Below are 144,179 nucleotides of genomic sequence, written 5' to 3'. Positions count from 1 at the left end.
ACTGTTCATTTTGGTATAATAATTGTTGGCCTTGGTAGTTTGGCATGTCCATCTTTTATTCTAACTTGTGGTGCGACTAGCAAGACTACTGTATATGTAAACGAATTTGCTATGCGGTGAACAAAAACAATGCGATGTCAACTGGAACTTACTGTAAATCAAATGAGTCTACTACGTGCATATAACTTGCGGCTTAGCAATAATAGAACTTGAAAAAAGGTTTTTGCGAGTGAGAATAATGAACAGATGACAGCTTCCGTTCTTTCAGGAGGCGTGTTACAGATTCCTATAGCATTCGAAGATTGTGAAATAGTAGTCTGGCTTGAGACTAGAAATTTTCCCCTTAATCTCAGTTTTATATTATTTATATATTATATGTTATTACGATGGATTAACGAAATAAAGGCTACATGAGAGACGGAGCAGAGAATGGACGTGAATGAAGTCATAGTTGATGAGCACTTGAACACCATAATCAATGTATCCAGTTTAATGTCCAGTTTAAGAGTATACACGTGTTGAATTACAGAAGCTGGGTCAAGCGTAGAGTAAACCAACACCCTTTACCTACTTTAATATATGATTCCCTCTCTAGGAGAGATTTGTCAAGACAGCATTGATTAGAGCTCTGGTAGGAAGGAACGGGTGACATGCAGAACATGCTGAAACAAGCATCCCCACAGCCCACTGCCGCAAAGCCAATATTTCATCCTGATCTTTTTCCAATACTCAGTCACAAACATATACACACCTGATTTAGTACAGCTTCAAAAAAGAAATATATATAATTATTGATTCAAACAAAAAAATGAATAATTCTTTTTTTGGTCCACCAGACTGCTACAGTATGAATCAGAAATATATTATATACTTTGATATTAAGCCCTCACTAATAATTTTGTTTGCAAACAGAACATAAATGCTTGGCTGACTGTATATTCACATTATTCACACTGGTGAATGACAAAAAAGAATTAAAGCAAAAATCATGATGGATCAGAAAACCAAAAACAGAGCTGTTTGATCATTTGATGAATACATTTCCTGATGGCATTTACAATTCAAAGTTGTGCTTTGATTGTTGTGTTTGCATATTTCATAAGCACTGGTGGGTCCTAGCAATGAAAAAAAGAAAATGACCCGGAATCAGTGCTGACAATCTGTTGGCTTTCTCTTGTGTGGTTAGTTATGGAACAGAGAGGCATCTTGTCACCAAAGTCACGGATGGCAGTAGGGAATCAAAGTGCTATTTAAATGATGTGGGGTGAATAGAGGACAAGGTAGAGCATTAAACTATTCTCAGTGTTCATCTTCCTCCTGTGATGAAGGATTTCTACTCGGTGGCAATGGTCTTTTCCAAGATAATACTGCCCCAGACCTACGTATCCACAGGATGAAATGGATGAAAGCAATCTTGGTCCTTGCTGCCCAGTGTAACTGCACGTGTGGGTCATTCTGAGGCCGTTTTGGAGACCTCCATCAAGCACTAAAGATTAAATATCTCCCGGAAAGGAAGGTGTCACATCCTAACAATGGAATTGATCGGTAACCAAATGTGATCTATATAGCAGTTTGATGGGGTCGTGTATTTTAGCGATGTGCAGCAATCCATTTATTTGTGGTGCAGTTAATAATTTATGCTCTTCATTTCCTATTCTGAAGATTATTTCAGTAAAGTTTGTCCTGCAAGACCAATTTTTATTTCAATATCAAAAGGTGTTTCAGTTGTGTTAGTGAACTATAACAACTATTATGCACGCACACAATGGAAACAATTCCCCCAGGACTGTTTTATGTTATCCTTTTATAGCCTTAATGTCTGACTGTACCTCTTCCTGTTTCAATTTCTGACTAATATAGTGTCTATCAATGATGTTGCAGAAGAACTCAGCTTGACATTCGGTAGTATGAAACATCCATAGCTATGATTGACAAGCCAATCAATTTATTACAAACTTAAGTGACTCACAATTAGTACATAATTCTATTTCATAATCATAAACCCTGAGATCAAGGTGACTATGCAAGGATAATGAAATGTGTCGACAATTACATTCAATTGGGCTAATTACTTCAATCAACTCGCACATAATTTACAATAGTCAATTAATCAATTCAGCTGGAGCCATTCATAGGGGTGAAAGTGAAGATTTAGCTCCTAACTAAAAATGGTGTTTTTAGTAATGTTTTTTGTTTTGTTATTTTGCATAAGGTCAAAATAAAACCGATCAAATGTGCTTTTCTCCAAGCATACTGTACACGCAACCGATACGGAGTTTCAAAACCATGGACAGCAACACAGATATACAGGCAAAGCCGCAATGACAGTTTCAGAACCATGGACAGCAACACAGATGATATGAAGGCAGAGCAGCAATGGTAGTTTCAAAATCATGGACCGCAGCACAGATGCCCACCCCCAAATGAGTCAGATTGCCATATTTTATACTTTGTCACAGATTTGCACAAAAGTATAGCTTCAGATCCAATGTAGAAATGGTTTTAGACAAGGTTTTTCACCCCACCCCCCAATACATTGCAGGAATGTGACTGTCACATTTCAGCAGAGCGGTGGCTTTGAGATGGTCTAATGAAGTTATCACAGCAGACATTAATCCGCTGAAGGTGTCAAACCTGGCCTCGAATGAACAAATGAGAGAATGGATGATAAGGATGTCTTAAGCCTAATTTATACTGTCATATGATGGTGTCACATCAGCCTGTACAGAGCAGCTATTTTCTGCATCATCATCGAACGACAGAGTATAAATTAAGCAATAGGGGCTGTGTGCCACTTGAACCCGCTATAGCTTGTGTAAATAAAATGTTGGCCTCGGCTGGAAGAAATATGTCTGCCTGTGTCATCAAATTGTCGATGGCACTTGCTGAGTACTAGCAGTTCACTCTGGGGTTGAATCTACAGATCATACGTCTTCATTCCGCTACAGCCAAAGAGCTATGGGCTTACAGACTTTAAACCACTACATCTTGTCCCAGTTTTATTTCCTTTGATGCTCAGTATAGCTGTAGCTGGATGTGGAATGGATGTGTGCATGTTAGGCTACTGTATCTGCTGTCGTCATGGGTTGGATGTGGAATGGATGTGTGCATGTAGGCTACTGTATCTGCTGTCGTCATGGGTTGGATGTGGAAGGGATGTGTGCATGTAGGCTACTGTATCTGCTGTTGTCATGGGTTGGATGTGGAATGGATGTGTGCATGTAGGCTACTGTATCTGCTGTCGTCATGGGTTGGATGTGGAATGGATGTGTGCATGTAGGCTACTGTATCTGCTGTTGTCATGGGTTGGGGCTTTTGTGGCTGTCCCTGATGGCCATTCTGGACATTTTTTAACGTGTGTGTATTGCTGTTGCCTGCCTACGTATTACCCACCACACATCCTTGTTTCCCACCTCACCTGTGTCTTATACTTGATTGCCATTGGCCTGATTGAGTTTGCCTGTGCATTTAGGAAACAGATTGGCATTCCGACAAACCCCCCCTACCCTCTCCACACACCATTTCAAAAACCATGCCAGTCGTATTTAAACTCTGCCTTTTCCTCAGTTCAGTGCTTAGTCTTTTATGGGCCTTCAAGCCCCAGATCTCATTTGGTTGGTTTTGTTTTAGCCCTGGATTGATTCACCTGGCATTCTGATCATCAAAGCACTTAAGAAATAATATATCAATATCAAATATCAAAAATGCATGTTTTGGGTAATCTGTGTCATTCAAGCATCAGATCTACAGTAAATCACACTACTTGGCACCACACACACATGCATGTTGTGTGAGCGTGCGAGAGAGGAAAGTACACAAAATGTGATTTAGTGTTTCCTAAGGTGGCAGGGGGACAGGAGAGTAAATATGTAATTAATGTTACACATAATCAGCATGGAAACAACTGTTGTATAAGTAATGAGTGTATAATTATAACATGCTGTGTCAAAGTATTTCATATCTTGTATCAATATTTGTACAATACTGGGCTGTGTGAGTTCAACCTCAGAGTCACGGTCTGTATATCAGAGGTTTGATTTATCTGGGGTAGTCATTTTCTGATTCAAATTGTTGTGGTCAAATAGCTTAGAGTAGCATAATGCTTATCTGTAAGCGCTGTGTGGCAAGCTCCCATTGTATTTATCCTTGTTTTTAAAGCTCCAGAACTCTCTGAAACTGGAAAAACTGGTCTATAGACATTTGGGGTACTGAGTGAGGATGCATTATACAAGGACTGTGCCTGCTTTGGGTAGCCCCTGTGTATTTGTATTATGAGATATATATATATATATTTTAATATTGTTCTCTATATTGCACTTTATTTAAAATTATTTTTGTTGTTTTGTGATATGTTGTGATCATGTTCTACTCAGGGCATAATGCAAAAGAGAGCTCTCATTAAGCCCTGATTAAATAAAGGTCAATCAATGTTCCTGACTCACTCTGACAGAGAATCCTTGCTCCTGTGGGGCTAAACAGAAAATAGCAAAACCAGCGTAACCAGTTGAAACCTATATGCATAGGCTATTTGAAAATAGCAGATCTACAAGCTCACAACGTGTCACAATGCAACAGGCTTGTTTTGATGCTAAACAAAGTTTGCTGTGGACTCTCTGGAACTCCGTCAAGGACCCCAGACCCCAGTTTGACAACCCTGTTGAGGATTGAGGATGAGGAGGGGACTAGGACATGGGGTTGGTCTTGTAGGAGGCGGCAGAGCCACTGGTTCAGGTGGGTGGTGCTAAGGTGAAAACCAGGTAGGATGTGTTCGCATATGTGCACTAGGAGCTCACTCACGTATTATTTTGTATTGAACAGTGCGCTCAGTGCGCTATATCTGAACGCACCCTTAACGAACTGGTGGGTGTGGCCACATAAATACACAATTTTAACATTTCTGTACACAGATAAGATGGGGCCAACAATAAGAAGAATCACAGCCGCTGGCTGGCTGCAGTTATAGTTATAGTTATAGTGCTCAGGGTGAATGGCCCTTTTAGGCTGCTTAAGAGTGCCACTTTTGCCGTTTGTAGAACGGACGGACGGACAGACACAGACAGACAGACAGACAGACGCTCCGTCTACAATAGTCTATACACAATAAGCCACAGAAACATAGAAAACTGAAGTTGAGAGAAAGGAGACCATACAATTAACAAATGAGCATTTTAAATAGCTGACCCTATTCTAACCTCAGTACTAAAACTATACCGAAACCTAAACTTAACACTAACCCTGACCACAGTACAACTATGTTAGACCTAACCCTAACGCAAAAAGCCCCCAAAAAGCTAGGAGGGTGTCCCTCGTCCCTTCTTGTACTCAAGAAGGGTGGCCCTTCGGACGCACAGAGCAGCCGAGCGACAGCCGCCTCTCAGCCCTGAAAGTGTGCCCGCTGATTGTGCGTATTGCATATAGTATTTTTCTTATTGCTGCATTCCTTGGCCCCTCTTATCGCTGCTTGCAAAGTTGCAGCTATATATATACAGTATATATATATATATATATATATATATATATATATATATATATATATATATATATACACACACACACACACACACACACACACACAACAAATCTCTTCAAGTACAAACTTTACAAAGTAACAGATGTGTTCCACATGGCAAGGCAGATGTGTAAACAAGTTCCGCAAATTGCTCAAAACTCCCGGCAGAAAGTCATGTGCGTCTTTGAAAATGGCAGAAAATCTGAGGGCGGAGCTTACTGGTCATAGTGACAGATGTGTTCTGCATGAGTCAAGACACAGATCCATGGATTTTGGCCAAACAAGGCACGATTTTTGCCTGTTCAATGTTTCATTTTCAAACGATTGCTATAGCGCCCCCCTTTGGCCAATTGGAGTAAGACTAGTTTCAGTGTTATTTGGCATGATCCTCTACCATACTGTAAAGTTTCATTAACATGTGACTCTGCATGTATGCATTGTGGGCAGAAGAAGAATTTTCATAAAACTGCATATTTTCATTGGCTCATAAAACCTTCATTTTAAGGGGCGCTAGCTCCTCCTATGCGCAGCTTTGTGCGTTTGTGCACCAAATTTGGCAGATAATTTGAGGATCCAATGATATTTGGAGGTTTTCACCGAAGCACTTTTTAATACTTTCCGTTGGTTCAATATAATGATTAGCCAACACACAAGATACAGTAGGTGGTTTTCTTCCAGACATCAACGAATTATGTAAGGTTTTACAGCAAATGGAACAGGTTATCACGCTCCCTAGCTAACTCATTCACTAAGGCAAGCCATCAAGGCCATGGACATAAAAAGAAAAATCTTTTTTTCAAAAAGAAAAAGGATGAAGTCACTGGCGAGACTGGAGGGGGTGGAGGAAGAGTCATCTCCTGTTGCTGTAGCAGCAGATGACTAAGAGTGTGAGAGCGTCACTGCTAGAGGTCCGGCCGGGTGTCACAATTATTACATAATCGCAATTAATTGAGATCATTGCAGTTATTTTGCCATAATCATCATAATCGTTTCCATGTTGAAAGACAGTTAAAAAAACAATATAAGCAGAAGTTATGAATGTAACCAGCGTTGGTCAATTTTTTATTGCAAATCATTGGCAACATACCCGTAATAGCAGGGGGGTTTATTTGGTGGAGATAGAGCCTTGGCAATGGCTTTCAAAAGAAACACTCTATTATTTGTAGCAGTAGCACATGTGCACCAAAACCATCTGGAATTCAAAAGGGGAAATGGAAGAATGAGTGCTCACTGAAATTATCCATGACTAGACATTGTGTAAGATAAAACGCACATAAAAGAAATGTCTGCTCCCAGAAAGAGCTTCGGAGAGCTTTGGCTCGAAGTCTAAACGTTACCACTTGAAGTAAAAAATATATCTGGGAGCAGAAATTGGTGTGCAGACTCTTTCTACTTACACTTACTTATCACCCAGCCGATTAGGTTGTAAATTTAGATATCCACGCTTTTTTTGCCGTTTTTCAGCCTCCTTTGCAACCTTTCTGTATTTCATGTGTCTCACATCTTCAAAAAAATTGTGTGAAACATTACAAATCTTCTTTTACGGGGGCCCTTGAGAATAATTTCATTTTCAATTTGGGAGTCCTTGACTGCAGATCTACCTATGGGACAGGACCCTATATAAATATAGTTTCAAGGAAAGTGGTCCAAAGCCTCCACTCCATTTCTCAGGAGGGAATTATCATCAAAAGACAATGATAATCCCCATCCCTCATCCACTCTAAGCTGTTTCAGGGGGTTTGGTGTGTCATGTCCAGCATAAATATAAAAATACTGCATTATCCCAGTATATGTCTGGTAAACAAGCTGGCTGAGCTGTCACCTCCGTTGTTCACCTGTATAGAGCGTCGCAGTCCCGCCCCCTTTCATGACGACAACAGGCATTTTTCCCATAGAAAAAAGTATTTATTTAAAGATATGTAAGCCTCGAACAAAGCCAACTCGGATCGTAACAAATCCTGACAACAAACTATTTTTTGGGGGCCAAACAAATAATTAGAAAGAAGAAAAAAAGGGCAGGGTACAACACTTTTTTGTTGATTTTCTTCTTTGTGGTTGGCGTAGTGTCTTTTAGACAGCTACCTTAAGAACAATATAATTAAGGTGAGTAATATACTGTATGCATATACTGATTAGACTTGACGTAAATTCATGTCAATGGTGGTGAATGTGTTTTAAGCTTGGAAGGTGAGAGGGGTGATCTTGTTTTGTGGCGAGAGAGAGAGAGAGAGAGAGAGAGAGAGAGAGGATGTAATGTACTTGACTAGGGAATGTAGAAATGTTTCATCTTTGAGAGAGATCAAATCGCAAAAGACGATAAATCTGTTGTGGCTTTCAATAGTACGATTTTTTAAATTTGTCCTATCTTTATTCTAAAAGATCTCTGAAGCATGTCTTTTTATGCTCTGTGCAATGATCTGAAAATAAAGCTAGGCTATAGTTGTAACAACATAAATGGAAAACATTGCTGCATGGTATCTTACCGTATATCTGAAGCCTATAAAATGTATACTTTAAAAGTGAAGACAGAAGATTTATTCCATGCAGTCTTGGGGGAGAGATGAAGATCTTTAAACATGATATGCCTCACATTTTTATGAAACTTCCGTTTTCAATTTGCATTTATGCGTCTTTCATTCTTTTGCGATCCAAGATATTTGGCATTATATAAGCTTGCATACTTAACCCCATGTGATGGCATACAGATACAGTGCAAGGTTGGGGCTACAATTTGCCAAACAATAACCGATTGGGCCAGAAAATCCTTATGGAAATTTATATGATACACAAATGAGATGTGATGCTATGAAAATGTACATTTGCTTAAAATGTATTGTGTCTTCTGTTGTTCTATCTCTCTGTGACACAGCGTGCACACACCACACACACCTGCCCCTTGCCAGAATAATTTCAGCACTTTATAAACACGGTCTGAATGAGCTATACCAGCAGAGCAGATATATCTGTCAGAACAGACATAAATAAATTACTGCATTGCAGATATGACAACCTTCTCTTCAGAACTTATTAGTCCAGGTAATCACCTGGCCCTGCTGCAGGTAATCAATGAAGACAGGATCATATGGCCAGCCGTTTTGTTTACTGGCAGGATATGACCTGCATAACAACACCGCCACCAGTCAAAGCTTAACCCATTCTGACCTGAGATCAGATTCTCGTTCTTCGATTAAAAGAAAATAGCAGACCTACAAGCTCGTAGCTCGCCACAGAGTGGCGCGCTACGAGCTTGTAGGTCTGCTATTTTTCAATAGCTAAAGCATTAATGCATTAACAAAATGGGTTAACCCATTTAGACCCGATGAGATGTAGACGTTGATGTATAACAATGTGTAGGTTGCCAGTTACAGGTCTAAGTGGGTGCAGGACACAAGTGAGTAATGTAAAGCTTTACAGAGCACCATTCAAAATAAAGGTTACACACAAGAAGGAATACAAACAATTAGACAAACAAACAGCCATTTGTGTGACAATGCATGTTACCTTGTGTCTCGTGTTGTTCTTACTGTAAATCTGTCTGGATTAAGAGCATCTGCTAAATGCCTAAATTGTAATTGTACAATGAATGCACTCCATTGTTGCCGCCTTAGTACATACATTTGAACTAATATGTATAGCCTATATCTGCTGTTTCTTATCTTTCACCTGCAGAAATTGTGATTCTATATCTGCGGTTATATATCTACTGCAAATGTTATCTCTACTTACACTAAGAGGCAAATTATGTCACATGCTATTTCTGTTGACATTTGAATATTTGACATTTTATTATGTCTTCTTGTTATTTGCTATTCCCCTTTTTGAAACTGCATAAAACATATTTCAACCACTCTTTTACGCCCGTCAACTTGTGATTTGACAATACAGTTGAAGAAATGCATAGTTATGAAAAGCAAGAGAATAAATAGAGTTAATAATACAGATGATCTAATGTCAAAGGAAGGACAGTTCCATAGTTTGAAGGCAGTGACAGTCACTGCAGTCCTCTTTTAGTTTTTAGAAGTAGACAACAGCCTTTGGTTAGGGAAATCATAATGAAATATTCAGAAGGACATACGACAAGGATTTCATAATATAAATCACAGTCACACACACATTAAAACCTGGGAACTGCTCAGTACGATAACGCTGACGAAGGCCACACAGGCCGTAACGTGTTCGTTATCAACGTCAGAGGTGAATAAATTCATATGATAAGGACATACAATGAGTGCTGGCATTTCTTCATTTCAACTTGTATATTGGAGCCTTGCACCGTAAGGACTTCATTCTAACCTGGAGTGCTGCGGGTTGACTGCTTCGGCACTACTTTCTTACTCAAAGTGCTCAGTACAACCGCAGTCTACTGTCTACAGTCTACTGAGAGCAGCTCCACTGGAACCGCTGGGGTCACTCCGACTGTGTCCCCTGAGGGAGGGGCGAGTGTCGGTCGTTCACTTCCCCCACCCCGATTAATTTCTCTGCCAGTTCGGGAAATCAAACCGGGAACCTTTCGCCCACAAAGCACACTCCTCAGTCCCTAGACTCCTTCAAAACCGCTCTCAAAGGGCACCTATATGGACGGCTGCAATTCAAAGCTGCCCCCCGTAAAATCTGAGCCCCCCTGCCCCCACCCCCTTACTGTATGTTTTTTTCCCCTTTTTGCTTCCTTTATATGATGATATCGATGATATATATATGAGTGTATATTTGTACATCTCTAAATGTTCTGATGAATCCCAGTGTGAGGAGTGTGAGGATGATATTGCATGGACTGGGCTGATTACGGTGGTTAAACACATTTAGGCCTGAAAGAATTCTTCTAAATCCTCCAGTTTTCTGAAATAAATATTTTCACGATTCTTCAAAAAAAAAGCAGACCTACAAGCTCGTAGCGCGCCACTCGGTGGCGCGCTACGAGCTTGTAGATCTGCTATTTTTCAATAGCTAAATTATAACATAATGTTTAAAACACCAAAAGGGGTTCCCGCCCAAAATGGATTAAAGTTGAAAGCTGTATGAAATGAGCAATGAGCAAAGACATGAATATGGTTTTTCTATTGAACAGCGCAAGGGATGAAGAGATCAAACATTTCTGACCCAAAACCTGCCCAATTATCCTGTAGTGTGAGCTCAGCTTAAATGAGTACCATTTTTAACCTTATAGCTTCATATAATTGGTCCTCACTAATACTCAGTGAGTCAGATGGCACCGTTTCCCTCAGGCATTAGAGAGAGAGAGAGAGAGAGAGAGAGAGGGAGAGAATAGAATAGAATATTGGTATATTTAAATATTGCTATTCCTGTTTTATGTTTGAAATAACGACTATTCAATTAAATATATAAAGTACCGACCTTAGCAAAATGTGGTTAAAAATGTGATTTAGTAAGTTTGAGTGAATATATTTATTAATTTTATTCAGATTACTTTAAATCCCATATCCATCTGCCATTTCACACTTAATGCAATCATTTTTATTAACTTAAAGTTATTACACAAACGGACTTTCCCCCGCTGGAATAAATTCCTGGGGGAATTAATTCAGGAAGGAATTAAATGAGTTATGAGGAATATTGGCAGTCACTCGTTTTTATGTTCTATGCAGACTGATTGACTATGTTCATATGTTTTCACTTCCCTACTCAGTCTGGCCAGGGTCCAATTTGACACAGCATTCAGTCTGGATCCCAGGCTAATTATGTTCAGTCTATACAGAAATAGACCACAATTGAATGAACATGGACGGATGAAAAACAGTGTTAATTTAACTGAGAGTGTAGAAACTGGCCACTTATGGAATATATTTCTTACAGTCTAGGAGTTACAAATGAATATACATTAATATTGACTGAGTAATTTACTGTGTGCAGAAAGAGCCTTTGAATACTAATTATTGTAAGTTACCTGCTGTAAGAAAACTGTTTTTGTTTTTCAGGTGATTCACTGATCAAAATGTACAATGTCTGATTGTGTGTGTGTGTGTGTGTGTGTGTTTGGACGCGCTTGCACGCACGTACACACACACACACACACACACACACACACACACACACACACACACACACACCAAAGGGATGGCATCCTCCTTCATATTACATACCGTTTGTAGTTTTTCAACCAGTTAAATCAGAGATATATATAAATATATATATATTTTTTTGTATTTTCATCATGACATCCTTTTAAATCTAGGCCTAAAATAAATGTAGAGAGATTAGGAGTGAGCTTGTTATCTTTCCATTCCATATTTGTGTATTTTACAGCGCTGGAATGCAGAACTAGACAGTTTAAACCCTCGGACTGCCACCCCAATAGCAGCTTTTCAGTGCCTTCTGCCAGCTCTATTCATCATCACCATCATACTATAATTCTGACAATGTCGGTCTGTTTGAATGTCTGAATGTCTGTCTGTCAGAAACACTGCCGTATCTCCTCACCGCCTGCACCAATCGCTCCCACTTTTCACACAGGCATTGACCATAATAATATGGAGGTCTTAACGAAGCCCTTTTTACAATTTAACAAATTATAAATTAATAATTAATTTATTAGTGAATTATAAATGCGAAAACGCACCCAGGGCACAGTACCCCCTGCGGGGGGCAATATCTCACAACGTGTAAGGGCTAGTATGTTTTATTCATCATTTTAATGCCAATAGAAAAATCTGTGATATACACACTACATCTCATTCTGACACAGCAATCCTATAGTATTATACCCAGTCCTGATGGTGGCGGTAACTTCACCATTATTATATAACATCCGCTAGTTGTCTGCACTGTGTTACACAGTTCAGCACGTTCATATGTTTGGGTCCAAACTGCAATACCAAATTCGGCCACTATGTCCATTTCGCCTCAGGGTTACCTCCGGATGCCGTCTCTATTCATATATACTCTAAGGGGCAGGCCCATGTTTAGCTTATATTGACTGGCCTAAACAGAACTCACACACTGTTCAGTGTTCATTTGTTGCTGCAATGCTTGGTTACATTAATGATTTGCTTATGTTTGTACAGGAGTGAATTGATTTAGTCGTGCTGCTATATTTATGAGGCACCGTCTTAGGGAATTGGTTCTTGCATTTCCAGCACTGAGCAGTGTAAGAATTAACAATGCAAATGTTTCAATCAAGTAATGCTAATAATGTGGCAATATGACTATAGATTACAATTACAATGGAATACAATAATTGAATAAAACAATTACAAGTGACACGTGTATTTTTACATCTTTGCTCTGGGGAGGCAAGCAGTCTAAAACAGGGACAGTTTGTGTGTTTGCATACAGTCTCTGTGAGTGTTTGTCTGCTCAGAGGAGCACCGGCAGTGCAAAGTGGATCAGAAAAACACTATTATTTTTATGTAGACAAATCACACAGATAATCAAGGTGTAATCCTGAATGGCCAAATATTAGGGGTGCAAAAATGAAGCATAATGTGATGCAATCATGCATCTGAAATATTGTGGTTACTGAGATGACTCATCAGGACAAAATGCAGAGACTAAAACAGGGCTTAGGCAAACAGAAACACCAGTAAAACAGAAGGTAGAAAGTTCACACATGCTACAGGAAGAGTCATGGGCTCTATCGTATCGCATGCCTTACCCCCAAGCATTAAGCACTTTCCGTGAATTACGCATTTAGGAGCTTCCACTATCTGTATACCCACTATACACTATACGCCGACTCTTATATTTGCGCGTGGAGTTGTGTCTGTAGGTGTGTTGATGCGCTTTCCCTATTATTTGCTATCTTATGCACACAGGTTTAGGAAAGCTCTTCAAACCACATGTAATGCGAATCCGTTTGATAAAAAGATAGCACTCCTGATTTGGAGCTGCCTCAACGCACAATATTGCAGAACATTCACAGCTCAGAGGTCTTAATTCTACACAAATCTCTGTGATTGTAATTGTCCTATAATCAGCAGCACAAGTGAGACTTGACTGTGTTGGTTATGGAGTGGATGACAGATAGAGGAGGTACTGGACACAAAACATCCACTATGTATTCCAAGCCCAGCAACACATCACTCTTCCATGGGCCAATTTGGGCCATAGTGTAAGGCAAGATATCACTGGGCATAATGGGATCTCTTAACCCATTTAGGCCCCACGTTGAGAAAAAGAAAGAAATCTTCTAAAGCATGACAATTTTCTGAAAGATTTGAGGCACATTTTAACGATTTTTCAAAAATATTAGATCTGCTATTTTTCAATAGCTAAATTATAACAATGTTTAAAACAAGAAAAGGGGTTCCCGCCCCAAAATGAGTTAAAGGCATGTGGCACGGTGATTGGTTACATGGTACAAACGGTTGATGACTCAGACTGTATATCGCAAGCTCTTTGAGATATACAAGTTTTGTAGAACAATTGAAAATATCTTAAAGGACCCAACATAAAATTAAACTATTTCAATTTCTTTTGTGCTTCCTGGGGTTCAGTACAGGCCAGTTTGCTGGTCAGTTAAGCACAGTAATACCATGATCAATACACTAATTACTAGTATTTTTCGCTCTGTGGGCAGGTGCCAAGTGCTGCCTGAAAAGTAAGATCAACATCAAGCTCAAGCTTGTCAATGTACGAAGGCACACAGTGCTGTAAAATATCACAATACAGTAGATGGTTGTGTTGACTCTGAATTTGACAAAACACAGTGGTGATTTTGGCCATGTTATCTGCTGGTGTTGATCCATTGACAGTGAAAACCTAACAATGGTTTCAACACAGCCATCTTTTTAGAGTACATTGTGCTTCAGTATGTCGACAAGCTTCATGGAGATGTTAATTGTCCTTTCCAGCTCGATTTGGCACCTGCCCACAGTGCAGGTAACTGGTGTACTGACCATGGTATTACTGTGCTTAACTGACCAGCCAACTGGCCTGGCCTGAACCCAACAAATCTAATCCATTGAGACGGAGCTGTATATATACAGCATACACTATGTATGAAAGACAAATGAATTATGACAGACAAATATGATTTGTACTGTATTGTGATACACTATGTGCGAAATGAAATGAAATACCATTGTTGCTGACTTGCTGTGTTCTTGTACCAGAACCCCCCTTGAAAATGTGGACAGTTCCTTTTTCTTCCATTCTGATTGCTTTGAGGCAACAGCGAACAAAGTAGATGTCAGGTGGACCATGGAAGTCTTTGAGACAAAATGTGTTCAAATCTCTGTCCAAAATGAGGTCTTTATAAAGTACTGTTGTCCCACCCAGGGCTGCATCTGAGCGGCTTTTCAACATGCCTAACGGAACCGCTTATCTGATAAGAACTTTGAGAGACTGCTCATTTGCTGTGTAAACAAGCGATTCTGCCCTGGCATCTAACCCAGTGCTACTCCCTGTGGCACGTCATGGCCATACCAATAAAAATATAATTAGTGATTTGCATTGTTTTAAACAAGATTGTAGGTAGTAATGTTTGTTCCAAGAGAATCTGATGTGGCCTGATGTCAGCTGATTAATTATACGAGTTTACTGTGAACCATGCAACGCTATAAAGTGGAGACAGCCCCAGGGGAAAGAATATATTAAACACCAACTGTACACGACTCTATAGCCTACATTTGTATTCACTGTGAATAGAATTTGTCATCACTCAGATCTGTCACATGTGTCAGGGGAACAGATCGGCAGAGCAGGTTCAATACAGTGAAAACAAGAGGGACAAGGCTCACACCATGGCCAAGAATGCAAGGGCTGAAATAGGCAATCAAATGTAAAAAAAAAAAAAAAAAAAGAAAAAAGAAAAAAAAAATGGAGCAGACATTAATCCACAGTCACTGGACAAATACACAGGTAAGGCATGAAGCAAAACAGAACCTGTGTGTGGTGGGGTGTGTGTGTGTGTGTGTGTGTGTGTGTGTGTGTGTGTGTGTATGTGTGTGTGTGCGCCAGTGCCATATTATGTTTTTGTCAGGGATTGTAATGTAATTAGACTTGGTGGCCTATAATGATACAGGGCTCTTTTGTTTGTTGGGTAATTACATGCAATTAGAAAACCAAACTCACACACACACACACACACACACACACACACACAGTGTCAGCTGTGCAATCAGCCATTACATTTTGTTGAAAAAAAGACTAAAGGAAGAAATACATGCGGGAAACAATCAGCTACAACGTCTCTGCAGCGTATCAGTCTGCGCGTCTTATCTGCCCCTTACTGCTACACTGATGTTAATGATACCACTGTGGCCTCTGCCAACAGCTACAGAGTACACCAGCCAATCCAGGGCATGCCCGTGCTTTGTAGATCTCATTTGATTTTCACTGCCGATAGTGGATGCAGTGATTTATGCCAGCGCTCATTCAAGGAGGGCGAGATCAAAGAATCTTCTGGTGTACCTCCCCCCAAACTCCCCCATCTTTGGTTTCATCAGATCTTTCAGCAGGGCCTCTTTAACAGGCGTTCTGAATCACTCAATCTGCGGGGTCAAACCGCATGTGCAAGAAATGCTAAATCGCAACAGAAGTACTTGAGAAAATGGCAATCGTGTTATGTTTACCAGTGTCAGAAGTAGTAGTCATTTCCTGATGCTATTTTTTATATATTTGTGGCTTGTTTGTAATAATGTCCTTGCAATGGAAAAATATCGATTCTATGTAACCAATTATTATGAACAAAACAAATCTAAACTAAGCCTCTCTGCAGATGATCAGAATTTATATATATATATATATATATAACAGAGGTGGGAGTGTTTTATACAACAGTAATGCTGGGCCCATTTTTATACAGAGTTCTATTAATACTAAGAATTACATCCATGGTTATTGGTGTGTTAAGTTATAAATAGCATTGCAAAATTCAACTGAACATTCATTAATGTGCTTGTCGTAATGTAGTACCAACAACATCTTTGGAGGAATTCTTCAGAGCTGATGCACTGACAATTTAGCAAACAAAGCATTCAAACAACTCAGAAGAGAAAAACACCTCAGGAAGGCCTTATCTGATCTTTTCTGGGAGTTCTTGAAAATGCACTGATGGCAACCAGCGATGTGCAGCCAAAGGCTCTTATCAGACAATGGAAAACCTTGTCTCCAACTACCATTCTGTGAGGTAAATCACAGCGCAGTAGAAAAGACAAGGTGCCATGAGTTATTAGCATACACACACACACAGTCTGTGCGTGCGTGCCTGCCTGCCTGCCTTTATTAGGAACATGCAAAATGTGCTCTTTTTGAGAGCTATTAGTGGTTTTATTCTGCTTTTCTTTGCTGAACCTAAATCGACTACTACATATATGAGCAATTCTTTGTTTCATAAATACACAATGTACTCATAAAAGAGGAAAGGTAATGGTAGTAGTAAAATCAATAAACCGATAAATCTCACTTGCAGAATGTGAATAATGTAAGAAGATGTTTTCTCCATTCCAAATTCACAAACGCCAATACTTCATTTTTAATAAGGCCTTGCATTTTTAAACTGTTAGGCTACAACAAATAAAACCACTGGAGGGAAGATATGATTTATTTATGTTTTAACTTCAAGTATAGTCTTACAAACAGTATATGTGCTGGTATGGTATGAGCGATGAAGATTGAATCATTGATCTGTGATCTGCAATAGGCAGTGGGAGCTCAACAAGTTGTTAGTGAATTGCTATAGTGAAAAGCAATTCACTAACAAGTTGTTAGTGAATTGCTTTTAGCTCTGTGTTGATTAAACCACCCGCGACATGTGATTCAAAGCTGGGATGGATTGGACATTCTGTTCATGATTTGTGGCATTTTTTGGTAAAATAGGCCCCTCCCACTAACTTTGGACGGCGATTACGGCCGAACGATACGGACTATCAAAATTCTGTCAGGAATCCAGGGGAAAATAAATGATGATTTTACGAGTTACGGTTCAAGAGTTATAGGCCAAAACGTAAAGTGGGCTGTTATAGCACCACCATGAGGCCGAAAAATACATGTAACAGGGTAACTGCACTGCAGGCTTAGGCAAGTCAGATTTAACTGCAATACCTTTATATTTAATATTGCAAGCTTGTAGATCTGTTCAAGCTGTTACTTTGGGCTTGTTTATCTGTAAAGACAGACCGATTAATCGGACCGATTAATTAATCGGTCTGATTGATTAATCAACCCGATAAACAACTAAATTTGGCCGATACCGATGGGTTTGCCGATTAATCTCCCATCACTAATCTGCATTACTTAATTTACAAGAAGTCTACACAATTAGAGAATGTAGAATAATTCTTATTTTTGTATATCACAAATAGGAGTGAGGGACCTACAAACATAATAACCATAGCATTCTAACCATACCGTATGCTGGAGAATGTAACTGAACAAGGTTTACGGTTCCCCAATTTGGTACAGGTTCAGAATGAACAGAACCAGCTAGGCTGATGTAACAAAAGTGGCAAGTTTATTCAACATGTAGAAAAACATATTCAAGTTAACTTAAAATATAGATGGATAGACAACATGATCCTAAAAGACAGTGCCGACTGAAGGACAGGTGATATATGGTGAAGGCTTCAGGGCCTACTACTGGGTCCTCCAAACTAAACCTAAAGAGATAAATCAACCAAATCAAAACAATCCACGGCCACAGGAGTGGCTGTGTGGATGTGGTTAAACCAGGAAAGGACCTCTGGAGTACATACAGAGGATACATTTAGTCCTAACATTGTCCCCATGTCGCCAAAACCCTCTCTCCCTGACAAAACATCACACCTGCCGAATTCTGAAAATCTAAAATGTCAAGAAAGATGAATTATCAAAGCATCAACATTTGAGGTTCTCTCACGTACTAGGCTGCACACCCTTTTAGAAACCCGGATTTTGTTGGCAGGAGGCAGCTATAAGAAGCCTATATTTCTACTTTTCAAACCGATCATGATGAATAAATCACATGGGGCTGCTGCAGGCTGCAGTAGATCTGTCATTTATAGAACGTTCGTTGCATGAAGGGCAGATCTGCGGGCACACATCGTCCGCAATTCAAATTTGACTTGAGTAAAAGTATTGGTATCAAAATGTACTTCAAAGTACCAAAAGTAGAAAAAACTCATTATGTAGAATGTCTCATTCCACAAGTAAGCGGCCTGGGCCATGGCTCAATGGTCCAGGCACCTTGGCCATGGCTCAATGGTCCAGGCACCTTGGCTGGTAATCCAGTCTGGCAGTGTGCAGCGGGTTTACGGCATGTCATTCCCCCATCTCTCTCCCCATTTCCTGTCAGCCTACTCTCTGTCCCTCCATAAAAAATATAAAATAAAGGCGAAAGCCACAAAAAAACATTACAAAAACAAAACAAAAATTGCAGCATGTAGATCGGCTATTTTTAAATGGCCGTAATATATACTGTAGGGCTGAAGTGCATGGTATGTTTTGTAATAATAAATAAAATCTACAAAGTAACTAGCAACTAAAGTACAGTACTGGAGTACATGTACTTACTTTACACCACTGGTTATACAAATGTACTGTTACCATGTGTAACACTCAGGTTTCCCACCTCCAGAGAATGCAAAATGGCTGCCGTGTCAACTGTTTTTGCATAAATTCGATAAACAATGTTTTTGTCACATGATGCAATGATAGTCACAAACAGAACTTGAAAGCCCCCCCTAACAACATCCCTAATAAAGCAGTCTGTCTTTGAGGTCTTTGAGGCTCCTGTCATATCGTCACACAGTCACACCCCTGAGGGCATGCTGCTGCTGCTGCTGCTCTAGAGCTGATGATTACTTGCCACGTTAGGAAGCAGGAAACAAAGCAGCTGGATGGTTTGTGGTTCCACCGGCTTTCATTCTTTATTTCTATAGTTGTCCTCCCATGCACGGCAGTTGAAGTTAAACATGTTATTGTCCAGATAAATGTTCCGCACAACAGACAGGTACAGTAGGACTCTATACAGTACACGGTTTCTAAGTATTGTATTGCACTCACAGACAGGCACGTTCTAAATTAAGGTGCAGATGTATCGATTTCTCTGTCATAATTTCAGTTATTGAAGCTTATTATTGTTAATAATGTATTATATATATATATATATATATATATATATATATACACAGTATATATATAGATATTATAATTAAATGGATTTCAGTGTATACACGGTCACGTCAGTCAACATGCACGGTAATTAGCTTTTTTCATTTAGGCCGATGAAATGATAACGTCAGCTTTTTCAGAATCAACCTTAAAGACAAAGTGATTACGGTACACTATGGCATAATTCAAAAAAACAAATCCGTAGCAGTCCTAGACCCTAATGATCTTTACTGTAGCCTCCAGTCAGACACTATACTTCCTTGCACTATAGGTGTGCAAGCAGACAGCACAAGATTGTATACACAATCTAGTAATGCTTATTGTTAGTGCCTTCAAGTGTATACATACATACATACCGGTAGTTGTACTTATACGCCTGCTTTGAAGTTATTGGAACCAAACTGGAGGCACCTGCTACAGTATGCTAGCAAGCTGCTGACTGATGCTTGTCATTTTTTATTCATGTGGTGAATTATGGTTTTGAATTTCACAATTAAAGGCAATTACACAAGCTTGTCCTGTTGGTATTTCAAATCTGTAAAATGTGCTGTTGATTGGTGCACAGGAATGGGATGTCACGTGTCAGATGTGTTAAAGTCTTACAAAATAACATTGTCTTCTGTATATCTAAAAGTTTAATTAGTTCCCATGGTAATTAAAATCAAGCTGCAAAAATAGACCCAAACTCTAAATGCTATGAATTATGAATAATGTTGGCTTAAATTTCATTGAGGCATCAATGGTGAAACACAGAAGAAATAGCCCAGTAGAACAATATTCCCAAAAGACAAGTAATGTATTCCTCTGCCAAGTTAAATCGCACCCTTGCAACAACACATGAGGCATGAGAAAAGATTGAGGGCAAAACTACTTCCTTTTCTAAAACTCACTGCAGTAGTGATTTATAATATTATCACATTCCATTCCTCAGTGCCTCTCCACTGCTGGTCCTAAATCAGCAAAGGATTTTCATACTAGTCATGCCTTCAGCAGGCCTGTGGAAAGCCCCCATGCATTATCGTTTTACTTTTGAAGTCCCACAAGGTTCTCTTATAGCAATAGCATGCAAGTTCACATTACCCAATGAAGCATGAAGTTGTATTTGCCTCAAAAAACAATAACAGCTTTAACACAGGGTGTAATGTGTGTGTAATCCTCAAAGCACAGAGTCAAGGGGTTTACGGTTGGACGCTCTGACCCTTGTGACTCATTGATGCAGACCAGTAAGGGCTCTGATGCCTGCAACTGTTTTGATTCAATAAGTAGCAAGTTTAAGGATTAAACATCAACTGACTGCCTCTAAAATCTCAAAGTTTTCCTGAAAACCATGTTTTTATAGTAAAGTAGAAAATAGTTTGGATATGGATCCTTTTTGTGTTATCCGGCACCACCATTTACATTTCTCACAAATAATGTATTCAATCAATCAATCAATCAACCAATGTAAATAAAATCAAAATTTTCGTTTTTTGCCCAAGCTGACCAAAGTGCTGTACATGGTTGAAAACTAAAACAATTCAAAGCTTTAAAGCAAATGAAAAACATCAGAAAAATTAATCAAAAACTATTCAAAGCATAAAAAAACTAAAAACTAAAATCAACATTTAATAGTGTCTTATACAACACTTCGTTTTGAGGAAGTAATCTGATTGGTTGAAACCGTTTTCTAGCCGTTGAAATAAAACAAACAATTCAGCCGTTTTCTCTCTGAGCGCAGCAGACTTGATGGCTAGCTAGCTAGTTTCTTGGGACATTTGTGGTCGTAGTGGCTACATCTGTCATTGAAAAATTATAATTTTTCAGCTATTCTTAGTTTTAAGGGTAACTGTTGTATAATTGCAATATTACACTAGAGGGTGTTCTTTACCGTCATTAATGCACTTCTGGCGTGCATTAATGACGTTAAAGAACACCCTCTCGTAGACTGCCTAAGTATAGAGTTACCTTTGAACTTTAAAACGGTGTAATCGCTTGTTGTAGTATAGAAAAGTATCCCATAGCGGCGATCACAACAACAGCCCGCTCAGCGCACAGCTTGTTCCTCCGGCCATTGCAAACAATGGGACTCAATTTTCCAGAACCCTTTGCACACTAGCGCGACGGACCATTTTGCGATGTGATCAAAACTCGTCTCATATCCCAGTCTGTCCGGTGGATTGCCCGTATGACTTAAAACTGATGGATTAAAACGTGGATTAAACAATGAAAACATAACTCGGGCAACTCGCGAATCGCAGGGAAAGTGTTCCACAATGAATTAACTCGGGCTACTCGTTAATAGAGGTCAAAGTGTTAATTATACAACAGGTAGTTCCGACGAAGCACACCGTGCTACAAACGAGCATTACAGCACACCTACAGTATTAAATCAAAAATCAGCTGTGCTGATCAGTGATCAGACAGTCTCACAGGGCAGACTCGCAGGAGGGTTGTTAATGTGTTTATTTTAGGCCTATTATGTATTATGTAAGTAATAAGTATTATGTATTACTTTATATAGATGGTAACTGTTGTATAATGGCGATATTACACAAGAGGGTGTGCATTATCGTGATTATTGGCACCTCAGGGATGCTTTCGGAACTCGGCTTCATTAACACCTATCAAGTAATGTACAATGTTAAAAACAAATTAGGTATGCTCAACTGCAATTAAAGGCCAGGGAAAAGAGATGGGTTTTAAGTATGGATTTAAAGTCTTCTGAGAAGATTGATATTCTTACATTATTCACAATTCTGTACGTGTGTGTAAGTGGCCATAGACACTTTTCCATGTCATCACATCTCATTTAGTTCCAACTGGACATTTATAATCTCCAAACAATTCAATTAAATCATTACCCTGCCCAAAAATCAAGGTTAGTTGACTTTACTTCAATAACCTTCCAAGTCCAATTTAATTTCATATTGAACATCATTTATGAAGAAATGAGCAACCAGCTGAGGGATTCCATTGTGCGCTTTGAAGTGGTTCAACAAGAATGATTTGAAGATAGTGTTTGAAGGTCATTTACTCAAGTACTTTCCAATTTCAGTACTTTTACTTCTACTCCACTACTGTACATCTCAGAGGCAAATGTTGTTTTTACTCCACTGAAATTATTTGAAAACTTTGTAGATTTTGATTATTATTACAAAACATACAATAACCACTTCAGCCCATTCTACTTTTAGTTCATTTTCATACCAATACTTTCGTACTTTGTAAGTCAATTCTGAATCCCAGACTTTTACTACTTAGTACTTCTACACTTGCACAGTGCAGTATTGGTACAGCGCAATTACCAGCGGGATATTTAGTCAAAGATAATTAATTCAGTGGGGGGGCTACATTTGCAAATGGCCTCTCTATCTCTATCTCTCTCTCTCTCTCTCTCTCTCTCTCTCTCTCTCTCTCCAGTACATACAGTATACATGACAAACGCTATGGGAATATAATGAAATTCACACAGAAGGGTTCTATCATCTTATGCAGTCAGCACCATGGTTTAGACTTCAGATAGAATCCAGGGATCACCTGCATTCCTTTACATTTCTTTTCAACTGGTAATGATGTGCACTTGGTGATAACGATGACAGTCCATTGCATCTGTCTTCTCTATAACACCCACGATACATAATGGAGCACAAAATAGCTCAGGCGTTTTACGTCCACAAAGATGCACAATGAGATTCAATTCCACTTCTAAGCATTGACCCCAGGAGATGAGAGCTGGGACAAATGTATAAAGCATTCCACTGTGTGGGAACTGGGAAGCCTATATGTACAGGATATGGTTCTGTTGCCATTATTTTTGTAACCATACCTGATACAGTGAGAGGCACAATGTTAGATGGTCTACTATGCTATGCTGTGCATGAAGCCCCACAGATTGTGGAAATTCCACCACTCTTCTCTAGAGAACACGTGGAGATTCTGAGACAAAGATGAATGACCCAATCTTAAAAGGTTATACTTTCTCCACACTCTGAGTGCTGGTCTGCTCTGGACCTTCTCCCTTCCAATGCTGGCAGGGGTGTACCCTTACTTCAAGTTATTTAGAAATGTCATACTCATTAAGCAACTGACCTTATATCCCTTTTAAAAGTCCAGAGAACATATAGCATTTTATACTAGTGATTATCCGCTTAACCCTGAAGCTTTTAATTCACTATAACAGCCATAATTGGCCATCTTTATACAACATAAGCCTTATCAAATGGATGCAGTTGTAATTTGACCCAAGCAAAATGTACACAATAGCTTTGGCAGAGAGCCAGACAGCCAGTTTAAAACCCTTTTTAAGATGAGGAATTCAATTTGGCATTTTGTCATGCAGTAATTTGTGAAGAGCACAATTTATTCGCAGTGTCCTCCTTATTCTTGAAATGTATCCTTTATACCTGTAAATAGCCTGACGGTGACATTTTCAACATTGTGCCCTGATGCTGATTGTTAAATTCAGTGCTCATTGTCAAGCAAGCCAATAAGAGCCATAATCAGCATTCCTTTTCTCCCGCTGGTGCAATCAACCGTAATGGATGGTTCTCCTGATGTCTATAGCACAGTAAAAAGAGACATTATTTCACACATCAAGGTGGAAATACCATGTCATACAACAGTATGCCAGATATGCAGGGTACAAGACAAACGTTTGGCAAAACTGCCATTCGTACAAGAAGGAATTGACCTTTTAAAACTCATAAAACACATGGATTCCATGTCGTATCCATGTCAAATGCCCTCGCAACGTCTCACGCGCCTCGAGTAATGAGACCAATGCTATAATGTGGATTAATGATAGAATGAGAAGCATTAAGAAGACGGGTTTCAGTGTGGGATTGTGCTGATTGCATGATGCTCAAAAAACTGATTAGAAAATTACGGTAATAATTTTATAATCCAGCAGGACATTCCGTTTATGTCTAAATATTCTCCTGCTGAGGCTACTGAGCTATGAGGATACAGTTGGTGTGCAACAGTTAATCGAACCAATCCATTTAATTAATTATTAAAATGATAAAATAATTGAGTTAAGTAAAAGTAAAAAAAATATCCAAAGCGATCCAAAGCGATTTACAATGTGCATTACAGTCACCCATTCATACACAGACGGCATGCAAGGAACCTGCTCATCAGTAGCAATTAGGGATCTGCGTCTTGCTCAAGGACTCTTGACGACAACTAATTTAATAGTCAAAAGACATTTATAATCTTCAAACAATTTAATTAAATCATTACCCTGCCCAAACATCAAGGTTATGTTGACTTTACTTCAATAACCTTCCAAGTTCAATTTAATTTCATATTGAACGTAATTTATGAAGAAATGAGAAACCAGCTGACGGATTTCATTGTGTGCTTTGAAGTGGTTCAACAAGAATGATTTGAAGATAGTGTTTGAAGGTTTGTGTTTTCTCAGCCAATTACAGAGAATGGGCAGAGATGACTTGAAGGCCTGGTAGTTTTGAGTCTGAAGTGCTTGACAGAGTCGAACGTAATCGACGCAAGAATACATAAGCAACGCTGGGTAAGAGAAATTCCTCCCTTGCGTTGCGTCGGTTACGTCTTGCGTCTCTCTCCGTCGGGTTGAGATCTGAGCCCAAGCCAACGCAACCAAATTGCTTGCGTCAAGGACACCGTGCCCACCTGGAGGCAGCAGAGAGCAAGAAGGCTTTTCCTCCTCTGCTCGACCACTCTTGAAAGAGGACAACACTTCCACCGGCACATTGAGTTGTAAACGTAAATACGATCGGCATGGATATATCACATTGGAAGTTAAACAGGACAACATGACGTCAGCGTTCTAAGCACTGCTTTGCAAACTCGTCGGTGATTATCAGGCCTGGACTGACGTTATGTCCAGTGGGCAATGGGCCACCCAAAGAATGGGCCGCCCCCATTGCTTTAATTATGTTTTTGGGCCAAATGTTAGCCCTTTGACCCAGTCCAGCCCTGCAACACCAGAGGGAGTGCAACAAACCATGTACAACCCAGATTCGGCACAAACAAGGGACTAAATTATTTTCGCTCCTATGCCACCAAAATGTGGAACGCCCTACCAACAGTCATTAAGACATGTGAATCCCTTGACTCCTTCAAAACCGCTCTAAAAGGGCACCTACGGACGGCTGCAATTCCAAACTGGCCCCCGTAAAATCTAAAAATAGTGTAAAACTCATACAGTTATAACTACATCTCAACTCAACAAAAAATAAAGTGGCACGTGATGTCAGTACAGTTTATACAATCTAAAAAAAAATTACGCATTGCATCCATGTAATCAAATACACCAACTGCCATCTAGTGGGTGAGTAGATACTTGCACATAAAATATTATAATAGACCGATGTAAACGCCACAAGAAACGCAAGGAGTCTGCATGTCTAAAATAACCTTGCGTTTTTTTGTGTCCGTTCGACTCCCCCAGGCAAGGAACAAAACGGACTATGTAGAGGCCTTGAGTTGCAAGGCCAACAGGTAATTTGCCTAGGCCTACACACTTGTGGCATGCTAATGATTGTCCCTGCTTCGTTACTCTTGTCTGGTAGCCTGGCCCAGCCTGTATGGTTTCTGGTCTAGAGGGGCGGGTGCCGGTCGAAAACATGCGATGGATCCTATTGGTTCTGAGCACCCACCCCCGCCCCGGTAGAAAACAGCGGAGAACACTGATGTCACCAAATTTGGAGTGACGTGCCTCTGCACTGTCATTGGATAGCAAAATAATAGGAGAGGGCTTAATAATTAATGCCAGATCTTCCAATGGGTTTCCCCAGGCTTTCAATTTTGAGCCGATCGCGAACGAAAATAAAAGCCTGGGTACAGAGGTTACTTGTCTGGTATTACAGTGTGGAAAGAGCATTAATGAATTACTCCCTCTCCACCATTCCATCTTCTCCGACATCAGCTAGTCCCACCTACATCATGTGTACAATAGTGTTTGTGTAATCAATACAGTGATACGAATTTGATTCCTCAATTCAACTGTGAGAATGTCATGTGAAAATTGTTGCATTATCGCTTAATTCACTCTCGACTTGACAGTGATATGTTGAAATGAGAGTCTCTCCTCCTGAGGAGTGGGAGATAACAGGATGATTCATAGCCTTTCAAAAGAGGTCACAGCTTCCTGTGCTTTTACGACAGGAATCTGGTATTCCCTCTCTGTGCAGCAGTGAAGCTAGGGCAGTAAGCCCAGTGTTCCAGTTGGCATGCAGAATTAGCTGTGGCTGAAGAACAGCCCTTGTCCTCACAACTCATAATCCTGAGCTGCTGTTGCAATTTACCAAATTGGTCACAAGTTAATTCTTCCTCACTTAGAGTAGGAGACAAGGGAACAATATTCATTTTATAGGTATCATCAACCTTGTCTTAAGCTGGAGATGTTGCGACTTTCAATTGCTAGTTCTGAGAAGAAATGTTATAAGACTCGGGTACCCTTCTTTGCATATTTCCACAAGACACAACCTACTGTAGCGGCTAGATGCCTGATGCCTGAATTTAAATGATTCACTCTGCCTGTCTTCTGCTCTATATTCCTGTTTTTTATTTTCATTTGTTATATTTAGACAAATGTGCCACTTAATTGTTTTTTTCTATAGCCTTAGGGAATGGGGTGGGAGGATAAAATAGCAAAAAAGCGGTTGTATCCAAAAAATGCAATTGCATTTCAGACAGTCTTAACTGCTTTTATTTATTATTGCTTATTTGCTTTCGTTTTCTTTATCACTTCATTCAAAAACATTGAATAAAAAGATTTGACACTTTTAAACACACACACACACACACACACACACACACACACAAAAGGGGGTGGGGGACTCAGACTTTACGAGGGTCAGTTTCAAATTGCAGCCGTCCATAGGTGCCCTTTGAGAGCAGTTTTGGCTGCATGCCAGTTAAAGGAATACAGCATTTCACATGGAATTTCACATAAAAGACAGATTTGTTTTAACACACAAGTCACGAGACACATTTTGATAATTAAAATGGTCCAATGATGGATGGTGACAGGACTAACAGGCAGATACACTAAATAAGATGCAAGCATTACATCAGCATTGCTTGAACAGGATGTGGGAATGCACTGATAATAAAACAAGGGCATGTGAAGGTTAAATTGAATCTCTTCCCTCCACCTTTTCTAATAATTGAGCAGGAGTGTCAGTGAGCACTGCTTTTGAATGCAGTTGCCTGGTGACTGCAGCACAAACCAAATCTTTTCTGTCGTCTATTATAATGAAAGCGACCATGCCTACATTTCCAAAATTTCCACGGGGCAGATTCTCCATGCAGGCTCCAAATTGATCATGCATATACTGTATGACAGAGCAGCTAGGCTCCAGCTAGAAGAATTTAGATTAATGCAATGTTATAATAATAATAATAAAGCTATATTTATATAGCACCTCTCAAGAACAAGGTCACAAAGTGCTGAACAACAAGAGCATAGAACATATCCTACATCCAAAGGCAACAGCAAAAACACAGATTAATGGCACATCGGTGAAAAACATAAAAAGGTGAAAAAAATACATGAGGGTGCGCGGATCATTGCAAAGGCCCGATCGCGATAGTCTTTTTGCGGCCTGTTTTTATGGTGAGATGGGCTTTTCCCGAGGATCTCAACTCGCGGGCTGGCTCATAGGGGTTAAGTAAGTCTGAGAGGTAGGACGGAGCGTAAAAAATAGAATTTTAAAATTAATTTTAAAAGAGATAGGCAACCAGTGGAGGGTGGCGAAGATGGGAGTAATGTGGTCGAACTTTCATGCACCTGGTATAGGAGGCGGGCTGCTGCATTTTCTACCAATTGTAGTCTGTGAATAGATTTTTTGGAAAGACAGGTGTAAAGGGAATTGCAATAGTCTAGGTATGTGTATAGTCTATGTGCATTCCTACTTCAGGTTGGAGAGTGTTGGACTTGATTCAAAAGATAAAGTAATTTGTCTTTGTGATAGACCCCTAAATGGCCCATTTGTACTGTCAGTCAATCCTCTACCTTGAGGGCATTAAACAGAAAACTAACCAGCGCTGTGCTTTCTCAAAGTGCATCACAGTACACTGTTCCTGTCAAGGACCCCCAAATTCATATGCATTTGGCCACGGACACCCAACCAACTAGACTATAGGCCTCTGAGATTCATCACTCAGAACTCAGCACATTAGTTGCTTTTAAAACGGTGATATATGATAGTATTGACACTGATGGATAGACTACAAGCAGCGCATCAAGTCTGTCTACCATATTATATTATTCTATCCTGAATAGAATTAAAAGCACATAGCAAGTTAAGACAACCCTGAGGCATGTGCAATCATGTTGACAGGTACAACATCTCCTTCAATGTTCGTACAGAGTGCACCACAGTGGACTCCACGGTGGAGGGCAGGTACTTTAACACTGCACCCCCCGACCACCTCATTTTATAATGTTTTATATTCAACTATAACCATGTGTTTTTGAGTGATTAATTTCTTTGCTTGCAGTATGGCATTTGGCATGCACAAGAAATGGTGCTGATCGATGTAGTGCATGGTTGGTCTGTGAGATTAGCCCTGGAATCACGCACGCACACACGCACTCACACACACACACACACACACAAAGGACGCACGCACGCACGCACGCACGCACGCACGCACGCACGCACGCACTTCTAGATGGCTCACCACATAGGAGCCTTGTTAAAAAAAACTACTGTTCTGATCTGATGTTCAAAACAAAACCATTTCCCACAATAGTACTGATTTTACTACCTATTATATTGGTAATGTTAAAAGTCCAAACTGCAATCCAAGATTTTGATTGCAATATGCAATATGCATATTATACATAATCAGTTCACTGCTTCTTCCAAACTTTATAGTATTTCTCTTCAAATCACACATGTCACGCTTTGAAGAGATTAGTTCTCCTTTGAACAGATTAAGAATAGTATACATAGACTGTAATTAAACGAATAAATGCTTTAGGCCAGTAGTTCAAAATCTCTTTTCCTTGGAGGCCCCCGCCCCTTACATCAGACTACAACCACCATGTTGTGAGCTTGGGTTATCCGATGGGGCATTCAGTGAGCATTCCCTGACCCAACCCCACCAGCTCAATTTGCGCAGTTGTGTAGCTGAGCCAGGCTAGCCTAATTGATTTGACCTGATCGATTTTGCACAACTGCACTGATGCTGATGCAATTAATTGAGCCGATCTGCAGCCAGTGCATGAGCTTGTACATGAGCTATTTTCGGAGAACAGATATAGGCTATAAAGATAGACAGCATGCAGCCACCAGCCCGTCCCTCTCAGGCAGGTATTCCTCTATGCCTGTTTTCACTGTTTCTAATTCCTCTTTTTTTATACTTTTGCATAGCCTATGTGCAATTTCCCTTGTTAACTAGCTGCAGATTAGGCAAAATGTTTAGCGCTGTGCAGGCAGTAGGTGGAATCAATCTATTACCAAGCAATTGACATTCAGCGGTGTTGCGCACCGGCAAATATATTCAATCTGCAAAGTCAATTATGACTGAATTATGTTTATGCCCAGTAGCCTATACTGAATGATTATGCCACAATGCCACATATGCATTTCACATACCGTGCATAATATAGCCTATACACTACACGCAGCTTTCTCTGGGTGTCCGGAGCGCCCCACCGCTCTCGCGTGGACTACATGCATAATTAACATAACCACAATGTGGATGATAAAAACTTTAATGGCGTTTTCACACTTGAACGGGTAACAGCCCGAGTAACGGGTAACAGCCCGAGGCCATCCATACGAGAACGGCAAATAGAACGGCAAATAGTTGGCATTCGCTGTACACACGGAGACGACCAAGTCGCGTCTCCAAAGAAGTTTGATTTAAATTCCAAAAACATGTATATTTGGGGTCTAGCACTAGCATAAATAAATGGGATTAGTATTCATAGTCAAAGTGGCAGTGCACTCAATACTCTCTCATACGGGACAAAGTTTGCCACTCTGGGAGGTGGTTTCAAAAAGAGCCGGTTAAGTCCCCAAAAACGCTGTTTCTGTGTGGCCAAAAGGGCACACGGGGGTAGGTGAGCCTATGAGGTGAGAGATCACAATTAGCATTTTCGTCACAACAGTCAGAATACTGCGGCAGGGAACATGGAATCGTATTACCAGGTACCGCACGCCAGCCTGTCTCTCGGGAGAGTCTTTGAGTGAGTGAGCAGGACAGAAGCTTTTAATCTGTATGGGTGTGGACGCGCTGCTGGTGGCTTGTTAAGGCAGACGAGGAGACGGGGTGGGATGTATCTTACTTCCAGGACCCGCTCATATATATATATATATATATATATATATATATATATATATATATATATATATATACAAACACACACACACACACACACGAGTAAGACGCCTGAGGGCGAGAAGCGACCTCGCCCTAACTGTACAGCTGGCACTTTAGCATGTCAACATGTACTGGCCATATATGATATCTTGAGTGTACAGGGTTTGATGAGATCAGATCAACATATGGAATGTCAGAACTGGAGATATAAGGGTGGCAGCAGAGGCAGTGTCTTGAGTGTACAGGGTTTGATGAGGTCAGATCAACATATGGAATGTTAGAACTGGAGATATAAGGGTGGCAGCAGAGGCAGTGTCTTGAGTGTACAGGGTTTGATGAGGGCAATTTTTGGGCCTATTGAGAACTCTAGTTTTCACCGGCTGCCGGCGCAGCTGCACTAATAACTTTGGGGCAGTCCCGTGACCCGTTTAAATGGACAGGTATCAGTCACAAGGGAGACATTGAAGAGGAAGGATGGATGGGGAAGGATCAACATATGGAATGTCAGAACAGGTCAGCTCCATGTATGGAGATCTAAGGGTTTGAGGTTTGAGGTCAGATGTAGAGTTGCTGGCCAATATTGATGACATCAGGGATCTCCATATATGGACTTAATATTGATCTCCATCCCTGATGATGTCACGTGATGTCTGGGGTGAATAACTGACTGACTGACGAGAAATAGACGTTTTCATAGTAAATCATTTACTATGATTATTACCATATTAGCGACACAGTAAATGTGATTTGTGGTCGCTATAATATCGTAGCAGCTCATGCGTTATGTGTCAGATCTGCCATAATATACCATCATGTTCATGAAAACATGTGCAATGTTATGCACACAGACTGTGTAATTATGGATGGTAATGTCAAGGTGGGAATGGTGCATGTCGGTGGGGTGACTGCCCTTATTGTTGAACCTGAACCTCTGACCCCAACATGTCTGTGCAGTGTGCACAAACCTCATCATTAATAACGTTACATTACTGGCTTCTCTCCATGGTTTCCGGCTGCGCCGAATAAAATAACATAAAAAGTAAACCGATGCTTTTGAATAAAAGGATAGGCTTTGTTAACAGAGTGAGAATATCTTAACAAGACGTTTCTTTTGATACAGTCGTTAACCAGTTTGATAGATCATAGAACGTGCCGTGCGGGGGTGGGTGAATCAGTAATGAAATTTACTACAGATGGATCTTAAGAAAAGGGTCTTCTATTGTGAGGGAGGCAATGTGTTACAAGTATTTCTTCAATTGTTTTATTATGGGGTGCTGACGGGCTTGCTAATGTTGTAATGGAAGGAGATAGCTTCCTAAATTTGAGGAAACTTCTTGTCCACACTACCATGAAAAGTCAATGTACAACAATCTGTGGGGTCAATTTGTGGAATGGTCTGGCTTTGGAACTCAAACAAAGCAGTGAGCACCAATATTGTACAGTTTAAGAGGATGTATAAAAATGACATAACTATTACAGAGTGGAGAATGAGGCACATTGATTGTCTCTGGCTATGTATGACTTGCTTACATAATTATTGTTCTTATATATGCATATATGCATATATGCATGTATGCATGTATGCATGTATGTGTGTATGTATTAAGTATGGAATATGCAGTAACACTTGGATTATATGATTATTGTAATTACTTATAGAGGTGAATATTTAAGAAGGGGGTAGGAGTAAATACGTTTTTACTTCTTCCTACTCCTTTTTGAACTTCAGGTGGAAGATCAATGATCACATTGTTGTCATTATAATTTTCATTCAGAAAAGAAATATACTGTACGTGCATTGTGGTTCTTTTTTATTTTACTGTTTTACCTGAAGGTTTTAAAATAAAGATAATCAAATCAAATATAACATGTATGTATAAGCAAATAAAAATGGTTCATTTATTGGTGTGTGCCAATAAAATAAATCACAACCGTCAAACCGTGTGAAGTGAGGGGGCGCCAATATATTCTCTCATAACTCATAACTCATTAGGTGATGTAATGGTGATGTCAAACAAACTGTGATCTCTTTATTGTTAATGGCATTCAATGTTTGTGTTAGGGACATCGTCAATGACGAACATTGAACTAAAAACATACATAAACCTCCCTTCATTGTCAATGGCTTTTTTAAAACAAACATTGAACTAAAAACAAACATTAAACCTGGAAAAAAAAGTGTGAGTACTTTGTCCTCCATTTATTAGAAGTTTTGGATGTGCTACCTTCTGGGGATTTAAATTCCAAAAACATGTATATTTGGGGTCTAGCACTAGCATAAATAAATGGGATTAGTATTCATAGTCAAAGTGGCAGTGCACTCAATACTCTCATACGGGACAAACATGGTGAGTGACGCCCACAGCCATAACACTAGACAGAGCCACAACACTATGGTACTTCCCAGATATAGAACAAACATGGGGAAATGCTCATTCAACTACTCTGCCACCAACATGTGTAATGGCATGCCCTGCTGACACCATCCATTAAAAGATGTGAATCTTTCAAAACTGGTCTGAAACATCATCAGGAGACCACAAGTAGTGGTAGACCACAAGAAGTAGTAGGTGTGGTGGTGGAAGTAGTACAACTGTAGTCCTCAGGACCTTTTTGTGTTATCCAGTTAGTCTCAATGTCTGTCTGTTTACATTTCAGACTAATAAAGTATTTAATCAATCGATCAATAATGTAGGGCCTTTCCCCCCTCTGCCTGCCTGCCTGCCTGCACATGTGTAGGCTCTTTTAGTGTGTTACAGGGTTATGTTGACATGAACGCAAAACATCTGTGAAGTATGCAGAATAAGGGGATTTTAGGAAACAGCTGTTCGTCTCTTGTAAATTAGGTTTGTCCTGGCCTGTGAATTATCCTAAACTTAGTCAGTTCTTTATGATGACTGCTGACCTCCAACAGAGACAGTGCTCTTGAAAGCCTATTGTCTACCATAAAGGTAGACTACCAGAGTCACGCAGACATAGTGTCTGAAATCTTTTATGTTAATGAACAGTTCATCCGCACTGACCTCCCGCTCCCTCCGTGCACCACAAAGCGACTTGGACAGTCCTCGTGCCAGCAGCCATCAGGCTCCCAGCCTGACCCCATATGTTCTGTTTAGTTCCTTGGGATTACTGACACGCTTCCACCTGGGACTACTGATGTACACCAATAAACCATGATGAACCATGATGACACACACTTATATTCATTCATACATTCATTATTGATTTATTTGATTATTTTTAATCCAATTTCCCACTCTCGAAGGGCAGACCGTGCTGTTCAATCATATACAGTATCAGTCTCATTTCACCGTTGAGTATACATATATACAGTATATTCATACCACTGGGGATAGATTTTACATCTACGCTTGGTGAAGATTATGGAGATTGATATGTCTGCGTAGAGCCAGGCTTAAAGGGCCACTTCACCCCTTTTGCTACCAGAGCGTATTTTAATGATGTTTAGGACACAATAAACACTTTCCTGGCGGGTTTTTATGCGTGTAATATGGTTTTTAAGATATTTTAGTCATGACGCCATGTTCATGACCAAAAATCTGTCACTACAAAGTCACACCTCCACAAGGAGAGGGGGGAGGAATGCCCATAAAGCATTATGGGCATTCAGCAACCCAGTCAAACCCTAGTCAAACACACAAACTTCATTTTTTTCCTGGCCAATAGGTTGCAAATTTGAAATTGTGCTACCGCTATCTACTATACAAATACTATTAAATTAACATTGAGTTGAGTGACTACAGTTTCTTCCAGCTGTCCCCAACAGGAGTCAGTGGAGCGTCAGAGACAGAGCGCAGCCCCAACAGGAGTCAGTGGAGCGTCAGAGACAGAGCGCCGCCCCAACAGGAGTCAGTGGAGCGTCAGAGACAGAGCGCAGCCCCGAAGACCACGCCCCGCCCTCGGCGTCATCGTTGAACACAGACACCTGCCAATCTCCCTGATCAATCAGACTGATTACGCAACGGCTGTGCTCCAATCCTGCGGCCACTAAAATGTTTGACACCGACACTCGCCGCTTCGTTCTCCACTGACTCCCGGAGTGAGCACTGGCGTGGCGTACTGGCGGTAGGTTACACTCCCTCTTAAATTGCTATATGTTAAAATGAAGAAACTAATAGCTGTTCTCACTCACAGGCAACCCTGAGCTGGAAATACCCTGCAGAAGAAATATGTTATATATATAATATATAATATATTGTGATTTACCACTCTACTACTGGAACCCTGTGTAGAGCTATATATAGACTGTCCCTGATAGGGAGAGAAACCGCACCAGCCTAAGTGACAGTTTTCCTCTGTGAAAGGATTTAAGTTGAACATTGATACCCACCTAAGATGACTGACTGTGTGTGTGTGTGTGTGTGTGTGTGTGTGTGTGTGTGTGTGTGTGTGTGTGTGTGTGTGTGTGTGTGTGTGTGTGTGTGTGTGTGTGTGTGTGACCTTTTAAGTTAATAAACACCCGCGTAGGCAACCCTTTCCACGACTCCTGCTTGATGTTGTTCAGTGGTGTCCACACATTACAGAGGGGTGTGTAATGTGTAGTGTGTGTGTCTGGAGGCACTGCTACTTATACCCATACGGAGTGAAATGTTTATGTATCATGAAGACATATGCCATAGTTTTTGTGAATGTAACCTTACTGCACCTATAATATTCATTTCCTTACATGCTCTACTTTATGTAGTCATAAATAAATTGTTAATGTGCGTATATGCCTTTTTCCTTTTACTATGTTTACTAATGTTTTATTAACTGAAATACTCTGGGAGTGACAACCAGGAACAGAGTAACAGACTGGGTCAGGAGACGACCACGAAGAGTGTGTGGTGACACCTGGACAGACAGAGGATGACCGGAGAGGCGGCGACCCGCGATTATCTGTCCAAACCACTTCTTCTGTGAGGAAGAACACAAAAGCTACAGAGTACAGACTGCGGTAAAAGTTTAACTTAAACTTTTTGATGGATCACGACAGAACGCACAGAAGTCACTTCTGCTCAGACGAAGGAGGAGCCAGGCAACCCGGAGGCAACCCACAGTTCCCAGAGCCTTCTAGTGTTGCCAACACCCGCTGCTAACAGCTCACCTGCCACCCTAAGCCCCCAATACACAGTGGGGGCAGTGGGGGTAGTAGCATGCCACTTGGAGTTGGACACAGGCCTGGGTCTGATCAACCTCGGCCGGGTCGCCTGGAGGACGGTGTCTGTTGCAAGACCCAAAACACCCAGTGACTCCAGGAAACAACACTGATGATGTGTCCACGTTTGTGCATCAGTAGATGTTTTATTAACTGAACTCAGGGCCAGACCAGCTGGGCCCCCCAACACATTAATACAGGTCATTGCCACAGCCTGCCTTGAACCATTGAATGTACAGTACACTTCACACAGATGTGCCACTATTTCCATTACTATGAAACTAAATATAGATAATATTCTTCCTAGGAACTCTGTAACAGTTAGATAATGAAATGAGCTACAGCCTCAGACATACACCAGGCCTTACTGTATTGACCTGCTAAATTTTACTGCTAAAATTACTGCATCACACATACTGTAATCAACAAATGGCCAAATGATCAAATACAGTATAACGCTATTTGCACAAATGTATCTGTGCTACTTAGAGTGAAATAAAATATAATAGCAACTCCTACAATTCCAAGTGCTTGTCAGTATGTGGGGGTCCCAGTTCAAATATGATCATTTTGGGGGGTTGCGGCCAGAAATGTTTGAGAACCACTGCCCAATCATACTCAAGTTTACTGGTTTGAATGTGAACCCTAAAACCCCAAACAATCATAACATCGGAGTGGTCCAGGTGAATTAACACAGGGATCATCCTGGTAGCATATCAGTGGTCCAGGTGAATTAACACAGGGATCATCCTGGTAGCATATCAGTGGTCCAGGTGAGTTAACACAGGGATCATCCTGGTAGCATATCAGTGGTCCAGGTGAATTAACACAGGGATCATCCTGGTAGCATATCAGTGGTCCAGGTGAGTTACCCGTTTAGCACAAGTCTACTTTTTGACCACAACTAATGAGACAAGACATCAGTTGGAACAGATGCCACGAGAGAAAATAAATACAATTCATACATTTTTGTCAACTTGAATGGGAAACACATTTGTCTCGTCAGCAGAAACTGCAAAGAAAAAGGGATGGTGAAGAAAGCCTTCTTCGAAAGACATCTGGCAATCTGACAATACCACAAAGCATTTCACAAGACTGAAACTGAAATCTCAGACGTGTAACGCACATGCAACTGGATCAAGTGCTGTCAGCAATATTTTAACTATGTATTTGTCACATCAGCAACAACTGCACAACGGAGGTGAAGAAAGATAACTACAGTTTCTGACAAGCCACGCCTTTCAAGCTGACAGTGAACTTAGAAAAGCAATGGGGTCCTTTTGGTTTCAGCTTCTAAAATTCAGCATCAAACTCTGGAACGGGTGCATATCTTTGGTCCGACGTCCTAACTGTCCGACACGGAATAGTCCGACAGCCTATCCCAAACCCTAACCTAAACCACACGCGGAAGCCACGGGTGAGTCTTAACCGGACACATATACGTGTCTTAACCAGCCACATATGTGTGAGTCTTAATCGGCCATATATGTCGGACTATTGGTACGTCGGACTAACGTATGACCCCCTCTGGAACAGTGGGTCTCAGTTGGCCGACCTTTCTAGTAGGGATGCCACAAAGTGACCATCAGCCAAATCGAATAGTCGACAGCTCTGCCGATTAATAATCGATTAATTGAACCCACCCCCCATTTATTTTGATCAATATCAGATAAAACTTTTAAGATTTTATATTATGCACATGTCATGGTCACATAACCATTATATGTTGAGTGCATGCTTTGATGGTTACAGTTTTATAATAAACCTTTGTGGATATCTTCTCAGTTCTCATTGTATGCTAGTTACTGCCATTCAGGATGGAAAATGAAATCCATTTGGATTTGGGGAGAAGTAGTTTCATAAGGGGCTGGTATGAAGTACTTGATATAAAGAGAACATGTTCAGTTCACTAGTCTACACTCTACTCTACACCTGCCTTCATTTCATCTGATTGTCTGTCTGGCAGGCACTTAACAAGCGATCGTTAACTGTGTCTGTTTTAAAGAGAGGGGCAGAGAAGAGTGGCTTTGCTCAACTTGATTTATACTTATATTCTCCACTCTGATGAAGGTACATGTTCGATATATCATGCAGCCTTACTTATTAGCCTATATTTTGGCTATACATTATAGCCAATATTCGATTATGAAATATTAAAATTTCGGAGACTAATTAATTAATCGGAAAATCGATTAATCAGCGGCATCCCTACTTTCTAGAGGGCCCACCTGACCGGCCTGAGACTGACAGGCTTGTTAAGGGATCGAAATCCAAGGGGTAAAGGCATGTGGTATCAAATTCGATAACATCCCTTGGACCAACCAGTCCGCAGACCAACCTATAGGGGCCATAGACAACACAAGTGTGAGGGGGATTCAGGAATTGGCACAGAAAGAAACAGAAAATAGGAATGCTCAAATGAGAGAAATCTAAAAACAGTAAATACAGCTGCAAACAGAAAGGTCTACAGCTTTGATTTAAAATAGTTTGCAGTTTTCTCTGAGTTTGTTCCAGATATGTCAGTGGTGCATGAAAATGTAACGCTGCTACTTCACATTCAATGGACTGTGGACAGAAAGCACTCGGGGGACAGAAAGACAACCCAACATGTACTGTAGCAGAACATCAGAAATGAATTTTGGCCCTAAACCATTCAATGTTTTATAAACATGCAGTAGTATTTTGAAATCAAGCCAAGGTATTGAAGGTAAAGATCTGAGACGTGGAGTGATACAGTATGGTCCACTCCATTTCCTTGAGAAGTCAAACAAGTTCTTTATTTTACTTTAATCCTTGATATATTATCAACGCCTTAAACCCTATATAGTTATGTATGCAGGAGTCCCCCGGGTCTCTATAATAGACCACTCTTTTCCCCCAATCCAAACCAAAGCTGAGTCTTCATCGAAAATAGCCCATCATTATTTTCTGAGCTTACAAGTTACAATGTGACAATAAAACGCGTTGTGAGCTTTTAGATCTGCTATTTATTTACGCCAAAATAAGGATGCTAGGGTTCATCTGGTTATGGCAGTAGGCTACTACTTAGAGACAGGAAAGCGAAGGCAGAGAGAGTTGGGAGACCCACAAGACATGATGCTGGGAATCAGATTCAAACTAGTGGCCTCTCACATCACAGGGATCATGTTGTAGTTCAGGCGGTTCAACTACCTACCAGGCACTCCAGACTTTGTAATTGTCCAATGACTCCACTCCAGACTTTGTAATTGTCTAATGACTCCACGTTTTGGGCTTGGGTTGTGCTTTCTAAAATTACAGATTGAAGGTGAGCACTGATTGTTAATCATTTTTTCTTTGGATTCAAAAACAATTCCAATCATTGATTTGTCCAATGTACTTAATCAGTGCTTGGACCAGGACCATAATCCCCTGGTGATATGGTTATGTAAATGTGTGTGTTGTCTGAATTTAATTATGCTAACATGTTTAATTGTTTTCCATAATCTGAGCCAGTGGGAACAGTTAAAGAAACCAATGGGGCCAGAGGGAACTCTGTGCCATTTGTATCTGCTCATGTGTAATTACCTATAGACACAAAATAATCCCTCCTTTAAGTACTCAGTTTAGTACTGATCCAGAAGACTCACCAAGTCTTCCTGTCAGTTTATTATTATTATTATTATTATGTTAATGAGAACTATAAATATATAATTACTAATTAGATATTTACAAAGATTAATAAATCAAACAATACCACCTGAGGAAATAAATGAATAATTGAGATTTAACTAAATAACCAAGAGATCTTAACCAATTGAATAGCAGCAAAATCAAAACAAACAACTCTAATAATGAAACAAAATTATTATTAATTAGAATCAAGGTTAATGAAGGCAAAACTATGGGGACAAAGAGAGCTTCGAACTTGGTCTCCGCTGCCTCTGAGCTGTCAGGACAGTGACGCACGCACACACACACACACACGCACGCGCACACACGCACACACACACTTTTGTTGTCGAATATTTTGTCACATTGTGTAGAACACAATGAATTATTGAATGAAATGCTGAAGAGTTTTCCTGGTAGCCTAGTAGTCTAAAAAGCTCAGCTGACATAGTCTGTGCTGACACTGCCTGACGGGTGCTGCTATAGAGGAAAAGCCACAGGGATCACCAGAATGATCCGGGTTCATCCAGGAATCCTCCCGTTATTAAATTAAATGTATAGATAGAGCGTGTTCAGGATCAATAAGTGTGGCAGCCAATCACTTCAGGGTGTCGGGTCACAACACTATTGTCTGTGCTCATGAAGCACGGTAATGCAGTCCAGGGATCCATTTAGAGCCCTTGCTATATCCCTGATGGGAAGAGCAGCCGTGTGAGGTCGGGGACAGCTACAGTATGAGGTTATCTTTAGCTGATGTGTGCGTTATCCTTGGCATTAACTATTTATAATGTATATGCTTTGTTGACCCGAGCCCCCCTGGAGGTCTGTCCTTGTTGGCCTAATCTCTGTTGAATGTAACCGGTCTATAAAAGATCACAATACCTCGCAATGTGATAATTGAATGTTTGCTATGACCATTCATTTTTGCCATAGAGATTTACAAAAATATCTATGTCATATTATTTTAAACCTAGAATCAAGCCAGCCAACCAGGATCTTGGTAAATCACATGACTATTAAACCTTTGATTCTGTAAGGGAAAAAAGAAAGAAAGAAAATGCCACTACAGCCACCCTGTCACAATAACTTACAGCGAACCTCAGCAACCACAACACACATAATCTACTGTGTATCAGTCTTCAATTGAAAATTAACATTTAGAATTGTTGGCTGTTATGTTAAAGCCCAAAACCTCTATCTCGAACCAAAAGGAAATTCACTCATAGGATTATTGAAGTGATCAAGAGCCACATACATACTGTTGCCTGTTACACAACTCACCAACCTTCAACGTCAGATACAACACAACATACAAACTGTAGGATTCACATCAGCATTAAATTCCCAGAGCCACAGTTACTTAACATGTTTAATTTCCACCCAGTCCCAAAATTTGGGTCCCAAAATTACAGTAATAGTACACCAGCTTAAGTTGAATCACACAGCATACAACACAAGCAGCAGCGGCAGCAAAAAACAAAGTTCCTACCTTGAGCCGCCTTCTACCCGACTTCATCAGCTGTTGGAACCCATGGATCTCTCTCTATGATGAGCCCCAATCATCTCCATCCTCCTTTCATCTGGCCAGTACTTTCCTCCCAGTATCAATGGCACCACCCAGCCTCATTCTCCTGGCTGCCATCTTCTCACTCAGCCTTGGATGTTTACTGCACATAGCATTCTGGTGTAGTGCAGTGGTCAGGGATTTAGGGCAGGCTGGCAGGCTCTAGGGTCCAGCATTCACAGGAGAATGGACTCAGGGCCGAGAAGAAGCTGAGCTTGGGAGTCCGGGGTCAGACTCATCATCACCCTGGCTTGTGTGAGAGATACACAATAAGCTTTGAGGAAGGAAAGAAATAAAGAAAGAAGACCATGAGCCACATACTGTACACTGTACCCAGCTATCGCAACTCACTAGCAACAGCAGACAAACACACACAGCCTGTATACACTGTATGTATAGTCGTATACTGATCGTTCCGGTTACAAGCCTGTATACTGTACGTATACTGCATCCTTTCGGTTACAACATAATAATACATTATTGCGAACGCAGTGATTGCGAACGCAGTGAGCATTTACTATGAGACCTAGCAGATCATGTCTGTCTGTGTGTGTGTGTGTGTGTGTGTGTGTGTGTGTGTGTGTGTGTGTGTCTGTGTGTGTGTCCCACCTTTGTGCCCATATATGGAGCTGAGTGATTTGTTTGTGATTGATGCAACACACTCCATATTTGGACGTATAGCTGCATTGGGGACTCTTTATATGGTTATGGCCAAGTTAAAAACTTAACTTAAAAATAACTTAACTTAAAAAAATAATAACTTAAAAATAAATCTTAAAAAAACCCAAATATGTACGAGCTGCGTTCGCTTCCCGCGTTTGCGGGTCTTACTGGTTATTATATACTGTATACAGTACAATGAGTACACTATAGCCTATTATATCCTGTCGCAACACAGAGTACATACGTAATTTTATTACCAGTAAGATCCCCATAAAGGACAAGGTCAAACAACAGAGCTTCTTATGACGGCACAGTTGAGAGTTAAACTATTAACCTGGTGTCAGTGAGGTCAGACGTAGAGTTGCTGGCCGGCTCATATGCAGATCTAGTACGTCAAACCATGCATGGCTAGGGTTTGATGAGGTCAGTGTCATGATCTTCATATATGGAGATCCAGGTGGCTCGCGGCGGCGTCCTCCGTGAGACTCTGGGGTTGGCGCCACTGGTGTTCCCTGGCCAGACGAAGGCGCCACTCGTCGGCAGTCTCCTCTGTGAGGGTGGAGGTCGCGCTGCTGGGGAAGATCGGCGTGTGCACGCATCCACTTGGATGACGGCAGACTGCTGGGCGAGTGCACTGCTGTCGTTTTGGTATGGGATCAAATTTGACCAAAAAATGCACAATGAAAAACAGGTGTGGCCATATGACGTGATGTCACAATGCGTGACATAATTAAGTGCACATCCCGGTCGCTCCCGGTCGCTGCCCGCACAGAATACAAAACTCTGATGCTGGCATTCAAAGCAACCAAAGGTATGGCTCCCCCATATCTTGCAAGTATGATCGAACCCTACAAACCCTCCCGCTCACTCAGATCAGCCAACGCAGGGAAGCTGGAAGTACCCTCACTAAAAACGCCGGGACAACGCTCCACACGTCCCAAACTCTTCTCCCTTCTGGCTCCAAAACTGTGGAATGCACTTCCCATTGCAGTCAGAACTGCAGCATCACTCCCAATCTTCCGCCGTAGTTTGAAAACCCACCTTTTCAGACTCCATCATGGCCCATAGCACTTACCCCACCCCCTTAGATAGCAATTCTGTAGACTTAGATAGCATTTGATACAGACTTATAGCATGTTATGTAAACAGCATAAGTGCATTGTATGTAGTCATAGCACGTCATAGTACAATATGTATCATAGTAGTATAGATGTATAGCTTATATGTATAGTTTCATTATAGATATTCCACTGTTACTTTCTTAGCTTACGCATGTTTCATGATAAATGTTTTTATGTGATGTATTCCCCATGCTTTTTGTTCTTGCTTAATATAAGTCGCTCTGGATTAAGAGCGTCTGCTAAATGCCTAAATTGTAAATTGTACATAATAAGTGCAAATTGTGGCTACACTTCAAGCACCTTTATGTTTATACATTTCAGCTCCCGCCCTCTCACTCACACTCTCACACAGACACACACATGCACGCACATGCACGTTAATGCTTAGCATAGGTTGCTAACTCACCTGCAGAATAAAAACAAATCGACCAAGCAGTTTGTTATGAAAATGAATTAACTTCTCTTTCTCTTTCAAACTGTCACACACTTGTGACTGAGCATCTTTTTCCCCCCACTTCCTAACAACTCAGTCAGACTACTCCACTCAACTTCTAGGAGGAATAGATAAACATAGCCTAGGAGCTCGTGTCTGTTTGTTTGCAGCAGGTATGTGACGTGTGGAGGGGAAGGAGGCGTGGCTACCGGATGAGATAGAGCCGCTTGCCGTGCTCGAGGAGTGTCAAAGTAAGCCAGTCAATTTAAGGTTTGACCCAAATGAAATTGAAAAAGTAAATTAAACGTTTTTTATGATCCTTAGGGTAATCCAAATAATATATTAAAATTTGTGAATTAAATAATTAGTGGATCATTCATGGTAAATTCAGGGGTTGAAAGTTGGGGTAAAACCAGACCGAATCAGCCATTGGCACAAAAGAAATCACACCCGTGTGAACTGAGTGGTGCATAGGCATAGTTTGTATTACTCTGACATCCACTATAGTCAAACTTTGCACAGGATCTTAGTATTCTTCATTATCATTATTGGAAAGAATGTAGCAGTAGCTTCCATGTTTATGTTCTCATACATCACAATGTCACTCTCAAGGCAACACATAACAAATACGAAAAGAGTTACAGCAGAGTGACATTAACCGTAATTTTGCAAGTAGGCTACAGTCACATACACCTAATTTGTAGCCTGGATTCCAACCTGAGTTCCGTGTCAGAATGATCTGGAACCCAGGCTATACCTAATTTGGCACAATTTGGTTTATTTTAGGTTATTTGGTCCTAGATCATACCATATATAGGCCTTTATAAACATATATAAAGCTTACATATATATAAAGCTTATCATACCACTATTACATCATTTAACATCGTTATACCATATTATATTATTATCTCTCCTTCTTTCTCCCGACACAGGCGTTTTTTGTTGCAGTGGCAAAAGTCGCAAAATGCTTGCTCAGGGTGGGATCTTCGTCGAGTTTCTGCACTACATGTAAAGTGTCTTGAGACAACTTGTTGTGATTTGACACTTTAAGAAAATGAAAGTATGCACTGAAGTAAATGTTATACAAAACTCAACCCAAGCCTGGCCAACGGCCTGTACTGCATGTCACCCCCCTATCTCTAGTCTCTCCCCATTTCCTGTAAGCCTACTGTCTGCCCCCTAAAATAAAGGCGAAGGCCACGAAAAAACATTAAAAAAAAGGTAATTATTGGGTGCCCGCTGGCCTAGTGGTCCAGGCACATGCCAATATACACTCTGGCCTGACAGTGCGTCACGTGTTCGAGTCCCGTTCATGACGACCTTTGCTGCATGTCTCAGGCAAGAGCTTTACAAACATCAACCCCATACCATACTGGCCCATAGTTTGGGTTGTAAGAAGGAACAAAGCGGTGCTAAACCTAACTCAGGGTTTGGTTTGTAAAATAATAATATTAGAAAGAGACTTGACCTTTGGCGTTATTTTCTTTTGAGGACACAAAAGCCAAATGCCAGAGCAGGAAGGCCATCAAATAAGGCGATAAATGATTTTAAACAATGACTAATATAATTTATTTCTTTCCCCCAGTTAAATAAATAAACGATTGGTATTTACTAAATTACCAGTATTTACAAACCCCTGAAGTCAGCTCAGTCTACATGGAGGCTCATCATCCTCAGCCAGATATGGTCCGACAAGGATAACCGATTAAAACAAGACAGCTCCAACAGCAAATTATTACAAGCAAGCCAAATGCGGCTGTACAGCACACAACACTTTTCATATTGTACACTATACTGAGAGAATGTTGGGTTGTGCTGGGAATAAAATCAAATGCCACTGACAAACAATTCATGGGAAAGAATGTACTTCATAATGGGAAATGTAAATGAGTTATAAGAACCACAGCTTTAATGATTCAGGAATTTAGTATTGACTAGTGCACCGTTTCAAAAGGCAATTTGTGTTGGATTAAATTTCAGAGGGATTCATTAACAGAACAAAAATAAATGAATTTCAGCTGCAGTGTCTCCTCTCCACATTATAGTGAAAAGAGGAATCACCTCCTCTATCCATGTTGTGCACGCTCCAAGAAATCACTTTGTGCCTCAAATCAGTTTGATGCAAGCTCTACTGGATTCATAACCTAAATACGGAATAGCCTACATCTCATCGTATTCCAGCTCAGAGAACTTTATGACTGCAGTGCACAGCACACACAATATACCACTACAGAGTACAGACAGACGCTTGCACCCTCTGACTCTGTGATGAGCTGGCAGCAAAGAATTAAGGGCCGTTTCTGGGTGTTTGGTTGATTATAACCAACAATTATTTGGGGCAAAGTAGCTATTGTCCCAAGGTGTTGTGTGAGTTCCAAGCTTATTCTCCACCCTCATGATGTTCCATTTTAGTAGAGATTAGGCTCAGAGGAAAATCTTTTTTACTCAAGGAAGGAAAAAGAAGACCAAACAGACAAATATGCTAAGTATGTGTAGCCAATCAGCTTTCTGGTTTTTGCAGGTGCACACTGTCCCTCTGGGCCTCTTGATCTACCCACGGTAAAGTCCCTCCTTTCTCCCTGATGTCTGTAAAACCTGCATGATGAGAGCCAGGGCGCTGGCAGCTGCAGCAGCATACAGCATCTTCTTTCTACTACCTCCCCCCCACCCCAACACACACACACACACACACACACACAGAAGCTCTTTGAAGCCATCTACTGTACACTTTGCAGTATAGCAGATAAAACATCCATCTACCCTGGCCTACCGACACTAATGTTGGGTGAATTTCACCCGGACCCGTATATTTATGTTATTTTCATAATGTTGTTGATGTCTGAGTATACCTTTAGGGTGCTCACTGATGTAGTGGAGAGTGGAAGGTAGGTTTGTTTCCCTGCCCCCATCCCTGTTTTTTTTGTTTTTTTTCTACAAGCAGGTCTTTGGGTGATTTTCACCCATCAGTGTATGGGATTTTGTTTTACCTTCTATAAGGTAAAACAAAACAAAACTAAGGGATACCTTCTATAGGGTAAAACAAAATTGCATGCACCCACAATAGCGCCACCATGAGGCTGATTTGGAAAGAATTAAGTGGCATGTCGTCCTTGGCCAGGTGGAAATGTGGACCAATATCATGCAAGCTTTGGAAGCCAATCTTAGCCAATCAGGATGGAATATGGGAAATGGCACAGATCTGTGTTCGTTGACATCCAGGGAGTGTGTGTGCACAGTTTGGCATGAAAGGGGCAAACGGTGCCGGAGATTAGCTGGCAACAGATGGATGGACACACACATACACATACAGTACACAGACACACGGATGGAGGGACGGAGTGCAAAACATACTCTCTCTCCATGCCTTCGGCCAGGTGGAGACAAAATTGAAGCGTGCATGACATGGAGAACAATTCAAAGGCCAGGGAGAAAAGTTAGATTTTGAGTCTTGATTCAAGTGTCCAGAAAAGGGGCAGAGGCAGACCCAACAGGGAAAAGGGGCAGAGGCAGACCCAACAGGGAAAGCTATTCAAGTGTCCAGAAAAGGGGCAGAGGCAGTCAGGCAGACCCAACAGGGAAAGCTATTCCATAGTTTGGTTGGGGGCAACATAAAAATCACAATGGGAGAAGAACCAAATTCTCTACTGTCTCTAGTCGAACATCCAACAACGGATGACATCCAATCAGTTCAACCAAAATAGCTCAAACAAAGCAGTGAAATTTGACAGCATGACCTCACGCATGCAGTTGATTAAATTCCATAGAACTGCAGTCACACATCTCTCTGTCTCTCTGGGGAAAGATCTTAGTTGTCAATTACAGTTCAGGTCTACTGTAATGTAGCCTACTGTGCTGAACAGGGCCAACAAACAAGCCAACATCTTTGTACCAACTAAGAAGCCATAATCCATTCAGCAAGGTAGCCTATAATATAACCAGTTTAGTTGCCCCACACTTTATCTAAAGAGTGTGGTAGCTAAAATGTCTCCCCATCAGAGGACATTGTTTTCTGTTCATCTCACATATTGCTTCTGGAGACTTGAAGGCTATCACACAGAACTGCTCTTTCAGGAAGGTGGCTTCATTGGTGAGTGAAAACAAAATGCCTGCAGTCTCCGAGGCTAGTGAGTGACTGCCATGGATCATTTGGAGCCTGTCCACCAAATACACTGACACTGCAGTGACTGCATTGACCACCATGGTGATTCAAAAGACGGTTACAGATCCATTCTCCATGCTCTGAACGCCTGTCCACTCCGGTTATTGTGTAGCGCACATAACAATTAGCACAGAGGTCTCTTTATTCATTACGGTATAAACTTTGTTCACACATAATACTCACTTCACTAGTTCACTGCATGGGTAAATTATGCAATTAATCCTGAAATTCCCTCTAGCATGAAATGCTGTTTGCACCCTAAAGGTTCATGCCAAATTAATTATCTCTCTATCTCTCTCTCTATATATATATATACACACACACACACACACACACACACACACACACACACACACACACACACACACACACACACACACACACACACACACACAATGCATATTATGTGTGTGTGGCTGCTGCATATAATATGCATAGGCACTCTCTCATAGGGTCTCCCCATCTCAAATAAATGTTCTGGTCGGGATACCAAAAACAAAACAACAAATCAGTACACACCCTTAAATCAAATTGGGAGTTACATTTTAAATAAATAAATATAATGAATTTACTCAACAATTACAGTAATGTTACATTACAATATAACTTTGTCAAGTAATGTGTTATTTTAAGAAAACTGCTGCTAGAATGCTAGCAGCATTCAGCATACTAGCTAACAGTATCCAGTTTAGCAGCTCCCTCTATCATTGCAAGGTGTATTTTGAAAATCCATATAATTTTAAATAGTGAATGGAAGATGAACTTGTCCATTCTCTTAAAGTAATGTAATTGGCATACTGGAGGAACTGTAATATAAGGCCTACCCAGTGAGTAAAACATCACTTTAATAATTAAAGTATTCTCATGTAATGCGTTACTTGTGTTATTTGTTACCCCAAACACTGGTTCTATAGAATACACAAGGAATTACAAGTCAATGGTTTGCTTTCTACTCTCAAAAATGTTTAGAAAAAAAGTTACATCCAATTCTTCATAATGAATCTTGCTGACCAATGTCCAATTGTGCGTCATCACAGCCACATATAGCCCACATTAGCTTGCTTCAGAACTTTACATTTGGGCTGATTATCCTTTTCTGAACTCAGCATGGGGTGCCACAGAACGACAAACGGTTCTCCAATTCTCTATGTCCCACACTGGTCCTCAGGATTTCATTAGTGCCAATTAACTATGCTAAAATTCTCATAATACTGACTAGTGTGCACCTTGTTTGGTCCATGAGTGTAAATCATTATGCAGTAATCAGAACTATTTGAATTTCATTAAAATAAATAATTGTCTAAATAATTAAGAGGGGTCATTTTGATGCACTACATTTACCCATTTTCTGAGTTAAATTATATTTGTTGTCTTGTCTTATATCTGTAGACATTGCATGTGACATTTAAACAAGCCTCAATACCAAACAAGTGGCAGTTTCTATATTCTAATCTAGCAACACCAGCATCTAATATATTTTAACATCTAATGACCATATCTTGCTTGGTTAAAATAAAGGTAGGGTTGTTCAAGGTAAGTGTTACATATTACTATATTCTGAGAACAATCATTGCTATAGTGTTTGTTCAGTAGTAGGGGTTTCTGTCTCCCCATCATTCCAGCTCTTTAGCACACAGATTTTCAGGTCGGAATACCAGTTTTATCCAATCAGGAAACAAACTCATAAAGTATCATACAGATAGAGGATGAACCAGTGAAATTGGAAGTTATGACAGCCATGAGAACACTAAAATTTAAGCTCACAAATGGTTACTGTAACCTGGTTGTATGAAATTGGCAACTCACCTAAACATACATTTTCTGATTATTAAAGAGATGGAGACACAGGGAGACTCTGGTATCTAATAGCAACGACCACCATCACAATATAGAGCTTTAACTTTTTAAGAGAAAACTTGTAGTTTTAACCCTAAGAAATGTTACCGTAGCTCTGATTTAAACATCGTTAATACATGCTCAATCCTTGCAGTTCTTGTCTAAAAAAAAAATGGAACACACCTCAGCATGGTTCCACCTCCTTAGTCTGACTGATGAGCAGCTTTATCATAATTATCTCATCTCGCAGTCACACTAGAATACCCCCCCACCCCACTGTCAGATAATTATGCTAAACTACCTTGTAAATCTGACTAGAAAACTAAAAAGGAAATAAAAAATAGCAATAACAAAGTTGTGAACACCAAGTCTATTTTTAAATTAGCTTCATGTTTAATGTGAGCATAAAGGATTTTTTGAGTGTGCGTGACAAATTAACTAAGATGCTGTATTAGAGTTTTAGACATAGTGAATCTGGCCTAAATGGCAAAAAGAAAATACAAAAAAAAAAAAAAAATACAGTGCAGTGTAGATTAACATAGCCAAATATAGCCTAGTAAGGAACAAGTCAACATATTATTCAGTAGGAGGGACTTGCATCAAGAATGTGACTTTAGTAGGGTTTTTTTGTTCAACGATATAGCAGAAGTTTGTTATTCCCACCAGGTGTCCATTCTCCGTACACGCACTCTCTGTTTGTAATGGTATTCTTTCAGGTGCTTTTTCAAGGTATTTGGAATGGGAAGCACGTTGATACCATCGTAGGTGGTGCGGCTGCTGATGACCGCTCGGCAGATGTGCTGCAAACTGAAGGGCTGTGTGCGATGGATGGGATTGGACAGTAGAGGCTCAAAGAACATGCAGGAGTTGGGGTCCTTATAGTGCTCCAGCAAGCCTGTGACCGTAGGTGCATGGAACACACTGGGGTCGTGTACGTCAAAGCTGAAATTATGGTTCCACTGTTCGATGCGGGCATGTAACGATCGACCATAACGCCGGAAGCTAACGGAAAAGAGGTAGTCTTCCTGGGCAGAATCACGGAGCAGGAATGTTCCCTCGGGTTTCCCCTCCAACAGAGTCTCTGCCTCATAGCGGTCCATTACCCCCCAGTAACAAGGGAGATTAGTGATCTGCAGCAGGTCTGGAACTAAACAGTGGATGTAATCAATCTGAGTGTGAACGCGGTAGCCATCCTGAGATTTGGGACAATCAGTCTGCGGGGGCGAGGCCCCAGGTGTCGTTTGGCTCGCTGTCACTTCCGAGTCGTCCACAGGCTCAGGGATTGGGTCACAGGTTACGACAGAGGTCGAGGCAGAGGCTGCTACCTCATCTAAAGTGTCCAGACAGCTCTGTAGTAGCAGTTGGTGCTGCTGCTGGCTTTGGAGAAGCTGCAGCTGCTGCTGCTGCTGCTGCAGCTGCTGCTGTTGAATAGTGGCTCTGTCATCTCCTGCCAACTCATTCATACCGTGGGCCAGTTTTGGGCCCAATTTATAAAGAGGGTTAATTTGGGCCGTCACTTCAAATGTGTGGATCTCTGCATTAGGCGGTGGCTCAACACCTTGCTCGATACTTATACGCCGGCGTTCTCGCAGCCGGTCATCTACATCCTCCACCGCAGCGGCCACAGGTGTTGCTGAAGCACTGCTGACCATCACGGAATCAATAATTGGAGGCTGAGTTATGGGGGCTGTGTGCTGCTTGATGAGGTACCATTTCTGAGCCAACTCTGAGTCTATGGGAAAGGGGCAGTCATCCAGCATCAACTCACTGAGGTGTATCTTACGCTTTGAGGAGACAGAAGTTGAGGATGTAAGAGACTGAGGAGTTGGTGCTGATGCTGCTGTACTGTGCGTCTTTATGGGGAAACACTGCCCCATGGCATCTTGGATCTTTTGGCGGAGTGTGCGGCTGCTACTTGCCCCTCTACTCTCCTCCTCAACAGTGGGAGGTATCTCAGTGACCGATCCCCCTATTTCCTGTCCTGGCTTGGTGAATTGGCTTGAACTGGCTGCCCATTCTTGTCCCGGTAATAAAGGACCCACTTCCAAGCCCTGCCATCGCCTGCCTTCCTTAAGAGGCGAAGAGGAACATCGTTCTCTGATCACTGGACCACTCAACAGTTCACCGTACTCAAAGCCATCGCTGACAGGTCGCTCAGCAGCCAGCTCATGAGATGCAAGACCTTTCTTCTTTTCTTTTCCACTTTTACGGCCTCCACCCGTGTCTCTTCTCTCCTCCGAGCGGCTCTGTCTCACCTTGGGACGGGCGCCCCGTTCTCTGTCTTTCCCTCGATCCCCTGATTCCTTTGGTAATGACATGTTTAATTATGTGTTGAAACAGTTGCACAGGATGAGCCTACTTCAGGGAGTTGTCGACTAATGACCTGTGATTGCACGGCTCTCTGTGTCAGGTTTTCCATTAAGATGCATTGCTCAATCAGTCACTGTCTGCACTCTGCATCACTGTTCTGTAAAACAAAAAAAAGAAAGGCAGCTGTTAAGGTCTTCAATTGGGGCTTTAGGATTATTCTGATTAACATAGCTCTTTCATCAAAATAACGACTGTAAGATAAAGGTGTTGCCATGCATTACATCTTGGCTTTAAGGTAGCTCACTCAACTCCAACTCATCTTAAACTTTAACCGGGTGCGCGGTCTCGTAAGTAACTTAAAAAAAAATCTCTCATGGAGAAAACACCAGCACTCACAGCACTTTTTTATTCTTAATAAAGTTGGCATAGTATGCAGCAACAACGAACGCGTTTCGACCCTCAAGCCTTCATCAGCGTTGAATGCTACAAACACAGGAAGTGTCACATTTTATAGTCTCCCTAGGTGAGACAACTTTCTCTGTCCCATGTAAACAAACATGACACAGCCAACTGTACCAAAAGTGCAAACATGTCATGAACCACTTCAGACACATAATTATAATAGACATCGGAGTCCTTGAATAAATATACAATACATACATATTAATAATAGAATATCAGAGTCCTTTACGCTTTGTTCCATGTAAAAGTACCAAAAGTTAGGCCAGCATAGAAAAACACTTTACAATAACTGAGGCACATCTGACTGTCACTGAGTCCTTGTAATGTCATGTAATGTCATCTAAAGTTGGATTTCTTTATTGGTTTAATACATGTATAGATCTGAAGAGATGCATACAACGGTCAGTGGGCCAGGGCCAGCAATAATGACTCACAAGCCTAGAAAGCCAAAAGCTTCCTATTGCTGGGTGGTACTTGAAAGCACACGGAAGTGTTTAATTTTGCTTCCCAGGATCAGATTTAAGACTTTTAAGTGTCTAGAAATGGAGCATCAGATCTGACAAGCAACAATAACACTTATAACAATAACACAAACTAAATTAAAGTGATGTAATTTGCAAGGGTCCCTGGCTAGCTCTCATGTAAAATATAGTGTCCGGATATGCTAAGATAGTATGCTATCGTAATTGGTTCAATTGAATCCACCCCTGGGCCATCAACAATGTTGTTATAATTATAGAATATTTGGAGAACAGATTAATAGCGTAACCAACAAACAGCGAAACTCAACGGATCACATTAGGCAGTTGCTAGCCAGCTAGCCTGGCACTTTTCATTTTGAAAGGATAGGTAGTTATTCCAATCTATCATTATATTTGTCTAATTACAAGTCAATATACACACGTCGTTCATGTTACATTACCTGTGGAAGGAGTGTCCTTTCATACTTTTAAAAGCTTTAACTTGGTCTAGTAGTATTAATAATAGCGGCTAACGTTAGCTTGATACAGCTGAGACCACTCAAAACACTCAACCCGGAAGTGATGTAAATAATACATTACAGATGCTCTTGCAATTTATCAAGTTCTACATGAAACCTTTTACGTGCGAACAAAACTGTACTTAATACTCCAGGTTTGATTTGTGGTGGATAAGACAAACCTAAAGCCTCATTTACGGGAAATGGACGATCTAAAGCTCGCAACGCGCTGTGAGCTTGTAGATTTGCTGTTTTGGCGTACGACACTGTCGAAGAAGTACGAAGAAGTATAAATACTCGCTTACCAAAAATAACCAAAACGGAGGCTTCCCTAACCCCTCGGAATATAATAGAATATAAAGCTGAAATCGGCTTGATAAATAAAATGTCAGTTATTTGAATATGGATGGATATGTCCATCATTGATATTTTTATAGCCAGCACGGTTCTCTGTGTATGGTCCAATAATTTAATAATAATAATAATAATAATAATAATATTTTTGAGTAATTGACAAATCTTTTTTTTTTGTGATCCCTGGCACAAAATGTTTTCAGATGGGGTCCACTCTAGAGTATATACTCTAAGGGTCCACTCCTTAGGCCAGTGGTTCCCAAAGTGGGGTCCCCTACGGGCCACTTGAGGGAGTTCCAGGGGGTACCTCAATTAGAGATAGTTAGGAACCAAATGGACCCTTATGGGTCTGTAACTCTGATATGTTATTTTAACTCTGAGAGTTAAAATAACATTGATTTTACATTATAATAAATTGGGGGTCCAAGAGATAGAAATACCATTAAATGGGGGTCCGTAGACTAATGCATATGTCAAACTGGGGGTCCTTGAAATTACATGGATTGAGAATCACTGCTAGAGCTGTAGAAATCTTCTCTTCTCGCAGGCTAAAAAATGACAATTTGGGGGTACTTGAAAAAGTTTGAGAACCACTTAATTTCTTCCCAAAACTCTGTGTTAAAAAGCTCTATTTACATGGAGGATTCAACAGCTCATTAAGAATACGAATACCAGGCGTATATACTCTCAGATACCAGGTAGAAAGCGGGCAATTGACCATATGCAGACCGCATCAATCTTGCCAGCAAGGTGATAACTAGTGCAACTTCCCATTGACAAATGAAAAACTAAAACTAAAAAAATATCGAATTGCATTAAACAACGTCAAACTCACCAACATTGCAGCTGTACGAAAAGCTTGAATTATCCTCTTTCTATCTGCAAAGTGTTTGTTTCATAAAAATCCATGTTATGAGCTACTTCCTGTACTGTCAGGAAATTCCTTGCAGGTGATTTTTAGTGGAAGTGCTCGTTGAATATCACTCAAGGTAGGCTACCACCTGTTTTGAATTTGCACATAATGCATTAAGCAGTATTGATGTCATCATGCACAGGTAGACCCATAACCCGAGCCCCATAGGTTGACTTGGTTGGGAACTTGGGTTATGGGGTAGGCCTAAGCTCCAGTACACAAATTACAATGAACACAGGTGCTTGTGGGTGGGTCAACCCTCCCTGACCCACAGTAAAAAAAGAATGGTATGGGTAAGGTTCGGCACACATCGAGGCGTAATGTTCTGTGTAGACAACTGAAAAGGCACCGAAATCATGTCTCGAAGTACACAGATGAGATATAACACAAGCCATGAATCAAGTAGCAAAAGAATTTAACTCCTTTATTTGGACTGTCCATCTCATGAATGCTGCAGTTCAGACCAGTCAAACATACAATGAGTGACAGTAAAAAGGTAGTGTGTGTAAGCATGGGATGCAAAATGTTCATTCATAAAATATTAGAAAATGTTTGGGGAGTCATTAGAATTAAATATAAATTGTACAAGACAAAGATGCAATATAGCCTACAACTGACTGCTTTATTCACTAAGCCAGGCAGGGACATAGACAATATCTGACAGACCACTTGGTAGTAGCCATCATATCACATAGGATTTGTACCTCATTAGTGGTGGCTTGGTATGTGAAAATATATCCAAGGCTGAACTTATGAAGTGCATTTTCTAACCCATTTCACCCATCACTGGAATGTAAACACGGAGTAAACATATTCCTTGGCCTGTTATTAGTGTCTGTTCGGTTATACACATAGTCACATTATTTACAGCTCAGATAAGCATTTTCATCTCCTGCTACATATTCCATAATGCATAGGCACCTGTAGCCTATGCATTTTTCCATGTGTAGTATTAACAGTACTGTACTGTACAAGTCTCACAAGGTTCCAACCTTTGCTGAGGTAATCAAAATGAGTATCTGAGCCATATAACATAAGAGCATTGATATACAGTATAGCTAATACGCTTCATTGTTTAAAATAAGATAACAATCTTAAATTGGTCAACCATAGAAGCCTCTTCATGGGTATGAATCTGATGCATTCACCAAGTCAGATCTATCCAAGAGCCTGCTCTGAAGAAAACCATGACTAGAATACTATTCAGGATCATTCTGCAGTGACAACAGTTTAATCATAAGGCCTGGAAAACTGTTCTTTTCACATCACTCCTCAACCACAAAGGCAGGGTGTGCATACCTCACTTGAAGTTTCTACCAAAACACTAAACTAGAGTTGGTAAATAAGGGGTAAGAAGGTATCTGTTGTCAAGCTCTACCCTGCCAGCTCATTTATGAGAAGGCTTCAGTACTTTAATGTGTTACATAGTGAGACAATGGAAAATTCATGACATCACATAGCATGAAACGGGCATATCCCAGCAAGATGTAAACAGTGACATTTAGGCGGTATTAACATAGAACATTAGTTGCAACATTTCTGCTTTCTTGTTGGTGATCCTGAGCATCACCAACCACCATGACTATTCTGTCCTATCTACAACAGTGCTGAATTAGTGTGGCAAAAACATGCAATTATAGAAAAAAGCATAAGTTATCAATATCAAGGGAGAGTAAAAAATACAAGTGGAAAAGACAATTTGTAAATAACCATGTTTACTAAACAGACCAACTATGGCTCTGCAGAAATAATATGCAAATGGTTATCCCTGCCTTATGATTCAACCAAAAGTGATCCAAAAGACCATATTACACTTACATGCACCTCCGCTCTGCCACATTCAAACACAGAGGCTGTATTAGACAGTTTTTGAGATTCAACACGGATACCACATGATAATGTTAGGGTTTTTTATGACTGAAACATAGAAGGACTCAAAACGGAAAATATGGACATTTCCAAGCACCTTGAAAAGTATGAATCATCAAATCTCCACACTGGCCATTTTGAGGAGAGGGCACGGTGAGGGCGAGGAAGTGAGTACCGAGTACTGATGGAGCTTCATCTGCACCAATCATAAGGGGGCCAGAGGGTTGAACATTTCCTCAACCTGCATTAAATTGTAAATTTAAAACAGACACTTACCCTCTCTTCTTATCAATTCAATATAAAACCAGCACTCATAACTCACACCTCACCAGCCCTTATTCAACCCTGTGGGGATTCCTCGGCACAAATTGAGATTCATCATCATTTGTGTAGTAGGGCACCTAATATTAACAGACATGCCACAGTTGACATGAATTATTTAAATGGCTGTCATTCTTTTTTAAACAAATATACCATTCTGTTGCATCTTTCTGCATCATTCTTGAATTAACAATCACACAGCCCTTCTCTTTGGCTTTGTAGAGGTAAGAGTAGGACACAGTCTTTATACCTTTACGGAGATGAACCAAGACAATGGGTATTATCTATGATTCAGTTGCAAACCCGTTCTCCTCAATACCTTTAGTCCTACTTGCTTGGCTTTCACAAAACACATAAGAAGAATTATAGGCCCCCTATTCGGTCATTTTCCTCTAATGTATTTGGGAGCAGGGCAGAGATATAGGACAAAGAACCAAGGAAAGCATTTTAAGCTTCGATCAACACATGCCCTTGATAGTACTGGCTACAGATTCAGAACAAGCATTATGGGTTTGATTTGTGGCTGTGTTTCTGAATAAATCCCTAGATACAGGTAGAGCCTCTGTGTGAGTGTATCGGTGTATCAATTAGAGCTCAGTGCCCAATTTCAAAGATTATATGTGCATGTGGAGGAGGAGAAAAGTGCCTTATTCCTCATTGGGAAAGGTTTGACTCTTAAATATTTCATGGGGCGTGAGCCGTGACTGTCAAGTGTTTGTTTATTTTTTGCTGGGAGGAGAAAAAGAGTTAACACAGGGCAGAACCCCTTTAAGACAGCACCGATCCGCCATTTTCCTCTCTAGACTACGGCAAACTGAGTCTGCACATCATGTCACAGTCCTGCAGACAACATGGAGCAGTTTGCACAATTTACCTCTTCTCCCTCCGGCAATATAATAATCATCTGTATTCCATTTATAATAAACTTAGTTGTATATAATAAAGTACAAAAATATCAGAGAACATATACACAGTTTTTGTCGTTTTTGTAGTGACCATTTGCCTTGTTTTCTGAAGCATATATCTTGTGCTGGGCGATGAGAAGCTGAACAGGCCTCACTTGAAGTGAAGTTTGTTACTCTTCTTATTCTCTGCTGTTCATATTGTTGATGTTCGGTCTATACCATCTGAGGAGGAGATTGGAGATGAACATATGTGAACATAAATATACTGCACCGTCAAATTTACACCCTCTGTAAACCTGGCTGAAAAAGAGACCCAATCTTAAGTCAATACTACAAAAGCCAGTGGACCAAAATTACTACACAGATCAACTGAGACACCAGTTTCACTTGATGCTTGGAAACAAATTTGGTTAAACACAAGGGGGCATTAAGTGCTTGAATTTATCTTCCATGCCTAACTGGCTGGTCACAAACCCCCACCCACAAACATCCATGTCAAATAAAATACCGTAGCAAAAGCAACCAGTTGCTACTTGAAGGTCAATCAAGCCGTCGCCAAGTAGGGAAATGGTGTCAAGGACACTACTCATCCACATGGCTGTGTTGGTTGCATTTAAGGACGAGCTTATGGGATTTCTCGTTCTTTGAGATATGTATGCTTTTTCTTCGATTCTTGTTGTGTCCCCTTCCTTGTTCATTTGATTATTCTGAATATATCCCTCCACTGTTTATTGCAAACCCTTTTTGCCATGATCTGGAGGATAACACTGCATGCGCTGTGATTGACCCTTAGTCACTTTGATAGGCAGTTGTGCTGAACACGAGAACATGCACCCCAAAACACGCTTGATTGAGATATTTCTGGCCACCAGAATGATGATTCTGTACGATTCTGTTCCTATCGGGACTCAACTCTAACGGCGCGGAGTTGCCTGAGGCAGACATCGCAATGTTCAGCAGGTCGACTCACTCGCCTGAGCTCTCTCGGAGGTTCCACTCGTGGCTCTAGTCCACTTCAGACGGCTTCGGCGTGCCTTTGTCGTCGTAACTGTTTCTTAGCCTAGCTACTTAACTTAATATTAGGGACTGTAGTCTGTTCTCACCAAGTGGGCCAAGTGGTCCGACTCGCCGGGGGCAACAAAAACTATAAAACTAACCTTAATCCTAATAAAATAATGTGAGACGCATTTTAGATATGTAAATAAATAGCATCGGGAGTTGGATTCGATCCCACAATGTCGGGGCTGTAAGTCTAATGCTTATCTTGGCATGCCACCAAATTAGTTTAGAGTAGAGCTTAAGAAATGGGGATGTTGTGATTAGCTTTGACACGTGGAGGAATCACAGAGGAAGCGCTCCATTTGTGACGACCAACCGAACAGTACATCTGCCATGGTTTGGCTACTCAAACAGCATGCTCGCTGATGTACAGGGCCATCAGCTGCTTGACACAGGGATCGCTCACCTATAGTGACTTCCTTCGGTGAGCTTCAAAAGCTTAAAGGCTTGTGTGTTTTTAAAGGTCAAGCATTTATTGTAAAACGGCAAATATGCAGGATGTTGGGTGCATCAAAATGAGCACTCCCCAAAGAATCTGGCATGGGAATTAGTTCATGGTTACAAACAAGACGGGCATAACAACTACAGTGGGCCAGATCAGTGTCAACATAAAGGCTACTGGACTCCAGCCTGGCTGGATAGCCGAAACGTTTGTCCTGATGTAGAGAAATAAAGCTATTAAATATTGATTCTTGGTGTGTGCGACCTCTCTACCTATTGTACTATGTAAGCTGCTCCTTTTTTTCAAGGTACTTGTCAGGTGATTGGATAGGACCGTCTGTCAATCATATTGACGTGTCTACATGACGTTCATGAAGCAGGAAAGTAAACAACCCCCTCAAACGCCAAAAGTGTTAACGAGCTCCTGATATCATGCATCCCAGTTGGAGGCTGTATTGTGAACATGTGAATCGATACCGCCCCCATCTGGCAGAGTCAGGTTAGAATTAACCTAAATTTGGCAACTTCACAAGACCTAGGAGACATTTTCAGGCCAAATTCTGACAAAGATTGGCATGATCTCATAAATGAGATTTTAATGGCCACAGCTCAAAAACCCATAAAAATGAATGTGGCAAAGAGTAGCAAAAACACATCTTTCACCACCCTTGATTGAACTGTGCTTCAGTACTGATCTAGTGCTGGGAGTCTTGCATTAAATATTTGACTGTGTTTTTAAGGTTAAAAAGCTTAGTTTCTAATGGGATATAGTTGACGAAGAGAGAGGAATGGAAGGAACAAGTTGAGGGCAAATAAATAAAGCAAAATAAAATGCACCTGTCCCACTATTGAAAAAATCGTGATAATGGCCTGAACTCAGTTTTTAGCCTGGAGACATCATAATGTGAATTTTAATTAGTTGTTTCCCGTTCTTTTATGTGTGTGTTGTCTGGAGGTACTGGCATAAGTACACCGAAAATAGCAGAACGTCAACCTTGTACATTAGAAGCATAAATCGGCTTCAGTGTGGAACTGCCAGGTGGCAAAGAAGCTCTGCTGGATTTGAGATCAAATAGGAAGTCATTATCAGCATGCAGCTCTAAATGGTTCTCCGTCTGCATTTCCCCTCCTGCTGGCTACAGAAGCATTTTTACTTCATGCAAGTGAATGAGAATTTGGCCAAACCTTATACTATAATTTCATGAACTTAGTACATATTTTCATAAATACTTTGTTGTCAATCTCTTTTTTGACGTTTTATTTTTCAATTCAAATTCATGATAAAGTAGGGTATGTTACTTTCTACTGGTTCTACCGAGTGAAGACCCGCCCTTGCTGCGGATGCAGCCAATATCAGTTGTTTCTGGTTGCTTTTCGGGACTGGACGTTCCAAGATGGTGGATTTGAAATTGCCAAAAAAGTGGCTTCAAAACGTGTCTGCAGAAACCAATGGGTTACATGATGGTCCCATAAAGTCTATGGGAACGGCTGAGGACGCTTACCCCCTAAGGCATGCTCTGTCATACTGAGGCACAGTGACTCCAGCGTGGGGTTGATTTCCAGGTCGGCACCTGGAACTTGGCATTCTGAAGGAATGAGAAACAGCATAGTACTCAGTACACTAGAAACACCATTATAGCACTAAGAATTTTCACTCATGCCCATACCCAATATAATATATTGGGTATGGGCATTATGAGTATTATGACATCTAAAAAATGATGAAATCACATTTTATCTTCTGAAAGACGATTGATTTTAGTCAAAATTGACAAGTGATGGGTATAACAATTGTAAAAATCTGTGAAATGCCTGCATTAAACATGATCAGAGCAACCTGCATTGCATTGCAGAAGCTCGAGGCTTCCAATTATTTACCAATTATTTTATCGACACCGGGAACAGATTAACGTGTTGTTGTGCTTTGAGAAAAGATGGTAATTCCACTGAGAGAACACAGAGAATCAGCTGAGGGGCTCAACAAGTGAATGACTAATCTACAAATGGGGGGGGGGGGTATAATGAACACGTAAATTAATTCTGTAGTGCAGTGTTGGTGTGATGACGGAGGGGGAATATGTATAATAACCATGTTAATATTAGAATACAGTCACTGTACAGTACCTTGCTGCTGGAACAGAAGCATGGTTTGCGGGGATGTGTGGACAGGCAGCGAGTGGGTTCGTTGCACGGAACTGCGACTCTGACTTGGCATGCTGTTACTGCCCCCGGGGTTGGCAAACCATAAGTTCTACAACATGGAAAAGACCAGTTCTCATTAACAAATTGTCACTCATATAATGGGTTTGAAACTTTTCTTTCCCGTCTATTCAGCAAAGTCAATATAAAAACAAATTATCTTGAGGTATGATAATGATTATAATTGGCCTCTGGTCGGAATCGTACCAGGGCCGGTTGCGGGAAGGACTATACCATGGGCGGGAGTAGTCAGAAATCCAACAGGAGCGGGTGGGAGTGAGATTAATAAAACGGTGAGCCACTGGGGCACCCTAGTGATGAATCATTTTTGGCAATTGAAAAGACCAAATTGCCTCTTGAGGATTACGTTAAAAAATATCTTATTTGACAATGTTTTACAACAAAGAAAATGTTATACATAATATCATAAGAACCTTCCTCCACTTCTGTCATTGATTTGCAGCTTCACCACTGTGTTATAAATGGCTAAACCTAATTTATAAATAATTTGTACCACGACCATGTCCCTTGCCAGAAATAACTGATTTCCAAGTGTAAAACATACACGGAAGTGTCAATTATGCTTTTGACTAGCCAGGAACAGAGCTACTGACTTGTCTACCCTGACTTCCCAGAGCAGGGTTAGTGAGGCTGTGACGTGGGGAAACTCCTCCGATACCACCTGGACTCAGAAGCCCCATGCGACCGGCTGGGAGCCCACGAGGGGCCATCTGGAACTGCCTCGTTCCCCGGCGTCCTAGAGCTCCACTCACAGAGCCTGCTGTGGGGAGAGAGTTGGACCCATATGCCCAACTAGATAAAGTACAGAGAGGACAGAAATGACATTAAACATTTAAAAGAGACATTGGTGAGCAGGCGTATAGCTTTATCTTTTGTTTTTTGTTTGTGATTATCATTTAAAAAAATAATTTAATTAATAAATACAATAAATAAAGATTCCATAAATTTGAAAAACAAAAATCTTCAAGTAGTGAAAATAGGATATTTACTAGCTCACCGTGTTGTGGGGCAAACTGAACCATAGCTGAACGGATGTCAAAAGCTTTGCGTTTGTAAAATTACTCATTTGCCGACTAAAGATTGAACGGAAAACTAATGGAAAGACGAGGCTTGCGCTCAACATTTCTAGTTGAGCTTGAGCGCTGCACTGTCACACATGGTAGACTATGATTCAAGAACAAGTTTATTAACAATATATAATATAGGCCTACCTCTAGATCTGGTGTGTTTTTCTATTGATTGTTAATCTCCACGTTAACTCTGTTCATTGAAAATAGCTGATGATCTGCAGCTCACCAGGGTAGACATTGGCTATTTTAATAAGCTACTGGTAGTTAATTGACAGTTGACCTACTTTTACGTCTTTTGCAGTGCAGTGACGTTTTGGCTATTTTCTGGGTGTTCATGAATACATTAATCAAGAACACTTTAACAAGATTGATTGTTTGATAGAAAGTCCAGACAATACAATCCTTCCTTCTAAAGTCCTTCTGTTAAGTCACAGTATGACCCATTAAAGTAGTGTAATAGCATGGAAAAATCACTGTTTAGGCTACAAGCTCGTCATGTCACTCTAGCAAAGTGATTGATCTGTGTCTCTCCTAGGGTCCTACTTGCCCCACAACAAGGACTGCGGGCTGGAATCCACAAATGTTTACGCCCCTTTTGGGATATTTTGCTGGGCCCTATAGAGAACTGGATATTCACAGAGTATGGTTGTGGCATATAGCGCACACAGTGTTATTATTTGACATCTCTTTAACCCATTTTGGTGTTAGCATTATGTTATGCTTTAGATATTGAAAAATAGCAGATCTACGAGCTCGTAGCGCGCCACTCGGCTTGTAGGTCTGCTATTTTTGAAAAGTCGAAGAACGATTGACATAGAAACATAGCTTTTTCAGAAAACTGTCAGGATGTAGAAGACATTTTTAGATTCTGATCTTAGGTCAGAATGGGCTAACGAAGGGGATACAGAGCAAACACTGTCTCACCCTTTCTGTCGGTACACAGGCATGTCCAGCATGGCTTTTCTGGGGAACAGGCGCAGCAATTTGAGGATCTGCTGCTTCCAGGAGACGACCCTCTTTTTCTGTGTTTCTGTGAAAGCCTGACAGAGTAACGGACAGCACAGCATGATGTTAGAACTCCAAACACTAAAGGGTTTCAAACTCAATCCCCATGACTAAAGTTTTATTTTTGTTAGGAAGACAAACTTCAAAATTGAACATTTTAAATGTCACATACACCTTTCAATACAGCAAGTATATTAAATGTTCTCATAATGTTTCTTATAGTGTTATTGTGTAGGAGTAACAGAATCACAGCACACAACACAAGTGTGGAAGTAAGCAAGAAATAAAAAGCTCATTCTCACCTCATGTATCAGACACTTTTCAATGAGCTGAAGGTAGCAGCTGATATTCTCCTCATCTGGCCTTGATACCAACAGCTGGGTGCATACTGCAAATCACAGGCAAGGTTTACACATCACTACATAAATGTTAACGCAGCAAATCTGATCACTCGACACACAAGGCCAGCTCAGCTTGCAGGGCCCCACTGGGACACAGCATTAAAACACATACACACACACACACACACACACACACACACACACACACACACACTGGCGAGCGAGCGATGTCCAGCGTACCTTTACCCATTACACGTGTGAACTGTCCAGCGATGTCACCGTCTGAGATGGGTGTAGCTGAGGACTCTCCATCGCAAGGAGGGGGGTTGTGGGACTGGAAACCGTCTGTGCCCAGCTCTTTATCTGACCCTATCTTGGTGCCCTCTGAGGTGGTCTGAACTGCACTGGGTGGGATGTAGGCCTTCATGGGTGTGATAATAATTTGCTGTAGCTCTTGGAGGGCATTACGTAAGTTTCCACCTTCCAAGATGTCCTGCCAAAGGAGGGTTACATATGTTATTCAATTTTAAAGATGAAAAGCAGGTAAATAACCACGGGGCGCTTTTTATTAGCACAAATACAGATCATCAACTCTGCAAATAATTTCCCTTACCTTCTCTAAAGACTTGAGGACACTTTGCCTTTCTCGCAGTTTCTGAATACTCAAGGCGATCTTGTGCCGTGCGCCTTTAGTAACATTCTGAAAAGGAGAAATAGGGAAGACAAAATGGGTTTGCCCAACAATTAGGAGATATTTCTCATTGGGCTGGACCATCTGTTTCATTAAAGATGCAAAGGCAAAAATCTAACCATTTATAATGGCCCTATGTAACTGCAGGGTGCATTGCTTAATTTCATGCCTCATTAGCGGTGGGTGTATGTATTTGAGGAGAACTAATGAGGGATGGAATAATCAAAACCTAGCCCTGGCGAATGATAACGTAAAAATTACACCTGTGTGAAGTGAGGGGCGCTAATATATTAAAGTCTAACTCATGTTGCTATGATTAGGTGATAGGTGACAAAACAAACAATAAATTCTCTTTATTGTAAATGGCATTTAATGTTTGTGTTAGGGACAAGATGACGTACATTTTCCCTTCATTGTCAATGGCATTTTTAAAACAAAGATTGAGCTAAAAACAAACATTAAACCTTTAAATAGGAGGGGCTGGTGCCCCTCAAAAATGACAAACCTGCGACTCTAGGTGGTGCTCTGTCAGAATCATCATTTCCTCATAATTCATCTGAGAGAACAGCGACGCATATTTGTGAAGACGGAGGCTCTTCAACCACATGGGGACATCTTGACCACCCAAACAATGACATACAAATATGAAGAGGGGGCAGAAAATACAAATACTTTAGAGTTTGTATGACTGTTGGTAATGCATGGCTTTTACTGACTACCATTTAGCCTCATTTAGTTGGTAAAGTCTGACCTTTCATGCCACTGCCATCTTCTTGAAAAGTGTTGCGCATAGAGCCTTGGTCATCTGTCTGCTCACTGCCTGAAGAGGCTACACTGCTCTGGGGGGACAGGGGTGCATGGTCTGTTGGGGCGAAGGCCTGCCTGCCCCCCAGGTCTTCCTGGCTAATCCACTCAGTACCACATCCATGAGGGCTGGAAGGGATGAGGGACAAGGTCTTCTTCAGAGGGCTGGGTTGTAGCTGCCCACCAATACCTGGCAAGGAAGCATGGCAATCCACGTATGGAGATTATTAGAAATGACACAGAACACACACAAATAAATAAAAAACTCCCACTCGTGTGAAGTGAGGGGCACTTTTTATTGCTTTTGTACGGGGGGGGAGGGGGTACTTGGCTGCTACAGAACGAGGTGTGTGGGACGGCATCTTGGTGTTTATAGGGGGCATGCAGATTTTTTTGGGGGGCATCATGTATGAAAAAAAATTAATTTGTACTTTATATACATTTATATCGGCCACATGATAGCTTACGTTGAGATTTGGTACTCACAAACATTAAAGTGCATAGACTTGGCTGGCAAACGATTTACATCCTAAGTGACCTAAAAAAACATCAAAGTCCATAGAATTGGCTGCCATATGACATAATCTTCAAAAGCCATGTATTGGAGGAGATAGTGCCCCTCGAAAAATAGGTACATCACAAGATTGACAACAGAAAAGATAATTGTCTATGCTTGTCTATAAAAGTCTATGCTTTTCAACTTCTACTTTCCCAAAGAGGATATTTGAAGAAAAAATGTAAAAACCAAAACCAAAACCTGTTTATACCTGTGTTGTTGCTGTTGATGGGAGAAGACATCCCACCTGGAAAAGGCATGTGTCCGTTTTGGCCAGCTGGAGACGTGCTTGAGGAAGGGGACTTATCTTGCCAGGCGAGGGCGGGGTCAAGGGCCTCAGCAGAGCTGGGCCACTCGTCAGAGCCCTGTCGTGGGTGGTAAGGGCTGGAAGGGGCCCGCGTGGAGGGTGCGTAGCCACTGGAGAGGTGCTCCTCCAGGTGGTTCAGCCACATGGCCAGGGAGGTGCGGTCATCCAGGGTGGTGGCAGGGTGGATGAGAGCGTACGATAAAAGTTGCCTGCTCTCCTCCACAAACAGGCTGCTCTCAATGGTGTGACTCAACACCTTCTGAAGCAGCTTCATGTACTCACATTTGGCCTCGCTGTTCCGTGGCTGCAGCAGAGGCAGGTGGGACAGCAGCAGAGACACCACCTTCTCCTTTGGCTCCTGGTGCCACTGACTGACAATAGCTGGTGACATGGGGAAGCATACAGAGAAGGACTGGTTTGTAAAGTATTCGTTGACGTTAAAACATGAATTGCAATAACCTGAATACATAATCAGTAACCTGTCTGCTACCTGCATTGTTGGCCTCAGCTTCTAAGATGTGGATCTCTGTGCAGTCTGCCAGCCAGTGCTCGAGACAGATGTGCAAGAAGCGAGCCTGGGTGCGCGACACTCTCTTCAGCAGAGACAACAGTGCCACCGTCTGTTCACACTCATTCCAGCCCTTGAACCAATCCGTCAGGATTCCCACCTGGTCTCGGAACATCATGGCGTGTCTCCTCAGGAAGGAGAACCGGAATGCAGGTGGGAAGGCAGGGTACTGGGGAGGTTTTCTCTCACACACAGGGTCACTCTAGCCCCGCACAGCGGAGGCTTATTTGGAACAGTCCTGGGGTCCCCTCAGACTGGAGCGAAGGGCCCTCACATGGTTCAGGCACAAGAGTGGCTGCAAGAGTTTGCAGATGGAGATGTAGTGAGAAGAACTGTTCAGTTTTTAGAATGGATTGTCACTCAAACAGTTGATAGGGGTCATCTCACTCTGGCGCACACAGGATCACATCATCTTCATCCTACCGAATCAACAGACAGGGAAATAGTAGTTTAAATCATTTGTTTTAATAGTACATGGCATTAATCCATATAGATTCAGATTTATTGTCACATCAAAATGAGTGAAATTCGTTTTTGTGCATAGTTCCCATTGTGTTGTTATTTCTCCAAGAAAACAAAGAAATGGAGGGAGAGAGGTGATGGGTAAGGAGATCAAGGCAGGATAGAATAAAGTTTGAGCGCTATTACGACAAAGAAGTACAAGATCACATGAAGAAGGGGTTGTCTTCCTGTCTGAGACAGGCGGTCTCTCATTCTCAACAGCAAAACCTGCCTAAGGTCCAGCAATGTGAGTGTCCGTCTGCCCGATGCTTCTTTATCCTTTCAAGAATCAGTCACATCGGTATGTTTTGGCATTGTGATCCAATAAAAGGCATTGACCGCAGACAGCTCATTCTGTCGCTGTGAACAACATCTGTTGACAAACTTGAACACCGGGCTAAGTGTCCCTTATTTGAATTTCATGTAGTTGTCAACCCTAATAACACAGCTAACTAAGTGATGACAGACCAGCCATGGACATTAACACAACACTAATGCAGAAGGTTGCATAGTCATCGAATAGGCTACCACTGGCCAGATTAGACTAATGACATTTAAATGATGTACCTGTACCAGCAGGCAAACAGCTGAGCTAATCATAATGCAGAGATTATCTGAGAACACATAACCAGCAGTCCAGCACAGTAAAATCCTGTGTTCAATTAAATACGTACAAAAATGGTCAATGTTTACACTCAGTCTCGGGGTCATCAACTCCTATCACCGATCAGTGCGTTAAAATGTGTGGTTGCCTCATATGCCAATCTGTGCCTCGGACTCTCGGAGTGTACACATGTCACCTAGTCTGAATGGTTCCATTTGTACACTCTCGTAGTTATTAATTTAAACGTTTATTTGGACGGGACAGCACATATAAATGAACACTGCACATGCAATATAAAAATGCCGGATTTAGCAGGCATGCTAGTAACACTTGAGGATTTGACTGTGACAGCGGAGTTAACGCATGTTCACTCCAGCTTCGTTCAATAAACCAACCTATGGGGACGATGGTTAATAAAGTGTGGTCGCCCACAGTGTTGTTTTGGTGCCCCTGCTTTAATGAACCTCTCTTATCATGTGTAGCATTAGCTAACGAGTGGCTATCGTTAGCATGACAGCTAGGCCTACTAGTCAGTGATGGAAGAGGGGTTCAGTATTTGTATTGTTTTTCGTTGCCTATGTTGCTGCTGCTGCTGGCTAATATGCCGCTTTTTCTTATCGTCCTCCGGCTGTCAAACCGTAGTTCATTCCTAACAAAACGCCACACACCCCTGGCTAGTAGTGTTGCATCCACCGTGTGGATTCAAATGGTTCCACCTTGTTTACCTTTTGTCAATTGTCACTTGTTAACGAGGTGGGCTAATGGTGCTAGCTTCGGTAGCTTCGTAGCGATGGAGGCTAAATGCTAGCGCTACTAGCCTCTTTAGCTAGCAAGTTTTCTTCTTATGAATGCAATAATAACATTAGCTTAGCGTAGGGAAGAAGCGTAGGTTTCCGTCCGATGCGTGGCGTTCGATGATCATTATATTCCGTTATATCGACGAGCTCGTGTAATGTCGATTATGATGTGTAGAATTATATTTGTACAAAAGTATTTATTGCAATGCAGAAAAATAGGGTGAGTACACTGCTTGGAGAAATCTACTTCGATTCAGAGGTGACGTAAGACGTTACTCTGACGTCATACGCTTGGGCGGTAGGCAACAACTACTCATTCTACTAATTTTTTGCTTGTGAATGAATATTATTTTAGCATATACATTAGAATAATAAATAAATAAAATATTCCACATTACTGTAATAACATCATTTAGACAAAACATAAAAAAGTGGGATTCTAATTCTAAATCATCGCCAGTTTGCGATTTAGTCCATTTTAGTTTTCATTTAGGGTTGCTTCAAATTAGGAATGCTAAAAGTTTAAACACCAAAGTACCGAAACAATGTAATTCATTAGTAAACATAAACTGAAATGGTAGGCCTACTTATCATTGGTATTCACATACTCACCTAAGCACCTTTTTATCATTATCTCTAGCTGACCATTTAATTGCACAAAATAATTTGATCACTTTAACTGTGAGTTTGACATACTATAGCCTACACTGATGAAGACAGCATGATAGCATAACGATGAAGACATTGATGAAGAATTTTCGCCACGGCGACTTCAAGTAAACTGGCGAGTTCTCCGCGGTATTCCAAATTTTACCATATGGCACTTTAATAACTCACCCACTCGGTCCCATGACCGGGTCTGACCCCACATGATTAATTTATTAGTAACTAAATTAGGCCTACTATAGTTAAACATTAATTTGTGATGGTTCAACAACATGAGATTATAACGTTAATGTGTTGTCATTGTCAATGTGTTATGTTATTACCAGTTATTAATTAATTTGGCATAGCCTTTCATTTAATTTACAGTGTATAATTAATTTCCACTTACATTATATACAGCACTTTCATGAATCATTATTAACAACCTATGTCTCAGTCATTACAGCACGAACATCAGCCTTTTGGATGAACTTGAAGATGGATACTGGGGCAATGATTACAAAATAATAATAATAAATACATTTGTTTTGTGCTGAATTAACCTCAACATAAACAAGTTATGCACCTTCTAACTAGATACTTTATAAATTGTAAAATCATAAATCAGTTAGAACTGTATAGGTGCAGAGGCATCTAGATTGTGAAAGACTGTATAAACCAATACAAGCACATCTGATGTGGAATGGTCGCTCTAATAGGTTGTGGTTTTCAAAAAAAATCATGTCAAAGACCCCCAAACATACACAATGACAAGATTTTTTTCAGGTTTTCTTTTCATATGATTTTAGAGGAGAACAATTTTGTGCCAGGGACTCCCACAATATATCTTTTGTTGGGTTAGATTTAGTACTGAATTCCTTCTAACTGCCACATACAGTAGGTGCGGGGAGTAGGCTAGTGTGACATCTAAAGGAGGATGTTGAAAGTAGCAGTTGCAAGTTGTCAGTAGCTAGTTGTAACTAAGCGACTTCTTCATCTGGCAGTTTCACCTCGAAGACAATAAGGCACACAAGGACTTCTTACTAGGACTTCTTTCAGAATGGTATGGGACTACTCCATAACTACATGCTTATAGACTTCTGCAGAAATATGCTCGGTTTGGTGAGCCATCATATATGTTTTACAAAATGTAGTTATATTCAGCCAGTGTCTGATCACTAAAATATTGCTACACAGATCTTGACACAGGGAATGGCATCCTCCTATGGTGCATTTCCTGCTCTCAATATGTCATCTTAACATTTTGAATATTTAATGCTTTCATATATGGAGGATGAATATCTGATCGTCCAACAATCGTATATTTTGTGGTTCAGAGTACCGTTGCAAGTAATTTTATCTAACTCTGCCATCACATTGCAGTCAAGTTCTCTGGTTGTGTGTGAAGTGGATGAAAGTCTGAAAGAAAAACTAAGGAAGTTCAGATTCCGTAAAGAGACCAACAATGCTGCCATACTGAGTAAGTAGCACACTGTGAATGTCAGTTACTAGTTTGCTTATCCCATATACATCAAGTGAAGAGATTATTTAATTTGCCAGTTTGACAATTCAAGAAAAAACTGTAAAATTGATAAAATGCTGAATTGTGAATCCATTGTATACAATTATTTTGATGTATAGGCCTAAACGCCATTACAAAGTGTTTCACAGTCAAATTCAAATGTTTATAATTACAAAGTAAAATCTTATTATCAATCCTAAAACTGACAGGAAGCCAATGAAGAGAAGCTAAAATAGTTATGTTCCCTTTTTTGGTCCTTACCGTCTGGCGGTAGTGATTTTCACCATGCTTTAGTCTTTATGTTCTACAGGTGTACAGAGATTTACATACGGTAGTCAATCACATCTTCATCATTGTAGATCGGTTATTGCTATACATTTTTAAAATAACGTGGTCATAGGGGATTGTGGTATAGTATTCAACTGGGTTTCTCAAGACTGGGTTTGATGGCAAAATATTATTCCTCGCTCTATCAGATTCAGGACCGAGCTGTGGCCACTCATGCATTCATTATAAATCTTAATTTCTCATAGTGAAAATAGATATGGAAAAACAGCTGGTCATCCTACAGGAGGAATATGAGGCAAGTAAAGTTTACAAGCTTTCTCTTTTAAATCAATTTGATTTCATTTTGAGGTTATACGTTGAAATGAAAAATCACATAATATGGCCTTTTCTTTCAGAACATTTCACTGGATGACCTGAGAGAAGAACTTCCAGAGCGGCAACCCAGATATCCTTGAAAAATGCCATGAACATCCTGCACAAATACATTTATCAAACAATACTATAGTAGCTGTATAAATATTTGCTATTGATTAGTTTGCTTTCCTTGACAAAATAGCACATTCATTGTTTACAGCTACAAATATAACCATGAAGATGGCCGAGTGTCTTATCCTCTGTGTTTCATATTCTCCAGTCCAATGGGTGAGTAATCCCTCACTTCAAGAAAAATACATCCAGTTCTATAAACTTAACAATATGGAATTGAATATTTAACCACTTGAACCCTATACACATAATTGACCGAAAGGAGTCACAAGGCATATATATTAGGCCCCATTCCCCCCCCGCCCTTCTACACTAGAATATTTTCATTGAAATTAGTCAAACAAGCTCACAATGGGCAGCCTGTGTTGAGCTTGTACCATATACATTTTTAGGGTTCATATGGTTAATGTTCCTCAGTATTGTTTAAATAATGCTTTATTTTTCTCACTTCAATAGGATGCAAGCCTGAGCAACAAATGATGTATGCAGGTAGCAAAAACCAGCTGGTCCAAGTTGCAGAGCTTACTAAGGTGATTGTTAGATACACCTCCAGATGCCCAGAAACAAGGCAATTATTTTCAGGTTCCTCTTATTGTACATTTTTATGTTGCACTTAAACCCATATATACTTCATGTCAAATAGCTAGCATAACAAATCTATAAACTCACAATGCATCACGTTGCAACTTGCAACAGACGCATTTCCTCCAAATGTTGACCTATTATGCCCCAAATATGGATGCAAGGGTTCATGTGGTTTATGGTCTGCTTTTAAATGTAATCACTGAGTCACTTTGAGTACATTTATCAAATGTATTTACCACATTAAAATGTTAAATTTTGTGGGTTAATGCCATTGGACATACATTTCAATTGGCATGTTGCCCATATTTCTCAGCCTTCTTACCAAACGTACTCAACTAATAGAGTACCTCTGGTTTAATAAAACCATTAATGCAATTGCCTCTGAAGATGTCACAAATGCCATTCATATATAACACAATATTCTTTCTTAGGTATTTGAAACAAGAAACAATGACGACTTGTCTGAGCAGTGGCTGAAGGACCAGCTCTCATTCTTCAACTGAATATGCATTTAATGTCCTATAATCAAAGGTTTTTTAACTGCAATGAGCCTGAACAACCAAGTTTTTCACCCACCTTACTTGTAATGTGATAATAAAGATTGATTAATTCTTGTTTATGGCAACTGTTTTTTAGCCAATTCTAACAGCATATGCAAACATAAAATGTATTTAATCAAATGTTTGCACCATAACCATAACTCATTGAACATAAATACCTGAGCTTGTTAAGTTTATTAGAACAATGCACTGTCCAGACACCAGAGTGCGGTGGCAACATAAACTAACTGATTTGATTAATATAAAACATGTTCAGACCTCACCAAAGTTAAATATGATTAATGAATATTTAGGTATTCATGGTGTCAGTGGAATGATTTGATACTTTGTTTCTCTTTAAAAAAAAAACATCTGAATTTTATTATCAGATCACATCTATAATGTGATAATAGCTAAATGAACAAGGAAACAAACATTACATGCTCCAGCACTGGAAACCTAGCAAAGAGAACTTGTTTTTGTCAACATCAATAGAAGGGAAGTACAAATAAATTCTGTGCTATATAAGCTAAATCTATAAAACAAAAATAGGTGCCCAAAAGGTACAAGGATCTCCCTCATGGTTTCTTTCTTTTTAACAAGGGACTAGCCCAATTAAGATACGTAGCATAGCAATGTCATAAAACAACCAGTTGGTCTGTCATGGGCAGTTGGAATTCACCAGAATGTCTACAACAGTAATCTTATTCGCTGTCACTGCCATCAGTAGAATCTGAGCCTTGCTCACTACCACTTCCACTTTGAGCCCGAGCCTCTGAATGGTCACTGCTGCGGTCACTGTGTGCTGGAGACGCACTGCCACTCCTCCGGCCCTTTCTGTCCGCTCCTTCGTCCTCACTTCCGCTGCCCTCCTCCCCGCTGCTCCTGGCCGAGTTCTTTGGCTCGTTGTCGTTCTCATTATCCTCGCTATCGTCGTCGCTGCCGAAGATCTCTTCCTCGTCACGCATGGTCCTGTCCTCACCACCGCTCTCACTCCCGCTGGCTTTACGCTGTCGCTTCTTCGCCCTACCTTCCTCATCCTCTTCCTCCTCCACCCTCCGTTCTCCCGGCTCTTCATCGTCCTTCTCCGATTCACTATCAGAGTTCTCTGCCTCACTCCCGCTGCCCTTGTCCTTCTCATCACCTAGAGAAAGGGGGGGGGGGGAAATACATTTAAGTGATTGTCATCTAAGTCAGATGTTACTATGCTAAAGAAAAGATGTGTTGGGTTAACTGAGTGGATACAGCAATGTCAACTGACCCGATTCCTGCAGGTCCAGTTTATCCACGTCTTCCTCTTCGTCTTCAGGCTCATGGTTCTCCAGCTGAGCTTTACGAGCATCCTGATGAGGATATGGCGAGGTTAAACACAATTAAGTCACTACAACTATTAACTAATACAACTGCCACCAAATTCAAAGTTGGATGAACAGAGTTGAAAAGTAGTGCACTGGGAATTGACATTATGTAACCAAAACTAAGAGTCTAGACTGAACAAGTAGAAAACTCACTTGGGCCTCGAGTTCCTTCTCATTCATGTCTCTGTGCTTGCACACAAGCACAGCATTTGTGGTGGACTGTGCTCCAGCCTTGGCTCTCCTCTTACTCAGACGCACTCTGCAATGCAAGGCAAATGTGTTAAGAGAATGAGCATATGCATACATATAAATGGCAACCATATAAAATACACCTTAAATAATGTAAGGACATGAAAATAAGCACTTTCTAGAGCCCGATAGTGGTTCGCCCATATTGTTTTCAAATGCCAAGTTGCATTACTTGAAGCTTTTCGGAATTCCACTTTTATTGTATCGAGGCTCAAAAGAAACCCTTGATGTCACAAATGTTAGGAGGTAGGCTGAAGTGTATGAACTGACTGACCGACTGTAATTGCAAGACAGAACTCAGTAATTTCAGGTGTGTTGTGATTTAAATGCATCATTCTTTTAAAACGGTCTCATACTCTTCATAAAGGAACATTCAGAAAGTATGTTAATCTGCTCATCACTCACCTGGTCTCAAGTTCATTGTAGTAAACACCATCCCCATCTCTGAAGATGAAGAAGTAGTTCTCTTCATATCCCTTGCTGGCTTTGTTCTTCACGTTCCAATTATATTCCCGAGCGATCTTGTAATCATACCTGTAACAGATCAAACATTGTTATCAATTTCTTGGTAGTATCCCTGTAACAGAATTTTACGTTATATGCTTATTATACACAGAAACTCTGGCAACTTTACTTACAGTTCATCTGGCATGTAATCCAATTCCTCGTCGACATCCCTCTTGCGCTTACGAAGTGTTTCCTCATTGGGCAGGAAGTAAGCTACAAACTGATTTCCTTCCTCATCCATCATACCTCTGTAATGTAACAAAACAAAACACACACACACACTCTAAATCAATGGCAGTCACTAAAGAAACTAATACTGTGCAGAATTGCAAAAGGCTGATGTTTACACACCTGATCATGGCCTGAGACATCATTTCCACACCTGCAGGTGCTGTCATGTCTTTAGGTTGAGGATCAGAGTCAAAGATGACCTGAGCACATGGGTTGATCCACATCTGGAGAACAGAAAATGGCAAATTTAGTCTGCAGTCCACATAAAGCATTCATAGTGAAATTACACTGTAAATTCAAACAAGAACATCCATCTTGTAGCATGCATCGTCACTGATCAATGAAGTTCTGTACATAAACTTGCTTGTTTAAATGTGTTTATGTTATATGGTCGCTATGTGTTTCTTTAATGCAGTCGATGTAAAGTTGTTTTCCTTTTCTTCCCCCCTCACTTTTGAGAAAAATTGGAAAATTGTGTGTGTGTGTGTATGTATATATAAAATACAATCACACCTGCGTGAAGTGAGGGGCGCTCTTATCATCATGACGTAACATGTCTATTTGCTCTAATTTTCTATTGCTTCATTGTCAATGGGAATTGAATCTTTGTGTAGCACAAATACATACAGATTTGCTCAGTAAAAAAAAAGTAAAAAACAGTTTGTGACGCACCTTGAAGTCAGGGAACACAGGCATCACCTCTACTGGAGTAACTCTGGGTTTACTGTAGTGCTGGGCAATCTGGAGAGAACAATGAAGTTATATAATGTTTGTTTAACTAAAAGACAAATATCAGCACTTTGGCTATCAGTGTGTGCGGCCACTCTTTTGTCTTTTTAAGACTTATCTCTTTAGATGTTTCTGCCGTGAGCTGGCACCACTACTAAGACTGGTGTGCGTTTAGCATCCTGAGTCCTGCACAGTGTTTAACTTAGGAGCCTGACAAATTACATGACCTCTGGTTTATAGTAAAACCAAAGGGAATTACAGAAATGAAGGTTCCATTACGCTGTATGCAAATTCACACCTGAGTTGTCCACGGTTACCAAAGCCTGCCACTGAATGAGTTTACATGCGCACACACCAATCTCCCCCCGATTAAAGAAATATATTCGTTATTGAAATTCTCACTTAAATAGCATTATCTTATTTCCAAATCAGAGTACGGTCTTAATCGGGTTAAGAAAAACACAATAAGCATAACTGTGTCTTTCCATTTATTTTGGCATGTGAACCCTTTGTGGAATTTCTTCTGGGTATCTGAATACATTAATACATAGCTGTATGATGAAATAACTTAAAGAACTATGCAACCAATTTAGTGAAATAATTTTAATTTTTAATCTGATATCTCTGCTGTCTAGCAGAAAACAGCTACCCCCCCCCCCCCTGGATTTAAGATCAAATGTTCGCTTAATGCTATGAGCTAGTGAAAAATAGTGGTTGATGTGGTTGCTTTCCCGGATTGAATGGGTTAAAAATAGTACACCTGCTAACCTGTAGAGCTTACAAATTAATTAATTAAAACTCATATACCGGTAATAATAGAATTACTCACAGACTTCGCCGCATCCTCAAATGTCTTCTCAATGGCAGAAATCTGGCTGTCTCTGTCCTTGTAGATCTCTTCTTCTGTGAACTGTTGTTTGACAGACACACCAATCCTAACAAGAGAAGATATCCAGATTTAAAGAGTGGGTTTTACACAGAATTGGCCAATATATGCACATGAAAAAAGCATTAATCTTGCTACAACTAACTTACTTGACTTCAACCTTCTCATTGGAGACACCATATCTGTTAAATTCTGTAGAAATGTACTCAGTTTTTCTCATCCATGGGACCACCTTGGCATGCTGCTGAGACCTATATGGAACAGGAACAAAGTGGTTTAAAAGTTAACAATACATTTGTGTCATAATAACTCACACATTGCAAACGCTATGTGTATGCATGTATTTTGTGTCCTTACCTCTTTGAACTGGATGGAGCTTGGATGTCCTCTTCCAGTAACTTTTCATCTGCTGGGTCCAGCAGAACTGAAGAAGCAAAACACAAGCAAGTAGTATTTGATCAACAGGTGTAGTCTCCAACATATGTGGACCTTCAAAAGTAAATTATACAACAGCGGTTAAGTGTCTACAATCGAAGACTTACTGCTTGGGTCTATCCGGTAGGTGTCTGGGTTGATGAGATCAATAGTGACCCCAAGGTCAGGTTCTGTCAGGAGCTCATGCTTGTGTTGCTTCTCCAGAGAGGTGGCTTTATACTGGACAAACCTGTCCAAAAACATAAAGAAACACGTCTGCTCAACAGTCTACTACTGCACTGGTTCCCAAACACTGGGCTATGGGTAACTTTATTGTTTTGTTTCCTACATTTTGTTTTTTTTGTCATCGGGATGTACCGATGAGACATTTTGGCCGATATCGAATATAATTAATTGCCGTTATGGCCGATAACCGATATAACCAATGTTGTATATGATCTAATTCTGTATTAAGAAAATATAATCATTTTTGCCATCCTGAAAAAAGGCTTATAAAAATTGATAAACATTGATACAATTTGCAGCCTTCATCAAATAAAAGGCCTTTTCAGGCTTTTTTATTTTCCAACGTAATTATAAAATATCTGCTACAAAATTCACATAAATTCCATAAATTAGAAAACATACGTTTAAGTAGTAGTGAAAATAGCTGTTCTACGAGCTCTCAACATAGTGCGAAGTGACACATTTGTAAGCTTGTAGATCTGCTATTTTCACTAGTTTGTGTCCTGGCTGGGGATACAAAGTTTCTCTTTTGGGTCATTGGCTAAAAACCACTTGGGAACCACTGGTCTACTGGAAGGAGAAGACAGTCAGACAGGATATTTATTATTTACCTGTGCTGGTCGAACGGATATGTGATGAATTTTGGATCAAAGGGTATATCAGGTAGACTGTTGCAGTATTTCACCCGACAGACTACTCCTGACCTGTAATGGGACCAAAGCATGTTACCAATTCACCACTACTTTGGAATGAATATTTAAACAAATAAATACATTTTCAGATACATAACATTTATAAATTAATGCCACTACATTAAATTACCTCTCTGGAACAGTTCTATGCGAGGAGCTCCGACTGGAAGAGAAAAATAGCACACACATTTGTCACAAACTTGCCTAGCATTGTGTGTTGTTAGGTGGGTCTATATACTATTGTCCTGCAGTTCTTCTCACATTCCTTTCTGTATAAGCAAGAATGTGTATTTGACTGATCCTGCACATCCCACAACAAGATCTGTGAAAACGAGCGAACTGGAATTAACTTTTAGTCCGGCTTTTGTTTAAAGTGGGACATTTGGTAATGTCTATACATTCATGATTCCACTTGTTGACCGGCTGTCAGTATTGAGCATACTTATAGGGGTTTCTTGTGACCGTACTATTAACATCATATGGCAGGCAAAAATGTCAAACTTTCAAACTACGTCAAAGACTCTCGTAGTTTATCAATTTTGACAATGTCTGATGATGACAATGTCTAAATCGATAAAGAAAAAACATACTACGACTACGAGTCTTTATCTAAGGCTACACTGTCCCATAATTAGTACAGTGAACTACACCATCTACCACTTAACTACACATATGCCTACATATTACGATTATTGTGCGACATACTGGGACTAAATAAAGCCTAATTATACTTTGTATTTTGACTAAAGCAGTAAGCATGTGGTTTAGCAGAGCTAGCCTCTCGTAATGTTTTGCATATTGTACAAAAATATATCTTAAAATTACGAACGATTAATAAACCAAGTTCCATTCAAAGATTAGTGGGCGAATTGGAATTAATCCGGGACATGAAGCAGCTGTGAAATGAAAAGTGAAAGAAACAAACATTAATCTCCATTGGTTTGTTTTGGTTATTTTACCTGTGACCGTCTTCTCGCTGAGACTGAGACTGGATAGTTGGAGCCATGTTCTGCACCTACTGCTCACAATTCAGAGCACGCTTTCTTTCTTGTAGGCACAAACCACCGAAGTGTGCCGTTGAGATATAAATAAAATTAACCCGTAGTCCTAATCCAAAATAAAACTATTAATGCGTAACGTTATACTTCACAGGCACTGCTTTTTTGGCGGCACTGTCTAGTGAGCTAATCTAGTGAGCTAATTTAAGGCTTCCGGTGGACGATCTCTTCAAAATAAGAGTACCTCTAGAGTATTGAAAAAAATAATAATTTGCACATTAAAACTACAAATTAAGCATTTAAATGATGCTATAAGACACACATTATGTTTCTGTGTAAAAACAAGTAATTAAATAATAATAATAATAATAATAAAGTTATCTAAATGGATAAATGCTATTCACTGGAGTGCATGGACTTCATAAAGTGGACACTGGACAAAAGACGGCTCCGCGAGGCAACTATCTGGACATACCCACGCGTCCGGGGAGATGTCCTCTACCACACCCCACTCTCCGCTAAGCGGGAGAGGTGTAAAATTCACAGCAGCAGAGCTTCTACTGTGGTCAATGCAAAAGAAATTACCGTTTCCGGACCCAGAATGGACACTGGACAAAAGACGGCTCCGCGAGGCAACTATCTGGACATACCCACGCGTCCGGGGAGATGTCCTCTACCACCCCACAGTCTCCGCTAAGCGGGAGAGGTGTAAAATTCACAGCTGGAGCCCTTCTACTGGGGTCAATGCAAAAAAAATACCGTTTCCGGACCCAGAATGGACACTGGACAAAAGACGGCTCCGCGAGGCAACTATCTGGACATACCCACGCGTCCAGGGAGATGTCCTCTACCACCCCACAGTCTCCGCTAAGCGGGAGAGGTGTAAAATTCACAGCTGGAGCCCTTCTACTCGGGTCAATGCAAAAAAAATACCGTTTCCGGACCCAGAATGGACACTGGACAAAAGACGGCTCCGCGAGGCAACTATCTGGACATACCCACGCGTCCGGGGAGATGTCCTCTACCACCCCACAGTCTCCGCTAAGCGGGAGAGGTGTAAAATTCACAGCAGCAGAGCTTCTACTGGAGTCAATGCAAAAAAAATACCGTTTCCGGACCCAGAATGGACACTGGACAAAAGACGGCTCCGCGAGGCAACTATCTGGACATACCCACGCGTCCGGGGAGATGTCCTCTACCACCCCACAGTCTCCGCTAAGCGGGAGAGGTGTAAAATTCACAGCAGCAGAGCTTCTACTGGAGTCAATGCAAAAAAAATACCGTTTCCGGACCCAGAATGGACACTGGACAAAAGACGGCTCCGCGAGGCAACTATCTGGACATACCCACGCGTCCGGGGAGATGTCCTCTACCACACCCCACTCTCCGCTAAGCGGGAGAGGTGTAAAATTCACAGCAGCAGAGCTTCTACTGGGGTCAATGCAAAAAAAATACCGTTTCCGGACCCAGACTGGACACTGGACAAAAGACGGCTCCGCGAGGCAACTATCTGGACATACCCACGTGTTCAGGGAGATGTCCTGTACCACACCCCAGTCTCCGCTAAGCGGGAGAGGTGTAAAATTCACAGCAGCAGAGCTTCTACTGTGGTCAATGCAAAAAAATGTACCGTTTCCGGACCCAGAATGGACACTGGACAAAAGACGGCTCCGCGAGGCAACTATCTGGACATACCCACGTGTTCAGGGAGATGTCCTGTACCACACCCCAGTCTCCGCTAAGCGGGAGAGGTGTAAAATTCACAGCTGGAGCCCTTCTACTGGGGTCAATGCAAAAAAATTACCGTTACCCCAGTAGAAGGGCTCCAGCTGTGAATTTTACACCTCTCCCGCTTAGCGGAGACTGTGGGGTGGTAGAGGACATCTCCCCGGACGCGTGGGTATGTCCAGATAGTTGCCTCGCGGAGCCGTCTTTTGTCCAGTGTCCATTCTGGGTCCGGAAACGGTATTTTTTTTGCATTGACTCCAGTAGAAGCTCTGCTGCTGTGAATTTTACACCTCTCCCGCTTAGCGGAGACTGTGGGGTGGTAGAGGACATCTCCCCGGACGCGTGGGTATGTCCAGATAGTTGCCTCGCGGAGCCGGCTTTTGTCCAGTGTCCATTCTGGGTCCGGAAACGGTATTTTTTTTGCATTGACCCCAGTAGAAGGGCTCCAGCTGTGAATTTTACACCTCTCCCGCTTAGCGGAGACTGTGGGGTGGTAGAGGACATCTCCCCGGACGCGTGGGTATGTCCAGATAGTTGCCTCGCGGAGCCGTCTTTTGTCCAGTGTCCATTCTGGGTCCGGAAACGGTATTTTTTTTGCATTGACTCCAGTAGAAGCTCTGCTGCTGTGAATTTTACACCTCTCCCGCTTAGCGGAGACTGTGGGGTGGTAGAGGACATCTCCCCGGACGCGTGGGTATGTCCAGATAGTTGCCTCGCGGAGCCGTCTTTTGTCCAGTGTCCATTCTGGGTCCGGAAACGGTATTTTTTTTGCATTGACCCCAGTAGAAGGGCTCCAGCTGTGAATTTTACACCTCTCCCGCTTAGCGGAGACTGTGGGGTGGTAGAGGACATCTCCCCGGACGCGTGGGTATGTCCAGATAGTTGCCTCGCGGAGCCGTCTTTTGTCCAGTGTCCATTCTGGGTCCGGAAACGGTATTTTTTTTGCATTGACTCCAGTAGAAGCTCTGCTGCTGTGAATTTTACACCTCTCCCGCTTAGCGGAGACTGTGGGGTGGTAGAGGACATCTTCCCGAACGCGTGGGTGTGTCCAGATAGTTGCCTCGCGGAGCCGTCTTTTGTCCAGTGTCCACTTTATAAAGTCCATGCACTCCAGTGAATAGCATTTATCCATTTAGATAACTTTTTTATGTTATTTAATTACTTATTTTTACACAGAAACATAATGTGTGTCTTTACAATAACTTTAATGTAATAATAATACTAATAATGTAATGTAATAATTATTTAATTAACGAATTAAATAACCTTATCTTATTCTGAAGGCAACCGGATGTCTTAAATTAGCTAGCTCTCAGACAGGAAGTTCTAAATTAGCTCATAAGACGGAGCCTTTTTTGGCAAGGCGCACTTCAGTCCTTCCGCCTTCCTGATCCTGACCCCGGATTTAATTTACAGGTCACAATGTTTGAGAGCGCCACCTGCTGTTCTGGCATTGAAAGTGGAAAGAACACAATTCAATCTAATCAGCGCAATATTTTTCTTTATTACACAAATATTCATACTTTAACAATGACCTAATGGGCTTACAGGGCTTGCAGGAGCGCCCTTGGTCTCTGGACCTTTTCACCAAGCTAAGCACTCAATTTGACTCAAGGGATCCAGCCTAGAGTTCCAACTTCCATTGAACATTTTCAAAGTGATAAAAACACCTGGCTGAAGCACACAGGAGAATAATAGATTTCAAAGAAAGGGCAACAGATCTGGAAACTAAAGCACTTTTGTGATGTCAGGTCAGACTCAGGAGTGGAAGAAATCCACCCTGTTAAATCAGTGAATCACTCCTCTATTCATTAAATATACAAGGATAGACAGTAGAGCTTCCAAGTAGAGCTGGTTTTAACATTTACAATGTAAAAGTATAGGCCAATATTAGCCGCAATTTGCAACTCTAGATTTTTTTACAATGGGATTCAGCCCATTGTAAAAAAATCTAGAGTTGCAAATTGCGGCTAAGGCCAATATATTGTACCAAGTAGGCTACTCAACACAGTATGTACAACTAGAAACTTCCTCCACTTGTTGTGACATCAATATACTTCAAGCCATGAAGTATTCAAGATTTTGCAAATATATTAGCCTCTTGAGTGCCTCAGCTGTCTATAACTATTAGGATCCCCAAACTGAAGAGCACCAGAGGAACACCGTTTTACACCCAAGCAGCAATCCATGCATTTGATTCTTGACTGAGTAATTTTAATTATCTAAAAGTCCTGCATATTATATTGAGAGAATAGTTAACCTGGACACTATAAACATTATTTCTCCATCTATGATGTACCGTGGCCCAAGATTATCTACACAAGGGTACTTTTTGTAAAATAACATTTTAATCAGTCCCACAGAGTTGATAATTACACCCTCATTGTAGGATATAAAATCAACCATTCAACAAAAATGAATGTGTTAAAGGACCACTTCACCACTTTTCAATCTATTTTCAGATAATAGGTCCTTACTAATAATCATGATAAAATGGCACAATGTTTTTCTACTCAGTCTGTGTCTCATAGTAGGGCTGTGGTGGGCAGTTCAGAAACCCGTCCACCTGTGACATCATCGATGGAAGCCACCTTTCTCACGATAATAAAAATCAAAACACTTTTTGTAAAAGAAATATATTAAAAAGAAGAAAATAAAGCCTAAAGATGATGTCACTGGTGGACAGGTTTATGAACTGCGCACAGCCATCCTATGAGACACAGACTGAGTAGGGAAAAAATGGTGCCATTTTATCATGATTATTAGTGAGGACATATATGAAGATAGTGGTGAAGTGGTCCTTTAACTGGTAAAACGTTCAAAGGCCTAACAGTAAACCATTATAAAAATGCAACTGCAAGCAGCAAAGATATTTGGTGCACAGCATGACAGTATGAGGAAACTGACCCCTGTGCAAGTCTTACATTCAAACTTTGTCAACAAAAACATTTCCATCACATGTATGCAGCTTCACCAATATTGGAGTGGAAAGATGTGCGTTGAATGTTACATACTTGAACAAGAAGCACTAATCATTATTAATCTCCTCCTGGTCTCCGTTTGTTCTTTAACAGCTACTGCAAATTTCCATCCGCTTATCAGCCATTTACATCGACAGTGACCAACTGACCATGCACTATGGTGTATAGGTAGCCAGTGCAATGGAAGCATAATATGATTATCATCATATGTTCATTATACACGCAGCTCCATCTCTGTGAACAGTGCTTTCTGTGAATTCATTCAGGTGTTTTTTCTTCTGACTCAGGTCTGCACTGATCTTTGCATGCTGGTATCAACTCTGTAGCTGGTATCAACTCTGTAACTGGTATCAACTCTGTAAAGAGAAAGAAAGAATGAGGTATGACGTTATGTATCTTTCAGGACCTTTCACTGCTTTGTCTCAACCATTACTATATGGCTCTGGTCTCAGCCAGTAGATATTTTGACATTCCGTTTTTTTTTTATGTTGCCACTACTGTTGGAGCAGCCATAAACTACACAGGTTCATCCCGATGTTCTGGGCATCTTTGTAATGTTAGTGTTAGTAAAAAGCAGGTAAAAGAGTAACGTTTGAGGCAGACTAACATCAGTCACTTTTCCATTCACTGTAATTGAAGGAGGTGCAGGGAAACCGCAGATATGTCGTCTCCGCCTACAGGAAATACGTTGCCTGCGACCATGAGATCCGTTTCTGTGTATAAATCTATGCAAGGAAGCTCACGAAAGGAAGGGACGCAAGTCACGTGACTGGACGCTAGGGATGTGCCATTACGCTCATGGGTGGCAAACCTCGCACTGGAAGTTTGATAATAGATACAGTATTATTATACAGTAATACATGGAAGTGAATGGAGATGGCTGGACCAGGCTGGCTGGAGACCTTTCATATAATCAGTTCAGGAATATAGAAGAAGACATATCACAGGTTGTTTTCTAATAACCTGCTTTTTGATGTGCAAAGTATAATCTTATTGAGGCAACAGCACCAGGTATCGTTTCTGTCTCGGAGGTATCGTGAGATTTGGTTGCAAGACAGGACAGGACGATGGACAGTCTTGCTATACTTGGCACGTTCAGAAACTTACTTTGTGCTCTTTAGATACATCTATAAAATGATGAAATTGAATCACTTGCAATGCACCAACGTGCAATGGGACATATCGGACCGCTACGATGAACGCCACATGAGCCAATATAAGTAGGGGAGAGAAGGAGAGAGAGGTAGCGGAGAGAGAAGGGGGAGAGAGAGGTGGAGAGTGAGAGAGAGAAAGAAGGGGGGGGGGGGGGGGTAGGGATGGGTAATTGTCATATCCCCGAACAGGTATGGACTAGTAATTATAATTATTTCTGAATTTTTCACAAATAGTGAAAATATTTTCATTATGAATACAAACCGTTTGAAAACCACTGGATTTGACTATAAAAAAGGACACGCAGCTATAGTATTGAAAGTGAAATACTAAACACAATTTTCAACTTACCTGTTCAACATGTTTAGCATTTGGCTAGGGTCATCTCCAAAAACCCTGCAACATAAAATAAACAAAAAAACATTTACACATGGAACATATTCATAAAGTATGTCAACTCTCTCATGATGTAAAAAAGAGAAAACTCTAAACTCTCTCATGATGTTCTTAGGACTGTACTCATTCCAGTGTGGAACACAAACAAAATATCTTAACATGAATATCTACAGTAACAAATATTTAAGATTCAGAAATATCATTGCATTAATTTGTGAGGTGTCATTAGCTTGTAGATCTGCTAGTCTTGACCACTTGAATCAAGTGGTTAATAATATTGATCCGTAACTCAAGACAATATTAAGAGGATTTTACAGTGTAGATATGGGTCACAGAAAAATCGAATGGGGGTCTGCGGCCTAATGCTAGCCCTAGAATGTCTACGATCTTACATACAATTCCTGTATTCCAATACACAGACATAGATCGGACCCATCTGTGCGCTGTTAGCAGAGTAACATGTGCAGCATAAATCTGCTCCGTTGTCCTCTAGTTTCATTAGCCGCAATTTGCCGGAACACCCCCTGGGCGTGTTCCTGGGGGTCTGTGGTAACGCTGTCATTTCTCGATCGTTTTGGACGCGGGAAGGCTCGCCGGAACCGGGCCGGCCCCCTGGGTGAGTTCCTGGGACCCCCACACGATAATCCTAACCCAAAATGAATCAAAGTACAGTACAGAGCACAGTACACTACAGTACAGAACAGTACAGTAACTATAACAATAAATCTATAGTTGCATGCATCGCATCACTCAGTTCACACAGGTGTGATTTTTTATAATAGGATTAATCTATAGTTGCAATACCCTCCATTGACAGCCCAATGATCCAGATCAAATTTCCGATCTGCTTGTATTAAACAACGTTAAACTCACCAACATTGCAGCTGTAGGGTAAGCTTGAATTATCCTCTTTCAATCTGCAAAGCGTTTGTTTTATAAAAATCCACTGTAGACATGTTATGAGCGACTTTCTGCTAAGAAATTTATGTTTTTATTAACAGGTCGTGCTGCTGACTCCTGCATTACTGTATGTGCAAAACAGGTGGTAGGCATGGCCGTTCAGTGACTTCAATGAGCGCTTCCAAACTCCAACACTTAAACAAAATAATCACCTGCACAGTATTTCTTAACGGCGGCCGTCCAAAATTCAGAAAAGGTAACCGAGGGTCCGGAAAGGGGCTAGATAAATAGTTTGTTTTGGGAGGTCTTAAGCTTGAGATGCTGAAGAACCAAGAGGGGAAGCATAGTCAAAGGAGGGCTGAATTAGAGCACCCGCAAGCATCTTGAGAGCACTTTTGTTGACAAAAGAAGAAATGGCCCCGTCCCATCTATGGCTGTGTGTATTTGAGAATACTTGAAATGTATTGTAAGATCATCACAGACATTCTAGGGCTAGCCTAATGCATATCAAACTGGGGGTCCTAAAAAAGTTGTGAATCATTGCCATTGCACATAGAAGCCATTGCACATGCACAGTACATTACCCATCTCCCCAGTGGTAGAATGCCTGGTCCTGATAGAATATACATAGAAAGAGCCACACGCTTATGGTCTCCAGCCAGAAAATGACAAAGAGGAACCATAGCGATGAAAGAAGGAGCTCACACAACATCCTGGGGGTCTGTGGACAGTGTGGGACAATGATATACAGTGATTAAAATGTCCTAACTGTCAGGTATTAGGTATTAAAGCGTTTTTACTTGTCCCTACTCATACAGTTAACAAGAAGGAAAATGCGATTTTGATAACAATAAATTGATAACATAGGCTATATAAATAAACAACATTCTGGTTAGAACTCCTAATGCTATTGCGAACATCTTCTCTCTGCTCATTTCACTTGCCAAATGCTATTTTTCTGTATGCCAAACTAGTTTAATATATTTTGGTTACAGTAATCACGGACTTCAACGTCATCTGCTAACTCAACAAACGTTTCAAAACAATAGACGCCACTTACCCCGTATGTATCAATGGGCTTATTGGTGGGATACGCCGAGACTCATTTACTGTACGTCCTTTTTCTTTAAAGAGATACAAAATAATAATAATGGCTAGATTTAGCTTAGTTAGCTTGACTCGAACTGGAAGGCGTTGTAGAAACTAAACGTTTTCCTAGGCTGTTCCCTTCCACTGCAGTGCTATAAAATAATGGCAACGACTCCAGAGTGCAGTAACATCGTTCATGTGTGTGTTTGCGAAACGATCTACACTGCGACACAGACCACTACCAGCGAGTCAGCGACTGTAAATAGACGGCAGAGTGATATGTGTGCTCTATATTTGTTTACATTGTTCTCGACTCACATTTCACGTTGTATGTAGTTCCGGTTTTTACCAGTCATGTGACGGGACGGGACTGCCACCCAGAGCCATAGACACCAGAGTTACGAAAACTCCGTTCACTTCATTCATGGGGCCAGGCTCTTCTACATAGACTAGACTCAATCACTCAAATCATGAAGGCAGTGTGCAATTTACGTGGAATCTTTCACAGACTTTCATACTAGGCTGAGGAATATATCCCACCCTTTTCACATTGGCCAGTTACAGCGCCACCAACAGGTGGATCTGTTGTTGTTCTTAACTTCTTGTTGTAGTAACGACCCAGCACAATCAAACAAAAGAGGCCCCCTCAACTCTCACTATAACTAGACACTTTACCTCCTCCCCCCTCTCTCTCTCTCTGTTTAAATGTACAGGAAAAATCTCAAAGTACAGGTAAAAATATAGTAGCCTACAGGTAAAAATCTCTCTCTCTCTCTAGAGAGACGGCTCGCCCCTATCGGACGTGGATATCCACGGCTATATGGGCTCACTGCCCCTCAATGTCGTAACTCTGTCTTACTACTCTATGGCTCTGCTGCCACCAGTCTCCGAATGCAACAAGGAGGGGCACCATACTAAGGGGGACCCAGCTATTGGCAACATTAACAAGGGTTCATTTCAGGTCTTGACCTCCTTGCATGCAACCTTAGTACATAATGAAAACAAAATGTACCAAAAATAAAGACAAAGCAATTATTTATATACTAAAATTACTTTATTACAGCTGATTTCTGTTCAATATCCCTCTGCCAACACAATAGTAATTATAATACAAACAATAGTACATTTGATCTATAGTTTTTATTCTGTTTTATGAATCTTTTTACACAATTTAAATCCACTTGTACTTTTTCATACTCTTTCAGACATTCAATAACATGTTTCACCATCTATACATTTTAATACAGGTTACATGAGTTGTAGTGGTAATGCTGTGTCAAGGAAGAATACTGACATCTTTAAAGATATGCAATCTCTTAATTTGCCTGTCACCACATCTTTTTAAGCCACATTATCTTGGCCAGAAATAACTGGCAGCTGGCACATGCCATCAGCCATAATGATGGGTATAATGGAGAAAAGACAATGCAGTGGTGTCTGGGCTTGGCAACTCTGGCATGGCACAGTGTTTGACCAGAGAAGAATCGCCATTGTTGTATCGGTTTCTCACTCCTATAGGCTTTCAGTCAGTAGGACAAGAATTGACATCAATCATAAAAGATATAAAATAAAAAACAAAAACCAATAAAAATCCAGGTTGGTGAAGAAGTCTTATGCATGACTTGATAAAAACCAGACTCAAACTGAACATTGACAAACAAAAGTGTGCATAAAACATAAGGTTGGCATTACAAGAAGTGAGGTTTGATTGGCCTGACATTCAAGTCATTGGGTTTTACTTGGCTTTATCACTTGTCTTGTCTTAAGCCAAAGGTCTATCGGATCCCAAAAGATTTAAATAAATCCCCTTTCCTTGACTATTCATAATCAGAAAACACTTGTTGGATATAACCTGTTATGTTACAGTAGCTGTAGCTCACCGAGTAACAGAAATAAAGGAAAGTGTTTAAAGGAGAGTACCACTCATTTTCAACATTGAACCATGCCATTAATACCTTAGAGTTGTGTGGAAATAATCATAAAAAGTCCCCCCCCCCCCCTTCTGTTTAGCCTAGGACTGGAGGTCTAGAACTTGGGGTAATGTGATCAGTGACATCAGGAAAGTGTACTATGCAGGCCAAACCCCCTTTTTGATACCATCTCTAAGCCAAGGCCAAATTCCAATACCCAAAATCTCTGCAACTCACTCTTGGTCACTTGGTGTTACGGTGAAATTGGTGACCTGCTGAAATATGTGACAATTGTGTAGACAATCACTTAATGTCTTATATCAGCGTCCGAATGTAAATGGTTGCAGTTTGTTTATTAGCAGAGTTCAACCTAGCGGTATTCAGGCCACGAATTTAAAGACCTCCATGTAAGTTATGTCACAAGATGGTCACACATTTTGTCAGGTCACCAATTTCACCAGGGGAGGGGAATCCCAGTGCCATCTCTATTATTTATATATCTATGCTCAAACCGAGTGAAAGTGTGTAAGGAGAGTGGCGAGGAGCTAGTTTAAAAAAGGGCCAAAGAGTACACATAGCCTACCCTATGTCACTGATCACATATGACTCCAACAATCAATTATTCAGTTTTGGGCAACACAGAAGAGGGGCAATTTTTTCTGATTTCCACACAACAACTTTAAAGTGTATTAATGACATAGATACAGTATTTCTATGTTGAAAATGAGTGGTATTCCCCTATAAGACTTTGGGGACAAAACCCAACATGATGTAATGCTCAATATAAATGACAAAAGTGGAAAACAAAATATCCCCTGACAGCCTAACACCCAACAAGAGCAAACAACTGAATGTAAGTATTCAGTGGCTGGGAAGAGGAACAAGACAAATGGGGAGTTAAAATAAGCTGACAATTACAGTGATGAAGCAGAAGGGGCCCATTGACAACGTAAGCAGCATTTGAAGAAAATGACTGCAAATGAAGTAAAAAATAAGATTAGAAGACTATTGACAACTCAAAGGGATTCTAATTTCAGTTAATATTTTCAGATGGCAGTTAAATAATGTTAGTTTAAGAACTGTCTTATTTTCTGATAATGCAAGTTTTTAGTTTTTAATGCTTAATCGAAAAGTGATTCATAGGATGACATTTCCTATCATAACCATCTATGGCTCCTTTTTCTTTCAGTCCTAGTTAAGGTTAACATGTTTCAAATTATGCATAAAAAGTGAAAGCCCACATATTCATATATATTCTAGTAGGACCTAAGTAGGTCAAGGTGGCCCCATTAATAATATTCTAAACACCCACAAATGTAAAAGATATGAAGTAAAAATCTAATGGTTCAATAAAAATGGTTTGTTAGGGGTAGTTAGCGGGTGACACAGCAATGGATATCAAAGAAAATCAGTATACAAGTGCCACATTTATCCATAAAGGGGGGGGGGGGGGGGACGACACACTGCTCAGAGTTCTTATCAGGTGTCTGCTTAGTCATGTTATATTTACATGCTACAAAGCCATAATTAAGAACATGTGCTTGATTCACTAACCATCATTCTTGGGTAGTGATGAGATAGATGGTTCAATATGGATAACATAGCACCTTTTGTAGTGTTCTAGTGTTGAGTAATAGGGCCCTACCATGTTTAAACAGTGTCATAGTTTTCAGTTGTTATATTCCTCAAAGTATTACCAAGCCTGCTGTCATGGTCAAACTATTATCTAGTAGACAAAGATAGATAAATAAAACACAATATGCACGTCATAAAATGCCTGCAGCATCCTCTCATCCTGTGATCTATTACCTCACAATCATCCAGAGGAAATTATATTTACAGTTGGTTCCTGGACACAGCATACGCTTTTGAGAAATTGAAACAAATTCTCAAATCGAACAGATTCCTCCCTCGTTATTAAGGTATTGTATGGGTAATAGTGTATGTGGAATTTATTCGAAAGAATTACAACACACAAGTTAACTAGTCTGTATTCTGACCCTTTTCTAACTCTCCACTATATACACAGTACTAACACCACATTCATCCCCAGGGTGTTTTGCCAATAAAGCAAAAAGTCTTATCCATTTAAACATTATACATATTCTTCTGTATAAAGTGCTTCAACAAGGCAGCAGTATTAAAAAGGCACTAATAAAATCAAAAGATTAAATCTAGGATCCTGTCTGTTAATAGAATGGTTTCCTCTTTCAACAGAGTCATGTAGGATTTCTCTTCGGCTTCTTTCAACAGAATCATGTAGGATTTCTCTTTGACATTCTCTGTAAAAGCAGCTGTTCCTAAAATCTGGAGTTTTGCCAGTTTAAACAGTTTTCTAAACAGATATTTCACCCTCTGACCTCCATAAAAGTGATTAAGGAGAAAAAAAGGAAAAAGAAATCTGTCCACATACGTACACGATAACAGAAAAAGTACTATAAATGCTCAAGCCAGGCCAGTCGGTGGCAATAAAATCTACATCAATGATACGTCACATACCAGAGAAGAATATTCTGAGCATGCGTAATGAGCTTATTTTACTTTGGCAGTAGTGATTTAAAACAAAAGGTGAATCACAGAAAAACAAGCTATGTTAAACCAGAAAACAAAAGTGATTCTTACGTGCAGAAAGACTAGGTGTAATTGCTGCTTATAAGCCATGTTGTTTCAGGCGTGTGCACGAATCCAGGTGTGACATCGCCATTTCACACACACCTCAAATCTTTACTTTAGAATGCATTTAAAAAAACACCATTTGCATTTGGATGAGAGAGCCAAACACAGAAGAAAATGTTTGTTTAGCAAAATATCTATATATGTTGACAGAGCCTACATCGGCTGTGAGCAGGCATGGGCAGCTGACCAGCTCGCACCAATGACCACACATACAGCAAAAGGGAGAACAGAGCATCTTCAGCTGCTTTGACTGATTGCCCGACTGGGCGTATAACCAGTCAGTCAGAGGGAAGAACTTCTGGAAGGGGTCATGTCCTCTCTCTGCAGACATCAGCAAAGACTGAAGTACAACAGACGGGGCATTCACCCAGCCAGGATCATCATGAACACTTATAGACTGACGAGAGGATTTGGCTGACGAGAAATACTGGCGAGTCAGCGCAGCAAATATTAAGAAACTGAAACTTCAGAAAGGCTATATCTAAAGAAGTACATGACAGATCTACCAGCCAAGTATGATGCCATGACTAAGCAGATGGAGCCGACGAAAGCTTGGCTCCTGAAAATGGCGTAAAGTGGAATATACAGTAAGACCAGGACATTGGTAACATGCGGTTCCAGGAAAAGAAACTCCGGCAGAGTTGTAGACAGTTGTAGACAGCGCAACAGAGCAAGAGACATCTGCAGCCGAGGATGTTTAATTTGCAGATGGACAATGAGGACATTCAGGATGCTATGCTGTGCAGCAACATTATTGCTGGAGACTGATGGTGGAGCATCAGAACTCGTAACTACATCTGAAGGGCCAACTACAAGCAACTACAAGCTGGAGAGGAAATAAACAGAACAAGAACCTCAAAAAGTAGTCTGTTCATGTGGCAAAAGTGAGGGCTCTTTAACTTGCTGGGCTGCAAGTTTACCCTGGTCACAGACTCTCTTGGGCCTTGGGGATTTCCAAATGCAAGGCAGTGGCAAGAATGGTGCAAATAAACCTATGCCTACTGCTTGAGAAACAACTTTGTTATTGTTATAACAACAAAATCTGGGAGATTGACCTCAGTCTTTAGTTGTGCAGTGTTTAGAAACTGATCAGTTCATCAGTCCTCAGATCTCTCTCTCTCTCCAAACTGTCTGCTTTATAGTGCGGCACTGAGCTAAATTCCTCCATGGAAAAACAGATGGCCTGTCCCACGATAGATCCTCATCGTTTGCCACGATTCAAATCTGATTTATTTCTGACTTTTGGCCCGACCGTTCACACTGCATTTGAAAGTGACCAGATGTTTTTGAGTGGTGCAACCACTCCAAGGAACAGCAATGTCCGTGTTCACCCACCCATGTGTTGTTCACCCACCTATGTGACGTTAATGAGCACCAGTATATGACTGAGTACCAGTAGGGGCGCTGTTGTGCCAGAAACAGAGAGAGGGGTTTGTGCTGCACTGTTGCCTGCTAATGAGAGAGCGAGGGGGGGGGGGGGGGGGGGGGGGGGGGGTGTGGGGGGGGGGAGTTGCACGACTCAGTTCACACGGGTTTAAACAAAAACAAGGCACATGGAATCTGATTTAGATCAGATTTGAAACCAAGTCTGGATGTGGCTCAGGTCACATCTGTAAAAAATGGATTCCATGTGACTTGTTAGCGTTTAGACTTATTTAAAAAAATCCGATCTGACTCCGACTGGATTTGGCTGCCAGTGTAAATGGGGCCTCCACTCCCTTGGTCATCAGCTGCAGGTATGTGAGCAGGCACAGGCCAGGGTGGCTGACCAGCTGATGCCAATCAACGCACTGCCAACTAATGGGAGAGCCCACCTGGGCATAAAACCAGGCAGCTTGCTGCGAAAGATAACTAGTCAATGGAACAAAATGTCCTCTCTGCAAGAAGAAGCCCTGCGGACTGAGACAAGATCATTATGAACACTGACTCGTTACAAAAGTATTTCCTGTTGGCCAATAAAGAGCCCATTTTTGGTTTAAGTCTATAGTATGTCACCTTTCCTTTCCCAGAGATGTCCCAGCCTGGGTCTCTCAGACCTTGATCAGAGCTATAATAAATATAGCAAATGATAATGTGTATAACATATGACAGTCTAGTAAAAACATTGGCATTCATTTCAAATTGCCGTTTGATTATAGAACATTCAACTGTGAACATAACTACATTCTATTATCAAAGGTTAAAAAGGCACAATATATGAGTTCTTTTTTTTAACACAGCCTGGAGAGGCCCATCCTGAGCCCCAAAATAAGATGCCACAGGCTTGTGGCATTTGGGGCCTGGACCTCTCCAGGCCCCATAAAAGTGAACATAAAAGTAAAACCTAAACAGTTTTCGCTCTGGACATCTAGTCTTATTTTGGCTTTTGACCAGGTATTGGTAACTGTAACCAATGAAATATTCAATCTGGTAATAAAAAAAAGACTGGTATTAAAATGACCATCACAGCAGGCTGGCATATTTTCTTTCTATTTAAGGACAAACTGATGAATTTTGGTCAAAGGGCTTTCCTAAACATTAGATTATTACTCGACAGTAGACACTAGATTTGTAAGTACATAGTTACCATGTCAAGGCTTTTAACAGTGTTTTATGTGCAACATGATAGCAATGGCTGTGAATAGCATTCAATATACATTTCTAAAAATGTTTCTGAGTGGGTAGAGCTGTAAATAAAAAGGGAGTATTAGCAGTTGACACTCAAATTTTTACATAAACAAAACAATGTAAATGATCTGTATGTGTGTGTGCTGATACATTGCTGCGAGGAGAGCCGTACATCTTCCAGCCCTTTTGACCTGAGCAACATTTACTTCACCACACATCCACATCTGCACATGGGAGAACCGGGGAGGGTTAGCAAATGGAGATGTAGTTGTAGAGAGCAGTCAATACCCTGTCCCTCACTGCTTTGTTTACGGGACTCTACAAGCCCATGCTCAGACACTGACTCCAGGATGATAGTAAATCTATGTGTAAGAAAGGTGCGACCCGTTGGATATTTGAGAGGTGACACTGGTACTCCTGCTCATGGCCTGCTCACTGGCACTGCGCCCTCCTGAGGCTGTCCTCCCCAGTGCTTGGGGGCTGTTCTGCACACCTCCACTACTTCGGGAGACTAGCGACGCTGATGAGGGATGACCCCACGGCTGGGGAGCCCCACCTCCCTGCATGCCTTGGCCCCAGCCTTGCTGCATAGGTAGCCCTCCCTGACTGGAGTGATAGTGGTGTTGGTAATGGCTGCTTTGGTGGCTTGACCCAGCCCCTGAACCACCACTGCCCCAGTGTGGCCCCTGAGACCCCCCAGACTGGTTGTGCTGCGGAGAATGGCTCCAACTGCCTGAAGCCCCGGGAAAGCTGTGGCTGAGGGCTTCTGGGGAGAGGTTTGACAGCACCATGTTGCTGAAGCCCAGACGCATGCTTTCTGAGTCAAAAGCTTCAATCTCTCTGGCTTGACGCTCTAGCAGACTTCGGATTCGCTCCAATCGCTCGTTCTGCAGGGACAGCATCTCCTCCTCAATCTAGAAGAGAGTACACAATACACATACATTTACAGAAATGAATACTTTGCAGGGTCTCCTGTTCATTGATTTTATTTGGGCAGCTTAGTTCAGATGCCCAAGTGTAAAATTTATCTATATAGGATTAATGACATTGATTAGAATAAATATTTGAGTTTGCCCAGTTGTCTGAGCAAGTATACAGAGCACAAATACAGGTGTACCTTGATTACAAGTTGCCTCTAAAGTCTATCTAAAGCCCAAACCACACCAAATGGTCGAAACGGGATAAGACGGTTTTAGCATTCGTCCCAGTGGTGTGATATGTCATGTTGCACGTTGACCCAAGTGATTCAACTGGTTTAATTCAATGGCTCAAACCACACCAATGGGCCGCCATGCAACTCCTTGCAACAAACCACACCAATGCAACTCCTTGCAACTGCCATTGGGAATAATATTGGGTTGCAAGTAGTTGCATGGCGACCCTCTGGTATGTTTAGGGCTTTAGACTTACCAAAGGACACAAGATCCCTCCTACTCTGCTCAGCCATTGCCATTTTCCAATAAAATAAAACAGTCACAAGTAAAAACAAACAAAAGAGAACCTTCTGTTCCAGTAGGGCCCTCCTGAGGGACACTCTCTGCTCCAGGTCCTTCCTCTCACGGTCATGCTGGGCGTCAGTCTGCATCTTGATCTTGCTCTGATAGGCGTTGAGCAGCTCCAGCTCCTGTTGCAGCTGCATGCGAAGCACCTGGCATTGAGCCTCCTGAGCCTCATCCAGACGCAGCTGAGGACAGACAGCAGGGTCAGACATCATTCTCAAACCTTTTCAGGTCAAGGACCCATTTGAAAACATATGTCAGGGACCCCCATAAGAGAAGATTTTCACGACATGGCTGTACAGCAGTTATTCTCAATCTTTTTAATTAGGTTATGCATTAAGCCGTGGTGGACCCCCATTTGATACCACTTTTATCCCTGGGACCCAAATCTACACTGTAAAATTGTCAGTGTTCATTTAACTCAGAGTTACAGACCAATAGGGGTCCATTTGGTTCCAAACTATCAATCATTTGGCTGGGGACCCCCTGGAACCCCCTTCAAGTGAAAATGGAGTACAAACTGTACACATCTGAGATTCTACGTTCTGAGACTTACGGCTTGAGTGGAGAGCATCTCATTGATGGAGTGGTCGTACTGCTCTGCGAGGATGGCCAGTTTGCGGTGCTGTTCTTGTTTCAGACGCTTCAGCACAGCCTTGTGGTCTGCCTTTGGTGTGCTCTCCAGTAGGTGGTTCCTCAGGGCCTTGTACTGCCGGGTCTGGATCTTACAGGTATCCTGAAACTGTTTCTTGATCTGTAGCTCTTTGGACTGTCATGGTGGGGAAATAGATCAACAGTGAATACTTCCATTTACATACTCATTGTATAGTATCGGAGTCATATCCAGGTCTGATATGTTGGCTATACTGTATGCAATTTCCAAAATGCACTCAGTAATAGAGATTTTCTGCCTATATTTGTTAAACTGCTTGCTTGCACGTGCGTACAGTACAGGTTCGGGCATTGACCCAAATATAGGCTATGCACCATGTGCTCATGTCCCACATGTGTTGGGGTGCTTGCATTTAGTATCTTCCATCAGTGCTCTGGAAGGGCCAAGACTCACCTTGAGGCTCTTGGGTTGCTGGCGAACCTCCATGACATGCTTGCGTCGGAGTTCTCTCTCCCTCCTCTTGTTGTACTCCTGCTGGTTGGTGAGCTCAGTCATGTGCTGCAGGCGGATGAGTTCAGCCCTCATCTTCTGGATGGTGTTGAGCTGGCGGAACTCCAGCTCCTGCATGGACTCATGGTGGCGCAGGAGCATCGCATGCTCCAGATCCTTCTGTGTCTGACGCTTGTTCAGCTCCTGATCGGACCAAAAAGGATATTGCACTAAATTAACCCATTTTGACCGAGATCAGATTCTAAAAATGTCTTCTACATCCTGACAGTTTTCTGAAAAAGCTATGTTTCTGTCAGTCGTTCTTCGATTTTTCAAAAATAGCAGACCTACAAGCTTGCTGCTATTTTTTAATAGCTAAAGCATAACATAATGCTAACACCAAAAGGGGTTAAATGTAGTAGGAATATGATTTTTCTTTCCTTGAACAATGTGCAGAACTTGGTGCTTGTCAGTTAAAATCCAATGACCAAGTAATTAGGGCTATGCTAATCAATCTTACTGTAACAGATACAGGTAAGACCAGTTTCCTGACTTGACTGATTGGACATTCATTGAGAATACTAAAAATATTTAGATCTATATAGCAATAATCACTCAGCAATTTACTTTGTTTTTTATGTATGCATGTACAATATGCACTGTAGGTATGTCGGACACGGCTAAGAGAACTGACCTCGCGCACTAAATCTTGTTCAACATTGTGGCGAGCAATCAGGATCCTCCTCTTGAATCTGCGGCACTCCAGGTCTAGGTACTGTCTCTGTCTACGTAGCAGGTTTGCCTCCTCTTCTGCTTGGAAGTGCTGGAAGTTCTCTTTCTGCTTTGACAACCAGTCCTGTTTCTCCTTCTTAGGTGTTGATTGGTTTTCATTCAGCTCCTAAGAGTCCACACAAAGGCAGGTCATTAGAAGAATGTTCTATTTTTCTTATGTAGCTAGTAGTTTTATTAATTTGTAGAATTAAACAACCATGGAGCAGGATATATTAATAACTGATGTAAACATCACCCATTTTCAACCTACGCATCTTCAAATCATTGGTTCTCACTAATGCACATTATATTATGGTAGGGAGGACATTAGTCAGTTCAGCAATCTGCCTGCCTACCAGTGACCACACTACAGGGCCATGTAAACTGAAATAAACAATATTGATCACAAGTATTATTTTGTGATTGCAAACTAGCCAGCATCTTTCCAATCCAAGCCAGACTTTCCACTGCACTATGGATGTATATCAATTGTGCCCAAACCACCACTCATTAGACCTGTTGAGAACAGCTGGCATCACTCGTGACCATTATGCACACACAGCTGTGGATATTTATAGCTACTACTGTACTATTAATTGGATCACATGTACAAGCTGAGTGAAGATTTCGAAACGATTCTGAATCTCACTTATCAGTAGTGATATTTTGTCATTGTACCCGTCGTGTTGTAGCCTAATTATTCCCATGAGCGACAAAAACTGCAATGATGGGAAATAATCCTGGTTGCTCCAGAAGAGTAGCTATGGACCTAATTTAACTTGTATAGCACAATTATGTTGCATTAGTATTCCATAACTGGTTTATTACAGACTTGCATGTTAACAACTAGGCATCTGGACAGACTGGGGCCTGGGGGTTGACAAGCCGTGCACAGTGGGTTGTTAACGTCTAGTATTTTTCTTAAGTACCTACAACAAGCTGCCTGCTCAGCAGGCAACAGACAGTGGTAGTGAGAAATAGAAGAGAGTGATGTTCGTACAGAAATGGTTGTCTTCCCATAATCGTCCAGTAATCAGGTTCGTTTCCCAATTTTGTTATAATGCCAATTCTAAAAAGTTCTCCAGACACATGTGGTCAATCGTCCCCGTCACTGCTAACCCCTACAGTTGGTCATGAGGGAGGGTTTACATGAGCATGTGACTCCTCCAATACAGACAGTGAGGTGTTTTTCCAGGATGATGTGTTGTAAAGCATGCGGAAAAACACACAACGCAAGCTAGTTCTTCTACCCAACGAACCAGTAGAGGTAAATACTAGTGCAGTGCAGATTCCTGACCTCCTTGAGTTGTTCCTTGCGCAGTTTGTACTCTCGTTTCTGAGATTCCAAGAAGCTGTTTAGCTCTTTCTTCTGCTGGCTCTGTATGTGCTGTTGGAATTTCTTTTCATCATTGGTAAATGTCTTTGCCTGATGGAAAACAAAGATAGCAAATTAGCAAGCTTCACTTGAAACGTAACGCTGTTGTATTGAATTCAGCAGTTTTTTTTTTTTTACTTTATAGGATTTCCAAGTATTAAAGTAAGACATACAACCCTACAGTTACACACCCCCCCCCCCCCCCCCCCCCCCCCCCCCCGTCTTAACCCATTTTGGGTGGGAACCCCTTTTGGTGTTTCAAGCATTCTGTTATACTTTAGCTATTGAAAAATAGCAGATCTACAAGCTCATAGCGCTCCACTGAGTGGCACGCTATGAACTTGTAGGTCTGCTATTTTTGAAAAATCGTAAAAATGCGGAACAAATCTTTGAATAGGTATATATTCTTTCAGAGCGAAAGTTTTTTTTATTTCGACGTCAGGCCTAAATGGGTTAAAGGGAAATGACGAGGTGCGATAAAGGCGCCGTACGTCTTTCTCCATGGATGCCTGATGTTTCTTGATGAGTTTCTCCATCTCCTGGGCAAAGCTAGTCCTCTGGTTCTCCAGCTCTTTGTCCAGACGGAGCTTGTGCTCATCCATCTCAGCCTTAAGCTTGTTTTCCAGAGCCATCAACTGTTTCTGGTGCTGCCTCCGCATGCGCTTGTAGCCAGACATCTGCTCCCGAAACTCTGAATCCTGCGCATGCTCTTTCATCTGGCGAGTAACCTGGCACACAAACATCACAAGTCAACACAAATTCTCATCCGTGCTTGTCGTTGCATGTGTCAACAAATAGACAAATAATACCTACACATACACAGACACTACAAGCTGGACGTTAAATGGCCACCACTGATGCCAGCCATTTCATTTCAACATTATGACACATGTAGGGCTGAATACCAATTGGAAACCGTTTTGATACCGAAAAATGCCTCGTCATTCAGTACCAAATGTCAATATGTACACTACAGTCTAATTTGTGTACGACTACGATGGTGGCATCATGTCCCAAAAATAACTGATGTACAATAACGCGTCTCATCACAAGGGGTTGTATTTGTATTTTAGTGTATTTAGTTTACCATCATCATTTGAGATATGGGTAGGTTTACGCGCCTGTGTTTGCAAATAGAGGGGGAGAGCTCCGTGGCTGGGGGAAGAATTATTTTAATACATCCATGATGGGTGTTACTGTTAAATCCTGTTATTTATTTTTTCCAGTCAAGACCACAGTATTTATACCCACAGAGGAATTGGTTCATTAAAACTTCCGCACACAAGTTCACAAAAACTTGTGTCCAGTCACTAGTTGCAACCACAATAAGAGTCGTGCTTCAACATTCCTAAATACAATAGTTCCCATCATCAGTGGGGCATGCAGTTCTGCAGCAAAAACTAACATTTCCATTTACTTTGGGCTTCTAATCGTACTGCATTCTATATGAAACAATGAATACCAAGACCAAGAGTGCCATCTAGTGTAAAAACTAAAAACACGAAAAACACATCCTGATTGGCGGTCTATAAATTGTTCAGTATTGTTCCGTTTCTGGTTCAAGGTATCTGTACCAATATCAAAATGTAAACTTAATGAAAATATAACCATCAGAAATGAAGCAGCTGTTTTCCAAATTCCCAGGAGGAAAGTACCCCTATTCTAATTACATACTTGCACACACACTGTGCTCTTACCACAGAGGCTGTGCGTATCGTAGCAAAGTGTTCACGGTTGCGTTTAGGCCGTGGTGTGTGTGCAGGGGGAGACTGTGGCTCAGTTGGACGAGGAGGGTGAGGTTCAGCGTCGTCATGGTATGTCTCTTCCTCCTGAGAGATAGAACACATTGCAATAGGAATCAGATGAATTACTGAGTGTTTAAATTACTGAATGCTTAAAATAACAAATTTAGCCAATAATGATACAGATATGTTTTGTCATTTTTATTTCACCTTATATTCCCCATATATATATTGACCGATAACGGCCGATACTGATTATGTTGCCGATACATCGGTGCATCCCTAATATTGACAGTGGCGAAAGATATCGCTCGACACACTTTCGCAGCACTGCACAAACACTGAGAGCCAATCAAATTCCTTCTGAATTTACAGGGCATCGCGTTCAACATGTTGCAGAACAGAACGTTATCGTTCATCAATGTGGATGCCCACATCATTATTGTTATAGTTATTATAGTTATCCTTGTGTGGATGGCCGTTAATACAGGACGATTTCCCATTTCAGTAATTCATCATGTTTTGTTTTTTTTGTAACAAAAATTATATATTTTTAAATGGATACGGAACCTTGATTGCAGCCACATGACTTACCGGTTTGAGGTGTATGACAGAGCTGTTGGACATGACCGTGTGGTCTCCCTCCAATTCCAGTTCACTCTTGTCGTCACCAGCGTCTGTCAGACTGTTGACAGAGCTGCTCTGGGAGCTGGCACTGATGGACATGCTGGGAATGGACTGGTTGCTCCCCACACTGTTGACAGTGCCGGTCCTGCACACACCGTGCTCAGGCTCCTGAGGACACAGACACCACAGCGGATCACAAGATTAAAGACATTATGAAATGAAAAGTATTTTTTCACACTCCTAGAGCATATTCGTGGTCACAACTGAGATACAGTATAATTAATAATAGATGCCATATCCATTTTTGTGTGTTTTTATTTCAGTCAAAAGTCACTAAATGAATCATGCTTTCTTTCACCTGTGTGGTTCCCATAGCTCAATGTTCCTCCAAGCAGCTGTTTTTCATTATTAGAGACCCAGGGCTGTATTTTGCGTGTCTGAAGTACCAGGTCTTATTCCCTAACTTGAGTAAACTAAAGACCTGGAGGCGTGGTCAATGCTCTTTGGCCACTCAGAATAGCCAAATGGCATTGCCTCCAGGTCTTTAGTTTACTCAAGACACGCAAAATACAGCCCCCAGGGTTGCTGTTCTGTTCTGAATCTAATTCAGGATGACGGTCGGGTGGCGGACGGTGCATTATAAACAGTCTCATTTTTAAATTAAACAATACACTAAAATATGTACAGTGTATCTGACAACATTTGAGGTGAGAAATCAGCAATGCAGTAACAAACTGCTTCTCTCGCTCTGTCTCCCAGTGCAAAGTGCAAACAAGGCAGTACCATTTTACATCGATTCCTAAGCCTGAGTTTACGGTCGGTCGGCTAAGGGCCGATTCATACTCCCATTTCGGCGCATGATTTCGGCTCGTCAGAAATTTTCAGTAGCACCGAAGAGCCGACTTTAGGACGGTACCCGCCCCCCCGAACCTCAAATGACGTCAAATTGTAGGCTCTACAGCGCCGAAACGACTTTTATTCGGCTCTAAAATAGGAGTATGAATCGGCCCTAAGAATGTGATTTGCTAAGACACAAGCTGCTCAAGTACACTACATACTTTATGCAGTTCTACAAACAGTCTTGAAAAGAAGTAATGGAAAATTAAAGAGAGAAAGAGATGGAAGTAAGGAGAGAGTAGCGGAAAAAACAGTAAGGCTACAGACCTCCTCCTCATCTTGGGCTTCGGCTGTGGGGCCATTATGGCAGTCGTGAAACAGGAGCTTCTTCATTTTGCGATACTGTAAGTTGTCCAAATCACGCACCGCCTCCTTAGTCCTTAAGATCAGGTCGATCAAAACTGATTCTGGTCGCTCCCGTTGTAAAAACGCATGCTAAAACAGGGAGGTACAAGAGATGCATCACAACATTATGTAGCGCAAAACTTGAATGTAATAAAGTCTGTGAAAACAGGACTTTGTATCTAGACACTGTTTGGCATCAAAGGGCACATGCCCGTCAGCCACTCTTAACCATATGAAACCTAGCATCCATATTCTGGTGTGAACATTCTGCAAAAATAGCACATCTACAAGCGCTCAACTCGTTGACGTGCCTGCGCTCAATGAAGTACAGTATATTGGGAATAAGTGGTTATTATTCTTACCTTTAACAGCTCCTCAGAGCTGGGTCGGTCTTGAGGAAATTTCTGAAGGCAAGAATCTACAAAATTGCGGAAATATTCCGTCCTGTGGTAGAATGAGGGAAATTAGTCATTACAAAATTATTTATAATGTATTATGATTATTGTTATAAGGCATTATGAGTATTTATTAATTCTCTAGCTATAATTGTAAAGAGTTAAAAGCAGATAATAATGCATTGTATAAGTATGTTTATAATGCATTGCAGACATCAGAAGCATAGTTTCATAGCATAAGCTCCCCTGCTTACCATTCACTTGACTGCAGTGTTGGGCTCTCGTTCTGCGCTATATGGTATAAGGCACTCATTGCATTCATGTTGAACAGTGGAGGCTTCCTTTCAGCTGTGAAAACAAATTACAAGTCACATAAAAAGGGGTGACATCTTCTGGCAATGTGGAAAATACAGAGATTACATGGATTGGGAACAGCATCAACACATGTTCGCATTTTAGCGAATGCAGGAGTCATTCATTCAAAATTCGAATGCAGGAGTACATGAGTCATGACATTGCCCAACAAGGTGACCGAACAGAAGCAGAGAATCAAGGAGCCGGATCTGAGCCAAAACAAATGGAAAAGTTATCTCACCTAATTCTACGCATGTTATTCCCATAGACCATATGTCCACCTTTCCGTCATACTGTCCCTCATCCATAGCCAAGATTACTTCCGGGGCCATCCTAAAAACATAAAAAGAAATGTGTACAATAATGCAAATTAAAGGCAAATTAAACCAGAAACCAAAATAGATATTGTTAAAGATGTTACAACAGGGAGGGTTACTATTGAAATAGCAACATACCAATATGGCGTCCCCACAAAAGAGTTCGCTGGAGAGGCAATGGAAGCAGAACCAAAATCTGCGAGTTTCACCTGACCTGGCTCTGTCAGCAAGATGTTTCCTGCTTTGATATCTCTATCAGACCAACATAACACAGAAGATTTACATATTTTTTTCAGTGGATTGCGTGCATAAGTGAATGGTACCCAAACATACTCCCAAACAGTACTAACACACTGACCGGTGAATCATGTTGTGCGAGTGGAGATAGGCTAGCCCCTGAAGAGCACCATGGGTAATTGCAGCAATTTCCACTTCTTGCAGAGGTTTCTTGTGAACTGCATTGGACACATTCATCAATAGAGCATTGCAAAAGCATGGAAGCCACAAGACAAAACTTCGATAAGAATGGACTTGCTTCGATTATTCAAAATGTCACCTCACTTCAACAAAATCTTCAACTCACCTTCCAACAGATCTGACGCAGATCCGAGACAATACTCCATTACCAACTAAAGGCGAAGGACAGTGAAGGTTAAGTTTATTGTGTCACACAGCCATGCAATAACCGTACAACATCATGTTAATTACCAATTAGAAACATACCCAGGCAGTGTGCTCTCGCAGATAACATCCTTTGTACTCTATACTGTTTGGGTGTTGTATTCTCTGCAAGAATTTCACCTCCTTGATTATGTCTTGCCATTTCTGAGGTAGAAAAATGAAGAACAATTAAAATGCATCCTTGTGTAAGAAACATCCAACAAAACATCATAAAGGAGGTAGCCCTAGGGTAAACTCATCACCGAAAAATACTATTCCATAATTACATGGTGCTATTTTGAGTGCTTGTGTATATTATCAATGACTGGATAATAGAATTATACAATGTCTTAGTTGGGATGTTTAGAGCGACAGAAAAATATATTCTATGATAATTTATTTTGGAAATCCAAATGACTATTTTGCATTTAGTTCATAATAAGTTAATAACCATTTTCCTAACATTGGAAATTGCTAATCAAGTTTAACAACCGGCTACAGCCCCTGGCCCACCCCTTTCTGAATGGACAATTAGAAAGGGGTGGGCAATTAGACTACCTGCCATTAGTCAGTGAGTTCTGACTGTCACTAAAATCAAGCCATAAAATAGATTCCTTACGAGGTTAAGTGCTAGACCTGTTGCCTTTCTGCTATTCTAAATTATACGTCGTTATTGCTGCTACAATGTGAGGAAGCCAAAGCAATACATTTTACACTTGTGTATAAGATGTAGCAATACAAATCGTTAAAAACATTAAAAGATTCATATAGATAATAGTTTACCTCAGTGGTTTGCTTTCCACTGTAAGACATCTTTTTGATGGCCACCACTTCATTTGTACGCACATCCCGTGCCTGAAGGACACAAACAATACAAAATGTACTATTAGTGTTCTTTCTCATGCATTGATGCGGCATTGCCACTAGCTGTACACTTTAATCACATCTACGTTTTAGGTGAAAACCACAAGCAAACAACAGAAACATCACAACAAATACAAATCCTACACACGATGATGACTCCTCTACAATTATCTTGCCCTTGATATAAAATGAGCTGTTCTTGGATAAATGTCAATTTTGGTATCGTCGTTTAAAAAAAATGTTTTAAGAGTTTAAAGGTGAAACGCAGCAGGGCTCAATCACCCCAGGGTTGCCCAGGAAGTGTCACAAAATGACAGGATAATAAAGTGATGTGTGTGAACACACTAACAGACAAGGCCAACCCAGAACAGAAATGCCCCAAATTAGCCCAATAGGCTAAAGTGATGGCCAAAAGCACCCGCCACCAGGGCCCAAGTTTGATGTCTAAAACTACTCACAAAATAGACAGCACCAAAGCTGCCATGTCCGATCTCACGTAGATCTGAGTAGAGCTTTTCAGGGTCATCTTTGAAGAAAAGATCAGCAACATCGGGGTCCTTCAGGCTCCCCGCCCGAGTGGCGTTTGGCATAATGATGGGGGGCAATGCCGCTGTCGCCAGGAACTATCTGGATATGCGACAGCGACGTGACAGCCCCCACCAATTGCTCATCTGCAGGACAGTGGCCTCATACGTGTTCCAACCTGAGAGGGCAAAGAAAAAGAACATTGTTTTTAGAGGGGAGGTAGAACCACACAATACAAAGTGCAAGAAGTACCCTAGATACAATCAGTGGTGTAAACTGTAATGGTGATTTGTTTTCTCCCCCCGGTACCACGGTCATGCAAACGCGCGCCTACATGTGCGCATATCATGCGCACAAAACTGCCGATAGCCTAAGACTATATTGTTTAAAGTGTATGAGAGTTTTAGACACACACACACACACACAAGTAGACTTAAAATAATCAGACACCTGCAGTGGCGAAAATAAAATAATAATCTCTTCTTTGATGGTGGAGGCGGCATTCTTGTTGCGTGCAGCAGCACTTGACACGGTATGAAAATGGGGGGGCACGCCCACCGCCAGTAAACCTAGACTGGGTACTTGGTGCGTCTTGGAAAGTCTGGTGTGAGTGGTGACCGAGGTGGTTAGGTGCTCTTAGGTGCTCTTGAATCTAGGAGGATGCGTTCTAGCGTGCATGCGCGCATTGCGCGTGCACGTTCACATTCACAAAACAATGTGTTTGGTACTACGGTACGGTGTGGTACTGTGTTCTACGAGCATGACACCACTGAATACAATACAGATCGAGTCAAAATTAAATGAATTGAATTCAATGAATAATATGAATGTCAATGAAGATGTCAATGTCAATGTAGAACATCCATCAGCGTTCAATATCCCTTTCAACACTGACAGTGATAACAGCTTTAGAGAGTGCATGAGAGCAGTAAATTAATATTTCCCACATTTCTTTGTGTACTGCAATTTATGCCAACCACGATGCCATAAAATGTCTTTAGTGTCTGTCAAACCACCCGGCACCCGCATGACAATAATGGGATGGATATTAGGGCTGTGCTCAAGTCGATATTATGAGGATGTTGGCGATGCCTGTATAATATTGATGGGCCTGATCGCAAAATTCAGTTTGATTGTTTTTTTCTTTTAATAAAATGTCTGCATTTGTATTTTGTGCAAGTATTATGTACTGATATAGTGATAGAGAAGTGAGAGGGCATGAAAAATGGCTGTGAAAAACTAAAGCTAGCCCCTGCCACTTTCAAGGCCCATATCTGTAAGCGTTTTGCTTTACCTTCAGGCAATTTGGCCATGTGCATCGTATCAGAATTATGTACTGCTTCATGACTCCTGTTATATATATTATATTATGTGCATGATATCCTGAGTTACCTGCCAATGTCAAAAATGTTTCCATAACAGCAACTACAGTAATAAAAGCTGTTTGCCATGTCCCGACACTCTCCCCTCCCTCACACCTCCAGTCACAGGTTAGTGTTGCATCAGTCATGAATGAACGGCTCAAAAGAAACAGTTCATTTTGGTGAACGAAATTAACAGATATTTTTTACTGAACAATCCAGAAAGGTTCGTTTCACTGAAATGAACGATAGTTGGGATGCACACGCCTCAAAGTAACTCTTAACTTGTACAAATGCAAAATCTAAGCTGCTTTCCCTGCTGCCCCACTTGTCCGGTTTGTATGCACCCAGCAATTACACCCCGTAGGTTCGTAGTTTTCAATAAAAAAGGTGTTTTGATCCACTCTGTCTTGGGATTTTCGCTGACGACTAGAAATAAGCCATATGGTCGCTTAGACTCTCATAGAGAGTGCTCCTGTGCTTGCAGTTAGGGTTAGGTTAGGGTTTGAGGTAGGTTGTCGCTTGTCTGTCTAATGACAGTCGGACCAATAGTATATCACAGGTATGGTATGTAGTAGACAGATCTTTTACAGTCTATGAGACAGACAGAAGAAATAAGGAAACAAAGGATAGTCTCAACTCTCCAGCGCAAACAAAGACACCAACATTACAACATACTAGCTCGTCTAGCTGACGGTGAGATGATATGAGCTAACCGAACAGAACAACACATGTTGGCGGCACACTCAAATTACTCACATGTCATGTAACACAATGTTATGGCATCACTCTCCAGTGCACAAAATGACCAAATATATTTATATATATATCAGCCACTTTTATACTCAAAATGTAACTTATTTACAGCATCTGTAGTATTACGTAATATCAAGCCTTATTATTGGGATAGAGATCACTGAAGTTACTGAGCCGGAGCCCATGCAACCCGGATGATCAGCTGCAAACATATGCAGAGCTGACGCCAGAGTCACAAGACTTCTCTCCCGGCCTGAAGGAGCAGCCCTCAGTCCCAGCAGATATCTTTTGTCCCTCAGCAGCAACACACTGAACAACTCACTTGACCGCACAGATGCAGCCACAGGCCTGAAATAAAGCCTCATTAACATGTGGGACTGTGCCTCTTTATTGTCAACGTTCTTTGCTACATTGTTGGTAATGAATGAGCTTTGTTGTCATATCTCATGATGGCATTTTCAACTGCAAGCACGTGAGCAGCAAAGTGAGTGATGACAGCTGATACCTTCATGAAACACTATTGCGTGCCCCAGCCCCACACACACACACACACACACACACACAAGAATGCAGCCAGGCAGGACAACAAAGCTAGAGGGGTGAGATTCCCAGTGTATGCTATGCACTCACTGCACCACACGTTTCAGCATTTCCTGTCTGTGCAGCTACGGGAAGGAAGGAATGGGGCCTGATGAGCAATTAAGTCAACTGATTATCTGTCTTCTAAGACATAATAATAACCATGGCACTTACTGAATATGCACCTAGGCTTGCATGTCTAGCCTACAATAAATACAAACTTGTCGTGTTATCAAAAATGTGGGACTGTAAACTGACAAAACAGATTAAAATGCAATTGACAACAAATGAACAAACCATAAAACCCAGAAGCCAGACACCACTATTTTGGTGATTCAGCAATAATGTTATAAATCTGCAAACAAATTGTGTGAGCTTAGTGGATGGCTTTCTTTCTTTCTTATCAAATAGAACAGAAGCACCAACAGGGCGCCTATAAACAGTAAATAAAGACATTTGTAGTGCAGCGTAGTTTAACATGCTAAACTAGTGTTGACAGATTATTTGGCAGCTTTTATTGTTGTTCTCAATTTGTAGAATTATGGGTGATGCACTTGCATGTGTCAGTCAGTCAATCTTGAAAATACCGTCCGTAACTAGCACTAGCACAAGGAAGGACGGTCTCAACTTAAAATCTATGCCCAATGCCATCATTGCTGAAGAATGTACAATCAGACTATTGTCAAATAATGAAACTTAAAAACGTACATGATGCACCAGCTAACTGCCACCTGTGGCTAGGCAGCACCTGATTGCAGCTGCTACCAGACCAGTACCAGATCTCTCACCAGAGAGAATTCAGGTTACCAGTTACAACAGCTGCAGCAGCTGTTTCGCAACAAAGTCAAACTAAATTAAGTAGAACTCCAGCACGCACGGCCGAGCGCGCGCACATTACAACACAGTACACACACACAAATAAACAGCTTTTAGCTCAGCTGGCTATCGTAGCGAAACTTAAGGCTAGCCAAATGACAGTTGAATGTGTCAACTTTTCAAGTGTTATGTGTGGGTCTAGCGACATAATGACACCATGTTGACTGAATATGTTGTAAGGCATCCAACTAGACAAAGAGGTCTCTTAACTAATGTTAACAGGTAAATGTTTATGACTAGGTAGCTAGCTAACAGTAGCTAGCACAGTTAGCTGAAACTCACCCTCCTCTGACAGGCCAGGGTTTCAGCGGAGCACACAATGTCGTGTAATTCAACCAATTTGGTATAAGAAAAGTACTCGTCTTTTATATCACGCGAAGGACTACTTTGTTATTACTGAAATCTCATTATTCCCAAAGCTGTCAATCGATTATATTATACAGAATTGCAAAACATTACTTGTTAAAATCCCCACCCTTGAGCTAACGGGGGGTGCCAGAATCCTCGAATCCCACTCCCAGGCAAGGCAGGCAGGTCCAAAGATGGCCGCTGAGCGTTGCACTACAATACAGTTACCAAGGATTCGCCCACGATGTCACAACTATGTGTTATTCTAGCTAGCGGAAGTGCTTCAGAATCGCACCACAGTCTTCCAGTGACAGTGGCGTGCTTTTTATATTGTATTGCATGTATTTATTTAAAATATTTAAAATATTAAATAGCAATCTACTGCTAGGATTACATGCAATACGTCACTGACGTAGCCTTGGTACCTTTATTAATTTCTAGGCGTTCCACCGTAGTTCCACCGCCGCTCTTCGTGAAAATACGTTGGGGTTGGAGAGATGCAGAGTAAGAAGCAGGGGGGGATGACTGAGGGGAGTTCAAACACCCCCAAAACACCTATAACATAGTCTACCCAGGATGTAGTAGGAAATGCGTCCGTTCTTTAAAGTAAACCACTAATGTTTTTTTGTTTGTGTCCAGACCCTCTGTCTTCTTCACTATTGCCATTCGGTGTGCTGTGAATGCTTACCCTTCTGCCCTGCCTTATCCTATCCCATCGCAGTATAAAACTACCCCAAGGCTCCCTCTGTGGTCCATTATTTTAGTCATTTTGTCATTACCTTAGCACTTATTAACTTAATTTCAGTGGGCTAACTTATTTGACTAATAATAATGTTTATACCAATTGGCAATGTCGATATTTTAATGTCCAATGCAGGCCAGGAGGTTACAACAGAAATGTGTGGGTTTTGTTTATTTTATTTTATGTAAACAAAGTGAATAACGGTTTTACATCATAATCCAACATTCAATTCTGCAGTAGGCGCGGATTCTATGTGCCGTGGCGTCACTACCGTGACGTCAGGGCACATAGAAATCCGTGCTGTCCGTAGTGACGTCACGGCACATATAAATGGGGCGAGTGTGAGGCTCGAGCGCCAGAGCTTACTAGCTAGCGATCAAGACGAAAATGAAAGCTTGGTTGTGGTACCTAGGCTAATCCAAGTAAGCCGAGAAAGCCTGGGACCGAGGCTAAGGCTAATCAATACGGAGACGTGAAGAAGACATAGAACGAGTCCAAAAGGGATATCTGAGCGACTGGGCCCTTTAACAGAGCTCGTCATTACTACTGGCCATTACGCCTCTGTTGCGAATGCGGAAGGAGAGAGGTGGGGGTGGAGCATAGGGTGGAGACGGAGAGCGTGCATATTGTCCACATGGTAAAAATGGCTGCGGGTGAGGAAAAACAACAGACCCACAGACCTGGTGTGTTTAAACAGAAAAACAAAGGCCACAAACATGGCAAGCATCGTACGAAAGGCGAACTTGAGAGAGAGAACAAAGGTAAGACTTTGATTCAAATTGATCACACACTCCTCCTCGTCAGTAACTAATAAGGTTCTGGTCGGGCATATTCTCTGCCAGCCTAGCACATGTGTTATTTTTGTCCGACTCCTATTCCTAGCTACCCACATCAGCAGTACATTTTCAAGGACAATACTCGGAGTCCGAGGTGGAAAGCCCAGTGAGGCGAGGTTACAATAATCCAATTAATCCAGATTCCAGAGTAGTCTGACTAGTGACATTTAATAGCCCCAACTGTGGTAGTTAGTTACTAGTGAAATGAATGGCTGAGGAGAACGGATCCTCGTTTACGAGGCTACCATGATGATTCCAGCAATCGCTTGTATACTACCGATCACGGTGTCTTTTAAATAGATAACGGTAACGTTGATAACTATGACAACTCGTGCTTCACGTCTAACGACAATCAGTTACTGGGCCAATTCATTGTTTTTCTAATTTACATCGACAATGCGATAGACGGAAAACACAAAAAAAATCACCCTCGTGTGAAGTGAGGGGCGCTCTTATCATCATGCATCACATTCCGTGCTCAGCCAATCAAATAATCACAAATCACTTTTGGCATCTTAGCTTTTCTGCCCTCAACTTGTACTTTTGGCTCCGCTCTGCCAATCAATCATCGCTATCGGGTGATCAGCCAATCATCAGCCAAAGTTTGTGTTCACAGTAAACCCCGGAAAGCCGGATGATAAGAGCGCCCCTCACTTCACACAGGTGTGATTTTCTTTATGTTCAGCCATTAACAAATACTATGGTAGACGTTGCACGCTAAGGTGATTGTTCTATTAGCAATTTAGCAATATTAATTATTTCAAAGGGCTCTGCAGTGCAGAGACTCGAGGTAAGGCATTTGATGTAGAAGCACCTCCATGTTGACCTCACAATATAGTGGCATAATGGCAGTACATTATCTGATCCTAATCGTAATCATCTGTCCTACAGGAAGAGTGTCGGTGACAGCCCTTACCAAAAAACAGAGAAAAGAGCAAAGGAAGATGGACAGAAGACACAAGGCCAATCAACTTCGCAGAAATAAGAAAGACATGGTAAATAATCTTTACATTGGTGTGGATAAATATCCATCCATTTATCCATCTCTCTGACATTGGATATTTGTCTTGTCCATCTAGGTCCTGATAGAGAAGCGACGTCTTGGGTTCAAGGATGGTCCCCCTAACTGTGTGGTTGTGGTGGCCCTTCATGCTGCAGTCGATGCTGCCTGTGTCACTAAGCTGTTACGTGGAGAAGATGCCGGGGGTCTGGTTCATCAGGAGCTCTGTGTTAGTGGCATCAAGGACAGCTTCGGTCTGATTATGCCTCGTTTCAAACAAAGGTTCACTTTTCTGCGCCCTGACACTGGTAAGTGTCAACTAATGACAATAATTAAATATATTTATGGATTTATAATAGATTTATTAAGCCCAAAATGGACTTTTACCTGCTTATTTATTTTGTATGTATAAATTATTTCTTGAATAGTTTTCCCTGGCCTTTATCACTAGATTACTATGCATTGAGTGAAAAAAGGATATAAAATATGACCCATTTGGATGAGTTTATTCATTTGCAACTCAGGAGAGAATAACACAAATTGTTTGGCTTATGATTATGAAATATTTCTTGTGCAACATATATAGTATAGATCATTGTGCTTGTCCCTAAAAGACCACAATCTGTTATCTAAAATGTAGATAACAGATTCTAAATGGCTGCTTCTAATCTGATATCTTGTGGCTTCCTCGCTCTTTGTATAGCTGACCTGCACTCCCTGCTGGATGTCGCAAAGGTTGCAGACAGCCTGCTATTTGTCCTCGACTCGACTGAAGGTTGGGACAGCTATGGAGAATACTGCCTCTCCTGTCTCTTCTCCCAGGGTCTGCCCACCCACGGTGAGTACACTGTAGCTTCACAAGGCTGCACACATAAACGTCATTACAGACTAGAAATATGGACATTTCATGAAGTTTGGTTAGTGTTATAACAACTTAAACCAACTGTTTACCAGAGTCTGCCAGCTTTCTATGCTAGGCCTCGACCCCTGCTTCCCCCCCCCTCTATACCAAATATCAATAGATGGCTGATAAGCTCAGCATGTAGATTGTTCTATTCTATCTATTTTCTGTAAATGTTAGCCCCAGAATACAAACGTTGGGGTTCATGTGGTTAAATGTATTGAATTCTGTTATTAATGGTTGAGAGCATACCTATCACTTGGTCTTTGATTGTATTGAAATCATTACCATGGAGTGTGGTGAACATGAAGCTTGTTTCCTCAGTTGTATTGACCTGTCTTTTCTTTCCTTGCTGTCTCCTGTAGCGCTTGTGTGCCAGGGTGTTGGTGATCTTGCTGTGAAGAAGAGAGTAGACTCCAGAAAAGCTCTGTCAAAAATCACAGAGGTCCGATTCCCTGATGCTCGTCTCTTCCCGTTGGACACAGAACAGGACGCCATGCTGCTTCTGAGACACCTGGGCTCTCAGAGACAGAGGAAGTTAGGCTTCCGCTCCAAACGCTCCCACCTCTTGGCTCAGCACGTAGCCTATATTCCCAACAGCTCTGAGGTGACGGGCGGTGCATCCACAGGCTTAGGGACCCTCTGTGTGTCTGGGTATGTCCGTGGCCACCCCTTGCAGGTGGACAGACTGGTACACATCACTGGACATGGAGACTTTCAGCTCAGTCAGATTGATGCTCCTTCAGACCCCCTACCTCTCAGTACAACAACGCCCAGGGCGGAAAAGACCGGAAAAGGAGGAAACATAAACATGCAGGTGGATAATAATAACACACAGTTTGTATATTGATTACAGTCAGATACTGAAAAGAATGATGTTGTATAGTGCAAAGGATCCACTATTAAGTCCACTGACAACTGGATGTCGTCATCACTGAGTTTTGGGACTTGAACCATGTCCTCTGTTCCGTATGCTCCACAGGATGGCACTGAGGAGGAACGTCCAGTCCGGGTGCTAATGAAGGCAGATCCATCTCGCAGGGAGAGCCTGGTGGCAGAGGCCGCGGTGGACCCCATGGATGGAGAGCAGACCTGGCCCACTGACACAGAACTTTTGGAGGCAGAAGGTGGGAATGGAAGCTGTTCAATTACGTTAGAACATCTGAAGAATCGAGTTGAATCAAAATGACCACTATTTGAATATGGTCAGTGGTTTAGACCACTGGTTCCCAAACCTTTCAGGTTCAGACCCAAAACAGAGATTAGATGTTTGCCCTTCGCACCGTGGTGCGATCTTGTAGATCAGCTATTTTCACTCTTTCTTAATTATTTTTAATTATTAGATTTGTTAATAATAATTAACAAAGCGCCGGACACTTCACACGGGCGTGATTTCTTTTTGTATATATGAAGGAAAAGTCGTAACCCATTAAAAAAAATGGTCCGTGACCCACAAATGGGTCCCGACCCACTGTGGGAAACTGATCTAGACCACCGGTTCTCAAGCTGGGTTCCAGGGACCCCCAGGGGCCCTTGAGGAGTTACAGGACTGTAACTCTGAGTGTGCACATGGAACCAATCACATGGCACTCTTGATTAAGTATGGTTTATTGTGATTGTATTAGCAATGGGAAATTAAAAGCAATCCTTTCACTATCTCCATGTTTTCTTTTCTACTGCTGGACAGAGGCCAGAAAGAATAGGCGTGTGATGAAAGTTCCAAAGGGAATGTCAGACTACCAAGCCACCTGGATTCTGGATGAAGATGCAGACGAGGAGAAAGACAGCTGTGATGATGATGATGATGATGATGATGATGACGATGATGGAATGATGGATGAGGTCATGAAGATGAAGATAGAAGATGAAGAGGATGATCAGGTACACATGTAACACAGGAAGCCGGGGTCTTATGATTCTATATGGTTGTTCAGTCAAACTTCTGCTTTGCTTGAATGTTAGTCAATTTGACTGACTGTGGTTTGTAGTCATGGCAACATGAATAGCATACGTTATGCTTTCTGTCATGGAAACGGACCGCCCTTAGGTATGTGACCTTTTAAGGAGGAAGTGTGTGGGTGTTGAACAGGGCAGTAATTGGTGGAGAAGGTGTGCGTCTTGAGTGCTGCTGGTTCCGGGGGTGGAACAGTGCATACGTGACCCATGGTTAGTGCACCTCTCTGTTTGTTTTCTCAGTGTCTGTCTCTGGCCTGTAGTGCCAGGCTACTCACCACAACAATAGTGTTTGGAACAACGGTCCCGAGAGAAGCCTCCCGACTTCCCGTTCTATGAACACAACTTCCTGTCTGGACATGGGGAGGGGACGACCATTTATTTATTTCCAGCTTTGCTTAAAAGAAGGGGGACATTCTTTATGTGCAAAGGATCCATTTTCGATCTCTGGGTTGTTATTAATGTGTTTGATGTCAGGGTTAGCACACTGGAATATTTGGATGATGTTAACAATGGGAAAAGCTGGCGCTTCAGAGGGTTATGTTTATTATCATTATTGCAGCTAGGATTGTTCTAAGGCTTGTGGGTCAACCCCATGCTGAATGGATTCCCTCATATACCGTAGCAAGAGTGTCACTGTACATTGCCATACTAGGGACTAAGTACCAGTTTATTAATTTGATGTTAATGAACATGGGCAACTCATGCTCAGAACTTGCAGTCCGAGTTTCCGGGTGGCGCAGTTCCTGCTCACCACCGTGGAAACAGAAACTGGACTGGAAGGTTAAAATCATCATTATGCATCCGGCTTGGCCAGGTGCTCTAACGTAGTATTTCCCAAACTTTGTATAGTGACAAGTGAATAGTGACAAATACCCCAAAAATAACTAAACAAACAAAACGGCATCCTCCCGGTGAAGCTCCTTAAGTCAGCTGAAATGATGTTTGAGCAATATCCAAGTGACCAGCTTTTTGCTGGCCAGTAAAGTAAATGGACTACATGAATACATGTGTTGTTGGGTAGGCACAGCCAGACAATCAGAGATCTCTGCCTACTGCCTATTGATACGCCTGGTGACATCTAAGTTCAGTAAATGGGCTAACATTGGGTGAAAACAATTCAGAAATTTAAAAAGTAAAAACTTCAAAGAATCGATGCAGAGACTTTAGGGGCGGCCCTTCACATGGAATGTATCAGGATTGGTTTTCAAAGCAGTGGGTGTAGATCTGAAACTTGTTTTCTGGTGTCATACAGTATGTGGAAGTGTAATAGACTCTTGTCACATGTATGAAGAATATTTAATAAATGGTCACAGACAGAGAACTAACTGCACTTTGGTACAAGGATAGAATTGTCCAAATACCAATTGCGCTGATAACCAGCGTGGATGGTCTTGGAATGTTCATATTTCTTTATTGATAATATCACTGTGTTCTTTGACAGGATCTTGGTTCAGCCTGTGACTCCGTAGAGGAGGAGGACGAGGAGGAGGAAGAAAAGGAAACGCTGTGCTCCACAGATCGATCTGGAGCAGATCAACGTTATGATCAGAATATGGATGAGGCCGAGGAGGGAGAAGGGCTGAAGCGCTATCGTGAAGCTCGGTCCAATGAGCTGTTCCCCGACGAGGTGGACACACCCCTTGATGTGCCGGCGAAAACCAGGTAGGTTTCCTTCTATTGCATTAGCACTGTATGAACCATTCGCTTTACATTATTCAGAGCCTTTCAAGTAATACTGTGTGAGACATCAATTTAAAGACAACAGCGCTGGTAACATTTCATGCACGTTTTCAACTGCAAATTAAGAGACGGACCTCTGAATCAGTCACCATGATCCATCAGTCATGCCTTGCCGACCGTACTTTGAGACATTGCTATCGTTTGGTCTCAGGTTCCAGCGCTACAGGGGTCTGAAGAGTTTTCGCTCCTCGCCTTGGGACCGCATGGAGAACCTGCCCCTGAACTACTCCCGCATCTTCCAGTTCCAAAGCTTTGACCGCACTCGTCGCCGCATACTAGCCGAGGCCGCGCAGGAGGAAGAGGGAGCCATGGTACAAGCATGTGCATGATTTTAGATTTTTGCTATACCCTGTATACCGTATTTGTGGATTCACTAAACCCTGTTCACGCTGTTGTTGTAGGTGGGCTGGTATGTGACTTTGCACATTATCGATGTTCCCGTCTCTGTGATGGAGAGTGTCCAGTCTGGCAGACCTCTAGTGCTGGTATCCATCTTGCCTCATGAGCAGAAGGTATGGACCATGAAAATATATCAACGTCGTCGTCGCTGCCCGTCAGGCAGAAAACCATCCTTTACTTAAAGGATCCAGTGTAGTTGTTAGTCACAGGCACACATTTTAGACAGGCTTGTCTTTTACTTTTAAAATATTTAAAAAAATAATTTGAGTCTCAAGTGGAATACTGCACATATTGATGGTTCTGCTATCATTTACTTCCATACATAGATGTCAGTGATGCACATGTTGGTACGGAGGCACCCCAGCAACACAGAAACCATCAAATCCAAAGAGGAGTTGGTCTTCCACTGTGGTTTTAGGAGGTTCAGAGCCTCTCCCATCTTCTCTCAACACACCTCAAGTAAGTCCAATAGTACATACAAGTTCATAGAGACTGCATGCACGTTGTACACCTGATTTCTTATAATGCACCACAGCAGTGGTTTTCAAACGTTTTGTAGCCAAGGCACACCAAAGGGCAAGTAAAAATCATGAGCACCTCTGTTCATATCCATGCAAAATTGCCTCTAACAGAATTTATTTACTCGTGCCAAATACAAAGTTTTAAATATTTTTTGTAACGTATAGGATTTGCCTCTGCATTTGGGAAACAAACAAACAAACAAAATATTGATATAGTAAATTAAAATAAATATAATAATTTTGTAGTGTGTATATATTGCAATAATGGTGTGGCGTTTGTCATGAAATCTCAACTTTATTTGTATGCATACTGTTTGGGAACCACTTTGAACCGCGTCGGTTCACTTTGATGTCAAAATCTGATTTTCTTTTTTCATTAGGTGACAAGCACAAGTTGGAGCGTTTCCTTCAGCCAGATACCCCCACTGTGGTGTCTGTGTATGCTCCCATCACCTTCCCTACTGCTGGGGTACTGCTATTCAAACAGAGGAGTGATGGTACAGGTATGCCATATAATTAACCTCTTTCAACCTGGTGTCCCTATTTTGGCCATGTCATAGGCTTTTTTTTTTTTAAACCCACACAAATTAGTTGGAGATTATTTATTTTTAGATTTCACGTTTGTTTACATATCCTCCCAATGTCTGTAAAATGCTGCTGTGGAATTGCTGAAATGAGAAGGTTTATTTATTTCAAGTCTAGGAGGCTTGAATTTTATTTAAGTAAATCAATATTTTCTCCAGGTATTATTTGGGGCAAAACGTTTCAAATCCAATCCATACATGCTTTAAAATGCATTTAATTATTTTTTAAACGGTAACATAACATTGACAAAAATAACGAGATTTACTGACATTTACCGGTACTGTCTGGCAAGTTTCAATTCTCAAGTGTTCCTACTGCACTGAAATGAACAGATGAATGGCTTCCGCTAAAATCAAACAAACCACAGCATGCTTTGGAAAATGGTTCGCAGTAATGTCAAGTATAGAGTGAGTCATAGCCATACTAAAAATGCCAGTATGGTTCCTGAATAAGTGATCTTATTTTATAGTTGCTTTTTGGTACTCTGACCATTTCTTTCTATTCTCTAGTTATGTAATCAGTATGCCTATGTTGTTCTTGTTGTCATCCAGGCATCCAGGACCTGGTGGCCACAGGCAGCCTGTTGAGTTGTGACCCGCAGCGTGTCGTACTGAAGAGAATTGTGATAAGTGGACACCCGTTGAAGATTAACCGGCGCTCCGCTGTCGTCCGCTACATGTTCTTCAACAGGGGTGAGCACTGCTGTCCATGTGGTGCATTCATATGCTTTATATTTCATTACACGGTGTTAATTTAACTCTAAAGTGTGTACAAATGGAACCAAAGATTTGATTGTGTTCCTCTCTCACAACAGATGACATCATGTGGTTCAAGCCAGTCGAGTTACGAACCAAATGGGGCCGCAGAGGTCACATCAAGGAGCCTTTAGGTGAGGGAATTTAGGGAATTCATGGGATTCTGGAATGTTTCACCTGGAATCTAGTTTTTTGTTCAAGACACGGGTGCAGTACTTTAAATTCTGGATCTTGTGTTTTTCAGGAACTCATGGTCACATGAAGTGTGTATTTGATAGCCAGCTGCGCTCTCAAGATACTATCATGATGAATTTGTACAAGAGAGTGTATCCTCACTGGACATACGACCCATATGTTCCACTGCCCTTACCCTGGATCAGGAGAGAGAACACCGATCAGGAGCTCTATGACGGTGACATGGTGGAGTAGGAGAGACAACACACGTGGAACTAGTAAATTGTATTGAATTGCCATGACAAATAGTCATTATGTATTAAATAAACCCGTTTCAATCTAAAGTTGTTGGCAATCCAGTGTGAGATGTTCCTTCACTTGTGTTTTCATGTTCCTAGATCCATTTCTGCCCACTAGATGGCAGTCATGATTAAGGATCCGTAGATGAAACTTATCTGAAATGATTGTGTTGAATAACTGCATGACTTTTGGTTGAACTATTTGGGGTTGTATGAATGAATGCTCATGATCAAAGGTGCAAGGAGGGGAACTTTATGATGATGTTGAAGTGCACATTTCTATAAAAACAAAGTAAAAGCAATAAAATATCTTTGCAGGCTCATAATAGATTATATGAAAGTGTAATGTTTGGGATATAGTTCACAATTCACATCTTATTACTATCAAACCAATGTTGATAATATTGACACAGATACATCAGGTAACATGGCCTGGTATATTAATTACAGTCATAGCTGAAATCTCCATAATTGTCTGTATTTGGCCTTAAAGATTGTGAGCAGCAGCTTTGAATTTATGCTTTTATCACTGATTGCCTACTAGTATGTACTACAATGTATTTATTGTGTGTTCAGTCAAACTTTCTTACACCTACTACCCCACCTGGGGATTAGATTGTCAACAAGGGTTTTGGTCCTGACTCCTGAGCCAACCTCTGTAACCTGGTGAGGCGCAGCGTCATGGCATCTGCCTCCAAGTCTCTGCTCCAGGTGTTTTGTGGTCGCACAATCCTTTCCCGTGGGGGTTCCACTTGAGTTATTGTCTTGTGGTATTCAAGGCTGGTTAAATTATAGCCATCTTCAATGCTGCAATAGTGTTATGGCCTAAAGGTTGTTATTGTGAGGTGTGAGCAGCAACTTTCTTTGGAAATGATTTGAACTCTACATAATGTGGCAGCACTGTAAACCAGTAATACTCAACCTCAGGCCCGCGGGCCACATCAGGCCCGCGGGACCATTATGACTGGCCCACCAATGAAAATCTAAAAAAAAAGAAGAAAAAAAATCTGGAAAATGAAATAAAAATAAATAAATCTGAATGAAGTTATCTTTAATTACATTATTATAAGTAATATACTATTAGAGTTTTACTATTACTCGAACGAAAATAAAAGCTTGGGGGGGGGGGGGGGGGGGAGATGCAATGCAAATGAAAGACATATACTGTGTATCCCTATTCCCTGACATAATTTTATAGCTAAACGTAAACGGACAGAATTCTATTTTATTTGAATGATGAAACCCAGCTGCCATTAATAGTTGGAAATGGAAATTGCGGAAGCGGAAATTGCGGAAATTGTAATTGCGGAAATTGCGGAAATGTGGAAATGGAAATTGCGGAAATGCGGAAATGGTAATTGCGGAAATTGCGGAAATGGTGGAAATTGAGGAAATTGCGGAAATGGAAATTGCGGAAATGGTAATTGCGGAAATTGCTCTTCACTTATTATATCTATTTTCAGGTAGATTGTTTTATTTTACTCAGTCAGCCATATCACTACTCATTTTTTTTCATGAAAAAGGTCATAGCTGGGTAATCTATTTTCAGGCAAATTGTGTTTATTGTATTTTATTTTACTCAGCCATAACAATTTATTTTCTGTTAACCAACTTGCTGGCTGGCAGGCAGGCAGACAGCTACTCATAGACAGGCAGACAGACAGACAGACAGACAGACAGCTACTCATGGAGAATTGGACAGGCAGGCAGTCAGACAGCTACTCATAGACAGGCAGACAGACAGCTACTCATGGAGAATTGGACAGGCAGGCAGACAGCTACTCATGGACAATTGGACAGGCAGGAAGGCAGACAGCTACTCATGGACAATTGGACAGGCAGGAAGGCAGACAGCTACTCATAGACAGACAGACAGCTACTCATAGACAATTGGGCAGGCAGGCAGACAGCTACTCATAGACAGACAGACAGCTATACTCATGGACAATTGGACAGGCAGGAAGGCAGACAGCTACTCATAGACAGGCAGACAGACAGCTACTCATGGACAATTAGGCAGGCAGGCAGACAGCTACTCATAGACAGGCAGACAGACAGCTACTCATGGACAATTAGGCAGGCAGGCAGACAGCTACTCAGACAGGCAGACAGACAGCTACTCATGGACAATTGGACAGGCAGGCAGACAGACAGCTACTCATAGACAGGCAGGCAGACAGCTACTCATAGACAGGCAGACAGTAAGACAGCTACTCATTGACAGACAGACAAATAACTACTCATGGACAGACAGACAGACAGGCAGGCAGGCAGGCAAAGAGCTACTTTAATAATGTTATGTTATTATGTTATTATAACAGCTACTCATGTTATGTGCAATAATTTGTGCAGTTATGGAAACAGCTCTTTGTGTTTATGCAAGAAAATGTAACACATTTATTTATTTACATATTGTGTGCATGCACATTGTACTTTGATACATTTTGCGAAAATAAAGCAATTGAAAGAGAGAAGTTATCAAGTATCATTAATGTCGTAATTTTATCTACTGGCCCCTGGCCCCTTGCCATTTTTGTGCCCACAGGTAAATCTATTTGAGTATCCCTGCTGTAAACTGTACTGTAGTTATAATCACCAATCCTGTAATATACTGTAGTTGCTGAACTTGACCACTGTCTGGTGCATCTTTTCATCTACTTCTCCCTGGTGATCTCTCCCTGACCTGAAGCCCCCTTTTCACCACCACCGACACACTGTGACGGTCCTGCCCCCTCTGCCTCACTGTAAGCTAGAGGGAAGCCTCTGTGATGGCAGAGTGGAGCAGGCCGTCAGCCCAATTGTGCTCACCTGAGGTGGGTGTGGCTTAGGGGACTATATAGAGAGCTCTCCTGGCTGCAGCTCATTCTTCTCTCTGTCCTCCCTGCAAGCAGGACTGCCACCGGGCTCAAGGGCCTAACCACCCTTTTGTTAAGTTATGTTTTGCACCAGCTAATACAACCCGCACACACCATTCTCCATACATCCATACACTGCACACATTACTGATGACTGATATACTCACATCCCACACTTCATTATTTTGCTATGCTTTCTTTACTTTAATATAATAAATATAATTACAAACTGTTAAACTCTTGTGTGGACTCCCTGTTTTTGCCATGCATCCCCTAGTGCATGACAAAATGGGGGCTCGTCCGTACATAATTAATTAATTGATTAATTGGAGAAAAAAAAAAGAAAAGCATATACATATATCTTTTCTTTCCCGTTTGTCTTGTTTGGGAGTTTCACACTTGAGTTTTCTTGTTTTTTTTGTTAGGAGCCGGACAGAGAAGGCATTTGGCCCCAGTTTACAGAGTTACAACAAAGGTAAGTGTTGGGATGTGTTTGCAAGTGTTAGTTACATGTGCATTTAGTTGGAACAAGTCCCTTAGCGACCGGCACCGTTAGGGTGTCAGTTGTTTGTTCCTTTCTTTGATTTACTCTTAGTGGAGTTTTGGTTAGCGGCGGATCTTGGGGGTCACACTAGGTGGCTGGAGGGGAGAAATCCTCATGCCCGGGTGCCGACGGTAGGTAAAGATAGGTAAGTTAGTTAGAAATAATAGGTAAGTTAGGGGGGGTTTGTTCAGTTACTGTACTGCACTTTGTAATGCACAGCCCAACACTTGGTCTTGTTAAAGTTTTTTTGTAGAAAATTTGCATACAAAAGAAAAATGAGTTCAGCTACAGATAAGTTTATTAAGTCTCCGTCAGTGGGGTTACTCGATATTTGTGCGAAGGATCAGCTATTGGTAATTGCTAAACATTATGACATCACAGTGACAGATAAGCTGAAGGCAGCAATGAAGGCCAGTCTAATCAGTACGCTGGTAGACAAGGGCATTTTGCAGCCTGTCGAAGACAATGGTGATGAGGTCAGTTCAGAGGGTGAGTTCAAATGGAAGAAAGAACTTTTGGTGTTAAAACAACAACATGTTATGGAAATTGAAAGAATGAAACAACGTACTGAAATGGCCAAATTAGATGTGGAAACCAAAAAGCTAGAGTTGATCGAACAGGGCAAATTATCAGCAGATGCATTGAATAATGGTAATACTGAAAGGGGAGGAGGTGTCAAAGCTATGGACATTGGCAGTAGCCTGAGGCTCCTTCCTAGGTTCAATGAAAAAGATCCGGACACTTTTTTTCTCTTATTTGACAGAATTGCAGAGGCACAAGGTTGGACAGACGCAAATTGTGCTATAATGGTGCAGTCTGTACTCACAGGGAAAGCACAAGAGGCATTTGCTGCATTAACGTCTATGGACTCTAGGAGTTATGTAAAAGTTAAAGAGGCAGTGTTAAAAATATATGAGATGGTGCCAGAGGCTTACAGGCAGAGGGCTCGGGGCTGGAGAAAACGTGACAAAGAGTCACATGTGGAGTTTGTCAGAGATTTGTGTACACAGTTTTCGCGCTGGTGTTCATCATCTGAAGTTGAGAATTTTGAACAATTGTTTAATCTCATGGTCTTGGAGCAGTTTAAAAACACTCTGCCGTGTAATATTGCTACATACATCACTGAGCACAAAGTAAAAACGGCAACTGAGGCAGCAGTTTTGGCAGATGAGTACGTGTTAATTCACAAGAATAGTTACAGTGATCATGCTAGTGAGAATGTGTTCAATAAGTTTCCTCGTGTAAAGGGTGCTCCAGAAGTTTACAGAAATACGGCCGACAGCAGGGTGACACCAGGGACACATGACAAATCAGTGGGGGTATGTCATTATTGTAAGTCTGCAGGACACTGGAAAAATGAGTGTCCGGTCCTCAAATCTAAGGACAGGTCCACCAGCTCACAGGTTAAACCAGTGGCACTGGCTAACTCACTCAGCCCAGTGGCTTTGCCTTTAGGACAACAGGGTGCTCTATTGAAGCCAAAAACGGCTGATGCATACTTGCCATTCATTTCAAATGGTTTTGTGTCTGTGATAGGAAGTGACAAACAAATACCAGTGAAGGTGCTACGAGACTGTGGATCACTAGATTCCCTTGTACGAGAGTCAGTGTTGCCGTTTACAACTGAGACTGATACAGGGGAGAGCATTTTGATCCAGGGAATGGGCATGTTTGTGTTTTCTGTGCCAATCCATAAGATGTCCCTCACTTCAGAGTTGGTAAATGGAGAGGTTCACATGGGGGTGAGACCGGAGTTGCCGGTTGCAGGGGTGGACATCATCCTGGGTAATGACCTTTGTGGGGAACGAATTTGGTCTGATCAGGTACCAAATGTAATTACCAGGAAGTGGCCTGGAGAGTTTCAGCAGGACAGTGGTTCTGATGGTACAGTGGGGTATCCAGCGTGCGCTGTTACACGTGCCATGGCCGCCTCACATGAGAACCAGAGTGATGATCAGGGCGAGAGGTCTGGTCTGGTTGATTTGACGTTGCCTGAGCAGTTTAAGTCTATGTCACATAGGGATTTGGCTGTAGAACAGAAGAATGATCCTAGCTTGCAAGAACTGTTTGACAAAGCCATGTCTGTTGACAAAATCAACAGTAGTGCACATGGGTATTTTGTGCAACAGGACTTGCTCTTTCGTAAATGGGTTCCACATGCAGAGGCTCTAGGTGGGGATCCAGTTTTTCAGTTTGTGGTTCCTAATAAATTTCGGTCATTGGTGTTGCAAACATGTCATAATAATGTTGCTGGGCATCAGGGAGTAAGGAAAACGTACAACCGGGTGTTGCGGTATTGTTTTTGGCCTCTGTTGAAACGAGACATTTCTGCTTACATCAAAAAGTGTCATACTTGCCAGTTGACGAGTAAGCCCAACCAGTCAATTAAGCCAGCTCCACTGTGTCCAATCCCTGCAGTGGAGAAACCATTTGAACATCTCATTATCGACTGTGTTGGGCCGTTGCCTCGTTCCACGCAGGGCCATACATATTTGCTCACGGTTATGTGTCAAGTAACCCGATACCCCGCAGCTTACCCACTTCGAACCATAACCACTAAGTCTGTTGTGAAAGCTTTGACACAGTTCATGTCTGTTTTTGGGATCGCGAAGGTCATCCAGAGCGATCGTGGTTCAAATTTCACCTCCCGTATGTTTGCTGAGGTTCTCAAGCAGCTTCAGGTCAAGCATAATATGGCTTCAGCCTATCATGCTCAGTCACAGGGGGCCTTAGAGCGGTTCCATCAAACCCTGAAGTCCATGTTGCGTTCTTACTGCACAGAATTGGGGAAAGATTGGGAGGAGGGATTACCGTGGCTGATGTTAGCATCTAGAGAGGTAGTCCAGGAAAGTACAGGTTTCAGCCCAAATGACCTGGTATTTGGTCACAAGGTTCGTGGTCCCATGGCTATGTTGGAGGACAGCTGGAAAGTAGCTGAACCCCCTAAAACTCTCCTTGACTATGTCAATGGGTTTAGACGCCGGTTGATTTTGGCAGTGGAAAGTGCAAAGGAGAATTTAGGACAGTCACAGAAAAAAATGAAATCTCTTCATGACAGACGTGCAGAGCCTAGGCAGTTTAAAGCTGGAGATCAAGTTTTGCTCCTTAAGCCTATAATAACTTCTCCTTTCCAGGCCAAATTCAGTGGGCCTTACACGGTTGTGAGACAGGTGACAGAGCAGAACTACATAATAGCTACTCCAGAGAGTAGAAAAAAGACGAAAATGTGTCATATCAATCTGCTAAAACCTTATTACTCAAAGGAGTCTGATGGTAAAGCAGGAAATGGGGAAAGTGTTAATTCCTGTCTTTGTACAACCAGGGTAGATGGGTCTTCACCGGTGTTGGACACTCGAGAGGAGGGTGAGACCCCGGCGGTCATTTTGCAGGGTCGGTTGAACAACACAGAATCCTTGAGTAAACTTGATTCTAATCTGGCCTATTTGAATGATGATGAACGCTCTGAGTTGGTGGCTCTTATTAACGGATATCCTGCTTTGTTGCACGATGTGCCCACTCGTACCCATTTAATTGAACATGATGTGGAGGTGGATGAAACGGCAGTACCTATAAGGCAGCGTTTTTATAGGGTGTCTCCTGAGAAACGTAAACATTTGAACAAAGAGGTAGAGTACATGCTGGAGAACCATTTTGCTGAACCATGCAGCTCAAGCTGGGCATCACCTTGCCTACTGGTCGGTAAGCCTGACAAGACCTACAGAGTGTGTACAGACTATCGGAAGGTCAATAATGTAACTAAGCCAGATGCTTTTCCCCTTCCACGAATGGAAGACTGTATAGATGAAGTGGGATCAGCTAAGTATGTTAGTACATTTGACCTTTTAAAAGGATATTGGCAGGTCCCTCTGTCGAAGCGAGCACAGGAAGTTTGCGCTTTCATTACACCATCTGGGTTATACAAGTACACGGTTATGCCCTTTGGTCTGCGAAATGCGCCCGCAACTTTTCAGCGCCTCATGAATTTGGTGGTGGCTGGTTTGGAGGGATGTGCCGTATACCTTGACGATGTGGTAATCTACAGCGATACCTGGTCTGAGCACATGCAGCGTACTAAGGCTCTCTTGGAGAGGTTGGTCTGGGCACGATTGACAATCAACTTGGCTAAATGTGAGTTTGCAAGGGCCACAGTAACATATTTGGGCAAGGTGGTCGGTCAGGGCAGTGTACGCATGGTTCAGGACAAGGTCAAGGCAATGATTGAATATCCTCATCCAACTACAAAGAAAGAGTTGCTCCGGTTTATGGGCCTAGTAGGATATTATAGGAGTTTCTGTAGAAACTTTTCGTCCGTGGCTGAGCCGTTAACCAGGCTGTTCAAAAAGGATACCAAATTTGTCTGGTCAACTAATTGTGAGTTGGCATTTGAAAATCTCAAGGCTCTGTTGTGTTCAGCTCCGGTTCTAGCTGCTCCCCATTTGGATAAATCCTTTTCACTACAGGTCGATGCTTCAAATGTAGGATGCGGAGCTGCTCTTTTGCAAGCAGATGAGCAGGGGGTTGACAGAGTGGTTGCTTTCTTTTCAAGAAAGTTCAATACATATCAGCTCAACTACTCTGTTATTGAGAAGGAGGCGCTAGGGCTAATATTAGCCTTGCAACACTTTGATGTGTACTTGGGTTCTGGTTTAACTCCCCTGGTCGCTTATACAGACCACAACCCACTGACATTTTTGAAGTCTCTCCAAAATCCAAACCAGAGGTTAATGCGATGGGCATTATTCTTGCAGCCCTATAATATGGAGATTCGTCACATTAAAGGCTCTCAGAACGTGATGGCAGATGCACTGTCACGTATACATTAGGGTGTTAACCTGTTCACGTACATTTCCTGTTTTGCTTGTTGTTTCCCATTCTAGACTGTCCTGTCTCCGGCGCTCTTAAATTGCTCCTAGTACCAGGGTTGCTGAGGCTGGGGGCAGGATGGTGGGTAATGGTGAGGAAGCAGGTAGTATGGGTAGGTAGTGTACAGTTGCACAGAGAAGTCTGGATAAATGCAGACATTAAAATTGTTAGTTGTTTGATTGGAAATCTTGTTTTGGTGAACTGTAAACTGTTTTGTCCTGTAAAACCCTCCTGTGTAGCTCTCCGGTCCCACCTGTCCCAAGTGTCCATACGCCAGAGCTAATTCGGGGCGGATGCGAAGGGCAGTGGGGCCACAGCTGGACTACTATGGGGGAATGAAACAGGTATTGAGCATCCAGGGGGCATTGTTGTACAGTAGTAAGTCAAAGTTGAAAAGGTGGCTGTTTGATTTGTTTAGTTTGGTCAAGTTGGAGGGATAATATTTGTTTATTGGTTGCTAATTTGTGGTTTGTTTTTCTTTTAGATGATGTGGTGGAGCATCATTTTTATGGAGGGGGGTGTGACGGTCCTGCCCCCTCTGCCTCACTGTAAGCTAGAGGGAAGCCTCTGTGATGGCAGAGTGGAGCAGGCCGTCAGCCCAATTGTGCTCACCTGAGGTGGGTGTGGCTTAGGGGACTATATAGAGAGCTCTCCTGGCTGCAGCTCATTCTTCTCTCTGTCCTCCCTGCAAGCAGGACTGCCACCGGGCTCAAGGGCCTAACCACCCTTTTGTTAAGTTATGTTTTGCACCAGCTAATACAACCCGCACACACCATTCTCCATACATCCATACACTGCACACATTACTGATGACTGATATACTCACATCCCACACTTCATTATTTTGCTATGCTTTCTTTACTTTAATATAATAAATATAATTACAAACTGTTAAACTCTTGTGTGGACTCCCTGTTTTTGCCATGCATCCCCTAGTGCATGACAACACACACACACACACACACACACACACACACACACACACACACACACACACACACACACACACACACACACACACACACACACACACACACACACACACACACACACACACACACACACACACACACACACACACACACACACACACACACACACACACACACACACACACACTACAGGGAGAGATCATGACCCTGCTCTTGTTTTCTCTCTGGTTCCGAAATGCTCAACGGTTTTACGTCCCTCCTGGTTCCATGGTTTCTTTTCATTCTCTTTTTTTTCACTCGGAGAAACAGTGATTTATGAATTGTAATATTTATCATAAAACTGTGCTCTTGCATGCTCACAGCAACATGATTCATCCGCAGGCTCTGCTGGGACTGCACCACAGAGGCATGCCAATATGTCTGGGAAAGCACAAGGTGAAGACTTGGGGATGGGGAGGAGAACATGATCCAAGAAACCAAGGGGAGCAAAAGTTCACTCTGTACATTTTTTCATACACTGAATTTGATTATGACGGAAAAAGTTGAAAAATAAAGATAATACAATCGGGAAAGAATAATGTCTCTTTATTGCCTTGGGGGGGCATGCTAGAAGCCCTGGACAGTTTTGCTGTAACACTCCATTTATCCACTCCATTTCTCTCTTTTTTTTGTCTAACATGAATTAAGGCAAGGGCACTGTAACAGTGATGTGTTGAACACATCTTGTTAAAGCTGAAGGGAGGGGTGTGGTTGGTGTGCATTTCTGGCCCGCAGTTCACATGGAGAGGGGGGAATTCAATACCCCCGCTGTGGAGAGACTGTCCTTAAAGGCACACATGTAGAAGAAGAATGGGACTGAATTTAGATGCAATGCATGCACAACTTTTCCACCGACACTATCAATTTGACACAGATAAACATTTTAGTTGTTTTGGGGACCAACTGCGACGTGGTGAGGCAGAATCCAGAACCATAAGTGAAGTGTGTGTTTGGCACGGGCCCGTCGTCAGAATAAGGAGTGAACGCTGGTGGCTTAGCGCTGTTTGGATCAGGAATGTCTTTGCGGTTCCCCAACTCGCTGCCACCACACTTCTGCTGGCTCCCACTGAAGATATAATGGGTGAGAGGTTTTTCCGTTGGACGAGGATGAAGAAAGGGAAGGAGGAGAGATAGGGGACGAGCCAGTTGATGTTAAAGGCCGTCTGATATATACCTCGGCCCTATGACAGTGTCGCTCGCCTAAAGCAGATATACAAGACCGGCTATTATCAATTTAAAGATAACGAATATACAACCAAAGGCTTAGGCAAGAGACGAGAGATGCATAGAATTCAGCAATTAAAGTAAGATCGGGGGTGGGGGTGAGTGCGGGTGAAATGGAGGAGTGTGAGAGAGAGTCTGACTGAGGTGGTGTGGGCGAGGGAGGAGAGGGAGAGAGTGGCTGGCGTTTATGGATTGCAGATGTGGCGCTGTGGGGTTTTGGCAGGCAGGGGCCATGTGTGCCTGAATCCTGCACCGGCTGGGTGGCACCGGGGTGAGAGGGAGGTCACTGCACCGCAGCACACAGCCCATAAAACACTGAGAGTTGGGGAGAGGAAGGAGCAAGCGAGGCCTCAAACACATGCATGCCACGCACGCCACACACGCACGCACGCACACGCACACGCACACACACACACACACACACACACACACACACACACACACACACACACACACACACACACACACACACACACACACACACACACACACACACACACACACACACACACACACACACACACACACACGCCTGGGGATACAGGGCAGTGAGGGTGAGCAGAGAGGTAAGGTTTATGCATGCAACAGATTCCAATTTAACACAAAAGTTGTTAGGAAAAGAAACTGTTGGTGTTAAACTGTTAAGCTTAGCATTATGTCAAATGTATATCAACAAACTCACTCAAATCTTCTTGTGGAAAAATGTGTCTGTCTTGTTTCTATATTTTAAATTTCTATCTTTTAAATGGATTTTTTTCATCCGTCTCGATCTCATAGTAGCCTGCTGTTGCTGTGTTTATTACAAAATATCACAAGTTTACAAAAGACGTCAGCCACATGTGGTTTGAGGATGTTCATTTTCTTACCAAAGTCATGCACCCACCATTCTATCTATTCTGTCCTCTTTCCATCCTCATCATTCCATATCAATCTCATGTACATTTTTCTTTCTCAGGAAATGACAGTGGATAGAATAATGACTGGATATAACTGGTCTTGGCCAATTTACCATTCTGAGAATGAAGAATCTTAACCTGCTTCCACCCCACTCTTTCCCTCTACTTTATTCACCCTTTCCTTCTTCACTCTTTCCCTCTACTTTCTTCACTCTTTCCCTCTACTTTCTTCACTCTTTCCCTCTACTTATCACTTTCCTTCTTCACTCTTTCCCTCTACTTCTTCACTCTTTACTTCTTCACTCTTTCACTCTACTCTTCACTCTTTACTTCTTCACTCTTTCCCTTTCCTTCTTCACTCTTTCCCTCTACTTATCACTCTTTCCCTCTACTTCTTCACTCTTTCCCTCTACTTCTTCACTCTTTACTTCTTCACTCTTTCACTCTACTCTTCACTCTTTACTTCTTCACTCTTTCCCTTTCCTTCTTCACTCTTTCCCTCTACTTATCACTCTTTCCCTCTACTTCTTCACTCTTTCCCTCTACTTCTTCACTCTTTCCTTCTTCACTCTTTCCCTCTACTTCTTCACTCTTTCCCTCTACTTCTTCACTCTTTCCCTTTCCTTCTTCACTCTTTCCCTCTACTTCTTCACTCTTTCCCTTTACTGTTTTATACCAGGCACTGCAGGCAGGGGTTTGCTCCACAGGCCTTCTCCCTATATCACCGCTATTGTAATCTAACCGACTCCCATATCGCAGCTATTGTGACAACCCATGAAGTTCCACTGCCACACACACATCTATATAGGCCTAATGCGGAGGATTGGATCTGTTCTCCGGCTCTAGCTCTAACTGTTGATTGTTTTTTAAATGTATATATATTTTATATGTTAACAAATCAATTAACCACTTAATTGTTATTTTATACTGCGGTGCACAATGGTGTGTAAAAATATTCAAAATTGCAGATCTACAAGCTCACAACGCCTCGTGATGCGACATAATGAGCTTGTAGATCTGCTATTTTCAATTCAGAAGTTATGCGGGAACGCTTACGGAGCCCTTACATCCAAACAACTACCCCTCCCTTAATTTTGCTGTTCTCAATTTCTGTGCAGAATTGCAGACCTAGCTTCCATTCAATCACAGACATTGATTGAATGGAATATGAATGGGATTGTAAGAATGACCATGTTAGTGCCTGGAGAAACAGTACAGGCATTGGTAAAGGTTAACCAATGGTAGGTTTATTCAACAAATGAGCACTACCAACTGGCATAAACACAGGAAGCTCTCTACTCCCAGCACAGACTTCAGTTCACTGGCAAAATGGCAGCCTTTTATACCCAGCTGGAGATAATGAGAATGGACTATCCCATCTATAGGGTGTCTTCAAATGACAACATACCATGAATACATACATAAGCATACAATAAATACATATAAAATAACCGTAAACCATACAAATGTTACAAGTCCTTCACACTACAACATAAATAATCAATCACAACAGCACATCCTAACCCCTCGCTATCCTGACATGGTCCAGCCCAATCCTTACTGAAACACATCACAGGCAATTGTTAGGCATTCAATCAAACCTCAACAATAGAACTCCACATTATTGCACTTCCCAAACATATTGAATCTATAACCCACATTGCACTTGCCCCTCATGTTTGTTAATCACCAAGCATTTCCCCAGGTGGAACTCGTTGGCTGAGTGGCCATCTCAGCTAAACAGGAAACGGTATTCAACTGTGCAAGTTAATAAAGTGCCAATATGCTGTGTAGAATAAGTAACAGAGGACCACTCTATTACAGGGATAAATTAGTTTTCTTCGACAGGTGGCTGGCATCTCTTAGAGATAGGGTGAGAGTTCAGTCACGTGAGAGAGACTCTCTCGAGTAGAGTCGCTGCTTCTTCGCCTGGAAAGGAGCCAGTTTAGGTGGTTTGGGCATCTGGTTAGGATGCCTCTCGGGCGTCTCCCTAGGGTGGTCCTCGAGGCACGTCCCACTGGGAGGAGACCCCAGGGCAGACCAAGGATCACGTCCCACTGGGAGGAGACCCCAGGGCAGACCAAGGATCACGTCCCACTGGGAGGAGACTCCAGGGCAGACCAAGGATCACGTCCCACTGGGAGGAGACCCCAGGGCAGACCAAGGATCACGTCCCACTGGGAGGAGACCCAGGGGCAGACAAAGGATCACGTCCCACTGGGAGGAGACCCCAGGGCAGACCAAGGATCACGTCCCACTGGGAGGAGACCCCGGGGCAGACCAAGGCACAGTTGGAGGAAACACATCGACTCAATGGTCTTGGTGGAGGAAACCATGCAAGGCACCGACCTGCACATCAGGAGCAATTATAGGGTTCAGAGTCTTGCTCAAAGACACTTTGACACAAACTCTGGATGACATTTCTCTATCTGCCACTTATATATAACGAGTGTGGCACACCTTCCAACCATCACAGTGCCAATTTTGGCTCCATACATGAGCATTTTCCGGTACCTCGAATTCGGTGCCAATTCTGTCGATGTCCTCAAATTTTGAGGACCAATACTTTTGCTGCGCAGAATGGCAGACCTCCCATCACTTACAACGGCCCCTCCCATTATGGCGTCCTCACTTTTCTGCAGAAGTGTAGTGTCCATTGGGCCACTCGGGCACAGGCCCAGTCAATGGAGATCTTGCCAATGCCCATGCAGTCTAGCTTCTGAAATAAATACTGGGGCGAAAAAACAACAAAAGATAGCCTACACTGGCAGTAACCTTGGGTCACCAGACTTTCTACCTCACCTCGGAGTGACATTGGCAGCCCCTCACCCTGTGCATGCACATTTCTGTTGTAGCCAATGTGTCCAAAATCACACCAACCACAGCAAGCCAACATTGCTTAGTTTAAAATGGTCCCCCATTAGCAAGTCGGCAAAACCGGTCGGAGTTGTGCGTCCCCCCCCGATCATTACGTCACACTTCTATACTCCAATCATAACTCTTTCCCTCAAGGCACTCCATTTAATAGGGACTACCTTTTTCGCAGAGCCTTGGAGATGATGGGCACTGATGGCCACTTTTACAGCACCGGCTACTACTAGCATATATAGAAGGAAGTAGAGGGGTGCCCGCTGGGCTTTCTCACATTCTAACACAGCCAGAGAACCCCACTCTTGCAGTCTTCTCGGTGGCGTGCCTCGCTAGTCATTAGACTCCCAACCTACGCCTCCTGGTATTGAATCCCACTGCTGCCACTATTTTTCCAACAACCGCAACTACTTTTTTGGCTGATAAAGTCCCCCAGAGTTAGTGTTGAAGTGTACTTGAGCAAGACTCTGAACCCCTAATTGCTCACGATGTGCATATTGATGTAATGCACAATCTATGTAAAGTGCTTTGGATAAAAACACTAAATAGCCATTTACCATTTATAGGTTTAGTATTATATATATTTTGTGAGGTTAGGTTTAAGGTTATGTTTAGTATTATATAGTTTTTGTGAGTATAATTGCTCGTAGCTCGAGCTTGTAGATCGGCTATTTAAAAAAATGTATACTGTAGGGCTGAAGTGGGTAATGTATGTTTTATAATAATCAAAATCTACAAAGTAACTAATGACTAAAGTTTTCAAGTATAAGTATTGAAAATTGGAAATACTACAGTAAAGTTAAAATACCTCAACAATTAACAGACATTATATAATGCACTGGCTTGTAAGAACCTTCGTTCTTATAAAGTTATTCTTATAACCTTTGTTCTTATATAAGAACCTTCGTTCTTATAACATGTACGCTCAAAGAATGAAAATAATTAGCATGACCAGTAATAGTTCCTTGCTCTGCACAGCTGTGCAATATTTAATCATATGGCAACATAATATTGTTTACAAGAAAGTCATCCAACATTAAACATTAATTGTTCAACTTGGTGTCCAAAGCAGATATACTGTATATAAAGGGCATTTCAAGAACCACTGAGCTAGAGAAATATAAGTGGTTCAATATTGACCCATTACAATAGCCGTGGATTTGATGGAACCATTATGCGCTTTATTGAAACACTGACAGTTTTCCAAACAACACTGAGAAACATTTTAGCTTTGTTTTTTCGGATGATGATGTTTTGCCATTTAAACCTCCACTCAACTATATGAAAACCTATGATGAACTTCTGTTCACTCCCCCCTTTTCAAATAGGTGTTGCTGCTGGACAATACTTCTGCTATTGGGTCAGCTTTATTTTTTCTTTTGTGATATCCTTCCTTCCCTTTCTTGTTCCCCCTTCTTTCCCCCTTAGCCTGGTCCTGACTCCCTGGTTCCTGGGGCCTGGCCAAGGCCTGTGTCCCATGAGGAGCCAGAGAGGAGATGGAGAGAGGGGGCAGTGAGGGGTGCAAAGACAGACTCCAAAACCACAGCTGCAGCAGCCTCTCCTCTCCTCTCCTCTCCTCTCCTCTCCTCTCCTCTCCTCTGCCTTCCCTCTGTAAGGAACTGGCCTGGCACACTCCCCAGCCCTGCCATTAATCAGAGGGAAGGGTATTTTAGAGTGTGTGTGTGTGTGTGTGTGTGTGTGTGTGTGTGTGTGTGTGTGTGTGTGTGTGTGTGTGTGTGTGTGTGTGTGTGTGTGTGTGTGTGTGTGTGTGTGTGTGTGCGCGCGCGCGCGCGTGTGTGTGTGTGCGTGCATGGACGTGCGTGTGTCAAAGAGAGCAAGAAAGAGAGACAGAGAGATGAGTGTGCGTGCGTGCGTATGCGTGAGTGAGTGTTTATGTGTATCTTTGTGTGTGCCGATAGAGAGCTGGATGGAATGGGGGGTTGATGGTATGGAGACCAGGACCTCACAACAAAGCTGAGGAGTTCACCCAGCGAGCGCAAGGAGGAGGGAGCGAGGTTGACAGACAAAAAGCCTGGCGAGCAGATTGTGACTGCCAGCGAGCGGGACTAAAAGGATGAGATAGCTAGATGATCTGCAGAAGTTTTTAGTATCACAGAAAGAGCCAATCCAGACCCTGTCTTGGAACCTGGCGTCTCTATTTTGTACACGTCGTGTCATTATAGGTGAAGATTTTCAAAGAAATTCAAAAATGGACGAAAATAGTACATCTGCAAGCTCATGATGTGTTGCATCGCTATGCATTGTGACTGAGCTTATAGATCAGCCATTTTCACACAACACGTCAAACAAAGAAATACTACTTATGTGGTATTAATTCAAGTGGCGTTCTCTGATGGAGTGACAGAGCAGAGCTACCTTATCAGAAAGTGTTTTATATGTTTCCCAAACTACAGTATAAGCTTATAGCTTTTCCATTATTCATGTGCATGAATGTAAATCACATGCAAAGATGCCCACGTGACTGCTATACTGTACGAAGGTAAAAACATAGTTTTAAAGGGACAGTTAACTGAAGAAGGGCATCCAGGCTACACAAAGTCCATAAGACTAATACCCTTTCAGCTATCCCATCACTCCAATCCAGCCGCGTCCCCTGATTATCCAGGTGGGAGTGAAATTGAGGAAAAAAATAAAATCTTTTCCAACCTGCAACTCCCCCCCCCCCCCCCCCAAGGGCCTCCCAGAATGCCTCTCTGCTAACATCACCGCACAGAGTCCTGGCAAGCCAATCTTTCCCCTATTCTCCCCTTCCCCTCTCCCTGCTTCCTGCCCTCATGATGTCACGCAGCATATGGTTTTCAGCAATATCAAGCCGGAAAAGAGATTTAGTCAGTAGAGAGGAGAGGAGAGAAAAGAGGGAGGGCTAGAAACAGGGTACATGTCGGACACAGAAAACAAAAGGTTGCTCTTCCCCCATTCGTACTGTGAATGGAAGGTAGAGGGGGGAGGAGGAGGGCTGTACTGTGTGAGGCTAATGAGGAGAGACCAGAGAGCAAAACCCAGGCAGCGGACAGCCATGTGCACCACAGACTCCTGACAGGCTGGCCTACACACAAACACGCACGCACACGCTCGTGCGTGCATGTAGGCGCACACACACACACACACACACACACACACACACACACACACACACACACAGTGGTCAGTACCCACACTGAGTAGAAGAAGGCGGGCAGAAAGCAACATTTCTGGAAAACCACTGATGTTCAAAGGGAAGAGGTCAATCTTTGTACAATTGATTTGATTGCATGGGCACAAGATTAGCTTGCAAGTCTACTGTTTGTTATCAAACTTTATAGTTTTAATTTCACAATAATGCAGTCAAATATCACAAACCTAAATTAGAAACATAAGTGGTGCAGGCCTACTGAACAAATCTTTTTTCTTGTAACACAAATTATGATCTCATATTGCATTCATACCCATTACCCTCTGTTATCAAAATGTAACCCAATAATTTCTGATCTGGCTGTCATCATGACAAGATAATTGCCCATTGCCAACGGAGGATGAACTAGAATAGCGACCAAACGCTCACAACAGCTCGGCTCATTCAAATGACATGCCTTGCACGCCTATCCCCTAAAGCTGTCGCAAAACTGCTCATTACAATGAATTAGGAGAGGCCTTGTGTGTAAATGTTGAGCCTACCACTCAATTTATGGTGGTGGACGGTTGCCTCTGAATGGTGGGTGTCTGGGATAAGCCCGCTTTAGCTTATACTTCGTCATACGATAGAGTAGGAAATTAAGAAAAAAGCAATGGTGGGGCGGCACAAGTAAGCATTTGGTGATGTCCATGGCATGTCCACTGAAATGGAAACGAAAAGAATGGAAAAATAAGTGGATGGGGCTGGGGGAGAGAGACAACGACAGAGACAGAGACAGAGAGAGAGAGAGAGAGAGAGAGAGAGAGAGAGAGAGAGACTGAAGGGAGTTACAGTATAGAAGTGTGCGACACTGGGCTCAGTCTCTCAGATGGCTGTGGTGTCTGGTTCAAGGTGTTAAGATTACTTTTTTTTACTTTGCTCTCAGCTCTCATGGTGCTGCTCTGTGTTGTCTTGACTGCTGCAGGCCACCTGCCAGACAGTAATGGAGCAATAATAAGTTGATTGGAATGCTAGTCATTCAGAGTGCAAATTGAAACGAGGTGCTTTGAGCCTTGGAGAGCTGGCAAGTCTACAGTGTATCTGCTCACACAAGTGTCTCGAAATAAGAAGAATGAGCTGCAGTCAGTCATGTGTTCACCACTATATATGGACCCACGTATACTCTGTCCAGGACGTGTACCACACATAAACGTAGCATTACTAACACTTGTAGAAATAGTGGAGAAGGTGTGTGATTTAGAGGGTGACACTAGACTGTTAAGTGATTTAGTTGTTCAGCTGCACCAAGCCTGCCTTATCTCCAGTTCCTCTCTGCATTGGTCCTGGAGGAAGTAGCCCTGCTCAGCATGCACTGCGTTGTGCTGCTCCGCGGGTTGGGCTCCAGTCCGGCTCTTGCAGCTTTAATTGAATCATTGCTTACACCAACCCTTTGGAAGATTTTTCAGTTCATTAAAAGTTCAGTGTTTCAGGTTTGTTGCACTCCAGATTACGTTAAATTGTGTTTTGACAAGTTTAGTTTCAACGTCCAGTACAGGTCTCTGGAGGGAGATTGATTAGTGAGATAAGGTCTGTCTGGAAAGACAACAGCTGTGTCCCCCTAAAATGGAGAAAGATTGAGGCGCAGTACTAACCAAATCTGAATTTTGTGTCCTTTGAAATTTGTTTTGTTGTATGTATGTGTTAAAAAAAAGTTCTTTAACACTTGTAGTACAGTGTATTAGGACCTTAATCAGTCATTAAAACACATTTTGGTCTGGCCCTGGACAACCCCCTATGTACAGTCAAATCTTAAGGGCCGTTCCAGGTCCATTTTGTGCGCTCTCAGAGTGAGTTTCTGGATTTGACTGTGTAATATATTCTCTTGCTTCTGCCTCGCTCTGACAGGGGAGTTAGTAACAGTTCATCATCATGGGAAACTGGAAGTGAGTGAGTGAAACTGGTGAGTCTGGTGATCATTACAACTTATTTAATAAAGTTGTAGCATACAGAAGAGGCTGCGTGAATCGATTGTCAGTTGAGATTAAAAGATTATACTGCACCTGAAATGAATATGCCTCAGTCTAGTAAGTATAATATACAAAATCAAGACATTTTGTCTAATAGCAGAACTAATGGAAAGTGTATTATTTTATAGGCCTGTTTCAATTTGCAGACACTTTGGCAAAGGCCAATCACTAGGAATACCCCTGAGACGGCCAGACAATGGGAGGATTTGGAGTGAGTATCCTACTGAAGTGCTCTCATAGGAACATAATATATCAGACAAAACCCTACCTCTTCTAACCTGGAAAGTATATGACACTTTTTCTTTTTTTATTTCTTTCCTTCTTTCTCTCTTTCCTTCTTTCTCTCTTTCTTTCTTTCTTTCTTTCTTGTGCTGCACAAATTAAGAGTATCTATATTGACCCTCACCCTGTATCTTATCTTTTGATTGAATAATTAAATTGATTGGAGTCGTTGACTGGAATATTACAATTTGGATGATGGCTATTTCTGTGACATTTATATGCCACAGTTTAAATTATAGCATCATATCATATTATTAGTTTATAGGTCTACATCTGTACAATGGCCTAATGCTGATGATGACCTTCTCATGATCAGACCATAAGCACCAGTATGTGAAGGTGTTCAATTATATATCAAATTTATATGCTAATTAATAATTAGTAGCCTAATTATGTAGACTTGGTCTACTAAAGAAATAGATGGGTTGCTTTATACTGAAGGAGGCTGGGTTGCCTCCTTGCGTGTATCTCCTACATGTTATGGCCATCGAGTGTCGCTGTGCGCGCGTCCACGCGGTAGAGAAATCTGGTCCGACCCGGACCCCGACAGAATCTGAAGGGTTTGATATTGATATAACTGTTTCACGTGAGAAACTGGGTTTTTAGCATGGCAGACAGTCAGTGAAGGAGAATCGTCAAGGAGGATAGCGATACATGCGGTCGGAACTGTTTGCAAATAGTTCGGGAGTTTTAGGAGAGTGGGATCTGACTGAGAGTGAAGGAATTCATTCCGAGACGGAGACCAGACCAACGGCCACGACACCAGACATGAGTCCGAGGTAGGTGTTTTGAGACGGGAGAGAGAGGAGTGCGATGCCGTGCCGTGCATAAAGTAGAGAATACACAACACACCGTGTCTGGACGAGCGCTCTGTGGCAGAAGGCAGATGAGATCCTATAGTCTGTTGTAATGTGTAATTTCAAATGAGTTGCTCTGAGAATGTACAAATGTAACCAGTGTAGTCGTCCTTTGGTTACATTTGTTCACTATCGGTATCGGTTACAAGTTGACTGTTGATATTCTGAACGCTTGGTAGCCTAGTTTTGGTTATAGGTGTAGGTGTCTGCGGTTGCCATGTCAACGAGTAGCCATATCACTTGTTGCATGTAGTCGCATCCGAATAGTTTATGATGTCTAAACACAGTGATGATCACACATGTAGGATCATACAGGTGGAGTCACTCACATGACATCACACAAGTAGCCTATAGGGTAAAAATATATAAAAGGAGTGTATATCACAGTGCATCATATAGCAGGATAACATTGGAGATTTAGTTTTTTTTTTTTTTGTATTTTTCTTATATCAGGACCCGTTACAATATTAAATTTAATGGACTGGATCTACTGGAGATGTTATGTTATAGTTTACCATATTGCAGTTCTGCCAATCAGTGTGAAGGAGGCCATATCTTTATCTTCCGAGGGGATCTTGTGACTACAGGCCGCCAGCAGCATACATAGCACATTTAGCCCTAACTGCATCTCGCCTTGAGGTGATGAGGGGAAAGGCCTTTTACTGATATGATATAGATCAGATCAGGTGTTTAGGCTATATATATATATATTATTAATCCACTATAAGGCAGGAGGACACACACATGGTTACCGGTGAGAAGGAGAGAAGTGACGCATTCTTTTCTTTAACGCCTAATCGACTATACCATCTCATTATACTTTGGTTTAACTTTAATATCTCTTTCTTGTGTCAAATGTTGCATTGGGGCTGCAGTGACATACAGTAAGCGGCCTGTCTCTTTAAGACGATGTGTTGTGAAGTTCAAGTTGGGGTCACATGAAGTTCCTGCCCTCTATTTTACCTTTTAGTTTTATTATAGACTGACATCACACGGGGCGCTAAAACACTTAAGAGGCGCATAGAGGCTCCATTATCATCTCAGCGAGCGTTATTGCCTCCACTCAAAAATAGCCGAGGAAATTACTAAGAATAAAAAAAATAGGAGGAAACTGGTGCTGTTCTAGGCACGTACTTTTTATAGGAGGGGATGAAAAAGAGGAGAGGAGGGGCACGGAGAGAGAGAGAGAGAGAGAGAGAGAGAGAGAGAGAGAGAGAGAGAGAGAGAGAGGTGGGTGGGTGGGAGGAAGGACGTAGAGCGCAACAAGAAATTCATATCAATTAATAATAAAAAAGAGTTGGCAGACGTACTTGGAAAACTGGCATGGATTTTGGAGGCTGGCAGTTCAAAGTTGACGCGTCAGATATGACTCCAACAGACTGTTGAGATGATCATTAAGGGCGACTTAGATCGGATGGCAGAAGAGATCGGGCATGCAGGTAAGAAGATGCCCTCTTTAGGCTTTACTCAAGCTTTCAACAGCGAACAAGAAGCAAGGGGAAATGTAGCCATAGCCTAGCCCTATATAACTTGTTTTTGGATAATAAAGTGTAGGCAGTATGCTACAGCAACATATGTTACATGGACTTTCCTTTCCCTTTGTTTCTTTGCTTTTATTCTCTTATCATGGAAAAAACTTTGCGCGTTTTATAATCAACAGTTGTTGTTTCGTATATGGAATTCAATTATTTTTTATATCAATAAATGGCATATTGGCATTATTGGCATATTTACGAAAAACAACTCATATTCTAAATTAGGCCTACATATGCAGGTGATTGTATTTCGAGCCTATTCTGACATACATATAGCTTATATACCATAATTTATCCCGAATAGCCTTTGCGTGATTCTCTAAAATCCTGGGACCGATCATTACCTGATATGATCTGTTAGACAAAAGAATACAAAGTGTAAACACTCATACGTAAAATACCAACATAAATTGCCAAAAAAGAATTGGTCGTCTGAATTAATACAATAAATATATAGCCTATAGCACCACAACCACCTGTGGATTAAGTCGCAGCATGGTGTTGAACTGGAGAAACGTTTATGTATTACGAATTTATTTGTAATTGCATGTTTTTCTTAATTGCTGCTCTTAATTGGCTCTTTTTATAGCCTAAAGATTAGGCAGCAGAGCTTGAGGAACGATCTGCTTTAGCTCTGTTGACAGACAGGTAGAGATGGCTGATATTGTTTAAAAGAAACAGCTGTGTGTTGCTCCACCTTGCTTGCTCAAAGGCCTGCGTATAGTTTTGAAGGATTTTCCGGAGATAAAGGATATGAGACACTTTCAGACAGAGAGCTGCATGGTTTCACGCGCGTTTACGTTTGGTGCTTAAATGTGAGGACAGATCAGAGAGGACAACGTATAAGGAGCTTTATTTATAAAATAACGCATATAAAGTAATGCTGTTATTTCAACCTGACATCCGATTCATATAGACTCAAATTAAGCAATTACTCGAGCCTCAGAGAGCATTATAAAGTCATAAAGCATTATTAATCTAGGCTATCTATTGAACTATTATTTATTAAAAAAAAATTATTAATAAAAAAAAAATCTGTAATACTATAAAAATGTTTCTTATTTCAGATGTATATCTGAACATCTCCAATGTGGAATCGATTAGGCCTATATGTGGTTAACATAGAAGTGGCACAATGTATTATAAGATATTGAGCTCAACTTGAAGAAAAATATTACTTACAAATGTTATTGTTTTCAGACTTTGATCATTTCCCTTTTTTCTGAGTATATTTGACAGTTAACTAAAATAATGCATGCATCTTCAAACTGTATCATAATTGTATCACATTAATGTCATATAGTAGCTCATGGTCATGGCTGACATGCGGTAGCCTATAGATTAACTGAGTCCAGGGTTTGTGAATGTAAATCCACGTTAGTTCACATACGGTAAAAGTGAACATGCATGCAGGAGGCATGGAGCTGTGCATGCGAGGTGTTTTACGAACGCATGAGTCGATCGCGGTATACAGCTTTCGGACAGAAACCTCGTATCTCGTATTTGTTTTCGTCTCGTGGACTGTAAAGATTGTCCAACATAAATTAATTCGTGGAAATTATAAATTCATGCGTGTTGTGCGCTTATGTAGATCGGCTATTCACTATTTTAATTAAAACAATATAGGCCTAATCATAAAAAGTAACTGCTTTGGACATACAAGGTTTCCACCTGACAGCAACGATATAGGCTATAGCATATGGCTCTAAAAACGAAACGTCTGCCTCCTTCTGATGCAAGCCTTCTGCAGATTCTCACTTGTGAGTTTCTGAACTTGACTGACTCGCTTATAACGGCTGCTACTTCCGCTCCTCATAGTTTTAAAGTGCATGAGTGAGTTTCATCACTAATAGTTTCATGCTGCTCAACAGCATTTGTCCCTTTCACGTTGAGACCAACATTGATGCAGAGTTCCTCAGTGTAGCCTATACTTTCACTTTGTCCACTATAGGTCTACTCCTGCGACTCCAAATAAAACAGTCAGATTCGTCAGAACCTATTATTTCATAAGATGCTGACTTTTTAAGCAGATGTTGTCATGCTCAATTCAAACCAATAATTGATATAGGCATACAGGCCTACACGATAGTCTTACAAAATAAAAAATAAAACGACGCAGCAAATTGTCCTATTATAGTCATGGGCCTAAACGTATTTTGTTACACGTGCCATGAAAATAATAATAAATAAAATAAAACGAAATAAAATACCATTACAAGCTTCCATCATTCAAAGCCTGTTCAGGCAGATATCTAATTGTTTATTATGATACAGTAAATCTAGAGAGATAGGGAAGTCTAGTCTGCCCGCAGCAAACGCACCCGCACAGACACAGCAGTCAAAACATTGTCATATTGAACCCTTTTAAGAGCATATAATGTAGGCTATATCAATCACCCAAGTATATAAATAGCTTTTCAAGACGTTAGCCTATAAAAAACAATCCCAGAGCCATCTCTTTAGAGGCGTAGCCTACAGTAAATTAGACCTATTTAGTCAAAATACATACAGTAGAATATTCAGATATAGCCTA

General features: G+C 41.6%; 7 protein-coding genes and 1 long non-coding RNA gene across 12 annotated transcripts in view; 3 read left to right on the top strand and 5 right to left on the bottom strand.

Moving 5' to 3' along the window:
• Nucleotides 1-49,304: 49,304 nt before the first annotated feature.
• On the bottom strand, nt 49,305-51,738 carry socs9 (suppressor of cytokine signaling 9; the record flags this gene model as incomplete). The annotated part of the gene is made up of 1 exon (XM_080772428.1): nt 49,305-51,738. One exon carries the CDS (start codon nt 51,736-51,738, stop codon nt 50,074-50,076), a length of 1,665 nt encoding a protein of 554 aa, XP_080628554.1. The 3' UTR covers nt 49,305-50,073.
• A 3,098-nt stretch (nt 51,739-54,836) lies between these two features.
• On the bottom strand, nt 54,837-68,738 carry samd4b (sterile alpha motif domain containing 4B). Its single transcript, XM_080771838.1, has 13 exons — nt 68,426-68,738; nt 66,518-67,014; nt 65,932-66,408; nt 65,112-65,354; nt 64,866-64,975; nt 64,283-64,369; nt 63,910-64,162; nt 63,631-63,716; nt 63,248-63,363; nt 61,847-62,045; nt 61,158-61,284; nt 60,536-60,619; nt 54,837-57,755 (listed from the first exon to the last, which is right to left on the bottom strand). The coding sequence occupies exons 2-13, from the start codon at nt 66,711-66,713 to the stop codon at nt 57,727-57,729; spliced, it is 2,007 nt and encodes a 668-aa protein (XP_080627964.1). The 5' UTR covers nt 66,714-67,014; nt 68,426-68,738; the 3' UTR covers nt 54,837-57,726.
• A 1,401-nt stretch (nt 68,739-70,139) lies between these two features.
• On the top strand, nt 70,140-72,761 carry gmfg (glia maturation factor, gamma). The gene is made up of 7 exons (XM_080771428.1): nt 70,140-70,264; nt 70,526-70,622; nt 71,198-71,247; nt 71,348-71,399; nt 71,514-71,594; nt 71,895-71,968; nt 72,455-72,761. The coding sequence occupies exons 1-7, from the start codon at nt 70,208-70,210 to the stop codon at nt 72,524-72,526; spliced, it is 483 nt and encodes a 160-aa protein (XP_080627554.1). The 5' UTR covers nt 70,140-70,207; the 3' UTR covers nt 72,527-72,761.
• Nucleotides 72,762-72,918: 157 nt separating this feature from the next.
• paf1 (PAF1 homolog, Paf1/RNA polymerase II complex component) lies at nt 72,919-79,036 on the bottom strand. Its single transcript, XM_080771427.1, has 14 exons — nt 78,834-79,036; nt 78,005-78,037; nt 77,794-77,886; nt 77,065-77,186; nt 76,880-76,946; nt 76,672-76,773; nt 76,466-76,571; nt 75,580-75,648; nt 75,028-75,131; nt 74,808-74,924; nt 74,575-74,703; nt 74,074-74,179; nt 73,824-73,905; nt 72,919-73,706 (listed from the first exon to the last, which is right to left on the bottom strand). The coding sequence occupies exons 1-14, from the start codon at nt 78,878-78,880 to the stop codon at nt 73,267-73,269; spliced, it is 1,617 nt and encodes a 538-aa protein (XP_080627553.1). The 5' UTR covers nt 78,881-79,036; the 3' UTR covers nt 72,919-73,266.
• Nucleotides 79,037-83,803: 4,767 nt separating this feature from the next.
• LOC308320938 lies at nt 83,804-87,424 on the bottom strand. The gene is made up of 4 exons (XR_013964575.1): nt 87,090-87,424; nt 86,614-86,750; nt 85,085-85,129; nt 83,804-83,937 (listed from the first exon to the last, which is right to left on the bottom strand). It is a non-coding gene; the product is annotated as an uncharacterized lncRNA (long non-coding RNA).
• Nucleotides 87,425-88,159: 735 nt separating this feature from the next.
• taok1a (TAO kinase 1a) lies at nt 88,160-109,891 on the bottom strand. 3 transcript variants are annotated; one of them, XM_080773092.1, is made up of 20 exons: nt 109,832-109,891; nt 105,718-105,962; nt 105,179-105,250; nt 104,459-104,560; nt 104,319-104,364; nt 104,094-104,190; nt 103,874-103,987; nt 103,660-103,751; nt 103,319-103,412; nt 103,032-103,113; nt 102,592-102,759; nt 101,395-101,595; nt 100,756-100,887; nt 99,550-99,786; nt 98,981-99,109; nt 97,607-97,810; nt 96,877-97,116; nt 96,367-96,579; nt 95,813-95,995; nt 88,160-95,225 (listed from the first exon to the last, which is right to left on the bottom strand). In XM_080773092.1, the coding sequence occupies exons 2-20, from the start codon at nt 105,847-105,849 to the stop codon at nt 94,674-94,676; spliced, it is 3,090 nt and encodes a 1,029-aa protein (XP_080629218.1). In that variant the 5' UTR covers nt 105,850-105,962; nt 109,832-109,891; the 3' UTR covers nt 88,160-94,673. The 3 variants fall into 3 exon arrangements, with proteins under 3 accessions (XP_080629218.1, XP_080629217.1, XP_080629216.1); XM_080773091.1 differs by having other exon boundaries at nt 109,816-109,886; XM_080773090.1 differs by having other exon boundaries at nt 109,639-109,865.
• A 1,163-nt stretch (nt 109,892-111,054) lies between these two features.
• tsr1 (TSR1 ribosome maturation factor) lies at nt 111,055-119,651 on the top strand. Of its 2 annotated transcripts, none has more exons than XM_080771763.1 (15): nt 111,055-111,207; nt 112,174-112,277; nt 112,362-112,590; nt 112,986-113,120; nt 113,549-114,000; nt 114,166-114,310; nt 114,871-115,064; nt 116,581-116,801; nt 117,031-117,190; nt 117,281-117,391; nt 117,605-117,737; nt 118,180-118,296; nt 118,936-119,076; nt 119,199-119,273; nt 119,384-119,651. In XM_080771763.1, exons 1-15 carry the CDS (start codon nt 111,081-111,083, stop codon nt 119,566-119,568), a joined length of 2,529 nt encoding a protein of 842 aa, XP_080627889.1. In that variant the 5' UTR covers nt 111,055-111,080; the 3' UTR covers nt 119,569-119,651. The 2 variants fall into 2 exon arrangements, with proteins under 2 accessions (XP_080627889.1, XP_080627888.1); XM_080771762.1 differs by having other exon boundaries at nt 118,180-118,302.
• A 20,203-nt stretch (nt 119,652-139,854) lies between these two features.
• The window catches only part of hic1 (hypermethylated in cancer 1), a 9,795-nt gene continuing 5,470 nt past the window's right edge, over nt 139,855-144,179 (top strand). The window contains exon 1 of one of the 2 annotated variants that reach the window (XM_080773106.1): nt 139,855-140,033. Coding sequence is in view for 1 of the 2 variants with exons in the window: in XM_080773105.1 (XP_080629231.1) it covers nt 141,499-141,550 (52 nt within the window). In the remaining variant the exon portion in view is untranslated. Of the gene's footprint in view, nt 140,034-141,447; nt 141,551-144,179 lie in introns of those variants that run through there. The other variant, XM_080773105.1, reaches the window with a different exon arrangement.

Source organism: Protomyctophum bolini (genome assembly GCF_963924005.1).
Source record: "Protomyctophum bolini genome assembly, chromosome: 9".
NCBI classification, from domain to species: domain Eukaryota; kingdom Metazoa; phylum Chordata; class Actinopteri; order Myctophiformes; family Myctophidae; genus Protomyctophum; species Protomyctophum bolini.
The sequence above is the reverse complement of the archived record's forward strand: the minus strand, read 5'-3'. Positions and strand labels throughout refer to the sequence as shown.

Excerpts from the sequence above, each read along its gene's own strand:
- samd4b (XM_080771838.1), bottom strand. The coding sequence starts at position 66,713 with ATGATGTTCCGAGACCAGGTGGGAATCCTGACGGATTGGTTCAAGGGC. Across the intron at positions 66,409-66,517 it reads AGCTGAGGCCAACAATGCAG|CTATTGTCAGTCAGTGGCAC; the intron begins GTAGCAGACAGG and ends CCATGTCACCAG. Across the intron at positions 63,364-63,630 it reads AAAAGTGTCTGATACATGAG|GCTTTCACAGAAACACAGAA; the intron begins GTGAGAATGAGC and ends TTACTCTGTCAG.
- gmfg (XM_080771428.1), top strand. The coding sequence starts at position 70,208 with ATGGGACTACTCCATAACTACATGCTTATAGACTTCTGCAGAAATATG. Across the intron at positions 70,623-71,197 it reads CAACAATGCTGCCATACTGA|TGAAAATAGATATGGAAAAA; the intron begins GTAAGTAGCACA and ends AATTTCTCATAG. Across the intron at positions 71,595-71,894 it reads CATATTCTCCAGTCCAATGG|GATGCAAGCCTGAGCAACAA; the intron begins GTGAGTAATCCC and ends TCACTTCAATAG.
- paf1 (XM_080771427.1), bottom strand. The coding sequence starts at position 78,880 with ATGGCTCCAACTATCCAGTCTCAGTCTCAGCGAGAAGACGGTCACAG. Across the intron at positions 76,947-77,064 it reads CTACCGGATAGACCCAAGCA|TTCTGCTGGACCCAGCAGAT; the intron begins GTAAGTCTTCGA and ends TTGCTTCTTCAG. Across the intron at positions 74,925-75,027 it reads ATGTCTCAGGCCATGATCAG|AGGTATGATGGATGAGGAAG; the intron begins GTGTGTAAACAT and ends GTTACATTACAG.
- taok1a (XM_080773092.1), bottom strand. The coding sequence starts at position 105,849 with ATGCCAAACGCCACTCGGGCGGGGAGCCTGAAGGACCCCGATGTTGCT. Across the intron at positions 99,787-100,755 it reads CGATACGCACAGCCTCTGTG|GTTACTCGCCAGATGAAAGA; the intron begins GTAAGAGCACAG and ends TTTGTGTGCCAG. Across the intron at positions 97,117-97,606 it reads AACAAGATTTAGTGCGCGAG|GAGCTGAACAAGCGTCAGAC; the intron begins GTCAGTTCTCTT and ends TGGTCCGATCAG.
- tsr1 (XM_080771762.1), top strand. The coding sequence starts at position 111,081 with ATGGTAAAAATGGCTGCGGGTGAGGAAAAACAACAGACCCACAGACCT. Across the intron at positions 112,591-112,985 it reads TTTTCTGCGCCCTGACACTG|CTGACCTGCACTCCCTGCTG; the intron begins GTAAGTGTCAAC and ends CTCTTTGTATAG. Across the intron at positions 115,065-116,580 it reads AAGATGAAGAGGATGATCAG|GATCTTGGTTCAGCCTGTGA; the intron begins GTACACATGTAA and ends GTTCTTTGACAG.